The sequence below is a fragment of the Maniola jurtina genome, chromosome 21 (genome assembly GCF_905333055.1).
Source record: "Maniola jurtina chromosome 21, ilManJurt1.1, whole genome shotgun sequence".
In the NCBI taxonomy this organism is placed as follows: domain Eukaryota; kingdom Metazoa; phylum Arthropoda; class Insecta; order Lepidoptera; family Nymphalidae; genus Maniola; species Maniola jurtina.
Genome location: NC_060049.1, coordinates 6,553,582 through 6,661,608, shown reverse-complemented (window position 1 = coordinate 6,661,608; position 108,027 = coordinate 6,553,582). Strand labels below are relative to the sequence as shown.

The window sequence follows — 108,027 nt, the reverse complement described above, 5'->3', positions numbered from 1 at the left end:
GGTGCGTGGTTTGAGAATCGTAAATTGTGCTAGTGAGAGAGAGTGAGAGAGAGATACTCGTGCTTCATATCGGTTGCGCGGCCAGCCCGATTTTATATACTGTAGTCTGTAACTGATGCAATAAGGTTTACGTTTATTTGGCTCCGCCAAGGTACTTAACTTAGCTCTTCAAAAATTCGTACGATATGATTGTTTAACAATGAATTCTTTGTTTATATTTATTAGTAATTATTAGTATTTGACAAAGCGTGGGCGGTCAAGGACATTTTTCACTTATTACGATAGGGTTCAATGAATATTTTTAAAATGCCAAATTAAGTATAGTGTAAATAAAATTAGTGTTACTAAAATCTAAATGACTTACTTTATCGTGTAAATAATATTATATTGTGTTAGTATATTTTAATTTTTATGATAAGACAACTAAGCCAATGGACAAGACTGATATTTATACGTGTAGGTAAATAAATAAATTAATAGGTACCTATTTGCAAGTGCGTGTGTATAATTAATAGGTATGGCGACTAAAAGAAAAACTAGCCCCATTTGGAATCACTTTGAAGAAGTTGTTCCAAGCAAAAAGGCAAAATGTGGATACTGTTCCCGTATATTGGCAATCTCTTCCAGCTCTATCGGAAGTCTGAGTCGACATATGAAGTCGATGCATCCTACTATACAATTAAACAGTAGTAGACAGCTTGCTACTGTTCCCGAAGCCGAACTTCGTGATAGACCGGTCGACAGTGAAGTTGAAGTAGAGCCGATTCCATCATGCAGTAAAAATTTGGACTTACCATTAAGATTTCCCAATAGACAAACAGTTCCTTCGATGGCAGACCATGTGTTCTCAAAAAAAACTTTACCAAGGAATCGAATACAACAGCTTGACGAGCAACTTGTTAAAATGATTGCCAAAGGCTACCATGCCCTCCGAATGGTCGACGAAGTCGAGTTCCGAAAATTCGTCGAAATGTTAAATCCAGGTTATACCCTGCCAACGCGGAAAACTCTCTCGGAAAGTTTACTTCCTAAATTTTATAATAAAGTTCTGGAAAATGTTCAAAAACAAATAGCAAAAGCAGCAGCTATTTGTATTACAACGGATGCCTGGACGTCTATTGTGCAGGATGGGTACATAGCTCTCACCGCGCATTTCATCGATATAGAAACGCACAAGCTGTGCACTGTCATGTTAGGGTGTATCGAATATGAACAGAGACACACAACTGTCAACCTTAAAAACTTTCTAGAAGCTAAGTTTCTTCAATGGAACATACATCACTACGTGAATGTGATAGTTAGCGACAATGCCCCAAATGTGTTAAGTGCTGTTCGCCTAGGAGGATGGCGCTCACTTCCTTGTTATGCTCACACCATTAATTTGGTTGTGCAGTCAAGCATTTATGAAATAGCTGACACCGTAAACAGGGTAAAGGCTGTCGTGGAATATTTTCATAGAAGTAATCCAGCTAAAAAGAAATTAATGGAGATAGAAGAACAAATGACTATATCGCCATTAAAACTCAAACAAGACGTGGCGACAAGATGGAACTCCACATATGACATGCTCATGAGATTTTTAAAAGTTAAAGAAGCTCTTATCGCCACGTTAGCAATAATGCGACCAGACTTAAGTTTACCGCAAGACGATTGGATAATAATAGAAAAAGCGACAGAGCTTTTAAAGATATTTTACGAGGTTACTGTAGAAATCAGTGGTGAACAATATGTGTCTGCATCAAAATATATCGTCTTTTGTAAAATTATAAACAAGACACTGAGCAGATATTCATCAGCATGTCCAGAAAATATTGAACGACTACATAACGCACTGAAATCACAGATGCGTCTAAGGTTTGGAGAAGTTGAAAACAATGTGATTCTTTGTGAGGCCACAATATTAGATCCGCGATTTAAAAAAAGTGGGTTTAGTGACATTGCCAATTTTAATAGAGCTGCATCAGCATTGAAATTGAAAATTGGAACACATCGAACCCCGGAAACAGTCCAAGAGCCAGTTGTACAGCAAAAATCTGCACCTTCCACTGAATCTGGCTCGATTTGGGATGAATTTGACGCCGAAGTTGCTGTCCTCGTTCCTCAAAATCCGACTGCAGCCGGTATTGTCGAGTTTGATAAATATATAGAAGAACCACTCGTCAAAAGATCAGAAAATCCACTGCTTTGGTGGAACGAACGCAAAAGCGTGTATCCTCGTTTGTACAAATACATGCTAAAACGCCTAAACATCTCGGCTACATCCGTACCATGTGAGCGTGTGTTTTCGAAGGCAGGACTGACGTTAAATGAAAAACGTACACGTCTTAAGACAAAAAAATTGTCGCAACTATTATTTATTAGCTGTAATTAAATCGCACGCTTAATCCAATACTGTCACTATCCAAAAAACTTAACTTTTCAGTAGAGCCAAAAAACGTTTTTTGTGGGGTGAATATGAATGATACGTTAGAATTCATGCACAATTTAGTTATTCTTTGATACAGAAAATATGGGTAAATATTGTATCTCAAATATAAAAACAAAAAAGAATTGATTTAGTTATAAATAATTTATATTTTTTCGTTATTTATATTAAAGTGTCACTTTGACTTTCATTATTTTACTTTATTTCGTCTTAGTGACATTGTGGACTTATTAATCAATAAAAATAAATAAATAAAAAAAGCTTTAAAACAATTTTTTTATTACCAAAAATGGTTTTATTTACTTTTACAGTGATAAAATATATATATTGATTATCACAAGAAAATAAAAAGAAACATTTTGTTCAGATACAAATTTATTTAAATAAATCTAGAATATCCGTTTACCAAACATAAAATTCTGTTAGTTAAACAAAAAATATTCAAAAAAAAAAACAACAACCATCTTCTCCATTATCATTGTACATACTATAAAATAATCAGACTTATCTCCAGTATTTTTTTAGAAATGTACGAAATTATATTTAAAAAAAAACAAAATTCAACAAATAACATTATTGGGATAGAAAATTTTAGTGAAAAAAATTATAAAATACCATTGTAAAACAATTCTGCATAATACCGTGGGATTAAATTGCTGTCTATTAAGGATTTTAGGTCATTCTTTTTTCTGGTAGTTAATTCTAATTTTGTATTATTAAGTTGTTTTAACGGAAAACCCAGACGGTTTGCATTGCGTCTAGAGCGAGATTGTCGATTTAGGGCTATTTCATTAAACTGGTTTTCAGTAAAGGAGTTTTTGTAAAGTATTCTTATTTCTCCATGGTTTTCCTTGACAAATTTTATGACTTTAATGTCGGAAAGTCTAACTGTGTCCCCATGTGTATTTTTATTAAAATGGGTGCCACATTCATATGCTAAATTTTTTAAATCATAAAAATCGGAATACAGCATTCCTTTAACATTATAAGTATTGCCTCGTTTTTTGGCTGATTTTATTAAAGTGATATATTGCTCAGGAACATAAATTGGTGATGACTTCAAAAACTTCCTAACTTCTTTTTCTATAACAGAGTGTACGTTATCGTTCTCATTTTGTGTATGGCCTGATATCAAAAATTTATGTGTGATACTCTTAATCCTAAAATTAGCCAGAGCATACATGTACATAGAAAACATAAATTGGTTTTTCTGTTGACCACAACAATTGTCTGAATAGAAAACTATTTCTAAATTAGGGTCATTGACAGCTTGCGCTTTTTCTTTTATAAATTCTAAGACACAGGAACCAATTTCATTCGCTCCTCTTAAGCTATCCACTTCACTCCAAACGTAACAATTACATTTGTCTTTGTTTAACTCACAGATGGTGAAATTACAAACGTTAAGTTTTGATTTGTAATAAAAAGCAGAAGTCTTACACATCGGAAGAGGTAGCACTGCTTGTAAATCATAGCATGCAACTATGTAATTTTCTTGAACCTTTAGCTTATCCTCATTTTTTTCAACTCGACTGAATTCTTTTTCCGTGTGATGTTCCAGATATTTTAGCTCATTTTCTTCCTTTTTAAGTACATCCATATTTTCAAAAGCAGCACAAAACTCGCACATGTCCTTTTTTGGTATGAAAAAGCTTATATTATAATCTTGTTTAAATATTTTCCGATAAGTATGTTGCTCACCGGCTGGCTTTCCTTCGTCTTCACACATTTTTTTGTAATCCCTGTATAAATCCATTAAATTTTTGCCACCGTCAATAAACTCCCGACTCGTCTGTTGCCTCAAGTAGTGACTCTCGATACGCGGTATGGAATCAATATGATTTTTTATACCCTGTACCACTTCATCGAGAACCTTGTGTTGGTTCCCATGTTTCCCCCTCTTCTCTGGCTCTACAATACCACTATCACACATCTTCTCTAATACAGTTCTAATCGGTCTATCATTTATCCCAAGAGTATTTTTAAAAAATATTTTACAAACACGTACTCTGTTTTCTCCCAGTGTCAAATGGAAAGCATGCTTTGGTTTACGATTGTTATTCTCCCTTTTGTAACTGTACTTTGGTGTAACAATAGTCAAATGTTTACATATAAAATCCCTCTGTCGAGTTATACAGCCCATTTCCCAATATAGCTTGAAGATAGCATTTCTATGATCTTCATCAATTTTTTCTGAACATCTTAAACGACATCGTTCTGTACAAGGAGGGCCCATGCGTCTTTCCGAAATAACTCTCTTAGTTTTGGATAGTGAAACGTATTGTTTTCCTGAATTACGTAACTTCTTAGCGGTTTTTTTCTTATCATTTATCACACCCTTACGTTTTTTTTTTTGTGGGGGAAACCATACGGACTGGAACGTTAACATCAGCTGGCTCACTGCTAGAGCTTTCTCCATGTGAGGCTTGGTTAAGTGGTGGGACATAATCAGCGTCATCATCATCTGGGGAAAAATCACCTGCTCTTGACGATGCTATAGAGGATTTTGATTTAGATGAACAAGAACTTAATGATCTTGCTCTAGGTAATTGAATAGGAATAGATTCTGGAATCATACTATTTTGCAAATATTTGGATGTGCTCGGTAGATTCTCGGCCGCTTGAGTCAAATACTCAGTACTAATATTGAACTCCTTAGACTGGATTGAATCTGAAATATTATGTGTCCCAATGCTAGATGAAGATGAATTACTGCTTGAAGAGGAAGAGCTGCATGAAGAAGATGAACTACTGCTGCTTAAACTACGTAACTGTTGATTGTTTTGAACCGAGATCTGTAGCGGCTCTACTGGTGTAAGAGTATGAAACACTGGTTGATGTGAGTTTGTTTTTTCATCACTACGGTCATTTTCTTTATTTTCAAGCGCGAGCTTCAGTAAAATATCGCGCCGCTGCATTGTTTTGCACACCTTAAAACATGAAAGCCATAAATCAGTTTTTGTAGTGTACACTTTAAAATATAGAAAATAATACCTAAAGTTTAAATAATGGAATCGTCCGAAACAATATTTTGAAAGCTAACTCTAGTATGTACAATCACGAGCGCTAGAATCTGCTCATTTTTAAAACAAAATCGCCACATAATGATGACAAACATGATGACCACATCTGTGAACCGCCCCTTTTTGTGAGGACCAATATCTATTAAAACGAGAAAGATGAAACCAATAGTACTTAAAATAAAAATAAAAAATCGGAAGAAACGTAAACCTTTTTACAAAAAATACTCGGACGTCTGTGATTGCTAATAATGATTAACAGACTGTCTGACTATACTTTTTACGAAAAGAACAAAAGAAGGACAATGAAAGAGAAATTTCTGTAGCTGCATATATACTAGTCTTATATAATAGTACAATAGTAATAATATATAATAGTATATAATAGTCTTTAAGGTGAGTAGATTCTAGCGCTTGTGATAGTACCGACAGTAATCCCTAACATAATTGATCAATGTTAAATGTTAACCGTCGGTAAAAATCATCGTATGACCTTATAAGAAAGGATAAAAAGACACTTTGTGTTAATTATTACCATAATCCTGACTACAAAATGACACTTTATGAAATAAAGTATTTTATTAATGAGTTTAATATAGTTTTTTAAGAAAATTATGACAGCAAAAATGACATAATAAGCAATGTGACGATTATGCTGTAGCGAACAAATGATAAATAACTAATTATTTTAAAGACAAACTGACACTAAACTGAAAGTGTCATTATGGCGTCAAACCAATGATCTAAATGAGAGAAAAACTTAGTGCAAATGTGAACTTAAACACAAAATGTCACTATTTCAATTACAATAATGCACTACTTACCAAAAATATTACTGGTAAACCGGTGTAATCACTAAAATGACACTTTTGCACTCAAAAATCGTAAATTTTGTTCTTGGCGACACGTACTTTTTCGTTGAAGGTCAGTGTTCCACTGAGGAGAGGGGAATATTTTGTTTAGTGACGAACCGGACCACTGCCATCTAACGGTTATTTCTGTTACTTTTAGACTAGCGTAAGTGCAATTACGCGTAGTTCCACATTTCCCAACAGATGGCATTAAAAAGTCGATTTGGCAAAATTTTGGATAGTGACAGTATTGGATTAAGTGTGCGAAATATAATGTAAATACTAAAATTTTAAAAGTACCTACCTACAAAAAAAAAATCAAAATAATTAGAATAAAAATAAGAAAAAAAATAACAATCATTGTACATATAAAGTTGATTTATAAATACGCCAATATCCATGGTCGTATCACGTATAATCGTAATTCGTAGGTAATCCATGTATATTGCCAGTCCTAAGCCTGGTCTAAAGTATGAAGGGAAACCAACTTTATTTATTAACTAAAGTGACCGAACGGAATATTGGCTAGCGGTATAATGTAACTAGGTGCGGTAGTGCGTACATCGAACGTAGTACGTATGGCGGCGGGGCATCCCATCACTCGATATCTCATGTAATGTAATAATACATCCGAACATATTTTCATTTCATTACATAGCGCACTATTTGATAGGTGCCAGGTGGCCGTCACTAGCGCGCCAGCTCGGGTGATGTTCGGAGTGATGGTAAAATGTAATATTACTTAGTACGAAATGTAATGCCATATGACATCACTTTTTAAAGTACTGTTTTGCGCATGTCTAACCAGATGGATCGTTGAGTTAAAGAGCCTTAACTTGACTCATTGAATTTATAAGTCCAAATTTAATTTTTTTCATTTATCAAGTTTCTTAGAGAGATTTCATCCTTACGATTGATCCTAACGATCTATGCAATAAAAGTACAGGTTGGAATTTTTACACATTTTAGTCGGTTCGATTCCCAGGTGTGGCAAGCGAATTTTCGAAAATCTTTGAATGTAGTTTTCTTTCTGTTCAAAAATAAGGAAATGTTTTCTTTGAGTAAAATTTTCTATCTACAGTATTAAGAGTACTTTCCCTTCAGGTGGCATTACAAAATTCCACCCTGTTTAATGATGGGGATGTGCTCGACATGGCTGTGCAATGCTCCAGCACACGTTAATTCTATCGAATTAATTTTCCCAGTCTCAGGACATTCATTTCTTCCCGCTGCACCGTGATTCGCCTAGAACAAGCTAGGTCACAAAAGTCAATTCAAAAAATCATTTCATTGATGGTCACATGTCACTAATGACAACCCAGGAATCATAAATCCAGATAAGAATTATATTCCATTAAGATTCCATTACAATTTGTTACATTCCATTACAATTTGTTATACGCAGTTGAAATCAGGTGTAAAGGAAATGGCATTTACGTAAACATTTTAGTTGCAATTGTGCAATGCTTTCAACAACACTTATTAAAATTTGTGCTGAATATTATAGTTTCTGCTTGATGGATTTTACTTTAGAGGGTAAGCATTTCCTAATTTTATTTCAGAAAGATTCTAATAACAGATAATGTGTAATCTGAGAGAGTTTGAAAAAACAGTCCAAAAATTTCGTCTTTTTTAAAAATCCTTACTTCAAAAAATATATCTCTTTGTATCCAGATGTATCCAGTCTAATTTTTTTTATATAATATAGCCACTACTCTAAGGGTGAGATCTATAGAGCGTGCTTGGACTTTGCTCAGACTTTACTTACGAAAAACTTAGCTGAGTATATGCTAAGCTTATACTTTGATTCGGAATTTATAGTCGTATTGCGCTAAGATTATGCTGAGCGTAAGCTTAGGGTAAACTTAAAGGATGATTCATTCCACGCCTTATCTTCTTGATTTTTCTTGTATTAAATATTACAATATTAATATTTAAAAATGTATTATGGTCCAGATTATACTTCATAGATAAGTTAATATTACATAAAATAGAAATTGACGTCTTTAAAGAGATAAAAGTATATTTTTATTCACAAAGAGAAAGAAACGGAACGTTGCTCGCACGCTGTCAAATTCAAGAATCAATCAAAATATCATTGTTCATAGCCATAATGATTAGATTTCTGTTAGAGATATAGTAAGACAGAGTTTTTGGAAATATAGAGCGAGAATTGAAAAAAGAGAGGTCATTATAAGCCCGTTGGAGTATGTGGAGATATTTGACCGCTATGGAAGGGCGATAAGTTTTGATAACATGAACCTGGTTTGGAAATCTGCATTAAATTCAGTTGTAAAGCCCCCTGGAAACTGGCATTTCCCATTCGCGGCAAGCAAGCGATTCATTATAAAAAGGAGTCCGAATAATAAAGTAACGATTAAAGGTGAATTACACTATCATTCTGAAACACAGATCTATAAATCAGTTTTGAAAAGAGGGCAGTCATTCATAAAAGTCGTACCTGAACCTATCAGGAAAAAAAAATACAAAGTGCTAAACTTGCGGACGTTGAAAAAAAAATATTTCAGCTCAGAATGGCAAACAAGACATGAATTGCAATATTATAAGAAAGTACTAGAGCTGTCTCAGGGTCTCAGGGTGATGCAGAAGATAATGAAGAAATTTGCGAGCCAAATCCACTCGAATTAGGATTATGTGTGTAAATCTTACATATATTTTGCACTAGGGATGTAACGGAAGCAGTTTTATCGGAACCGAAGCCGGAATCGGAGTTTTTAAATTTGCTTTCTCGGAATCGGAACCGCAGTCGGAATCGGAATCGGAAGCAGGGTGACATGAGAGAGAATTATTATTTAAGGACAAATAAAACATTATGTAGTATTTTTTTTTATTTTAAGTTTCAGTTGTAACATAAAAGTTTTATGTTTTATGATAAAACATAAAAAATGAACAAAATTGGCATATAAACAACAAGTTTAAATAGAATGAATTTAAACCCGAAGTAGCATGTACTAATCAATTAGTAATTAAATTATACTAACGAACAAAAGCTTTAAAAAAATTAAATCGTATTAATTGACTCTAAAAGTAGCGTATTATATTTGACGAATAAAAGCTTTGAAGCTTTGTCTCCCTCTAATCTGTTTCTTAAGGGGTCGTAGATTAGGCCAGCGCCACTAAAAAGTTGTTCGCTCGCTACCGAGCTTGGTGGACAAGACAAAAATTGACGAGCAATTGATTGCAGGGGCTGGAATTTGGTATTACCATTAACTTTCCACCATAATAGCGGATCATCACTAATACTAATACGTTTTTCTTTATTGAACTCATTTAGTATATTTTTTACGAAGACAAATTTATCAAAAACTGGACTTTTATCAAGTGTGGTATTATTATCGTCTTCTTCATCACTACTTAATAATATGTTTGACAAAACTGATTGCACATTACTACTATGGCTAGTTTCTGCTGGTAATTCCATTCTTGCCCGTTTTTCTACACTCGATTTGATGCCCTTTTTTATTATTTTGACATAGCTTTCTGCCTGGCCGTTACTAGCCGGGTGATACGCCGGCGATGTCAAGTGCGTGATTCCGTTCACATCGCAAAATTTAATAAATTCCTGCGAACAAAAGGAGGCGAAATTGTCTGTTATAAGAAATTCCATTAACCCGAACCGTGACATGAACTCATACAACTTTTCGATGACCGCGGCCGATGTAGTAGTGGTGACCATATCGTATACTTCCACCCATTTGGTATACGCGTCTACTATAACTAAATAGGTACGACCGTTAATCGGACCGAGGAAATCCATGTGGACGCGTTGGAAAGGACGCGATGGAAACTCCCAAGGCGAAATTGGTACACGGGGTGCTGCAGGTCGTAGCTGTTGACAGATGTTACAAGTACCTATTATATCTTCTACAGCGGCATCAATTCCAGGGAACCAGAACCGTGACCTACATTCTGCTTTAGTTTTTACCATGCCTAAGTGTGAAGAATGTAGTTCCGAAAGTACCTTCGCCGTCCCGTTTGCAGATCCCCGTTGCATCTGTTGTCGCGTCTATATCGTTCGCGATATACCACTGTAGTAGTCGACCTTTATATGACTTCCAAGAGTCACCACGACCGTGGTCAAAAGTCGATAAAATTCCGATCGACAACGACACCCGATCGGCCGACATTTTTTATTTCCCGGCACGTGGGTAATTATTAGATGCGCGCTCGTCGCCACTGTTACATCGGGGAAAACGAGTGATACACACGGTAGTTGTAGTCACACTGCTTTAATCAAACCAAAGACATTGGGATGACGTATACATGCAATCATGAATAGACACATATACAACAGGGTGCATCATACTTACGGGATACTTACACTCGTCGTTCCTGCACACTCGCCTGCCCGTCGACTACCTCAAGCAACACCTTACCGGTACGTATCGGGAAAGGCAGAAATGAAATCACAATAATTCAAGAAACACTTTATTAACGAAGCATATATCGGAGGAAGAAATCAAACAAAGACTCAGATGTAACAGACATTGAAGAGAGCCAGATCGAATTAACAAACAAAGACTCAGATGTAACGGAGCCTACAAATGTTTATGAAACACCAATAGGGCGTATGATATACATGCCCACGCCTGAGGCTAACATAATATTTTGCAGGCTAGAAGTAAAAATTATTTTATATTAATTATTAATTAAATTAAAAAATTAAACTCACCCATTAATATAGCAGCGAAGAATTTTGTCATTATTATCAGTGGCTTCTATCGTTATAATATGTATTGCACCTGTAATGTTTGACTTAACCTTAAACATCATTATTTCGTGAGTTAGACACCAATTTTAGAAAGAAACGATTTTAGTTTTAGGTTCCATTGGCAATAATACTTAAGTAGATCTACGTTTAGTCGCATCTTCCCCTACCTACTCGTTCTTACCAAGTCCGTGTTTAAACCTGAAGATCATTTAGGCTCATGACACTAGTTTCATCAAAAAGAAAACGGCCAAGTGCGAGTCGGACTCAACCATGAAGGGTTCCGTAGCAGCAAGTAACATCATATTATAAAAGTTCTTCTAGTTCGTTGTAACTTTGATCGATGTTTTAATAATAATGTATAATAATGTATTTTGTTTTTTTTTTATTAAGATTTATTAAAAAAAACTACTTACTAGATCTCGTTCAAAGCAATTTTCGGTGGAAGTTTGCATGGTTATATGCATCATACCTTTTTTTTGAGTTTTATCATTCTCTTATTTTAGAAGTTACAGGGGGGGGGGGGGGGACATTTTACGACTTTAGAAGTGGAAACCTCAATATCATTTTTGAAGACCGAGTTTCAACAGTATAGTTTTTATAGTTTCGGAAAGAAGTGGCTGTGACATACGGACGGACAGACAGACAGACATGACGAATCCATAAGGGTTCCGTTTTTTGCCATTTGGCTACGGAATCCTAAAATCGTGTCGAGTATGATACTTTTAGTTTCATGAAATTAATGCATGCACTATGAAAGTAGATGTAAGCACACGTGAAATAATTGATGAAATTAATGTCATGTAAGTAATTTTATGTCACTCGCAATGTAAATTAGGTACATGGTACATTAGGCTAGAGTCGACTTATACCTACATTTTAAAAGATCTACTGTTTACTAAACTACGAACAGGAGTAACCTAGGTAGGTATAGCAATTAGGATTTAGTACTGATCGCGAGTGATTTATCGGTATTTAGAAGTTGCGTTCTCATTGTCATTTCTGAAGATATAACTTTAAAACGGGCATTTAAAATGAAAAAAATATATTTAAAGAAAAATATTTAGTAGATAATAATATCTACATATTATTATACCCAATTAAAACCGTGTCTTATAACCAATTTATTTGGAAGTAAATAAAAAACCTTACCCAACGAAATTATTAAAATTGACAACAAAGTATTGATCCAGATTTTTCAGACATGCGTAGGTAGGTAGAAGCTATTTTAACATTTAAACTATCGTGAGTGTTTTCGATCATAAATATAAGTATACAAGCTGTTCTGTGCTCCTCTTGTGTAAACAAAAAAAACCAGCCAAGTGCGAGTCGGACTCGCACACCGAGGGTTCCGTACTCGGGTATTTTTACAACATTTTGCACGATAAATTAAAAACTATTATGCATAAACATAAATGAAAATCTGTTTTAGAATGTACCTACAGGTAAAGCCCTTTCATATAATACCCCAGTTGGTATAGTTATCTTACTTTGAAAATTTAAACACATTTTAATGTTTTTTTAATGATGTTACCACAAATTCACGGTTTTCGGATTTATTCCTTTACTTGTCAAACCTACCTACCTGTCAAATTTCTTTCTGCATTTATAAAAGTCCAACATTTTTGGATGACAGTGAAATGCAACCATTACCATCTCCCACTCCACAGCAGCTTCGCCTTCAAACCAGGAAAGCAGACATACCAAAGAATCCGCTACAGTGGTGACCCCACCAGTGGTGAACCTAAGGTCATGTATTACTGGATACCAATGGCTAGCCACAAAGACGCACGGAAGACGGCCATAATCACTCCTTTTGGCCTGATTCTCGGAAGATGAAGTCCAGCATAAAAAGCTGCTTCATCAAATCCTGGAACGTCTCGACAAGCATGGTGTGACGCTCAACGTCGACAAGTGCCAGTTTGGTGTGGAAACCATCAACTTCTTAGGCTATGAAGTCTCCTGCAGCGGAATCAAACCCACGAAGGAACGTACCGACACAATATCCACGTACCCAAAGCCGAAGACCATCGTCGAGTTACGTCGTTTCCTGGGCATACTTAATTTCTATCGAGACTGCCTGCCCCATCAAGCGGATCATCGACATGAGCTGAACAAGTATCTGCACAATAAGAAGAATAATGACAAGACGCCAATAGAATGGACACCCGCAGCTGATGAAGCTTTTGAGAAATGCCGCCAAAGCATCACAGAAGCAACAACACTGAGCTACCCAGTTCCCGGCTGCGAACTTGCCATCATGACAGACGCCTCAGATCATAGCATAGGCGCAGTGCTTCAACAGAGGCTCAAAAAGGCTTAGAAACCGTTGGCGTTCTTTTCGAAAACTATGAGTCCCACGCAGCGTCGCTACTCAGTCTACGACCGCGAGCTGCTAGCGATGTACGCAGCCGTGAAACACTTCCGAAGGCTGATAGAAGGCTGCGAAGTCACTCTCTACACCGACCACAAGCCTCTCTCCTTCGCATTGAATCGAACAGCAAGCAGCAGCTACACACCGCGACGAGAACGTCAACTACATTTCATCAGCCAATTCTGCACGAGCATAAAATACATCAAGGGCGAAGAGAATCCAGTCGCCGATGCCTTATCTCGAATCGAAGACATCCAGTGCCCCAACGTTTTGGACTACGGACAGTTGGCGTTGTACCAAGCGAGCGATGAAGAACTGGCAAACCTCAAGAAACAACCTCAACTGAAGTTCGGCGCAATAACACTGCCAGGACTCGATCGACCAATCACCTGCGAGCTTTCCACCGCATCTCCTCGTCCATATCTACCCAAGACATACCGTTACGCCGCATTCAAAGCGCAACACGGCCTATGTCACCCTGGCGTTAGAACAACACGGAAGCAGATGGCATCAAAGTTCTTCTGGCCAACGATGAATCCGGAAGTAGCAACATGGGCCAAAGCATGCATCGACTGTCAACGCAGCAAAATCCATCGACATGTCGTCACCCCTTTGGCACAGTTTCCACCTTCGCAGCGCTTCGAACACATCCACATCGATATCGTCGGTCCACTACAACTATCGAACGACTTCAGATATTGTGTAACAATCATCGACCGATGTACCAAGTGGCCAGAAGCAATACCAGTGCAAGACATCAATTGGATCACAAGGTTTGGGACACCCCTACGAATTACAACGGATCAGGCGAAAAATTTTGAATCATCACTTTTCACTGCCTTAATGAAGAGAATGGGAGTCTCAAGAATCCGAACTACAGCATACCACCCTCAGGCGAACGGTCAAATAGAAAGATGGCATCGAACAATGAAGGCAGCTCTCATGGCCAGCGGTGCGACTACAACATGGACAGACGAATTACCAACTGTACTACTAGGCCTACGAACAGCAATACGAGACGACAACAATCTCAGTCCGGCTATGATGACGTATGGAGCAACGCTACGTATACCGTCCGACTTTCTCGTACCTACACAGTCGAAAATCGAAGACGCAGACTACGTGCGACGTCTCACTGAAACAATGGCAGCAATAACTCCGACGGAACGCTCTCCAGCGACGCGATCGACGTTCGTCTACAAAGACCTAGCAACGTGCACACATGTCTTCGTACGCAACGACACCGTACGATCGCCATTGACACCACCATACGACGGACCCTATCAAGTTCTGAAGCGCCACGACAAGTACTATCAAATACAACTACCACTACGAACAACCGTGGTATCATTGGATAGACTCAAGCCCGCTTACATGCTCAACGAGGAAGACACAGGCGCAAGCACAGAAAAAACGTCAGTACCGACGAGTTCAAGACCGAAATCTACAATGGAAACGAACTCGCCGACACCGGCGCCTGCACCTTCCTACGTCACAAGAAGCGGCCGCGTCGTGAAAAAAGTGGTACGCTTCGCTTGAAGGGGGGTACTATGGGTGCATCATACTTACGGGATACTTACACTCGTCGTTCCTGCACACTCGCCTGCCCGTCGACTACCTCAAGCAACACCTTACCGGTACCTATAAATTGGACAGGGACGTATCGGGAAAGGCAGAAATGAAATCACAATAATTCAAGAAACACTTTATTAACGAAGCATATATCGGAGGAAAAAATCAAACAAAGGCTCAGATGTAACAGACATTGAAGAGAGCCAGATCGAATTAACAAACAAAGACTCAGATGTAACGGAGCCTACAAATGTTTATGAAACACCAATAGGGCGTATGATATACATGCCCACGCCTGAGGCTAACATAATATTTTGCAGGCTAGAAGTAAAAATTATTTTATATTAATTATTAATTAAATTAAAAAATTAAACTCACCCATTAATATAGCAGCGAAGAATTTTGTCATTATTATCAGTGGCTTCTATCGTTATAATATGTATTGCACCTGTAATGTTTGACTTAACCTTAAACATCATTATTTCGTGAGTTAGACACCAATTTTAGAAAGAAACGATTTTAGTTTTAGGTTCCATTGGCAATAATACTTAAGTAGATCTACGTTTAGTCGCATCTTCCCCTACCTACTCGTTCTTACCAAGTCCGTGTTTAAACCTGAAGATCATTTAGGCTCATGACACTAGTTTCATCAAAAAGAAAACGGCCAAGTGCGAGTCGGACTCAACCATGAAGGGTTCCGTAGCAGCAAGTAACATCATATTATAAAAGTTCTTCTAGTTCGTTGTAACTTTGATCGATGTTTTAATAATAATGTATAATAATGTATTTTGTTTTTTTTTTATTAAGATTTATTAAAAAAAAACTACTTACTAGATCTCGTTCAAAGCAATTTTCGGTGGAAGTTTGCATGGTTATATGCATCATACCTTTTTTTTGAGTTTTATCATTCTCTTATTTTAGAAGTTACAGGGGGGGGGGGGGACATTTTACGACTTTAGAAGTGGAAACCTCAATATCATTTTTGAAGACCGAGTTTCAACAGTATAGTTTTTATAGTTTCGGAAAGAAGTGGCTGTGACATACGGACGGACAGACAGACAGACATGACGAATCCATAAGGGTTCCGTTTTTTGCCATTTGGCTACGGAATCCTAAAATCGTGTCGAGTATGATACTTTTAGTTTCATGAAATTAATGCATGCACTATGAAAGTAGATGTAAGCACACGTGAAATAATTGATGAAATTAATGTCATGTAAGTAATTTTATGTCACTCGCAATGTAAATTAGGTACATGGTACATTAGGCTAGAGTCGACTTATACCTACATTTTAAAAGATCTACTGTTTACTAAACTACGAACAGGAGTAACCTAGGTAGGTATAGCAATTAGGATTTAGTACTGATCGCGAGTGATTTATCGGTATTTAGAAGTTGCGTTCTCATTGTCATTTCTGAAGATATAACTTTAAAACGGGCATTTAAAATGAAAAAAATATATTTAAAGAAAAATATTTAGTAGATAATAATATCTACATATTATTATACCCAATTAAAACCGTGTCTTATAACCAATTTATTTGGAAGTAAATAAAAAACCTTACCCAACGAAATTATTAAAATTGACAACAAAGTATTGATCCAGATTTTTCAGACATGCGTAGGTAGGTAGAAGCTATTTTAACATTTAAACTATCGTGAGTGTTTTCGATCATAAATATAAGTATACAAGCTGTTCTGTGCTCCTCTTGTGTAAACAAAAAAAACCAGCCAAGTGCGAGTCGGACTCGCACACCGAGGGTTCCGTACTCGGGTATTTTTACAACATTTTGCACGATAAATTAAAAACTATTATGCATAAACATAAATGAAAATCTGTTTTAGAATGTACCTACAGGTAAAGCCCTTTCATATAATACCCCAGTTGGTATAGTTATCTTACTTTGAAAATTTAAACACATTTTAATGTTTTTTTAATGATGTTACCACAAATTCACGGTTTTCGGATTTATTCCTTTACTTGTCAAACCTACCTACCTGTCAAATTTCTTTCTGCATTTATAAAAGTCCAACATTTTTGGATGACAGTGAAATGCAACCATTACCATCTCCCACTCCACAGCAGCTTCGCCTTCAAACCAGGAAAGCAGACATACCAAAGAATCCGCTACAGTGGTGACCCCACCAGTGGTGAACCTAAGGTCATGTATTACTGGATACCAATGGCTAGCCACAAAGACGCACGGAAGACGGCCATAATCACTCCTTTTGGCCTGATTCTCGGAAGATGAAGTCCAGCATAAAAAGCTGCTTCATCAAATCCTGGAACGTCTCGACAAGCATGGTGTGACGCTCAACGTCGACAAGTGCCAGTTTGGTGTGGAAACCATCAACTTCTTAGGCTATGAAGTCTCCTGCAGCGGAATCAAACCCACGAAGGAACGTACCGACACAATATCCACGTACCCAAAGCCGAAGACCATCGTCGAGTTACGTCGTTTCCTGGGCATACTTAATTTCTATCGAGACTGCCTGCCCCATCAAGCGGATCATCGACATGAGCTGAACAAGTATCTGCACAATAAGAAGAATAATGACAAGACGCCAATAGAATGGACACCCGCAGCTGATGAAGCTTTTGAGAAATGCCGCCAAAGCATCACAGAAGCAACAACACTGAGCTACCCAGTTCCCGGCTGCGAACTTGCCATCATGACAGACGCCTCAGATCATAGCATAGGCGCAGTGCTTCAACAGAGGCTCAAAAAGGCTTAGAAACCGTTGGCGTTCTTTTCGAAAACTATGAGTCCCACGCAGCGTCGCTACTCAGTCTACGACCGCGAGCTGCTAGCGATGTACGCAGCCGTGAAACACTTCCGAAGGCTGATAGAAGGCTGCGAAGTCACTCTCTACACCGACCACAAGCCTCTCTCCTTCGCATTGAATCGAACAGCAAGCAGCAGCTACACACCGCGACGAGAACGTCAACTACATTTCATCAGCCAATTCTGCACGAGCATAAAATACATCAAGGGCGAAGAGAATCCAGTCGCCGATGCCTTATCTCGAATCGAAGACATCCAGTGCCCCAACGTTTTGGACTACGGACAGTTGGCGTTGTACCAAGCGAGCGATGAAGAACTGGCAAACCTCAAGAAACAACCTCAACTGAAGTTCGGCGCAATAACACTGCCAGGACTCGATCGACCAATCACCTGCGAGCTTTCCACCGCATCTCCTCGTCCATATCTACCCAAGACATACCGTTACGCCGCATTCAAAGCGCAACACGGCCTATGTCACCCTGGCGTTAGAACAACACGGAAGCAGATGGCATCAAAGTTCTTCTGGCCAACGATGAATCCGGAAGTAGCAACATGGGCCAAAGCATGCATCGACTGTCAACGCAGCAAAATCCATCGACATGTCGTCACCCCTTTGGCACAGTTTCCACCTTCGCAGCGCTTCGAACACATCCACATCGATATCGTCGGTCCACTACAACTATCGAACGACTTCAGATATTGTGTAACAATCATCGACCGATGTACCAAGTGGCCAGAAGCAATACCAGTGCAAGACATCAATTGGATCACAAGGTTTGGGACACCCCTACGAATTACAACGGATCAGGCGAAAAATTTTGAATCATCACTTTTCACTGCCTTAATGAAGAGAATGGGAGTCTCAAGAATCCGAACTACAGCATACCACCCTCAGGCGAACGGTCAAATAGAAAGATGGCATCGAACAATGAAGGCAGCTCTCATGGCCAGCGGTGCGACTACAACATGGACAGACGAATTACCAACTGTACTACTAGGCCTACGAACAGCAATACGAGACGACAACAATCTCAGTCCGGCTATGATGACGTATGGAGCAACGCTACGTATACCGTCCGACTTTCTCGTACCTACACAGTCGAAAATCGAAGACGCAGACTACGTGCGACGTCTCACTGAAACAATGGCAGCAATAACTCCGACGGAACGCTCTCCAGCGACGCGATCGACGTTCGTCTACAAAGACCTAGCAACGTGCACACATGTCTTCGTACGCAACGACACCGTACGATCGCCATTGACACCACCATACGACGGACCCTATCAAGTTCTGAAGCGCCACGACAAGTACTATCAAATACAACTACCACTACGAACAACCGTGGTATCATTGGATAGACTCAAGCCCGCTTACATGCTCAACGAGGAAGACACAGGCGCAAGCACAGAAAAAACGTCAGTACCGACGAGTTCAAGACCGAAATCTACAATGGAAACGAACTCGCCGACACCGGCGCCTGCACCTTCCTACGTCACAAGAAGCGGCCGCGTCGTGAAAAAAGTGGTACGCTTCGCTTGAAGGGGGGTACTATGGGTGCATCATACTTACGGGATACTTACACTCGTCGTTCCTGCACACTCGCCTGCCCGTCGACTACCTCAAGCAACACCTTACCGGTACCTATAAATTGGACAGGGACGTATCGGGAAAGGCAGAAATGAAATCACAATAATTCAAGAAACACTTTATTAACGAAGCATATATCGGAGGAAAAAATCAAACAAAGGCTCAGATGTAACAGACATTGAAGAGAGCCAGATCGAATTAACAAACAAAGACTCAGATGTAACAGACATTGAAGAGAGCCAGATCGAATTAACAAACAAAGACTCAGATGTAACGGAGCCTACAAATGTTTATGAAACACCAATAGGGCGTATGATATACATGCCCACGCCTGAGGCTAACATAATATTTTGCAGGCTAGAAGACATTTATAAAAGTCCAACATTTTTGGATGACAGTGAAATGCAACCATTACCATCTCCCACTCCACAGCAGCTTCGCCTTCAAGCCAGGAAAGCAGACATACCAAAGAATCCGCTACACCCCCATCGCTCTTTAGAGTCTTCAACTAGAAAAAAAGAAATACATCATATTATTACTATTCAGTTTTTAATGTTCAATATGTTTTTTGTTGCAGTTTTTTGGCCACAGGTAATTCATATAGATCATTGGCATTCAACTATCGAATGGGATTTAGCACCGTGCGAGAAATCGTGCGCGATGTTTGCGAAGCAATTTGAAACAAGTTGGGTCCTATATGTATATATGTCAGAACCAACCACGTTAATGTGGCAAAAATCAGAAGAAGGATTTAGAAGTAGGCATTGGACGGAAAACATGTGAATATCATTTGTCCAAGAAATGGAGGATCAAACTTTTGGAATTACAAAGGAGAGAATTCAGTAGTACTGCTAGCATTAGTAGACCCTAATTATAAGTTCTTGGCTATAGACGTAGGCTCATATGGGAAAAATAGTGACGTTGGAATATTCAGTAAATCTGTACTTGGAGAGTCTTTAGAACAACGTAAATTAAAAATACCTAATGATAAACCTTTGGCTTCTGGCCTGGAACCATTACCACATGTAATAGTGGCAGATGAAGCTTTCCCTTTAAAGCCATATTTAATGCGGCCTTACAGTAAAAATGATGTTCGCAATAATGAACCCAACCAAGTATACAATTATCGTCTAAGCCGTGCTAGACGTATTGTTGAAAATTCTTTCGCCATTTTAAGAGCAAGATGGCGCGTTTTCGCTAAGCCTATGGAAGTACAACCTGATATGGTAGACAAAATAATATTAGCAACATGTTGTTTGCACAATTATTTAGGAAATGATAAATTGCCATCTGATTGTACACAAGAAGATAATAAGACGATGGGGCCTACAGCTTTTGAAAACTTGGACCCTCTGCGCAGAAATTCAACACAATATGCCTTTTCTGTTCGAAACAAAGTTAAGGAATACTTTAATTCCTACGATGGGGCAATTCCGTGGCAAGTAGATATTGTAAGAAGAGGAAGACAAAATTATGTGTGAGATTCTACGAAACTTTTGCTCCGCAATATGTGTATTTAACAAATATGTACTAATAAATATACGCACTTTACTTGAGTTATAAAATGAAGTGATTTGTCGAAAGCGACAAAACACTTTGTAAGTTTTATACTTTTTGAGAAAATCGAATCAGACTTCCAAGGTAGCGGGTGGCCCGGTTTATTTGCTGTCCAGTGTATTTTGATTAAATAAATATGTTAAATTAAAAAAAAAAAACTAATTTTTATTTTTCAATACAAATCGGCAATTTCATACTTTAACCCCTAATACTTGGAAAAAGTTGCGAGACAACTATTATGGTTGTCTCGCAACCACGTTGGGAAGCCTTAAAAAGACAGAAGGATGGAAAAAGTGGTCAAGCTGCCAACAACACGAGTCTTTGGAAATTCCAGGAAGTTATGGAATTCCTTGTTCCATACATGCAAAATAGGAACACAACTGGAAATTATTCCCAAGATGATTCACAGGTGTCTCAAGAAAGTAATCATACTCAAGTTTCGGAATTGGACGAGGACAACTTTGAAGTAGAAAACGAAAGCACTCATGGTTTTGTAAACGAAAACAGCCAATCTTCTAATACGACTGCTGCAAGTTCCGAAACCACATCACAAAATACAAGCACACCTTTAACACGAACACGTGTACATAGTGTTCAACATGAAATTTTAAGGGAGTTGTCCAAAAATGTTTTTTTAAATTTTGGATGTAATGAACCAGAATGTTTTTAATATGGTTGGATAGAGCTCCAAAAAGGTTTCCATCTAAATAATTTACAGAATTTTTAACGCCTCGGATAGTGAGAAAAACATTTTTTTTTTCACTCATTTGTCGACCAGTGTGTCCTACGCCTCACAAAACCCATTCAAGGAAACAACCGTAACGTGACGGCTGGCAATTGATTCTCATCCATAGAGCTCGTAGACGAACTATCATCACTGAAGCTGACGTATGTAAGGACGCTAAAGAAGAACAAGAGGGAAATCCGATTGAATTTCAGCCAAAGAAGGATCGAGAAGTAAACTCTATTTACTAGCACAAAAACGTTATGCTCATACGTGCCAAATAAGAATAGAGCTGTGACGCTTTTATCTTCCATGCATCTTAGTGCCCAGATAGATGAAAATACTAAAAAACCTGAAATTATTATGTATTATAACTCAACTAAAGGAGGCGTCGATGAAGCTGACAAAAAATGCTCGATTTACTGTTGGAACTGGCTGTAAACTAAATTGTTTATATTTAAACTTATTCTTATTCTTTTTCTAAAATCCTTTTGTTTTACGTTCGATGACTTTTTATCTCACTTCAAATATATATCTCAAACAGGACGTTTTTCTTTTACTGATATTTTTCCTATAAATTCAAAATATCCCAACACGTTATCAGCACGAAGCTCTTGGGAAAAGTCATAAGTGGAAAAGTGGTGTTAATTGTCCAGTGTTGCTATATTTGTTGCGAACAAGGAAAATCATATTTAGATATTTTACTTTCCAAATGTCGCAAGCAAGCGGAGATATAAGTGGCCAAAGGAATGAAATCCAAACCAAATGAAGCCACGGATTCGATCACAACACTTACTGCTAATTTTTCAAATAAGGATGTTTGGTGATTCTGTCCTTCATGCTTCGCCCTGTGGTGGACTGTACATAGTTAGTTGATGGTACTGTTAATATTCCACCTAAGATGAATAGTGAAAATATTGCGTACGAGGTGCACCCTGACTGTCTGAGCAAGTATCAGCTCTGGCATTAACGGTTAGGACACTTATGTCGCATAGGCATGAATCAATTGAAGAATCATCAGGTAGGAGTAGATTTTAGTTAGTTTTTTATTTTTTTGTTGCTGTGTGTTGATATGTTATGTTAAGTTTTTTTTTGTAAGACAATTTAGTTTAAGGGGGATGTTGGAACTGGCTGTAAACTAAATTGTTTATATTTAAACTTATTCTTATTCTTTTTCTAAAATCCTTTTGTTTTACGTTCGATGACTTTTTATCTCACTTCAAATATATATCTCAAACAGGACGTCCAAGTTTTTCTTTTTACTGATATTTTTCCTATAAATTCAAAATATCCCAACATTTACTCCAGTAGCCATCGCACAAGGAGATGGCCTATGGTGTTGCTATGCTATATCGTATCCTAGACTTAAGTGCCATGAATGCGTACATTTTATATAACATGCACTGTTATAGTAATTAGTTTAGCTGTTTTTAATACTTAAAAATATAAATTAAGTAGATTTAAACTGAAAAGTGCCAAATATTTTTTATTTTTTAAATTTCTATAATTCTTGAAATAAAAGTTGATTATATAAGCACGTTATTTTATTGCTAAATCACATAACTTCAATATTCAATCAGTTTTAAAGCGATATATCAAATTCCCAAAAAAAAATGTGTGTGCATATAGGAGCCTGTGAGACTCCACGTCCACAGTAGTGTTAAGAAAAATGACGTCCATACTTTTTAAGAAGGTTAAGAAACACAGCACAGCACAGCGCAGTACAGCGCAGTATAGCTCGATGTTGATTTGTCGCCCTAACCTGGTGGTATCCAAGCTGAGTAAAGATGTTATACAACAGGTGACTGACATCCTGGTTAATCCTCTGGAAGAACGTAAGTACGAGATACTTAAGGAAAGATTGTTGGTCATCTATGAGGAGTCGGAGAACCGCCAGATTCATAAGTTCATCGGGGAGATGGGAGTTGGGTGATCAGAAACCCAGCCATCTGCTCGGAAAGATGCAAGATCTGGCCAGGGGTAAGATTAATAACGATACCTTAAGCGTACTATGGCAGAATCTGCTACCAGCAGCAGCACGAAGCGTTCTGGCTGCGACAGAGGCTAAAGACCTGGACAGACTAGCCGTAATTGCGGACAAAGTTATGGAAAGTATTAAATCCCAACCGGTAGCAGAAGTGGCAGCAAAGGAAGCCATATCCAAAACTACGTCGATCGCGGCTGAAATAGTCAAGATCAATGCGAGGTTGGACCAGCTGGACAGGTCCAGACACAGTTGGCGAGGCAGGCGGGGTCGCAGAGGGTTCCGTGGCCGTTCGCGTTCCCGAGAAAGAGAGGACAACAGGTCGAGACGTTCCCCGGATAGCCCGGACTGCCTCTGCGTACATCACTTTAGATATAGGCAGAGAGCTAATCGCTGCGAACAGTCGTGCACCTGGAAGAACAAACAGGAAAACTAGTGGAGATACAGGTAGAACCGGTGGGTACCTGCATCGACTTAGGGAACCACCGTTTATGTATTACAGTTGAGGACAATAGAATACGTTATTTAATCGACACAGGTGCGAACATTTCAGTGTTACCTAAAAATTATAAATCCGTGTGTGATAGTGTAGTGAATAATAAATATAAACTTTATACCGCGAATGGTAGCGAAATACAGACTTATGGAACAAAGACCCTAGTGTTAAAGGAGGTCGGCGAAGTCGAACCAGCTATTCCTATTATAAAAACCATTCAGATTCACAAATCATTTAATTTTTAATAATATTTTTCAAAGTATTATTACAAGTTGCTCTTATAATGAAATACGTTGGTGCTTTGACTTATCCTTTATTCCATTAGGTATTACATGTTCTAGTTAGTAGTTACACGTTATAAGACTCTAGGACTTAAGTATCGATCGTATTGTTCTAGACATTTCTTTTGGTATATGTGTGTGACATTGACAGATGACGTACATAGACTAGAGACTACTTATAACAGCTCTGATGATTAATAATGATTTAGGACTTAGGATTCCTTCTTTTAAACAATAGCACAGCGTAAAGGTATCTTAGTGGTTTAGACAAAGGCGTGGCTTGTATTCAGCCACGTTGGTAAACATGTTTTAAAAAATATTATAATGTGCATTTTTAATGTCCATTATGTTGTTGTTGTATTAATTTAAGATTTTTGGCATAGATTAAGTAGGTAAGTAGTTTACGAAAGTTTCCAACCTTGTTATTTTCTAATAATGTTTAACCCGGTAAACACGTTTTTGCTATATAAGTATATATTTTATCATGAAAATGAATGTTCCCCATTTATTTATTTTGTCTGAAAAAATTTTGTTACTATAACCTACAATAGGTTATAATAATATTATAGGATATTTTTAGATATAGCCACACTGTTTGGTCGGTCACTACGACGCGACGCGCGCGAACGCTCGGCGGCCGGCCTAACGTGGCTTAACGCCCACAGTCTCCAAAACATGGACAGACGATACAGCGAAATCCTGTATCAAGCTCCTGAAGGCAAGGGCCAGCGTTTGATTATCTGCCACGCTGGTACAGCCAAAGGTTTTGTAGTGAAGTGACTCCGGATAATTGGAGGAAAGTCGTAGAAAAGACCAAAAAACTTTACTACGATGATTGGGATCGAGATGTGCGATACGACACTCTTGAAGATCAACCATTATTGATAAATGTAGGTGACAGCAGTTGCAGTTCAGATTCCGAGTCTGAGACGCAAACACTCATGTCATTATCAGATTCAGAATAAAATACAGAGTGTAACAAAAGTAAGTGATAATATTTTAGAGTGTGTAGTGTCCCTTATATAGAGTTCACTGGCAAAGTAGCAGCGCTAAAAGCAAAAATTTTTTTTTGTGATTTGCATGGGGAAGCTCATATGGCGCACTTGCCCATACAAATCACAAAAAAAATTTTTCGCTTTCAGCGCTGAGTACTTTCACTGTAAACTATATAAGGAACACATGCAAACCCTAAAGTATTATCACTTACTTTTGTTACACCCTTGACCCTGTGTATGTAAATAAATAATTGTTATAAACAGATTTTGTTTCATTTCATTTTGTCCTATAGCTGTTATTTTTTAATTTTCTTGGGTATAATATAATCATGTGTGTATGTATGAATGGTATGTAATATTCTGTTCCATTCCATAATATATGAACTAAAATGTGAGTATGGAAAAAAATTGTGCACTCGTTTCCATTACCGACATTTTTACTTGCCGCCCTAGTCGATAAAGGTCACACGACGTAAGTTTTGCAGGACGTAAACATAAATTCAGATTGAGATAACTTCTTGTAAATGTTAAGAATTGTTAAAAATATCAACGGAATATCATTTCTAAGCTACGTAAAAATTATAAATGGCAATATGATCCCAATTTAATGGTGACGCCACTACAATGTTATATGGTGACATTATAATGTTATATGGTAGTCATAGGGATCAAGGTTCGCCGCGCCGATTATAGTAGATTTAAGGAACAAACGATTGATAGATCAAGAGACTAATAATGTATGTAATTTCTACGATAGTAAACTCGGAGCATACATCAATTTTTATTATAGCCGAGTCTCATCAGTGTTATTCTCTCCCAAGTAGGTACCCTGAATTGACTAAGCCGGCGACGACGTTCAAAGAACCAACACGGCGCTACCTAGCCGCTAGTACGGGTGGTAGCTGGACGACCATAGGACAGCAACACCTTCGTACTCCGAGATAGCCTCTAAAGACAAAAGAGCGGCAAAACAGGTCAGGCTGGTGCTTGTGTGAATACTTGGAAATATGCATAAATTATGGAATTTTTGATTCCTTATATGAAAAGTCGAGAAAGATCTATTCAGATATATTCAGAGCGATCTAAGAATTGCAACCCGACGTGAAATCGACGAAACGATCGCAGGTGAAGGGATCCGACCTGGTAAAATATATTTGCCAGCAAGTCTCACGAATAGCCCGCGTTATGTGCAAATACGACGCTTTGGCCATTATTGCATGGTTGGGAAAACCAAGCTTTTGCCTCACTGTCACATGTGATCCGAAATGGCCTGAAAGTTTATATCCATGCCAATAGCCAACAAATCGAACCGATTTGTGTGTGAGAGTATTTCAACTAGAGTTGGCAAGAGGTACTGTTAAAAAAAATTTGATCAAAAGAATTCTTTCGTACCCTTGTGTCAATTCTACATGTTATAGAATTTCAGAAAAGGGGTTTACCTCACGGACACATTACGTTCCGCGTAGAAGGAGGCGGACCCATCGATAGTATGGATTTCAAGCAACGGAGGTGTGACAGCACTTTTAATGTTTAAGCTTCCGTTAGACTTTGAAGGTGGTAATGCAGACTGGGGAGTTGCGAATAACTCTCAAAGAGTAGCGCTGATCAAAGCAGCACGTCTTATCATTGTCGATGAAGCAACAATGGCTCATAGGCACCTGATTGAAACGATTGACCACGGCCTTAAAGATCTAATGGAATGCAATACCCTTTGGAGGCAAAGTATTTTTATTAGCAGGTGATTTTAGACAAATGCCACCGGTGATAACATGAGCAGGAGAGCTTGACATATGCAAGGCATCAAATAAAAAAAATCTGACATTTGGCACTACATTCAACAATTCAAATTAACTGAAAATCAGCGTGCAAATGATCCACTCGAATTTTGCTAACTTTGTACTGCGTATTGGAGAAGGTGAAGTCGAAACGACCGAAGAAAGTTTATTAATTAAAAAAATATCAATTACGTAAATAGCTTACTGATGACATTATATGTCCACAGCACGACGTCTGTGATCCATAAAACATTTATAAAAGAGCTATTCTTCCTGGACTTAATAAAAATATAAGAGATATTAAAAAAAAAATACTTGAACTGGTACCTGGACCTATGATTAACTGTTACAGTGCCGAGTGATAACCGAAATGATAGCAAACTGAACGATTAGAAGGCAACGTTTTAAATTCTATTACAGCACCTGGTGTACCAGATCATAATTTGAGACTGAAAGTAGGCGCGGTCGCAATACTTATTCGAAATATCAGTTTCACACACCGTTTAGTTAATGGCAAACCCATCATCATACTGCTACATGCTAAAAACAGAACGACTCCAATACATGTATATTTGGATTTCCGAGACCTGTGTCAGATGACACAAAAATACTTGATGACCATCAAACTACAAGGATCGGTGGTAGGTTTTACGAATTGAAGCGAGATGAAGCTGAAACAATGATTAATAATTAATTATAATATGAGATTACTACTTCTGTGGCGTGCGAATATTGATGTCCAACCTGTTGTATCAGCGGTAGGTGTGGCAATGTACATTTCTAAGTATACAGCAAAATCTGAACCATCGCAAGTCCAGAGAGCAATAACAGAAGCACTGACTAGACTTCGTGAACGAGGAGGAAACATTCAGCAACAAGTATTCGCTGTACAAAGTGCTCTTCTCAATCACCGTCAAGTCTCGGCATCCGAATGCGCGTACAGGTTATGCCACCTAAAGCTGAGGGATAGCTCAAGAAAATGCGTCTTTGTCAATACTTGCAAACCCCAAGAAAGGTACAGAATGCTGCGGTTTGACACTGACTGTCCAGAACCTTTTAAAAATATTTTCGAACGATACGAAAATCGTCCAAGAAATTTGGAATACTTAAGTCTAGGAGAGTTCGCCGTAACTTATGAACCCTTATCATCTGTTGCCTTTTATGAAGATAACAATGGTGATAACGATGCATATCAAACACAGCAGAAGAATCAGCTCCAATAATAACGTTGTTGAACAGAATGGGACGCATGAAAAAGCGAAGTAAACCTGCCGTATTACGAACTCGGTACTACACCGCCGTTTCTGACCCTGAAGCATATTATTACAGTTTGCTTGTAGCTCACTGTCCATTTCGAGCTGAAGAAGAACTACTGACGGGATATGACAACGCTAAAGAAGCATTTTTAGCTAAGCGCAATACTTTACGCCCGCTACAGCGGAATTGTAGTATTGAGCTCATGAACCGCTGGGAAGAAGAGATTCAAGATGCTATCCGTCGTGTCACTGTGGAAAACGCTGCAGAATTATGTGTAAATAATGTAAATACTGATCTTGAGCAACCAAACATACTAGACCCCGAAACACACATATATATGGACATTCCTGATGTAGATAACAATGTTACGGACCCTATTGATACAGTAATGGCAGATGAAGACTTTTTGAGGGAAGTTCAGCGTTTAAATATTGATCAAAGACGACTTTTTTCACTAATCAGCCAAAAACTGGGGAACGATTGTACCAACACCTCTGCACTTCGTTTGTTCATCACAGGTGGCGCAGGCAGCGGTAAAAGTTTTACTTTGAAACTTCTTGTCGAACAAATCCGAAGACTATCTGCAGATCGGCATAGTGTGGTGATAGCAGCTCCGACTGGCGTCGCGGCTCGCCTTGTGGGTGGCTGTACTTTGCATTCAACATTTTCACTACCCATTGAAAAGGTCGCATACCAACTCTGCGCCCATTTTCCGGAGACAGACTGCAAAGAGAGAGAGTTAAATGGCGGAAAATCAACTGGCTAATTATTGGTGAAATATCGATGGTGCCCTATAACTCACTGAGGAATATTCATATACGTCTTCAAGAAATTAAACAAAACTCAGATTTCTTCGGTGGAGTAAATATATTGTTGTTCGGTGATATTATGCAGTTACCTTCCGTAGCGAAGACAGCAGGTGGATCGTACTGCTTCAGACAACGGCCCCAAGTCTGCTATTTTACATGATTTGTCATTGAAGTACAATGCAATTTTAATTCAATTACCATTGGTTCAATTTCGTAGTCTACTAAATTCACAATGGCCGATCGATGGTCTTATAATTGGATTGTATTAGTTGTGTTGTAGTTGGTGTTGCCATTCGCTCAAAAAGCGTTTGCCGAAATGAGTCCAAAAAAAAAAAAAATACATATTTATCAACAAAACTGCAAACGTTCACGTGACAGGCCATAACTGCAGCTGACAAGAACGTAAGCATTTGGAGGCTGTTTTGCGTCACCAGGAACGTAAGCCACGATCTAACAGGAAAACTGTGCATCTGTATACCGAGTTAATGGTGTTACATCTGTACATCAACAAAATTTAGTTTTAAATTCAAAAATCAGAAACTTTCCCCTCCAACCCCTCGTATAGTATAGTAGTCTGTACATAAAGAAAAATGGGCAATGGCTAAGTTTGAATAGTGCTTTCAATGATATTGGGTCGTCAACATTCTCTTGTGGGAAAGCTTATGTAGCACTTTCAAGGGTAACTACATAGTTTGAAACGGGTTCATCTCATTAACATTGATTTAAGTAGTATGAAAGCACACCAGGCAGCTATTATTGAATAAAATAGGTTACAAACTAATTGCCGCCCTGATTTACTGCTTCCTACATGTAGCAAACCAACAAGACAAAAAGGTAACGATAGGGAGCGGGCCATGAAAAAAGGAATAGCTGAAGTTCAAGAAATAGAGCCCAAAAAATAGTAAAAAATTCCTGCAAAATAATGAAATCTCCCCAAAAACATTTTATATAAATGTGGAGTGATCTTTCATATTTGTTATACCTACCTATACCTACATTACAGGTCGGCATGAATATCAAGTTATATTCTTAAAAAATATCCTTGATAATTGTTTCTGTTGTCTGCGGTCTTCGGCGGTGTTCTGGACGTTTTTGTGCGCGTCTCTTTAATAATTAGTTACCAACCAACTTACATATTTCCTTATTGTATCACTAACCGGAGAACAGGCTATACACAGCACATACGTGTATGCACAGCTAAACTTTGTGAAATTGTTGGAGTTATTGTCGTTAGTATCATATTAATGTTCACCCTTTGGGCTGCAATGTTTTAGAAGACCAAACAGCAACACATGTCAGAAGGCACGAAAATCCTGTCTGTATTCTTTGACCCACGCCATGCCATAAAATAAATAAAAAAAAGCCTTTGGAGAAATGCGGGTGTTTATTGACATATTAAATGAAATAAATTTCAAATATTTGGAGCTGCATAGTTTTTGCATAAACTCAACGACGAATTGAACCCACTTGTTTTCGAATAAATAGATTTGAAGATTAAATTAATCATATTAGCCTATGCCAGCCTTTTGCAGGTTTGCGGGAACGTGGAGAACGCTCGTGTAAGGTGCGTTGGGGTAAGATCATAAATGGGGGAAGACCGTATTTGTTAAATATATTCCGAATTAGTACTTATTTTTCTAATCTGGCAACAAAGCGTGGGACGTCATTTTGTATTGCGCCACTTCCCAGTCCGTGTTGGTCGTTCCGACGCATCAGACGTCACTTATGCGCGTCACACTGGAAGTGTCGTCTTAAATGATAATTTGTGAGATCCGGATTTACCCCAAAAACATTTTGCTGGTTTTTTTGGTGAGTATTATCAATTTTTTCAAATAATAAATCTTTGAGTTATTAGAATATGTGGTGTCTTGTGATATATCTGTTTGAAATAGGCTAAATAGAGCTGTAGGATGAGATCCGAACTTGTCCCAAGCAAATATTAACAGGTGAAGTTCGGACTAAAAATAATCCGATCTTAAACTGCAGGGAAAATGCAAGTGGTTGTCAAACTTTATTTTAATCCGAACTTTAACCTCCGATGTTTCGTGGTGTTGCAATCTATCATTATGTTATATGTAGCTGAGCTGGTTGATAAACAAAATTTTTGTATCTGTTGTGTTTTGTATTTTGTTTATTTTATTATATGAAATTATTTTTATATTTTATCACCTCTAATTATGTTTTACTAAAATAACCAATATTAATAGACTTTTAAGATGCCTTTTATGGGCGGAACATAAAATATACTGTATCTCCGTAATATATAAACTAACTTTATAGGTATACTAGCTGATGCCCGCGATTTCGTTCGCGTGGATGTAGGTTTTTTAAGATTCTCGTGGGAACTCTTTGATTTTCCGGAATAAAAAGTACCCTATGTGCTAATTCAGGGTATAATCTAACTCCATTCTAAATTTCAGCCCAATCCGTCCAGTAGTTTTTGCGTGAAGTAGTAACAAACACACACACACACACACACACACACACACACACACACACACACACACACACACACACACACACACACACACAAACTTTTTCCTTTATAATATTAGTGTGATATATATACCTATAGTTAGTTTTATAAATCCATACTAATAATATTATAAATGCGAAAGTGTGTCTGTGTGTCTGTCTGTCTGTCTGCTACCTTTTCACGGCCCAACAGTGTAACCGATTCTGACGAAATTTGGTACAGGCTTAGCTTATGTCCCAGGGACGGACATAGGCTACTTTTAATCCTGGAAAATCAAATAGTTCCCACGGGATTCCTAAAAACCCATACGCTTAACGGATTTGTATGAAATTTGGTACCAATGTAGCTGGCGTCCCTGTAATTGACATAGGTATTTATCCCGGAAAATCAGACAGTTCCCACGGGATCTTTAAAAACCTAAATCCACGCGAACGAAGTCGCGGGCATCCTCTAGTATACTCATAAAAGCATTTTCTTTGTAGGGTCATAATGCCGCGTCAGTACAAGAGAAAGTCACTGCGGGCAACATCGTATTCGCAGGAGGATTTAAGATTGGCAGTAGCACAAGTAAAAAGCGGAGAACTCTCTAATTATGCAGCATCAAAACTTTACGGTATCCCTACTTCTACACTTAATGACCATGTTAAGGGTAAAACAGGCTTACTAAGTCAATCACTTGGCCGGCCCCCTGCAATCCCTATAGAGATGGAGAATAAGCTGGCACATTGTCTTAGAACCTTAGAAAAATGGGGCTGGGGTTTATCTAGAACAGAAATTTTGGACATTGTTTCAGAATTCATTAGGGCAAACAAAATTATTACACCTTTTAAAAACAACCGACCTGGGCCAGATTGGTTCATCTTATTTCGGTTAAGACACAACCTGTCAATAAAAAAACCGCAATCTGTAGAGTATCTTAGAAAAAGAATGACGGATCCATTCGTGATTGCCGAATATTTTACTTTACTGAAAAAGACGCTACTGGAATTGGGTATACACAATCCTGAGCAAATCTGGAACCTAGACGAGACATCGGTATGTCTAGATCCCACGAAAACAAAAGTTGTTGGAGGCAAAGGCCTTCCATGCACAAGGACTACACAAGGTTCTGGGAAAGAAAATGTTACAGTGTTAACAACCGTAAATGCGGCCGGCTCGAAATTGTCTCCTTTGATAGTTTTCAAAGGTAAATACATGTACAATGAGTGGATGAGTGCGAATCAAAAAGACAAATATGATTTTGAGATTTCTTATGCCGCCAGTAAACGTGGCTGGATGGAGACTGATATATTTTACAATTACATGAAGAGGATTGTCATTCCTGGTTTAGGTGAAAACCGGCCAGTTTTAATGATTTACGATGGTCACAGCACCCATGTTGATACCAGGGTCGTAGCATTAGCGAGTGAAAACAATATCACGATTCTTAAATTACCCGCCCATACCTCTCATTTACTCCAACCCCTGGATTTGGCGGTATTCAAGTCATTTAAAACAAGCTGGGATAAAAAGCTAGTGCAATGGCAACGACAAAACGTCGGCGTAAAATTACGTAAACAAACATTTTCGGAATTGTTTGCTGAAACGTGGCATCAAGTAAGTCCATTTGTGATCCAAAGTGGCTTTAGAAAGGGAGGTATTTACCCATTAAATGCAGATGTTATACCAGAAGAAAAGTATGATCCGGCGGCCTTAAGAAGATGGAAATATAAGGTGTCTCAGAACAAATCAAACGAGTTGAAAACACTGAAACAAATGTGCCTAGAAGTAGTAAATAAAAACATGTCTTGCAACATTACTTCGACTACTCAGTTTGGTATCAGCAATCCGCAGTTTCCGCCGCAATACGAGACTTCATTTGAAGAACTACTTCTGCAAAAAGTTTCGCAACATTCTAAGAGTGGCACTGGCTCTAATAAGACAGTCAAGTTATCACGTGCTGCAAAAGGAAGCGAAGTCATCACACGCACATACTTGGAGAAAATGAAAGAAAAAGAGGTACAGAATACACAAAATACTAATATGAACTCAATAGAAACATTTGCTTCTCTACCCAACGATAATGAAAAACCCGGCCCATCTGGCATATCAAACAAAAAACTTAAGAAAAAGAAAGAAACTCATAAAACTAGAACTCAAGACAAGAAAGTAACGATTGATAAGACGAACGATCAAAAGAACACAATTATTACTAAAAAGGGAAAAGGCGTGGGCAAAAAGTCTAAGACTGTAATTGAAAGTCACACTCGGACGGATACCCTCGAAAGTCGTGAGAAAGATACAAATGAAAACACAATATGTCAGAATATATCGAATAGCACTAATCTGAATATACAAAATGCGGAAAATTGTTTCCAGAAAACTGGTAGGAATAAAACCAAACATGTACCTAAAAAACAAAGACTGAAAACAACATGTTTCAAAAAAACAATGAAAAAAATTAAACGACCTCCCAGTGTCACAACGACTTCTGAAAGTGGCGAAATAAGTATCCATAGCGACTCAGATATAATAGATGTGCTTAGTGATATTTTTTCAGAATCAGACTTTGTTCCTTATAAAGAGGAACAAGAATTATCCAGAACACTAGAAATGAACCAGATAATTTTGCAGAGAGATCAAGACATGGAGGAACTGCAGATAAATGAAATAGTAGAAGTGTTGCAAAAGGGTGAGAGAATGGAAGAGTTGCAGATTGAGGAGAAAGTGGATATCTTGCAGATGGATGGGAAAGTGAAACAGTTGCTGATGGATGGGAAAGTGCATGATAAGAGAGTGGATGAAAAAATAGCTGATAAAAGAGAGAAAGTCACTATGTTATCTTCTGTTCGTTACAGACCTGAAAATAAACCTTTTATCGGGAAGTTACAGCTAAAAAAAATTGATTTAAATTTTGACGTAACCAATAAACGTCGCAAAGATACAAATGATGAAAGAAACAAAGAAAATAGACCAGCAAAAATACCTAGACGGTTGAATTTTAACGATGAAAGAAATGAAGAAAAGAAAAATACACATAAAAATGAAGAACTATCAGAAACAAAGATCAGAAAGGATAACATCTATCAAAAAGGAAATGAAAAAAATTCACTGGGTAATACTAAGATATATAACACTGGGGATACAGTTTTGGTTCGTTACTACACAAAATTTTGGAAATATTACGTCGGTGTTATTGAGCACATACATAATGAAACAGAAAAAAAGAAATATTCAATATGCTATTACAAAACCATTGGTAAAAAATACCATGTAAAATTTGTTGTATCTAAACGTAAGGACCAAGACTGTGTGCCTGAAGATTCAATTGTGAAGCAAATACAATTACTTCAAATAAAAGAGAATCCGGGTGAATTTACTCTATTGAATGTCGAAGACGCGATTTACTTTTAATTTTTCAAAACAAAGTTAGTTATAATTAGGCTACAAAACAAAGGCTAGTTATAGTGTTTTTTTTTTTGATACTCAATTATTAATAAACAAGCATTTTTTGTCTAATGTTGATACTCAGAACTTTAATATTGTTCCAATTTTGAACTTTGTGTCATTTTTATCTCATTTTTGAGCATTACCATAATAAAAACAATTTCATATTTTGTTGCTATTTTAAGTGCGTTGGTCTTGTAGTAGTATGAATAATATTGTTAAAAATCTTTACTTCTCCCCAGGCACCAACATACAAAGTTATGTTACTTACTAAGCAAGGACAACTTTCTATATTTACTTTTTAATCTACTTAGATATATTTTCTAAAGAGTACAATTTTAAAGTAAAAATTATATTAATTAAAGGGTGATTGAATGTATCATGATAACAAACAACTTTCCCAAAGGAACATGGGGGAAAAAAGGAAAATATAATCACCGACCCATACAAAATACACGATCAGTTGATTGACTTATTATGGGAAGGCGAAGGTTTTTTTTTTCGACCCATGTTCATTGTTCATACACTTTTCTATAGGCGACTAAGTAAAAGTCACCCTATGTAAAATAGGTTCTTAGATAAAATTATTGTTGTACTTTCAGATAACATTTTGAAAAGTTTATTTTATTTTAATGTATAAAGACAAATAATTGGTCTCAATACCTAAGACTGATTAGAATTATAAATAAGCAGTTTAATAAAATTTTGATCAGCAATAAATTGTAAGGTTTTATTTATATATCCAACACATAAAAGTATAACCTATCCAACCTTTTTTTTTTTTAAATTTGACTGCAAAAAGTTTATCAGGATCAGGAACACGAAAGTTTGAGAGTCACTGTAATTTGAGATTTGGTCTAATGGGGTAAGATCGGACGTCCGAAACAAAAAAAAAACAAAAGTACTGTTCCAGGTGACTTTATTAGAATATAAAAAAATCCAAAGATAATCTTGTTGGACGTATAAGAACGGATATTCTCTTTCTATGAACCCTGTGTTCTAAGCCACAATGGCGATTTTAGAAGGTAGTCCGATCTTTACCCATGAATGTCCGATTTTTCCCAAGGCTTTAAAATTTTATTCATATTTTAAACACCCAGTAAACAGTAGTTGTTTCATTTATAACTAGATGAAAAACATTCTATCTGTAGCTTATTTATTAACAATCAATTTTCACTATAATTCATTGTGATAACTATTGTAACTTTCGTGTAAAATAATTTTGGCCAACATCTTCCGAATACAACGAAAAACCGTCCGAACTTACCCCAACGCACCTTAAGTACCACCAAAAACCACCAAAATTACGACCAAATTACGCGTCTTTAATTTCAAACACGATGATTTACCAGCATCGTCTCATACGCTAAAGAATTTGTCACTAGGGGAACCTCCTCAATCAAAGACGCTTGGATTGAGCTGGATAAGTCAATCAGATCAACTCAATTATCAGTCTAAAAGTTCCTTTTTTTTTTAAAAAAAAACGTCTACGCGCAAACACAATTTCAGAAGTATAGAAATTGCATTGCAAAGATGGATACGAGACAGTCTCCTACGAGTGAGTCACAGAAAGATAATCAGTCATCACCAAATGTATTCCAAGATATTGAATTAACTGGTAAAATAAATACAAAATCTTTAAACATTAAAATCCATAAATCCAATACCTAAAAATATAACGAAGAGAAAAAATACTGTACAAAAAGCTGTAATTATAACATCAAGTAATAGATATACACTACAGGGTGGAATTTTGTAATGCCACCTGAAGGGAAAGTACTCTTAATACTGTAGATAGAAAATTTTACTCAAAGGAAACATTCTTTTATTTTTGGATAGGAAGAAAACTGTAAACTGCATTCAAAGATTTTCGAAAATTCGCTTGCCACACCCGGGAATCGAACCGACTAAAATTAGTAAAAATTACAACTTATATTTTTATTGCATAGATCGTTAGATCAATTATAAGGATCAAATCTCTCTAAGAAACTTGATAAATTAAATGAAAGGAAACAATGCAATTACTACTAAATCTTCCACAGAGAAGTGTCTAAACATTTTCAGCAAAAATAAACGTGCTTTTCCTACAAGCTATTCGGTGCCAGTGTGAGCGGCCGCGTCCGATGCCGACGACGGTGTCTGTCGATGTGTGACACGACACACTTCTGGCACGCTATATGTAAATAAACGGTGTCTGTGGGTGTCTGCCACGCTACTTGTCAGTGACGCACTGTGTCTGTAGATATAAACGGACCTTAAGCCGTGTACTACTTCGTGTCGTGAACTAAACAACATGGGAACAAAGTGCAGCAAATGCAATTGCGAACAAAACGAGGTGGTCGTGAATCAACATGGGGTGGATCAAAGCGCGGACATAACTACGCATTTCTACACTAACAACATACTAATTTCAACAATCGTAGGCATGTGCGCGCTAGCCATGTTGGTCATCGCCTTTAGAAATTACAAAAAATGTCACGCTGGAATGGTATAAAAGGAGATGAATATTATTCATCTCCTTTTATACCATTCCAGCGTGATTTTAGACAAATGCCACCGGTGATAACATGAGCAGGAGAGCTTGACATATGCAAGGCATCAAATAAAAAAAAATCTGACATTTGGCACTACATTCAACAATTCAAATTAACTGAAAATCAGCGTGCAAAAGATCCACTCGAATTTTGCTAACTTTGTACTGCGTATTGGAGAAGGTGAAGTCGAAACGACCGAAGAAAGTTTATTAATTAAAAAAATATCAATTACGTAAATAGCTTACTGATGACATTATATGTCCACAGCACGACGTCTGTGATCCATAAAACATTTATAAAAGAGCTATTCTTCCTGGACTTAATAAAAATATAAGAGATATTAATCAAAAAATACTTGAACTGGTACCTGGACCTATGATTAACTGTTACAGTGCCGAGTGATAACCGAAATGATAGCAAACTGAACGATTAGAAGGCAACGTTTTAAATTCTATTACAGCACCTGGTGTACCAGATCATAACTTGAGACTGAAAGTAGGCGCGGTCGCAATACTTATTCGAAATATCAGTTTCACACACCGTTTAGTTAATGGCAAACCCATCATCATACTGATGATGATTCAATACATGTAGATTTGGATTTCCGAGACCTGTGTCAGATAACACAAAAATACTTGATGACCATCAATCTACAAGGAACGGTGGTAGGTTTTACGAATTGAAGCGAGATGAAGCTGAAACAATGATTAATAATTATAATATGAGATTACTACTTCTGTGGCGTGCGAATATTGATGTCCAACTTGTTGTATCAGCGGTAGGTGTGGCAATGTACATTTCTAAGTATATAGCAAAATCTGAACCATCGCAAGTCCAGAGAGCAATAACAGAAGCACTGACTAGACTTCGTGAACGAGGAGGAAACATTCAGCAACAAGTATTCGCTGTACAAAGTGCTCTTTTCAGTCACCGTCAAGTCTCGGCATCCGAATGCGCGTACAGGTTATGTCACCTAAAGCTGAGGGATAGCTCAAGAAAATGCGTCTTTGTCAATACTTGCAAACCCCAATAAAGGTACAGAATGCTGCGGTTTGACACTGACTGTCCAGAACCTTTTAAAAATATTTTCGAACGATACGAAAATCGTCCAAGAAATTTGGAATACTTAAGTCTAGGAGAGTTCGCCGTAACTTATGAACCCTTATCATCTGTTGCCTTTTATGAATGGTGATGACAATGCATATCAAACACAAGCAGAAGAATCAGCTCCAACAATAACGTTGTTGAACAGAATTTAATAATTAGTTACCAACCAACTTACATATTTACTTATTGTATCACTAACCGGAGAACAGGCTATACACAGCACATACGTGTATGCACAGCTAAACTTTGTGAAGATGTTAGAGTTATTGTCGTTAGTATCATATTAATGTTCACCCTTTGGGCTGCAATGTTTTAGAAGACCAAACAGCAACACATGTCAGAAGGCACGAAAATCCTGTCATGTATTCTTTGACCCACGCCATGCCATAAAATTAATAAAAAAAGCCTTTGAATGAAATAAATTTCAAATATTTGGAGCTGCATAGTTTTTGCATAAACTCAACGACGAATTGAACCCACTTGTTTTCGAATAAATAGATTTGAAGATTAAATTAATCATATTAGCCTATGCCAGCCTTTTGCAGGTTTGCGGGAACGTGGAGAACGCTCGTGTAAGTACCACCAAAAACCACCAAAATTACGACCAAATTACGCGTCTTTAATTTCAAACACGATGATTTACCAGCATCGTCTCATACGCTAAAGAATTTGTCACTAGGGGAACCTCCTCAATCAAAGACGCTTGGATTGAGCTGGATAAGTCAATCAGATCAACTCAATTATCAGTCTAAAAGTTCCTTTTTTTTTTTAAACGTCTACGCGCAAACATAATTTCAGAAGTATAGAAATTGCATTGCAAAGATGGATACGAGACAGTCTCCTACGAGTGAGTCACAGAAAGATAATCAGTCATCACCAAATGTATTCCAAGATATTGAATTAACTGGTAAAATAAATACAAAATCTTTAAACATTAAAATCCATAAATCCAATACCTAAAAATATAACGAAGAGAAAAAATACTGTACAAAAAGCTGTAATTATAACATCAAGTAATAGATATACACTACAGGGTGGAATTTTGTAATGCCACCTGAAGGGAAAATACTCTTAATACTGTAGATAGAAAATTTTACTCAAAGGAAACATTCTTTTATTTTTGGATAGGAAGAAAACTGTAAACTGCATTCAAAGATTTTCGAAAATTCGCTTGCCACACCCGGGAATCGAACCGACTAAAATTAGTAAAAATTACAACTTATATTTTTATTGCATAGATCGTTAGATCAATTATAAGGATCAAATCTCTCTAAGAAACTTGATAAATTAAATGAAAGGAAACAATGCAATTACTTCTAAATCTTCCACAGAGAAGTGTCTAAACATTTTCAGCAAAAATAAACGTGCTTTTCCTACAAGCTATTCGCGTCCGATGCCGACGACGGTGTCTGTCGATGTGTGACACGACACACTTCTGGCACGCTATATGTAAATAAACGGTGTCTGTGGGTGTCTGCCACGCTACTTGTCAGTGACGCACTGTGTCTGTAGATATAAACGGACCTTAAGCCGTGTACTACTTCGTGTCGTGAACTAAATAACATGGGAACAAAGTGCAGCAAATGCAATTGCGAACAAAACGAGGTGGTCGTGAATCAACATGGGGTGGATCAAAGCGCGGACATAACTACGCATTTCTACACTAACAACATACTAATTTCAACAATCGTAGGCATGTGCGCGCTAGCCATGTTGGTCATCGCCTTTAGAAATTACAAAAAATGTCACGCTGGAATGGTATAAAAGGAGATGAATAATAGCGCGTTGAGAAGAATGAAGCTGAGATGGTCGGGCCGCCGGGAGACTAGCCAGGAACGAGACGGAACCGCGGCTTAGTTGGATAGCTGACGAAAATATGTTCCAGTACAGTGCGTACCTTTATAGTGTGCGAAAAATAAATTAGCGGACAACAAGGTCATCGCGAAAAAGTGTTTGAAAGTATTTCAAAAAAAAAAAAAAAAAAAGAGATCTGTAGCGTCATATTATAAGGACATAATATCTAAGTCTTTGACAGCGTAATATTGAAATGGGTTCTATCCTTATAATAGATATAAAATGTGCTTTTAATATAATTTAGTGTGAGGTTTAAATATGAAATAAGTTTTAATTTTAATGGAAAAGGATTTAGAAAGAATTTTAAGTGAGTTATTAAATATTCAAACTAATTTAAGGAAATTAGGTCCAGGCAGAAGTTAACAGTATAAAAGTAAAGTACATCAAAGTATTTTAAAAGCTAAAGAATTATACTATGAGTATAAAAATATTATTAGTACTTGTACAGAAAAGCTCATTAGAATTAGCTAAATATCTAACGAAGCTTTAAATGAAAAAATAGAATCGACTTACGATAAAATTTTGACATATAGCTCTGCTAGTGAAGCGATCAAAGATCAAATTTTAAACATGGAGATATTTAATTTAAAAACTGCAGCTAGCTTGGTACCGGTTATGGACGAAAAAGAGGAGACTATAGAAAAAATTATTGACAGTTTAGAGCTCTACGAGAGTTGTTTGAAAGACTCGAAGTGTAAGAAGCAATTAGCTACTTTTACTCTAAAAACTAGGTTAAGCAAATCAGCCAAACTTAAACTTAAACAAGAGTAAGACTCTTGCACTGAATTGGTGAAGGACATAAAAGCGTTTTGTAACATTCGAGGGCGAAGGGAAATAAATTAGGCACAAACTATATTTCCGTAATCCATTTTACTTCGTGGCGATTACATGATTGACGCGGGTATTCCAGTTTTCTATGTACCCACATTACACCCCCACACTTAATAAATACTTAAAATCTTACATACTAAACTATAAAAATACTAAAGTCTATTCTAAATACAAAATAAAAGCAAATCAAAGTTTATTAAAAGGTTTCCTTATTCTACATTGTCTCAGTGGACGCGGCTCCGGCGTTATTGCGCGAGCCGGTGAGGTACTGCGGCGGCGGGTCTGAGCCGGAGACTCGTTACTCTCCACGGCATCTTGGAACTCCGGTGAAGCCGGAGTATTCGTATGGGCCTTATCTGACCCTGTCGAGCTACCCGGTGTAACTGGCGCTTCAATGTCACCTCGTGTGGACCGCTCCGGCTGGACCTGCTCCGATAAAGCCGCCGGCGATTGAGGATCTGTGCTAGACTCCTGATTTAAGCTTGTAGTAGGACAAGCGAGAGAAAACCTGGTGGACCGTTTCTTAAGCTGATCGATGTGCCTATGAACTAAGTCTCCATCCTGACTTCTGACTTTATAATTGCTTGGACCGGTACATTCCACGACCTGACCCGGGACCCACTTTTCTCTCTTAAGATACTGCCTATACCACACTTCATCCTCTGGTTTTACCTCCCTTTCTACTCCTTTCGCCATTTCTCTTTGATGTTGCTGTACCTTAGCTACTTTCCTCTCCCTATCCGGTTTTAAAGCGTCTAGTTTGGTCCGAAGCCGCCTACCTAACAGCAACATGGCGGGGCACTCCCCGGTGGTCGAATGTTCCGTATTCCTATAATGCATCAAAAAGGTCCAGAGAGCCCTGTCTACGTTCTGTCTCTCCGACACCGCTTTCTTAATCACGCGTTTTAGTGTTCTCACTGCGTTTTCCGCTAAACCGTTCGAGGCGGGGTGGTACGGAGCCGTAAAAATATGCTCGATCCCGTTACTTTGTGTAAAGTTCCTAAACTCCGTGCTGGCGAAATAGCTCGCATTGTCCGTTATTATCTGTTTAGCTAACCCGAATCTACTGAATAACTCCGTAAGTCTGTCAATAACTACCGTAGACGCCGTATTCGGCACCTGGAATACTTCTATCCATTTAGACGTTGCATCTACGATCACTAAATACGTTTTTCCAAAAATAGGGCCCATGAAATCCAGGTGGATCCGTGACCAAGGTCTGTTAGGCCACGGCCACATACGTACGGCTTGCTTCGGCGGCGCATCCGCCTGCGCCGCGCATACCTCGCATCCTTGGCATACACGTTGTATAGACTCGTCTAACGAAGGCCACCAAACGTAACTGCGTGCTAAAGACTTAGATTTCACTATTCCCATGTGAGGCTCATGAATCATTTTCAACACTCTATCCCTACATGTCTCCGGAACCACTAACCTATGACCCCACATCACGCATCCCAGCTCTTCATATAACTCATTTTTGCGATTAAAATAAGGTTGCAAATTAGTAATACTATTCTCCGTGGGCCAACCGTCCCGTAAGTAACTAAGTATTTTCGATAAATCTGGGTCCCTAGTCGTATGTTTTTTTATCTCATTGTAATCTAACAGCAAAGCTTCCTGGATAAAGTGTAAGTAGGTCTGCTCCGGTACCTGCCGAGCCGCGAGTTGTTTACCTGTCATCGGTAACCTCGACAAACCGTCTGCCCCGTTCTTATCGGTACGCACGTACTCGATATCGAATGTGTACGCGGACAAAATAATAGCCCAGCGCTGCATACGGCTAGCCACCATCGTCGGTATCCCCGTGTGCGGGCCAAAGATCGACACTAAAGGCTTGTGGTCGGTACGCAAGGTAAAATGCCGACCATATAAATATTGATGAAACTTATGAACGGAAAATATAATTGCAAGCGCTTCGCGATGTATTTGGGAATAATTTTTTTCTGCATCATTTAGTGTCCGCGATGCGTAGGCCACCGGTCGCTCACAGTCCCCATTCCGACTCGGTTGAGAGAGAACTGCACCTATGCCCTTCGCGCTCGCGTCGCATGTTACGATAAGTGGCCGCGCGGGATCATAATGCGATAACACCTCTGCACTAGTTAATAAGGTCTTAACTTCTTTGAACGCCCGCTCGCATTCCTTTGACCAAACCCATTTCGTATCTCTTTTCAACAACTCATATAAAGGTACTAGTCTCGCACTCATATTCCTAACGAATTTCGCGTAAAAATTTACCAAACCTAAAAATGAACGTAGTTCAGTTACATTGCTGGGCCTAGGTATCTTTGTTATGGCTTCAATTTTATCTGGGTCCGTTTTTATGCCCTCCTTATTTAATACATAGCCTAAATATTTTATCTCATCTACCAGGAAAACGCACTTATTACTTTTTAATTTTAACCCGTAACGGTGTAACCTACTAAAGACCGACTCGACCGCCCGCAAATGTTCCTGCCTGTTCTTTCCTCCAATTACTACGTCATCCAAGAACACTTCAACATTAGGTATATCCTGTAATAAGTTAGACATTATACGTTGAAAAATTCCCGCACTCGACGCTAGTCCATAAACTAATCTATTATACCGGTATAAACCCCTATGAGTATTTATTACGGTAATATTTTTGGAATCATCCAGTTCAATCTGATTATACGCTTGCGACAGGTCTATCTTCGAAAAGTAATTCGAGCCGCTTAAGCGAACGATTAAATCATCGATCCTAGGCAAAGGATAACGATCAACTAACAAAACGGGATTCACTGTAGCCTTGTAGTCCGCACAAATCCTCAAAGAACCGTCAGCTTTATTTACCGGTACAAGAGGCGAAGCCCAGTCCGAACAGTCTACAGGCTCGATGACTCCATCCCGCAGCATCGCGTCGAGCTCGGCATCGACGCGATCGCGCAGGGCGTACGGCAGGGCCCGAGCACGGTGGAAGACGGGAGTCGCCCCCTCGCGCACTCTTAGGGTTGCCTTGCCTCCGGAGTACCGACCCAGACCGCCGCTAAACAGTTCTTTATACCTGTCAACCAAATTCCTTAATTCATTATCCAAGCAACCTAATCCCCTGGTTTCGCTAATTTTATGACAATTACTAAATAAGGGGATCTTAATTTTTAACTCTGTTAACCATTGCCTACCTAAGAGAGATGTAGTCCCGCCTTCGATAACAAATAATTCTAAGTTCTTCTTTATTTTACCGTAACTCACGACCGGCTTGATAACCCCTACCGGTTTAAGCACTGAGCCATCATAAAAATTAAGTCTTACACTCGTGGGTTCTAACCTTATTTTACTAAAATGTTTCTCATATGTATGATTATTAATACACGAAACCGCAGTTCCCGTATCTACCTCCATCTTGACCTCAACATTATCTATAAGCACTGGCAAACTCACCGCCTTGTAATCGTTCAAACAGAGATGGTGGAAATCACTTTCCACTTCCTCCTCACTGGCTATTCCTTCCGCGTCCCCGTAGTGCACCGCATTGAACCTTCCCGAGCCAGCGCCGGCCTCCTGAACGCAGGCGCGCCGAATATGGCCCCGGGATTGACACCGGGAGCACACGTAATCCCGGAATCTACAGGCTTCATAGCTGTGGAGCGTGGACGTGCAACCCTTACAACGGTACCCTGTCCCCTTCACACTGCTCCTGGTTCGCGCTCCCGCGACGTTCCGCGCCGCACTCTGGTCCTGCACACTTCGGGCGCGCGCGGCTGACCGCCGCCACCGCCCGTTCTCCGTCCCGGCCATCGTATGGAGGGCCGCGGCCGCGGCGCCGTCCGCGCCGCGCGCTGCCCCGGCGGCCTCCGCCGCTCCCGCCGTGTCCACTGCCGCTGCGTCCCGTTCCGCGGCCTCTAACGAGTTGGCGAGTTTCACCGCGTTGGCGAAACTAATCGTTTCCTCCTCCGCGAACAACCTTTGTCGGATGAGATCGCTTCTCAATCCGCACACGAACTGGTCTCGCAGGTTCTCGTTCAAATTATCCCCCAGCTTACAATGGCGCGTCAACTTCTTCAACTCGGCGACATAGCTGGCTATATTCTCGTCCGCCGCCTGTCTTCTCTGTCTAAATCTGAATCTCTCTGCCAAAACTGAAGGAGCCGGTTGTAAATGCCGACGTAATAACTCGATTGCGTCCTCATATTTCAACTCTGCCGGTTTCTTTGGGCTGGACAGGTTGACTAGAAGCTCGTAAGCCTCATCTCCCATCATCGCTATCAACGTAGGTAGCTTGAGGTCACTCTTAACATTATTAACTGTAAAATACATCTCAAGCCGCTCGACGTATGACGACCACACCCCGCTTTTTATATCGAATTCCTTCACTTTTCCGATCGACATGATGGAGGATAACCCGACACAGACGCACTCCTCGTTTTAAACTTATCCTCGTCGCCACTGTAACATTCGAGGGCGAAGGGAAATAAATTAGGCACAAACTATATTTCCGTAATCCATTTTACTTCGTGGCGATTACATGATTGACGCGGGTATTCCAGTTTTCTATGTACCCACATTACACGTTTTTACTAACAAAAAAGTTACCTAATTCATTATTAACGCAGCTCAATAGGGTTTCACAAAATGAAATGTCAATTTCTGAATACCTGAAATAAATAAACAAATTAAACAAATGTTACAGGATGATATCATTGAAGAAACCCAAAAGGAGTGGTCTAGCCCAATCTTCTGCTTCCTATAATGAAGCCGTCCTGCTATACCAACTACATTATACTACAGAGTTAAAATGCTGTGCGTAAGCTGATTGAGGAAGATCGACATGTGACATACCGCGAAATTTAGGGTATAAACTGCGTTAAGCGTGCCTCTCGCGTGTCCATACAAAAACGACCCGCGCGTGCCCATGCGCGTGCACACGCTCGTGAGCCCGTCGCGTGATACTTCCGTGCAATGGGGCACGCATGCACGCGACGTGATCACGCATCACGTTGGACGGGTCCACGCGCGAAGCCCGCTAGCGGGTGCACGCGCGTGCTTGTTCAGTTGACAGCGCTATCTCGAACCGACCGCACGCGCGTGCCCGGCCCATAACAAAAAATGACAAATTTTGATACAGAAAGGGTAATTGTTGAAGTTCAGTGTCGTCCTGCCATATGGGACCAATCAAGCGAAATATTTAAAGACCGGGACGCTAAATCAAAAGCATGGCTAGACATTTGTAAAGTACTGTTTGAAAATTTTGATGACTGGAGTGAAGCAGAAAAAAACATACAAGGTAAGTACCTACACTCTTTTTTTATTTTATAATAACGTAGGTTAGGTAAACTATTCTTTGCGCCTAATTTTTATTTTTAATAATCTATGCAATTAGTTATATATAATTAGTTATTTCAATTGTATTTGTGTCAATTAAATGTTTTCAACAATTAATCCAACTATAAAATTAAAACTCGGAATATTTACAATAATTTACCTATGTAAATATAAAATCATGCTTATATTCAAAACTAGTGCAGAGATACTGCGTATTTCTGAACATTGTGAAATTCGTGTGAACAATGTCCCATAATATTGGTATGGTTTTATATAATTATTGCTCGATAAATTCCAAAGTTCTTTCTTTCGGCCACGCGGTCGCCGCCATTTTGCGCGTCACGAGACAACCAGTATGTTCACGACTGCGAGCTTCACACTACTTCACACTATCGGTGTATTTAGGGTTCAAAATCATTTTAGGGCAGAAACAGTGGATCGGTAGGTAAATAAATAAAACAATTATCAACTAAAATATTTATTATATTGGTTTTAGAATTGGGCTAGTAACTTTGTAAAATAAGCGTGCGTTTTGTAGTTTTGTAGGTTTTTCTTTGACATCTCTCAACTTTAGTTTACAACAATCTAAGTTATTTGGTTACATCCTATGATTTTATATAACTAGATTAGTTATACGCCCGCTTTCAAAGGCAAGAGCAATGGAAGGTAATTGCCTACCATGCAGTTAGTCACGCTCCAATCGGTGTCGCGTCTACATGTGTTTGAGTACCAATAATATTTTAGTAAAAAAGATGCCTACTTGTGTTTTTAGACACTGTACAAACTACACATCACTGGATGTGTAATGAAAGAAAAAAAGTTTCATTTTATGCGTAATTACATAACATTTTACCTATTTAATGTAAGAATACTGAATTTCTTATAATTTTCGACTGTCATGGCGGCGCAACTGGTTACATCCGATGAATTTAACAAATAAAATCATTAGGTATAAAATGTCTGCTATGCTGCTGTCAAAATATGCCTGCTATGTTAATAAAAAATGTGTGGTAAAAAACCGTGAAAATTCAATTATTGAATGTACATAAATTATAAAAAAGCCTTCAATAAATACTGCGATCTTGCCATGACAGCTGTCCGTCTGCAACGAAATAATCTGCGAAGCTATCGCGTAATGTATACGAATCTCTGTGGGTATTTCCAATTAACCCCCGAACTGAACGTATATGGTCTGGTATAATGACAATATCATGAAAGTCATTAATTTGACTTCTTGATCTTATAAAATTATGCAAAATACAAATTGTTTTAAGAAAACAAATTGCTTTGTCTTTTCCAACGTTCAATGGACGATGGAGTATGCGAAATTTATTAGCCATGATACCAAATGTACACTCAATATAACGTCGCGCTCTCGTTAACCTATAATTGAATATTTTTTTTTTGTAGTTTAAATCGAGAGCTCGAGCATATGGCCGCATGACATGGCTAGATAACCCAAATGCTTCATCTCCTACAATAATATAGGGCAAAGCTGCGGTTGCAGCAATGTTGGTTGGTTTATCATTGTGTATTACGGGCAATGCTTTGGCAGGAGGAATATCTATTAAGTCATTGTTGATTTGTTCGTACAATCGGCTTTGTGTGAAAATTGCGGAGTCAGATTCTTTACCCTGCACTCCCACGTTTATATAGGTAAACTCATAGTTGGCGTTACACATTGCAAGCAGTACAATAGAATAGTAATGCTTATAGTTGTAATAGAGGGAACCACTATGTGGAGGTCTTATAATGCGTATATGTTTTCCGTCTATTGCACCTATGCAGTTAGGAAACTGGGCTTGCGTTAAAAAACCTTTTTCAGTCTCTACCCATAGCGCACGGGAAAATTTTGGTATACATTCTTCCTTTAACCTTTCAATTATAATTTGACAAACTTCTGTTACTATTTTTCTGACCGTGGTTAGTCCTGTCTGATACGCCAGATGAATATCGACGAAGGTATGTCCACTAACTAAATATCTGTAATAAAATAAAATACCTGTGTTATTGTTTCAGTGAAAAAGCTGCAGCAAAGATGGAAAACTGCAAGAGACACTTATATAAGAGTGAGGTCTACTAAAAAAAAACTTAAATCAGGCTCCGGTTCCAGGGCAAATAAAACATACGTTTACTATAACATGCTGTCATTTTTAGATTCAAACTCGAATACTCAAGGAGAAGAATCGGCAGACAATTTTAATCAGTCAGTAGAGCAAAACGCGTCACCGAGAACTTCACAAAATAATACGATTATTGAAGAAGATTTGATTAATGTACCTAGCACCAGCTCCAGCGTTACCAAAGAAACACGATCTTCCAAGAAACGTAAGTGCGAATCGCCAACTGATTTCGAATTAGAGTTGTTAAATTACGTGAAGAATAACACTGCAGATAATATGGACGAAGACTTGAATTTTTTTAAGTCATTATTACCAACTGTAAAAAAATTGAGTTGCTTTAAAAAATTATTATTTCGTACGAAAGTATTACAAGCTTTAATTGATATTGAAAAAGAAATGATTATTACCATTGATGACCTTTCATTAACGCAAAATACGGTAACGAATGATTTAGAATCCTTAAATGTAAGATCAGATACGAACAATGAATAAATAGGTAACAAGAAAGACTTTGAAGATTTGATTAAGACTGTTTAATTATTAAGAACAAAAGAAAGAGAAGAACATGAAGAACTATTTAAGTTAGTAAAAAGCGCAATTTTATATTTATATTTTTCTGGTCTCATGTGCAATTATTATGATATACAAGGGCATTCGCCAAAAGTTTACAAGCCTTGAGGTGTCATGTTCATAAGGAAAGAAACGGGGTCGATTCGGACACTTTTATCTTAAACCCTATTTTGGGGTCAAATAAAAAAGTGTATCAATAGACCCCTTTTTTACTTAATGGACCTTTTTTTTGAACCTACTCATAACATTGCTCCTTCATATGTCCTCTTCTTAAATTTAATCTTTTATGTAGTAAACTGTGATTATGATTGTGATGATAAATAAGAATTTAAAATAATATTAGTACCCGATCTAGTAATAGAAGGGAATAATTAATAAGGGAAATATTCATATGTAAAAACTTGCAATCAATATGCGTCATTATAATTAATACTTTGTAAGGTAGGTATATTATTATAATTAAGACATTTAGACTTATTGTACTGTTTTAACTGTTATTGTGTTTTTTTATTTTAAACTTGAACCTGTGATTTTATTAGTGTATTTCAAATGAATAATCAATGACTAATTGTAACGTAGCGTTTATGCAAGACACTGTGATGACTGTTGTGATTAAGTATATAAAAAAATAAGTGAATAAGTAGGTATAGATAAAAAAAAACGAAAAAGATAAAACTGTGTAATTTAGAAATAACAAAATATAATTAATAAATATAAGAAACTGTGATTAATATGATGATTAATAAGTGTGCGGTTATGTGTTTCGGTCCGTGAACCACATCAAGAAAAACATTTTAAGCCATATTCAGGTGTCACTGCCGAAACAATAAGAACTTCTTCTTCTTTCTTGCTTGATGTGGCTAAACAGTAATGTGACTTACATAAATTGGCAAAAAATATGAGTGTTCTAAACTTTTGTTAAATAATGACTGTTTTTTTACATGAATAAAGATGATTATTAATATCGAAATGTCTTTACTTACCGCAATGTCATTGCAAATCGTTCCATTGGTGATACGATTGACGTAGATTTCAATCGTAGATTGTTAGTCTTCAAATAGGGCTCCAGTTTTGAATATAATTCATCATAGACTTGTAATGAAACTTTAAAATATTTGAAAAAAAACCTTTCATTTTTTCTTAATATACCAAACTTCACCACGAATTCCCCGCACAGTAACCTAGATTCAACGAACGGGCTTACTGGCTGGCGTCTTTTTTTGGCAATTCGTCGTCGCCGTCGTCTTGATAAATAATACAACATTAATTTATCCATTATTACTTATTCGACTGTACACCTCCAACGTCAAAATTGTACTGAGAAAACTGCGTACGCGGATGCACGCGCCGATGCCCGCGCATAAGCACGCGAACGTGCTCACGTGCGTGCACCAGAAGCGTGGCCCGCGACGTGCTCACGTGCGTGCACACGCTTAACGCAGTTTATGCCCTTAGGCAACTTAGACATTGGCATGAGTCAAATACAAATAATCTTGCATGAACAATTAGGTGTAAAAAAGTTATTTTCCCGATGGATACCTCATTTGCTCTGTGAAGAGCAAAAAGCGGCTCGCGTTACTTGGTGCGTCAGAACTCTCGAAAGATTCCACGCAGCATCCTCAAATGCTGTATACAACATCGTATCAGGTGACGAATCCTGGATATACGCGTACGAACTCGAAACAAAAAACCAGTCACGAGTTTGGGTGTTCGAAAATGAGTTAAAGCCAAAAAAAATTGTTCGTTCACGAAGTGTTGCAAAAAAAATGGTGGCCACGTTTGTCTCCAAAACCGGCCATGTTGCGACTATTCCTCTTGAGGGACAAAGAACGGTTAATGCTGAATGGTATACTAGCATTTGTTTGCCACAGGTCGTTTCTGAACTCCGTAAAGACTGCAACCGCCGCATCATCCTCCGTCACGACAATGCGAGTTCTCACACCGCGCACAGAACAAAAGAGTTTTTAGAGCAAGAAAACATAGAATTATTAGACCATCCGCCGTACAGCCCCGACCTAAGCCCTAATGATTTCTGTACTTTCCCTAAAATAAAGAATACATTGCGTGGTCAGAGATTTTCATCACCTGAAGAAGCTGTGGACGCCTACAAAACGGCCATTTTGGAGACCCCAACTTCCGAATGGAATGGTTGCTTCAATGATTGGTTCCATCGTATGGAAAAATGTGTCAAATTTCGCGGAGAATACTTCGAAAAGCAATAAATACATTTTTAAATAGTAATGTTGTGTCACTTCCTTGATTCTCGAAATTTTCAGTGCCGCCCTCGTACCTATATTATTGGATTGTTACCAGAGCCACTGATATCTCTAAAAGGAGAAAGAATTTTTTATAAGTTTCCTAAACCAATAGATGTATTTGAAAAAGCATGATCTCTTAAAATAAATGTTTAACAAATATTGTACAAAATTGTTTTAATTTACCTCCTTTTATTAGTCAGAATATTGTACTAACATTATCATTTAGTTTACTTTTACCCCAAAATAAGTAATTTATTTCTATTTACCTCAGCTGTCAGTTCAAAGGTTATATGGAATTTTTTTGTTTGTTTCTATTTACCTCCTTCTACAGATAAAGACTTTTTCATCTAATATATGTATTTATTACAGAGTCCAAGTATGCACTACATACATAGCTCTCTGTATTGTTAAAGCACACAACATGGAATAAAATGTTTACAAATACCCCAAAAAAGTAGTTTTTTAAATATTTTGGGGCATATGTAAACTCCTAACGAAACTCAAATTATATATGCTAGAATTATATATGCTAACAAAAACCAAAAACACTAAAAAGTAAAAAATAATTTTTGTTTAGCTACACATGTAATGTACCTAGGTATGAAGTCGAGCGAGCATATTAAAACAAAATTAGAAATCCAAGAGTGAAGCTCGCCCGACTTCATACCTAGGTACATTATATGTGTAGCTAAACAAAAATTATTTTTTACTTTTTAGTGTTTTTGGTTTTTGAAGTCGGTTTTATTTTTCTTTTGAAAATTTTTTATTTCACAATTTTTAGTGGCCCCACTGTACTATAATATGCTATGCCCAGTTAAAACCCTACTGTTTACTAAGCTATTACAGTGATCGCGAGCAATTTGCTCTTATCCATTGAGGAGTTCTGTTCTCCATCTCCGAAGATATTCATCAGATCTTCACCAAATTTATATGGGACCACCTGCACAGTATACCCTTTCAAACAAAAAAAAAATTTTCCAAATCGGTCCAGGGGTCTTTGAGTAATCGGGGAACATACATAAAAAATAAAAAAAAATAAAAATAAAAAAAAAAAAAGATCCCGACAAATTGAGAACCTCCTCCTTTTTTGGAAGTCGGTTAAAAAAGTAGTACACCACATCATCACATGTATTTTGTATGATGATAAAAGTTGTAAGTTTTTTTTAAACTGTTTACATTTTCCCACATTGACCCTACACATATTTGATTTAAAAGGATTGTACCCAAAACTTTAGTGGTGGTCAGATGAACATGCTCGTAAGCGAAGTACAGAAACATCATCTGGTTTGTTACTTTTCTTGCAGAATACTGACTGCTAATCATGCAGAATTTTTAAGACCATTCTCTTATGGATTTATCTCACAAAACAAGAATAATATTTTAATATGCACTATTACACTATACTTTATGCAAACTCAAACATCATCTATTCATGAAATTCTTCCAACACCAAGGATATCATTCCTCGGACAGTCCTTGGCTGAGCTAAAATAAGTATTGTGAACTAAGCTGCCTATTATTGAAAAAAAAATGGAATTTACAAAGAACTGGGGCACTCTAGCAAAGGACTGGAGACCAAAGATCTAAAGATGTTCCAAAGAAAAATAAGCAATATGAAGAAAATTTGTTTTAAAGTCAGCGAGGTTAATGGTTATTGTTCAGTCAGAGATAAAGCAATGGAGAACTTTATCTATGAGGCAGGTGAATCATAATACCATTAGACTTTGGTAACACAACAAGTCATTCACAAATATTATGTAAAGCAGAATGCAACCACAAATATTACCTTTGAGAAGATGAAAACCACAAACATTACCTTTGTCTGGCTGAAGAAAGCTGTGTTAGAATCTAACTTACTACTTTATAATATCTCTAGTAAGGACATAATTACAACCGCTGGACTTGCATAACTAATTGCCAAATTAAATATTATCCGAAATCATTATTGGTTTTTGTTCGTGTATGAACAAAAACCAATAATGATTTCGATTTCCAACTTAATTGTGTTTTTGATTAAACCATACCAAGAAAATCATATTACGTTTTGTCCACTATTACATTTAAAAATCAAGTTCAACATGCTACATTTATCTGTGAAAGCCTAACAATTGCAATCATTTGAGTAACTTTAACCTTTCTACTTTTAAAAGCATTCACAAAATTCAGCGAAAACGGTGAAAATGAATTATCTTTATCGGTTCCTCCAATGGACAAATCACGCTTTCAATAATAAGTTATTACCAGGTTATTACAATATCTATCAAATACTTATCTATGTATTTGAATTACACCAATTTTCGCAGTAATATAATAAGACCACCAATATATTTCCTATATATTTTACACACACATTGCAGACACCTTGCTTTTCTATCTTATTTTTTGTTTTAGTTCCAAATCAAATCAAGAAACCAATCAACATTTCAATCATTTTTAAGAGGAAGATCACTCACAATTCACATTTGCAAATTATAAAACCTACGTATTGATTACATACTTTTTGAAAATTACTAGGCACAGGAACAACCAAAGGTCAGACCCAAATATTTTTTTAATTTACTGCTCGACGCTCGTTTCAACATTCAACAAAATTCAAGAATGAAGAATCAAGATGGCAGCCATCAAGCCATGGCGCCATGGCGCCGACCGCTCGCCTGCCGGTGTCAATGCAGAGCACAGATTAGATATTAGTTACTACGTATGCAGAGCAATGCAGAGCTGTGATGCAGAGCACATAAAAAAAAATTATAGCAGAATACAATTGGTACCATAGAGTAGGTACTTACCTTTTTTTTTTCTCGTCTGGCTTTACAAAGATTAGCCAATGTCAAGTTTGTAGTTATTTGTAACAAGTTAGGGAAGCTATACAAGTATGGACCCCGTCTGTGCCGGCGCTCCCCGACACACGCACAGCACCCCCAGCGCTTTCCAGTCAGTTTAACAAAAAAAAACACTCCAAAAAGGCAGAGCACGCCCGCCAGCTAACACCAATACAGGAAGTCTTAATGTCAAGTTTGTAGTTATTTAAAAGTTAGGAGAAACTATATTATAAGTATGGACTTCATCTATGTCGGTGCTCATCGACACACGCGCTGTGCCCCTTTAGAGCGCTTACCAGTCAGTTGCATCACCAAAACACAGCAGCAAAACACAAAAACCAGCCACTTTCAACAGAAAAAATACTCTAAAAAGGCACCGCACGCGCGCCAGCAAATTCCAACACAGACCAAGTCCAAGTACCTACCTATATTAAAATTTTACAAATGGGTTCAGGGAGAATTTGGTATTGGTAATTTAATGCCGGATCCACATGCTTGTGACAAACACCAAACAGCAAGCGTGTGGACGAGGTGAGCTTTGGTTTGCGTATGCCAAAGTTGGCAAGCTTACAGTCGAATTTTTAACATGTCTGACATTAGCTAATGTTAAAACGTGTGTGAAGTAATGATACCTTAAATAAGATAATAGCATGGATGTAGGGAATAATAATTCTTACTATACCCGAATCTCCTAGTCTTAAAAAAAATGACAAGCAAAATTGAACTCTATGTCATAAGATTTTTTCTTACTTTTAGGGTTTGTCTGTCGGTCTGTTTGTTAGACTGTCCGTCTATCCGTTCATCGTGTCTGTCAAGAAAACCTGTAGGGTACTTCCCGTTGACCTACAATCATAAAATTTGGCAGGTAGATGATTCTCATAGCACAGTAAAGGAAAAATCCGAAAACTGTAAATTTGTGGTTAGGTACATAACAAAAAAAATTTGTTCATGAACACCTACACGAAATTAGCTGTAGTATCGACTAATCCTGACACATTAGTCGATACTAGAGCTAATTTCTTAAACTGGACCCTTTCAAGTAAAGATTTTTATATAAACCTGTGAGGATGATACTGCCATTGTCGCAATTGAAAATGACATAAGCCTACGTTGTCGTATTAGTTAAAAAATGCGGAAACCCAAATTAAATTTGAATTTCGCGGGCAGGCCCGTCGCTTCCACCTTAAATGGTTACGGTAATCGGTGGATAATAGTGGTGTGGCATGGGAAAGGAGCGAGGAACGGAGGCAGAGACGTAGTGTGGCCGCATTACTCGCGTGTTCCTCGTTCACGCCCATCGCTCCCTATTTTGTCGGTAAGTATGCAATAGCGCACACGCTACAAAGGCAAGTGACCTAGTGTGGCGGCGTCGCGATTTATTGCGCGAGTAAAGCAGTGTGTGGACGGGGGGTTAGATTGAGCTCACACAAGCAGAGTAAAAAGAAAGCAATAAAAAACAATTACATTATTATTTAAATAAAATAAGTATCTAGAAGTGGGTAAGATTGGTATAATAGTGCTTTAAAAAAGAGCTTTAGGATATTATGATTTACGTAATTTATTAATACGTAATATTTTATATGTTTAAACAATTTACGCAAGCATCTGGCGGCGCCATTGTATCGTAGTAATCGACAAACGGTTTTAAACAGTTGGTAGCACTGAAATTTTCTATGATTCTTGAACTCTTTTGGGCTTCAATGGGTCGATATGGAAAAACCAGGAAAAACGTTGGTAGCCATAGATTTACGAGCGAAAATTCGTAAGTCTATGTTGGTAGCCATTATTTATATTATTATTTTAAATTCTCTTTGGTCAATGGCGTCAACTTTGGTGTCGTACAAGTCTTGTCTGGTGATTTCTAGTTATTTTACTTTTCAGTTTATGTTTCCTTTCTCTAAAATTTGCGGTGCAAACTGTTAAAGTGTCTTTTTATATAGTTACATATTAATGAAAATACCCATTCCAAGGTAATGGTAATGTATGAAAGACTTGTTTCTTCTCGATACGCGCGACGCGCAGCGCGGAGGGGACGGGTTCCACACACAGACCTTGTGCCAAGGGCTGGTAATATTTTCGAAATTCTGCTCTTCAGTTGATATACAAGTTGTTGATTGATTTGACTATTCAAAAGCGCTTTGTTTAAGATTCGTAATGTATCCATCCACGATTTCAAATGTGCGTGGTTGACTGGATTTTCGCATCCGTGTTTTTTTTTACTATTGTGTTGTGTAGGTGTAATACAAAGATGACGGTCGAAATGTTTTTAACTTAGAAAATATGTCTTCACAGTTCACACGTTCTCCTGTCTTGTGGCTATTTACTCTTTCAAAATGATCTTCCTAAATTGACAGAATCTTGACTTGTTCTCATGATGATGATTTCCCTGAAAACATCGAGTTTTGATTTTTATTCCCTCCAAGCTGTGTAAATTCTTTGTCCTTCATCAATAATAATAATTATTATGTCCATTCCAATGAATTTTTGCTAGCTCTAAGTGATATCCTGTAAACAGGTCGGTGATAGTATCAATTCATACATTATTGATTTAGTGTTGTAGAGCTGTTGTGACTGTTATGCTCGAATGTAGGAAGAGTAGTCCTCGGTGAACTGAGGGATAAAAAGTTGAAATGATGTCAAAAGGAAAGTTTTTCTGTGATGAACTTACCCTAAAAGCAAATAAAATGGTCAAACTATGGTGTACTTTCTCCCATCAGTATATAAAGCTTAGCTCATATGTAGCTATCCTTTTGCTTATACTTACATGTAATGAACTAATAACACTCCTTCACATTGCACAGTTGTGTAAAACAAGCTTGATTTTTGCAATATTTGACATACATCAGGAATGAACGGGCTAATAAAATTCAGTGGATGTTGTAAAATAACATCCACTCAATTTTAAGCCATTCAATCTATCGGCATATCAGGAATGAACGGGCTGATAAAATTCAGTGGATGCTTTAAAATAGCATCCACTGAGCCATTCAATCCATCATCCATTTGTTGTTAGTTTTCAAGGCTTTTGTGGATACAAAGTTGTCTTGTTTCTAAAAAAAGCTTGTATTCTAAAATTGTGGTGTGCATAGTTGTCTTGTTTCTAAAAAAAGCTTGTATTTTAAAATTGTGGTGTGCATAGGATGGGCACTAATAGACAACACCGGGCTGGATGTGGCCTTGATAAGTCTTCCTTGTAAGTAGTCAATGTGCTTACCTCATAACAACATACCCATAATCGGGTGGTATGAATATTGGCTCTCTGAGCCGGGAGTATGGCGGATCAGCCATCTCTTTCAAAGCCGTCTCAACAGCCGCCAGCTGCTCCGACATCTAGTAAAAAAAAATATTTATAAGCACCATGATATTTAGAATTTTTATATAAACTTTATTACATACATTTCAATTGCTATAATTTAAGAAAAATTAAATGGACTTCAGTATACTTACTGAAATAAAAACAACAGGGAAACTGTCCATACCAGGAAAACTCAACCGATTTTGATGAAACTAGTACTGTTCCCTAACATAAAGTAGGCAAATAATAGGCCGATAAAAAAGAATGTTCACAATAAATTATTTTTGAAAAATTGTGTGAACACTCATACAAATAATAAGCACAATAAGCATAATTTTTCAGGAATTAATACAAGTACCTACCGTCTTCATGGTCCTCACTAACTCCGAGACGACCGCCTGGAGATGGGGCTCTTTAATTTTTTCATACTTACTACTCCCGTACATAAAAAAAAGGAGCCGGATTTTTTTTTCTTATCCTAGCGTGTGGGGTATCATTGTTTTAGAGCTCATTGAGTAGAGTACAAATACATTTTTTATTTTAACTTAACTGTCAATTTTGATGGTCTTTCAAGGCTTTTGTGGATACAAAGTTGTCTTGTTTCATTTCCACAGTTGTAAAAAGTTATTTCACTTTGCTGCGATATCTCCAGCTCAGGAATAAAGGTCAAGGTTCAAACTTGGTTGGCATGATGAATAGGAATAGTGTTCTTAAACTACAATTTTTATTTCCATTTTGACTACCACACTTGTCTGAGTATCAAGACAAATGGCATGTGTGCCAGCCAAGTTCTTTTAGTTTCTGCTTATATACTTGGTTCAAACAAAATTACACAGGTTCCCTGTCCACAGACCATATGTGGTCTGTAAACGGAAAGCACTACAAGTTCACAGACCATATGTGGTCTGTGCGTCGATACAATTTTGAAGGTTTTTAGAGCCGTGGACGTGGAGAGAACTGCGTTTATTTGATGTGGACGTGACAGGACATATCATATAGAAACCAAAAAGGGTTGGGACATAGAGGACGGACGTCAAATTTTCGGGATATCGGGATCTGAAAAAAATAACCTAAATATAAGAAAACGGAATCTAACTTTACTAAATGTTATTGTTTTTCATTTACTTTTAGCTAAATTAACAATGGATAGGTAGAAAAAATAAACAAAATATTGAATATGAAAATATTTATTGAAAAAGAAAACAATTATTGAAAAAAATAAAGTTACATATTCACATGTATTTTTTGGAAACACTGTAGACAATACGGTTTGGTACAAATGTTGCATATTTGCGAAACTCTTTTAGCTTTATTAGTGGCAGCTGATGCTGTTTCACCTCTTTGACGAAAATCACTATAGTATCCGGCACACCTACGTCTAGTTATTTTTCCATCTTTTCTATCCAGCTCTTTGAGGAAATGCTGCGTCTGTGATGTGGATGGCGTAGGTATAGCCGGTGGCTGGACAACGTTTATACTCAGTAAATTTTTCACGATACTCATTTGTGCCTGTAAAAGTGTACATTTATTCTGCTGGTTCAATTTATTGAACAAATAAACCGTATTTATGACACCTACTCCAAATAAGACATCAACAGCAACCTTTTTATACCAAGTCAGGGTCTTGCGAATTGGCGAATAGTAGCTTGCCAACTCGTCAGAAAGATCGATACCTTTCTTTCGATCATTGTATTCCAGTATCATATTGGGCTTCAGACGCTGGTTTCGGCCTGTACACATCGTTTGTTCGTCTGCGTGACAAGTAGATATCATAAGGACATCCCTCTTGTCCTTCCATTTTAGAATCGTTACATTATTTTTTTGTGCAGCAATTAGCTCTCCCCTCTTCAGTTTCTTGTTTTTCACCAATAAAGGTAGGTTTTTGCGATTTTTTCTCAAAGTCCCACAAAGGTCAGTTTTGCGTTGTAGCAAGTATTGAGCTAATGGTAAACTGGTGTACCAATTATCTGCTATAATCATTCTCCCCTGGTCTAAAAGCTCTTCGCAAAGCTCAACAACAACGCTTCCAGGTTTATCGAGATTCGCAATTTGAGGATCCTGGCCGGTATAAACTTTATATTTCCAAACATATCCATCATCAGTTGTAGCCTTGTAAATCTTGAGTCCGTACTTGTGAGTTTTATTTGGATTATACTGACGAATAAGGAGTCGGCCTTGGAAGGGAACCATTGACTCATCCACAACAATGCAGTCTTTTGGCGAAAGAAGTTTTCTACAGTTTCTCATCACAATGTCTATAACTGGTTTGACTTTATACAAACGATCATTGACATCTCTTTCAGCTGTATTGTCAACAAAGTGCCAGCAACGCAATATTGCAGTAAAACGATTGTAGGACATTTTTATATTGTGCATTAGCGGATGATAAAAAATAGGGTCCTTTTTCCAGTAGCATTCTAATGTAGGGAATTTGATTATACCAGTCAGCAAGTAAATACCCAAAAACTTTTTCATTTCTTCCCTGTTTACTGGTTTCCAACGACGCAAACGACCACCAGAATTAGTAGTGATAAGTTGTTCAGCGTATATATTGGTCTGTTCTATCATCAAGTCAAAAACATTGTCATCAACTAGAATAGAAAATATTGTAAACACATCTGCAGTTTCTGGAATGTTTTCAATATGTATCAAGTCTCCTGCGCTACTAAAAATTTGCCGATCTAATGGGTGAATCTCATAACTCCATCCTTCTTGCTCATCATGTTCTTTCATGCCACGCTCTGTAGTTGGTCTTATGCCAGTTCTTGGGCCTGTATTTCTTTCAGTGTCACTGTCGTCGTCAGAATCGGAACTAGGTGGTACGGTGGTTTGAAATTGATGAGAAGGGTCATTAGAGTTGTCGTCAAAAAAATTGCGAGACGTGGATGGATGCGATGTCGCCGTACCTTCAAAAATATCGCTATCAAAAAGTTGTTCAGTCGGCATTGATTGGGATGGAGAATGTGTTTGATTGGGATGGAGAATGTGTGAATTAGCAAGCTGACTTATATCTAGACACTCTGATGATAAATCACTAGGGAAAAAATCGGGATCTGCCACACTATCGTCATTGTCAAAATCAGGTACATCACTATTCTCTTCGGCTTCATTTTCTTGTTCATCCGATGAATTTGACTGATCATTTTGTTCGTAGTCACTTTCTTCTAATATTCTTCTCAATTCTTCGTCCGTATACCCTTGTTTTTTACTCATTTTCCCGCAAAAACTCGAAATTCAAAAGCAGTAAACACAAAATAACAAAAACTTTCGTTTTTTTTTTGTTTTCTTCAACAACCGGCAGGAAACAGTATAAACAATACTCGCATTGGTCACTTAGGTAGCTAACTTCACATAATATAATCAAATAATTATATCAAATGATGATTTGTCACTGTCACTTCTAATTTGACACTGACAATATGCACAGACCGCATATGGTCTGTGGACTCATCAGAAAATTTTTAGTCAATTTCGTTCTAGAGAGTCCACAGACCATATGTGGTATGCTTGAAAAAAATACTTTTCTGATATGTCTATAATATTTTGAAACAAATAGGTATATACCTAAACCCCTAAAACACTGTTTTTTTACAAAAACACAACTGGACGTGTGAGGGACTTCCACTCTAAAACTTGGACAGGGAACCTGTTAACAGCAGTATATTATGGAAATAAATGCTAAATTATTGTTAGGCGTCAGTGCAAATCTTTGTCGAAGGGTTGTTCAAAGCCCTTAAAGGATTTATTTAAACAGATTGTTGATTATATTGGTTGTGCAGATGTTCATCATGTGCTTGTTTGTCAGTTTTCAAATGTAAAACTATATATTCTGATTTGGAGTACCATTGGTATAAAATTGTACTTATTTAAAAAAAATTACAAAATTAACTTCATGTTAACTTTGTATGCACAATTGTTTAGTGTTTATTTTGCATACATCAAACTTTAAACATTGTTGGTATAAATAGAACTTAATCTTGACTTAACCCTCCAATTCCCATGTCCATGTTATTGCAAATTTTGCATTTCTATTTTACTTAAATGGTTGAAATACATTTGGTGAAGACAAGAAAAAATAAAAAAATGAAAAAAATACTACCCCCATTTCTTTTTTTTTTGTCACCTACAGGTGACACTGGGCATTGTAACACGTTATGGGCATGGGTTGGTCCATTGAAATAAAACGCCCATTTGTATAAAGAGTTATATTAGAGTGAGTACGGATAATAATAGTTCACGTAGCTGGTTATGTAACACACCATAGGCAATTACTACATCTTAGTTCTAATAACAAACAAATAGGTAAGTAAATTGTGGCGAGGGAAAAACTCGACTTGTGAAATCTAAGTTAGTATTGTATTGACATCTGTCACTTAGCGAATGCCGCCAAAACGTGACAGACGTCATTACGTTAAACGTTCCGTTTCGCCACATCACCCCCCTACGGAGACAAAAAAATCAATAAAAATAAGTATATACGACAAAAACAATATAAAATTTCAGTCAGACATCAACTGGTGTCTTGAACTTGACAGTTCTGCCGGACCGGGTATGCATCCTCTCTTCTTATCTCATCTGGGCATGTTTCCTTTCTCCCGTTGATGTACATCTCATCTGGCAGACACTGGCGGGGGTGAGGTCACGATAATGGATGTGCATTTTGATATAACTCCTCTGTCTAGTTGCCCGTCTTACATCGCCACACGCCAACAGGCCATTTATTAAACCGAGTGCAGCAAGCCTGTCGCCTATTCGCTTCCTAAGGTGGTCATCTCTGTCTATCAATGGCTCCATGTATCCATACTCCTCGGTTGCATCTAGAAGGCTGGGAAGCATAGCTATACAACCCTGTACAGCGCGTCGCACAAGCATTAGCAGTCCTAACTTAGTGGATGGACTCCCTTGAATAAGATGATGGACTGGGGTTAGTACACTGAAGCAGGGGGCTCTTAGTACTCGAGCTTGTACCGCACATTCTAACGGCCGTGAAAGGGCAGTCTCAGGGGGGCTATTACCGAGTCCTATAGTGATCACGTCGGGGTCACCATTATGCGCATGGGTTGGTCCATTGAAATAAAACGCCCATTTGTATAAAGAGTTATATTAGAGTGAGTACGGATAATAATAGTTCACGTAGCTGGTTATGTAACACACCATAGGCAATTACTACATCTTAGTTCTAATAACAAACAAATAGGTAAGTAAATTGTGGCGAGGGAAAAACTCGACTTGTGAAATCTAAGTTAGTATTGTATTGACATCTGTCACTTAGCGAATGCCGCCAAAACGTGACAGACGTCATTACGTTAAACGTTCCGTTTCGCCACATCACCCCCCTACGGAGACAAAAAAATCAATAAAAATAAGTATATACGACAAAAACAATATAAAATTTCAGTCAGACATCAACTGGTGTCTTGAACTTGACAGTTCTGCCGGACCGGGTATGCATCCTCTCTTCTTATCTCATCTGGGCATGTTTCCTTTCTCCCGTTGATGTACATCTCATCTGGCAGACACTGGCGGGGGTGAGGTCACGATAATGGATGTGCATTTTGATATAACTCCTCTGTCTAGTTGCCCGTCTTACATCGCCACACGCCAACAGGCCATTTATTAAACCGAGTGCAGCAAGCCTGTCGCCTATTCGCTTCCTAAGGTGGTCATCTCTGTCTATCAATGGCTCCATGTATCCATACTCCTCGGTTGCATCTAGAAGGCTGGGAAGCATAGCTATACAACCCTGTACAGCGCGTCGCACAAGCATTAGCAGTCCTAACTTAGTGGATGGACTCCCTTGAATAAGATGATGGACTGGGGTTAGTACACTGAAGCAGGGGGCTCTTAGTACTCGAGCTTGTACCGCACATTCTAACGGCCGTGAAAGGGCAGTCTCAGGGGGGCTATTACCGAGTCCTATAGTGATCACGTCGGGGTCACCATTATGGGCATGGGTTGGTCCATTGAAATAAAACGCCCATTTGTATAAAGAGTTATATTAGAGTGAGTACGGATAATAATAGTTCACGTAGCTGGTTATGTAACACACCATAGGCAATTACTACATCTTAGTTCTAATAACAAACAAATAGGTAAGTAAATTGTGGCGAGGGAAAAACTCGACTTGTGAAATCTAAGTTAGTATTGTATTGACATCTGTCACTTAGCGAATGCCGCCAAAACGTGACAGACGTCATTACGTTAAACGTTCCGTTTCGCCACAACGTAAAGACTCTAAAAGACTAACGACTAAGGTTGTTTTTGGTAGAAATAAAACGTATTTTTTTAGTAATAAAACTTTTTTTTGTTCATCATCATTGTAGAAATCACAGACCAAGCAATGTTTTATTTGCTCATGAACCAGGTAACGCAGAGAATGTGGTTACGATACGGTCATTTAGTTTTACAGGAGCCATTGTTGTTAATACACTCCTCTTTTTCCTGTGACCATCTGCCAGCGTGATATCCATACATTGGCTTTTCATAATGGTATCCTTAATTTTTTAGGCAACCATTAATTCAAAGGAAGCTATGCTGCTCTAAGCGCATGTGTCCACATATGCAGTCCCAGAATACCTTCGATCTCCACATAAACCACGGGTCGAGAACGCGCATCCGTTTGAATCCAGATGTTTGATGCAGCAGTTTTCACAGTTGTCACGAACCACATTAGGTGCACCACAACCATAAATAATAGGTTTTTGTGTCTTGGGTGTTGGGGCTCGGACGCATGTGCTTGCCACAGACTTTGTAGATGTATCCGATGATGAAAGATACTGGGGCATCTTGGCTTTTAGAAATTGCTTATCTGGACCGTAATTAGCAACCGGCTCGTTGAGACACGAGTACATCCCTGTAGACAACGTTCCGGGACTTGTTGTCTTCTGCGTAAACAAAAAGATTTCTGGCTTTCGATACACGCGAGCACGCCACGTAAAGCTGCCCGTGGGAAAAGCAGGGGGTGCCCAGGTGCCCGCTACCTTCAGAGTTTGCCCCTGGCTTTTATTAATAGTGATTGAAAAGGCCACCTTCAGGGGAAATTGCAAGCGTTTGAACTGGAAAGGCAAATAGTGGGTATGATAGGGATTCTGGGTATCAATACCGTCTCTCCTTTGGCCTCGCCGGTGAGGATGGTGGCCTTCACAATGTATCTTTTCAGCTCTGTGACGCGCAGCCTGGTGCCATTGCACAATCTGGGTGCATCCAGATTACGCATTAGTATGACAGGCACACCAATCTTCAGCTTCAACTTGTGGGATGCATAAGTGACAGGACGCCTGGTATAGATTTTATTTTACTTGTTTCAACCAGGAATAGTCATTTTCCCAGCTTGGATTATACTTAGTTAGCCTTTTAGCTTTTTTGGGAGGTATTACACTACTACTGGCCTTTCATTACTGTCAGTTTGTAAAATCTTATTAAAATAACGAACGTAAAGAGTCGCTTTTAATATTATGAAATAATTGACGACGTATTTACGCAACGTCTGTCTCAAAACAGTTACCAATCAATAAATCTTTTCCTCTCATTAGAAAGAAACAGAAAGAAAGACATATTATGCATGAAACAAAAAGAGATCAAATAGTTTCATTGTATTTACGCGTCGAACGGGAAGGAAAGCAATGATGGCTAGGCCACGACTCTGCGCGGGCTAGCTGTCATAGGTCGATGCGGGCGGCAAGTGCGAGTTACTTCGTACTAGTGAAGCTATGCGGGATGGTTGCCACTTGTAACGTGAAGGAGGGGTGACAGCTGCCACAAGTCGACTCGCGCCACGTCTCCACACTCTCCCGCTCACTCAGTTATGCCTGTCAGTGCCAATAATAATTTCTACTTAATACCTAATAATGAAGGTTAATGTGAGAAATACTTATTAATATTAAAGAATACAAATAGTACGTTTTATCCGCTTGTGTACACTATCAAGGTTACTATTCATTTAACAGAATACTACAGTATCATATCCGTGATGAGTATGAGTATTTAAGCGTTCAAAAGTGCTCATTTACAAATTATAACAGTTTTCTTTACGGCACGTTTTTGGCTTATTTCAGTAGTTTATGAAACAGATGCATAGTAGCGATTATCAAAATACGAGTGAGTTTAACAACCGAACTGCAGGCGAGCTTATTAATAGTATCACATGAGTGTTTTAGGCCCTTCTCCCACGAGACTATCGACAAGCGAATCGAGCATTGTACACGCCCGACTAGTCGTTCGTCAGTTACCGCCGTACAAATAGGCAATGTTTCACACACGAAGCGTCGCGTCGACAATACCTTCGACGTTTGAGACGAGGTAGCGTTGCGTCAAAATGGACTCCGATCAGCAAGTAAACATTGAGTTTGTTTTCGAAGTAAAAAAAATCCGTTGCTTATACGATCATAGGTAACACTCCAGAATACATGAGAAAGGATATAGTGGAAGAAGCTTGGTCAGAAATAGGACAAAAATTCAATTTGACAGGTAACAAATTCAAAGTACAAAAATTCAGTTTTTACCTACTGTGACGGGGTAGGCCGTCACAGGAATGGGTAGAATAAAAGTCCCGGGTGTGGGTCGATCCAGCCTTTACTTGTCTTATCTTTTCCACCGCACGCACCCTGCAGTTTGAGTTAATACGGAACGAGACTGGCATCCAACAAGGAAACAAACCCCCTTCTTTTTTTTTTTTTTTCCTATTTTACACTTATACCATATTACACAACGCCGTATATTATACTACAATTACACTATATATTATATTACGCTTACATTATTTTACTTAACTTTACTTTAACTCTATAATTACATTTTAAATTTACCAGTAGTGTACGCAAAGCCCTAAGTTGCCGTTGATCCATTGGCTCTCGCAGTACATTTCACCACTTTAATGGCAAATGAGAGAAAAATGTCTCGGTGGTTCTTGTCACTCAGTATCTCGTTCAGGTTACTCAATGCAAGCACCTGGTCCTCCAGGAGGGAATCCGTGGCCTTGTGGGGTTCCGCCAGGCAGGTTATCGTCGTGCGTCCAGAGGCAGCTCCTCGGCGTATGTGCGTTCCGCCAGGCAGGAAGACGGCCGTTGCGTTTAGCGCCTATACAGCGGACCTGGAACCCCAGAGTGGGTAGTGTAAGGAGAGGCCAAGTTGCTCGTCCGCCATGGTTGTCCACGGTCCAGCGACCGCAAGCAACACTACAGCGCACACAAAACAGTTTAGTTACAGTTTAGGTTAGTAAGAGTTGGAACTCACCCCAGCGGGTCCTTAAGGAGCACAAGCACAGTTAGTCTAGACAAAGGTTAGGCCGTGTAGTGCGTTTATTTTAGTTTCTATATCGCGAAAAACGACCGTCCGTGCGGAGTCCGTGTAGCAAGTGAAGCGCGCGCGCCGCGCCGGCAGCGGCGCGTCGCGGCCCGTGTGCAAAAACCAGTTTCTAGTAGGGTTCGGTAGCCGCCCGCGCACTGCACTTTGAACATGAAAAAACCCGACCGGCGCGAAAGAAGCTTGCGGGTTCCGTGGTAATATTATTGATGTTCTTCCCCCGAAGGGATAAAAACATTTATTTTGGGTCTTGCCGAAGCTTGACCCTAACGAGATATCCTTTCCCTACCATATAACATCGAACGTGCTATCTGCTCCCTTTCGGCGCGTAGTAGGGACATATAGCTGTCTCACTCCTGCCCACTACTGCGCACCGAACGACCGCGCGCCGGCTAGATCGCTCGCGACTTCAGTAACTTTAAGCCGGCTAGGTCTTAAAAATAGGGTCAAGCTTCGGCAAGACCCAAAATAAATGTTTTTATCCCTTCGGGGGAAAAACATCAATATTTTGTGTCTGTGCCTTCGCTTGACCCTAACGAGAAGTGTTTGTATTCTGCCGGCGCGTTGGGCGTACTGTGACCTAGGTAATAGGTACGTCAAAAGAGTAAACGGATCAATAAAAACATTCTGTAAAATAACATAAAACCAGTTTTATTCTCACTAAATAATTAATATCAACACTAGAAACATAAATCAGTCATATAGAAAGTATATTACTATTAGGAACTGTAGACATCACATCTAGTTACCTTATTCAAACAAAATTATAAAATTATATATCAGTAACAAGATAACAATCATATCACATCAAAATTAGAAGAGGGTAATATATCTTTGGGAGAGTCAACAGTCATTCGCTCTATAGGCTTACAATAAAACTTAAGAAAATGATGACTATTCTTCCAATTTCCTTTCTTTAACATATCATCTAAAGGCATATCCAAACTAAAACGAGAAGAACCAACGGCTGAGCGAATGCTTCCAGGACTAGTCTGTATCCCTATTTGCTTAAGAGCAGTTCTAACCCATCCTGCAATGACTGCTCTAGAAGCTGCACGCACTGGGCCTCTCGTAGAAATAAAAAGGGAGTCAAGACCCTGGACTGCCTTTCTTCTGCTATGAGAGACAGCCACAAATATCTTAAACCAATGCATTATATCTAAGCATTGGTCATCATTTCTGGATATCTTCCACCCTGACTGCCGATGAGAGCCTGAGTCCGTTTTAGAACCGAACTTAGGCCAAAAATATAAATAAGAGTCAGTCTCTTGTACATGAAAATCGTTTAAAGATAATAAAGTGAGATCATGGATACGTCTACCAGACGCCAGTAGCAGCAGTATTGCTAAATGTCTAGACACTTGGAAGATACTATTAGTATCTGGTGAGTTTGATTTTAACCACTTAATCAGTTTAGAAACATCCCATATAGACGAACTCTTCTCCTTGACATTAGAAATACTTATTGCTTTTAGCATATGTCTGACTACGGGGTTATTATTAATCACATCAGCTCGACTAGGGTCTGCAAAAGAAGTTACGACCGACTTATTTACTAGAATCGTACTATACGATAATTTCTTATGATTGAATAAATAACTAATAAACAAAGCCACTTGTTCTGGACTAGGAGTATTTACTGGCACTGAATATTTATTGGCCCATTCAATCCATCTCTTCCATCCCGCGGAATAAGTCTTTAGGGTGCCTGGCCTCCAAGATTTTTGAAGCAAATCCAAATCCCCTGATTCCCAGCCTTGTGTTAGTTGTGACCACCCTGTATTTTCCAAGCCTGCAAACAAAGACGGCTGGCTTGCGGTGGTGGACACCCGGTTGCAATGTCTATAAGATGACGATTCAGGTCCTGCATGGGATGAGGGGGTTCCAGAGCTCTCCGTCGTAGATCGGGGTACCAAAATGCTTGAGGCCACTTCGGCGCGACGAGTATGAAAAGTCCTGTCGCCGAGTTGAGGTGATGTAGAACTCTTGGAATCAATGCTGGTGGGGGAAACACCCATGCTTTCTCGAAATTCCACACCTGGCTGAACGCGTCTATAAATAGGGCTTCCTGATCCTCTGCGAATTGGCTGACATATGACGTTACTACTCTGGATTGCTTCGTCGCAAACAGGTCCACTGATGGAATGCCCCATATCAAGAAAATCTTCTGTGTGATCGCTTCTGTTAGATGCCAATCGGGAATTGCTCTCTGTCGCGATAAATGATCGGCTATGTTGTTGTACATTCCTGGAATGTATCTTATCAGGATTCGAATCTGATGCTGTTCCGCTAATAGAAGTATCTTTTCCATCATCGATAGTAGAATTCGAGATTTCGTTCCACCTTGATTTCTGACGTATGCAATAACAGTCCGATTGTCCGACTGAATTAAAATCGTTTTGTTTTTCAGAGATTGTTTGCATATTTTTATTGTTTCGCACACAGCATGCAATTCCTTTCGGTTTATGTGCCACGGTATCTGCTCCGCTGACCATGTTCTGGAAATTGTTTGGTTGAAAATATGCGCTCCCCAACCCGTGTTTGAAGCGTCTGTTGACAGGAAAACTTCGGCTGGCGGGATGAATATTTCTGACTGTTGGTGTAAATTGTCCATCCACCATTTCAGATCCTGAACAGCTTTTGCAGGAATTTGAAATTTGGTTTTCGAAGAGTTTTCTGGGAGACATTTGCTGGCAATTTGGATCCGACGACTTCGCAATCGGCCGAGCGGAACTACAAATCCGACGAAATTTAAGCTTCCAAGAATTGATTTCGCTTGGTGCCAATCCCATACTTTTGACTCTATAAGTACCAAGAGCTCTCTTTTTAGCGAAATTATCTTTTTTTGAGGAATATATTTTCGATTCAAGCTTGTATTCCAACCTATTCCAAGAAACTCTATGTTTTGAGTGGGCTGTAGAATGGACTTTTCGAAGTTTACCTTCCAGCCTAGATTTATTAGAAACTTCACCGCGAAATACGCCTCTTCCTTTAGCCTCTGAGCGTTTTGATTTACTAAGAGAAAATCGTCTAAATAAACGATTACTCTTATGTTTTCCTTTCGCAATTGACTCGCTATCCAATTCGATATTCTGGCGAAAGCTATCGGGGCGGTGGACAGGCCGAACGGCAGGCAAGTCATACAGTAGAGCTTGTCTTGATAGTATAAAGTTAGATAACGCTGATGAGTTTCTTTCACTGGAACATGAAAGTATGCCTGGGACAAGTCTAGTTTCTAATGAAGTCCTCTTTTTGCAGGAACTCCGGCACAGTGAAATGACTGGGAAGGTGAAATTTCTTTGGATTTAAGAAATTGTTTAAATTTTTGAGACCGAAAATCGGGCGATTGGAGCCATCGCTTTTCGGTACTAAAAACATTTTTGAGATGAGGCCAGACACCAACGTCTGTGGGGCTTCCTTTAAGATTCCTGAATTGTACATTTTTGATATTTCTGTGGACATCTAGTGGGTGGCTGGAGTTTGCATTCGGACACAAATATCTCTTGTAAATGGAATGTTTGGAGGTTTTCTTACAAACGGAATGGTGTAGCCTGTTATCATATATATATTTCGGGGCATAGGCTGTTTGCCATTCTCTGACAAAATGTTTGAGTGTGAGTTGGCCTGCTCTCCAATCTTGGTAGTCAAAAATGCCGCCCTGTACGCGGTCGACGATCCTTATGAAATTTCTTTTTAAATACTCTTTTGAAGATGAAGCTTTGCCTTCGGTTGAACGGTCCTGATTCGTTTTCTGTTCTCTTTTCTTCTTCAAAGGTTTCGATCTTTTGGGAGGTGGGGCCGACTTGTCATGAAAATTAGAATTGTATTTTCTTTTATATTGTTTCTTTTTAAAAGTGAGTGTGGAGAGCTGAACCTCTTATCTGCATCGCTACAGACGGAGGGCCTAAGATCAGCCCACGACAGAAGGCCCAGGACAGCATTTTCACCTTCATGTCTCTGTAAGGCCTCTCTTGCAAGCTTTTGGCATTAGGGTCAAAAGCTGTTGCAATATCTATCGCCGATAAACAAAATCTCAATTTATTAAGTAAGGTTCGTTCTGGGTCCACTGTGATGCCCTCTCGAACTTTCCATTCTTCCCAGCCTTCAGGAAGAAAACTTGCAGCTGCTATTTTCAATCTGGCAAGGACTTCATCTTCTGAAGGTTCCTCATACAGCTCACGGAGCGTCTTGAATGCTGAAGACGTCGCCATCTGCACGAACAGGAACATCATTAGTTCAAAGTTAAACTAGACCGTGCATGATGTTCAAAAGTATAGAAGGATAGTATACCGCCTCTATATAAGGAATAGGCTCTCAAAACCACTAAGGGTCAATTCATTGACACAAGGATCGATCATCGATCATTAAGGCTCAATTGAAGAACCGTAAGGCTCATTTCTCGAACCGTAAGTCTCATTTATCGAACCTTAAAGGGTCGGAAAGTGAGCCGTCTAGGGTCAAAAATTGAGCCGTAAGGGTCAAAAGTTGAGCCGTCTAGGGTCAAAAATTGAGCCGTCAGGGTCAAAAATTGAGCCGCCAGGGTCAAAATTCGAGCCGTCTAGGGTCGTATCTACTGCAGTTCAAAGCAGAACCCTCGACTTATAACATAAGCGCTAATTCTCAAAGATCAAGCAGACGTGCTGTAATCTTTGAAAAGATCCAAGTCGTAACTGTAAGATTTCACAGTAACATTGTGACTGAGGTTAGGAACGCTCGAATCACAGGATCTGTCTATATATACCTATTTCTAAGAAAAATAACAGAAAACACAAAACTGGCTTTATAATTATGCTTATTACAGAAATAAAATGAATTACATACCTGATAATCATTATCCATAGCACTGTAATCCAAAATTCACTTTTTGATATACGTTTACGTAAAAATACGCGGGAGCAAAGCGCACGCTCGTTGCGAATGGCAACAAAAAGCGTACTGAAGTCGCGACTCGCGAGCGATCTAGCCGGCGCGCGGTCGTTCGGTGCGCAGTAGTGGGCAGGAGTGAGACAGCTATATGTCCCTACTACGCGCCGAAAGGGAGCAGATAGCACGTTCGATGTTATATGGTAGGGAAAGGATATCTCGTTAGGGTCAAGCGAAGGCACAGACACAAAATATATAGTTTTTAAAGAACGAGTTACAACGTTATACTACTTGTCTTGACCGATCAAGAAAAATGAAAGATTATTATAGTCGAATTAAACTAGCGTCGTGTGCGGAAACCAGGTCGATAGAGTAGCATACCAGTAGGCGACCGAAGGATGGCATCTCAGTCGCGTAGCTTAAGGATAGCTCCACGGGAGAAGGGCCTTAATACCTAGTTACGTACAGTTTCATACACTACTTTATCATATCTTAAAATCCAACCCTGTGTGAGATGTGTATGAGATTTTAATCTCATCAACGTTGGTAGAATGCGAACAATTTCGTCAGAGTAAAATGGACCTAAACATTTTTGATTTAAACTTAAAGCAAAATTCATTACCACCGAGTTTAATTTAGAATCGTTTGTTTGGAGTGCTGGATGTAGATGTATGGACGAATTTGAGCTATAAAACAAAACCTTTAAAGTTTATATTACTTTAACGTTTCGATACTAGAATTCTATCAACGTAGTTGAAATATAAAATCTTATACTAAGCGCACAGGTAACTATGGTTGGACCTAATCTAAAAAGCCTTTATTCGTCATAGTTTTGTGTAGTAATAAGACGCCATATAGTTTGATTTGTTACTAGAACTCTAAAGCTACACACAATTTTAATAGTATAGTGTAATTACCTTGCATAATTCTCACTCTAAATTATTAAAATGTTCCGAGACAAAAATGCCGACTACCTTAACGATCAACTTTGACAGAAACAAAATGGCGATTTTTTCTATAGGTTAGCCAACATCGAATTGGTGCTGCCATTACTTAAATATATTAAGCTTATGTCTTACTTTGGACTTCTTCCTCTATAAAGCAAAGAGGCGGAGAAGACACAACCCTCGTCTGTGATGGTGGCACTGGTGAGGCAATAGTTGTTATTAACACCTCTGGTGTAAGTGGAACTGCAATAAAAAAAACAGTATGGTCATTACTGTTTATTATGATCATATGCTGACATCACACAACCACAACTTATATTCTATGAATTGCTCCGTAAGTAATAATGGAGTGTGTAGTGTAATATAAAAAGTTTAAATCTGGTTGATTCAGTCTGACTTCACATGAAGATTGACAATATGTCAATACTGACAGTTATTCAACTGTGTTGTTATTCCCTAAAATTTTGCCCGAGAGCATCCATCCGAATTCCGATTCGAGTAGGTTCTTCTGCAATACGAACCTTGTTCGTTGACATAATCGTGTAATAGTAATCATTTCCTACATCCGAATTCCGATTCGAGTAGGTTCTTCTGCAATACGAACCTTGTTTGTTGACATAATCGTGTAATAGTAATCATTTCCTAGTAAAATGTCTACTCTGTCTGACAATGTACCATCGTCTGCTAAGATGTAATTTTCCTTGATCCTGCAGTCAAGTAGGTCCTTTTCTGGATGTGGAACTCCATGAGATATTGAAGGTACTACGTTGGCACATACTAGTGTAATATAAGAAGTTTAAACCTGTGACAAACCAGCCTCTCTCACTGCCAAGCCCATCGCTACTTGCACCCCGATCAGATTTAAAACTCTTTGTTCTAAATCTGTCAGTTTACAATAAGTAGCAGCTCCACCACCAGTCCCACTAACTGCTCTATGCAGGCGAGCAGCTTTTTTTTGGTGTTGTTTTTAAAATCACTCCATACCTTAAATCATGCAAAGAAGCAAACGTTTTATATTATATTAGTGAACCACAACCTAGTTTTAAACAAAATAAACAACGATAAAAAGGAAAAAAAAAGAGACAACGGCGTTGGTGGCAAAATCCTATTTTTTTAAAGAAAACAGAATATAGTAGCGGAGTTGAAAAGCCATCAATTAAGCGGACACTATGCAATTTTTTTTAAATTGTCACCAGAATTATATCAAAATCTACTACATATGGTTAGTTTCAAGATTGCTAAAAAGGAAACGCATTTTAGGTTAAGTACCAATTTCAGTTGAAAATAAATTAAGTTTGACATTACGATTCTTGTTCACTGGAGATTCCTACACAAGCTTGCAGTACCTTTTTAGAATTTCTAAGCAAAGTATAAGTATTATTATTCCTGAAGTGTGTTTGGCGATTATCAAGTGTTTAAAGGAAAACGTATGTGTGAGTATTTTTCCAATTATTTTTATTTAATAATCAAATAGCCTTTTTTATAAGCAACATATAAGTTTACAAAAAGAAAGTATTTATTATTGAAACAAATCATCGAAACTGTCATTCGTATCTTCTGCCGAATAATTACTTTCCTGACTGTGCGGTCTGGACGTAGAAGCACTTTGAGAATAAGTTGTATAAACTTGCGTCGACACTTGCATATTTGGTTGATAATTATAGTACCCAGAATCGGCTTTCATTATGACATCAAATATTGCCTGTTGAACCATATTTTTTGTTGAACGTGAATAAGATTCCATTTTGGGTCCAATAAAATTTATAAATGAATGTACTTCTTGTGACAACTTAAAATTATCGCTCAATTTTTCTGTAGCAGTCTTTAAAACTTGTAGGGCTTCAGTTACGATTTTATCATCCGTCGATTTATTCTTTTTGGACGGCGGAGGTTCAATAAAAGACAGGTTGCTTTCAGTGTCAGTATTTATTCCATCATCTTGTACCTGTCCCTCATCCACTTTATCTTGTTCTATATCTGCTTGTTCCTGTATAATGTTTTTATATTTATATTATTATTTTTCAGGTGCCAAGGAGACCAGATATATGGCTAGAAGTGAGTAAAGGATTCGAAGATAAATGGTATTTGCCCCATTGCATTGGCGCAATAGACGGTAAACATATAGTCATACAGGCACCTCCGAAAAGTGGAACTGAATATCATAATTACAAATCTACTTTTAGTATTGTTCTGTTTGCACTGGTAGACTCAGATTATAAATTTATGTTTGCTGATGTTGGTTGCCAGGGGCGTATATCTGATGGAGGGATATTCAAAGAATATGCAGAGTTCTACAAGATGATGCAAAATGGCACCTTAAATTTACCACAAGAAAAAGCATTACCTTATAGGACTTAAGCGATACCCTACATCTTTGTTGCTGACAGCGCTTTTGCTCTAGATAAACATGTGATGAAACCATACTCCGGTAACCACAGTAAAGGCACTCCGGAACGTACTTTTAACTATAGATTAAGCAGAGCTCGCAGAATTGTTGATAGTGCATTTGGCATTGCATCATCCATTTTTAGGGTACTTAGAAAACCCATGATATTAAAACCAGAAGTTGCTGAAGTGGTCGTTATGAGTATTATTCACTTGCATAATTATTTGAAACTGAACGCCACCGATACTTATACTACTAATTCTAATATGTACATAAATCAATCCGTACCTAATTTCACATCTCTTTCAAATATTCAAACACCACAAATAAGATATTCCAGAGAAATAAACGAAATAAGAGATGAGATTGCTTCTTATTGTGTAAATGAAGGCCGTATTGCATTTCAAGATGAATATTGTTGATTTAATTACTCACAGTATTTGAACGTTTCCTTGGTTTATCCCGATCAGCTAAAAAGGAAAAAGCGTCGTAGGCAAACCATCTACTTTTGTAAGTCTCGGATGCACCTCAAAATATATGTAGAATAATATTAGTTACATAGTCAATTTAATTAATAAAATAAAATACAAAAAGTAACAAGTAGTTTTTACTCACCTTTCCCTGTCCCTTTACTTCTTTGACTTTTTCCTTTCTCTCTTCTAAAAGAAGATAAAAGACTTAACAGTTTGCTACGGCATTGTTCATAATCGCTTCCCATGATATCCCACGCATCATTTTTTAGATTTTTTCTGTAGTAATATTGATCTTTGGGATCCCACAAAATTGGAAATCTTTTATATGTTTCAATTAAGCGTAAACAATTTTCCTCCGTCCACTCCATGACAACACGTACTTAGCCTCCTGTAATCAGAAACGAACTGAGCGGTTACCATGACAACACGTACCTACTTAGCCTCCAGTAATCAGAAACGAACTGAGCGGGTACCATGACAACACGTACTTAGCCTCCAGTAATCAGAAACGAACTGAGCTGAACGAACTGAATTGAGTTCGAATCCTGGCAGGGTCGCCATCTAAGGTTGGGTACAGGTGGTGTAGAAATGAGTGAACGAGTCGATGGTTGTAATAGGACTGACTTTTATTTCATGCCACATTGGTATACATGAATGTGCTTATAAACTATTGTTACACTGTACAGGGTATGTTAGGGGTGCGGGGCTAGGCGCGGGCGGAAGGAAGACGCGAGCCGCTAGCGCGCCGCCCGCTCGCTGATCGCGTACGACGGTTATGGCTAGTTCGGACTACTTTAGTATTTAGTCGAGTGGCGAGTGTTTTAGTAAGCTAAAATATTCGCTACTGGCCAAAAATCGTTCGCACTTCGCTCGAGTACAGTTTACAAGTGTGTGGTGTTTTGCAAGATGAACAGCCTACAACGCAATAAAGTAAATACTTAAACTAATTAAGCTAATCGTAACGGCTATTTTAGAAGAGGTGGATGAGGTAAGTGTAATTAATAAAAAGAAGCTATGGGTACGAAAATGGATCGATAGAAGAGAAAAACTAGGAGCTACCTACTAAATGTCTTCTGAAGGAATTAGCATTGGACGATCCTAAAGAATACTTCGATAGTTTGAGAATGTCCGAAAATTGTGTTTTTCTGTTAAATAAAATACATTCTCAAATTCAGCGTAAAGATACCCTTTTAAGAAGTGCGATTCCTGCAATTACAAAATTACAAGCGGTTCTAAACTTGCTACTGTTCTATCTACTATTTCCGAATTCATCATCGAAGTTTGTGCAGCAATCTATGAATCATTAACGGAATTTATCAAGGTAAGATTAAATAACAGTAACAGATTTATTATGAAACGTTTATTTATTAACATTAATGTTCTGCATTGCTGTTAAAATTAAGTCATTTGATATAATTGTAACGCTCTGCGTTTCATTCTGGTTAACATGGCCAGATGGAAACATATTTGAGGAAAGCTGATAATCCGAAACATGTTCAGAATTATCTGTAGGTAAAATGGACGAGGAAAAACATTCAGTTGCTTGCTCTTCCAAATTATAATTACTGGTGTCATTATAGTCTGTGCTGTCCAGTGCTGTCAACCGCCATTTTGAAACAAACCTCAGTGTCAACATAATCTGTGACTAAAGCGGGCGCGTTACGGTGGTGCAGAATTAGAGTTCCAGCTAGTAACAGGATTTTATGAGGTATGTAGCAAATTTTCAAGTCATTTGCCATAACACAATGATATTTCTATTTATAACTTATTGTAAAACAAGTCGGAAGTAGTCATAAAGTGAATACAACAGCTTGAATTATTGTCAGAAGTTTTGTAGGTATGAATTCGTCACATCGGGATCGTCACGTATTGTATAGCCGGAAACATTTTGTGATGCACCGGAACTATTAGGCTGGGGTTGCATTGGATATAAGAAAAAGTAAATAATCATTCTAACATTTAAAAAAATGTTAAATTGCAAATATTTGGATGGTTGTTACCGCTAATCTTCGGAACGGTTGAACCAATTTGAATGAAAAAAATATACAAATACGAATACCAAAATACGAATTTCGGAAAATCCTCTCTTAGTGTTCCCCTACATTCCCTTAGGAACCTACATGCCAAAGACCTTACAGTAGTTTTGGCCGTGCGTTGTTTGTCAGTTCCTCAGTCACTCAGTAATTCGGTAAATAATTATATTTTAAATTCTTAGTGGTGACCATCGTTACTTTCTAACAATAAGCACTTAATGAAGAGGTGGAAATTTTTCGAAAAATCTTTTAAGTTCGATATCTCCATAACCAGTCAGTTTGGACCCCATGTTGTTGGGTTAGAATTGTTGCAAATAAGGTCTAGTATCACCCATTCCAAGGACCGCATCGAATTACAAATCACCCTGTATATTGATTAAGTATATAATGTGATATAATAGGTTTGTCTGCTACATTTCAGTAAACATGGCTCTCACGGCAGCAGAAAGAGCTAAACGCTACCGGGAGAAACTTAAACAAAACCCTGAAAAATTTGAAGAGCAGCGGAAGAAGCAGTTAGAACGACTTAAGAAGAGTCGGAAAAAAATAAGTGAGTTGACAGAAGAAGATAAAAAATGTAGAAGAAAACAATGGAGGGAAGAAAAGAGAAAACAGAAAGTAAAAAAGAATAAAAAAGAAAACGAAAATCAAAGAGCTACCCCAAGTTCATCTAAGTCCCAAAACAGCGCAGCTCCTGTCTTAAAAATGCGTTATAATAAAATATGTAGGAGTTATCGAGGGACTTTAGAAAATGGTCGCAAATTAAAATTAAAAAATGAAGCAATTCGCAAGAAACTTTATCGTGAAAAGTTACTTTATGAGGCAAAAGTTGGTGAACTCCAAAAAATAATAGATAAACTTACTGCGCGGCAAGAAATTTTAGAAATGTCACTGCGCGAAACTTACGGCACTGCTAAATCTTTACCAGAAAAAAGGCTGCTTAAATCTGTCGCGGTAAACCAAGTGGTCAAAACTAATAGATCAGTCACAACGATTGCTACGTGCTTGGGGCTGAAAGGCCGCATAAGAAAAAAGTAAGAAAAAGTTTGTGATAAACAAGAAGATTCAAGAAGAAGTAAAGCATTTTTATTTAAGAGATGACATAAGCCGATACACAGCTGGAAAAAGAGAAACCAAAACTAGAGGAAAGAATAAGATGCAAATCAGATATTTAACTGACATATTACAGAATTATACGTTTATAAAAAAGAAGGGGGAACGCACAGCTTTACGACTTTATTTCGCTATAAGCCGTATTACGTTTTGTCACCCACGGCCAAAAATAGAGATACTTGTATGTGCGTAAAGCATAGCAACATGGAGTATCTTTTCATTGCTCTGTAAAACAAAAATGTTATAGACTATAAAAACCTCGAAGATACTATTAATAAGTCGGTTTGTGACAAAAACTTGTATGCTTGCATGTATGAACAATGTGTAAATTGCAACAACCGAAGCCTACAATACAAAGAGGAAAAAAATGAAGACGAAATTACATGGTTTAGATGGGATAGAGTTATGCATACATACTGTAGAGGCACTAGCGAGTAATCATTTTAGAGGCTACGCGTGCCACGACGTAGCGTAATTCGTTAGTTGCCTCTAGCCCGTTGTATCATGTTGACGTTTACAAATTGTAACTTAAAATTGTGAATTATAATATATATATTTTTTAGTGTTCATTTCTTTTGTTTTTCTTTCTACCCTGGTAGAGAACACGGCGCTATATATACATCAAATATCTGTACAAATATACCTGTACATTGGTGACTCGGACTTTGAACTACCAGGGTAGCGCGTGTTAATTTTATTAAAATAAAGTAACGTAACGTAAGCTAGGGCAACTCAAGTTAACACGTGCAAGGAAGTGAAAAACTAAAAAACTGTAAAAATGGCGCAACCTACGACAGTAGTGAAGGATGAAGACACGTATCTAGCGTCGATATCTATCACGTCGAAGATCCCGGAGTTTTGGACCGACCAACCTAGGGTCTGGTTTATCCAGCTGGAGGCAATACTGGCACCACAAAAACAAGGAGACGCATCCAAGTATAATATAGTGGTATCCAAGCTGGGTAAGGATGTCATTCAACAGGTGACGGACATCCTGATCAATCCTCCGGAGGTGCGTAAGTACGAGGTACTTAAAGAAAGGTTGCTCAACATATATGAAGAATCGGAGAACCGCCAAATACAGAAGCTCATCGGGGAGATGGAACTGAGTGATCAGAAACCCAGCCACCTCCTCCGAAAGATGCAGGATCTGGCAAGGGGTAAAATTAGTAATGAGACCCTAAGCGTATTATGGCAGAATCTGCTACCAGCAGCAGCACGAGGCGTTCTGGCTGCGACAGAAGCCAAAGATCTAGACAGACTAGCCGTGATTGCTGACAAAGTAATGGAAACTCTGAAGTCCCAACCAGTAGCAGAAGTGGCAGCAAAGGAGACGGTACCCGGAAATTCGTCGATGGCAGCTGAAATAGCCAGGATCCATGCGAGGTTGGACCAGCTGGACAGGTCCAGAGACAGTTGGCGAGGCAGGCGAGGTCGCGGAAGGTTCCGTGGTCGTTCGCGTTCCCGAGGACGAGAGAACAGCAGGTCCAGACGTACCCCGGATAGCCCGGACTGGCTCTGCGTGCATCATTTTAAATACAGGCAGAGAGCTAATCGCTGCGAACAGCCGTGCACCTGGAATAAGCAGGAAAACTAGTGAAGATGCAGGTGGAACCGGTGGGTACCTGCGTCGAATTAGGGAACCACCGTTTATGTATTACGGATAAAGACAATGGCATACGTTATTTAATAGACACAGGTGCGAACATTTCAGTGTTGCCTAAAAGTTATAAATCAGTGTGTGACAGTGCAATGAATAATAAATACAAACTTTATGCCGCGAATGGTAGTGAAATACAAACTTTCGGAACAAAGACTCTAGTGTTAAATTTAAGATTGCGTCGTGCGTTTAAGTGGACTTTTGTAATAGCCGACGTTAAACAACCCATTTTAGGAGCGGATTTTTTAGCTAAGTATAATTTGTTAGTAGACTTAAGAAATAGACGATTGTTAGATCAAGAGACTAACATGTATGTAATTTCCACTATAGTAAACTCGGAGCATTCATCTATTTTTACTATAGCCGAATCGCATCCATGTTATTCTCTTCTAAGTAGGTTCCCAGAATTGACAATGCCAGCGACGTTCAAAGAACCACCACGTCACAGCGTAAGACACCACATCGAGACTTCAGGACCTCCGGTGCATGCGCGCCCAAGGCCGCTGCCGCCGGACCGATTTAAAAAGGTAAGAGAAGAATTTCGCCTTATGCAGGAAATGGGTATTTGCCGCCCGTCAAAGAGTGCGTGGGCGAGTCCTCTACACGTAGTACCTAAAAAAGATGGTAATATAAGGCCGTGTGGAGACTATAGAGCGCTGAATGCAATTACGAAGCCTGATAGATACCCAATTCCTCACATAAAGGATTTTACGTTCATTTTAGCCGATAAGAAAGTATTTAGCAGGATTGATATTAACCGAGCGTATCATTTTATTCCGATAGCAGAGGATGACGTGGAGAAAACAGCTATCATTACACCTTTTGGTTTGTTTGAATGGCCATGTATGTCTTTCGGTTTAAGAAACGCAGCACAGACGTTTCAACGTTTCATGAATAATTATGTCTTACAGAATTTAGAGGCAAATTTTCAACAAAATAACCCGGATTGTGCGAATTATAAAGCAGAATTTGTTTTTTCATACTTAGATGATTTAATAATAGCTAGCGAAAATAGTTCGCTTCACGAAAAACATTTAGAGGCCGTTTTTGAAAGATTACAACAAGTTGGACTAACTATTAATTTAGCGAAGTGTGCGTTTTCACAAGATAAAGTCGAGTTTTTGGGTCATGAGGTGTCAGCCAGTGGCTTAAGGCCGTTGCCAAGCAAGGTCCAAGCCATTGTAGACTTTCCCAGACCGAAAACGGTAGAGGAACTTCGTAGATTTCTAGGCATGGTAAATTTCTATAGAAGTCATTTGCGTCAGGCAGCCGAATATCAAGCTGAATTAAATAAGTATCTTCACGGAGCAAAGAAACGTGACAAAAGTAGTATAGTGTGGACAGAAAGTGCTGTTCAAGCTTTCGAACAATGCAAGTTGAATTTACAGAACGCTGCTTTGTTAGCGTATCCGATAACAGGTCAAGTGCTTGCTATAATGGCAGACGCGTCAAATACTTGCGTTGGAGGCACATTGCAACAAAGAGTAAATAACGAATGGGTTCCGTTAGGTTATTTTTCGAAAAAATTGACTGACACACAACAAAAGTACAGTACCTACGACAGGGAGTTACTTTCGCTTTATTTGTCAGTGCAATATTTTAGGAACATGTTCGAAGGTAGAGATCTCGTTTTGTATACAGATCATAAGCCGTTAACGTTTGCGTTTAAAAAGCTAAGTAGTAGTAAAGAAACGCCGCGAAGGACCCGTCAGTTATTATTTATTAGTGAGTTCACGACGGATATACGCTATACAAAAGGCGAAGAGAACGCGCCCGCGGACGCGTTATCGCGAGTTGAAACAATTTCGTGCCCGTCTGTACTTGACTTCACAGAAGTGGCTATTGCGCAAGCGAACGACAAAGAGCTCACAGAATTGTTAGGAACAAGAAACGGTAATACGAGACTAATAAAAATAGACTTCCTGAGTGTAAATAAGCCCATTGTTTGTAACTTGCGAGGCGATAAGGCTAGGCCTTACTTACCAAAACAGTTTAGGCGTATCGCATACGAAACAATACATAACCTAAGCCATCCTGGCATTAGAACAACAAGGAAAATGGTAACTAATAATTATTTTTGGCCTGGGATGAATAAAGATATAGGTATTTGGGCTAGGTCGTGCATAGAGTGTCAAAAAGCAAAGGTTCACAGACACACTATGTCACCTTTAGGGCAATTTGCAAAAGTAGATAGAATGTGTCATTTACACATTGACATTACAGGTCCATTCACTATTTCAGAAGAAGGGTACAGGTATTGTCTTACAATGATCGATAGGGAAACAGGTTGGCCGGAAGCATTTCCAATTAAAGATATTTGTGCGAAGACAGTAGCCAAACTCGTGTATGAAGGATGGATTACTAGACATGGGTGTTTTATTAATTTGAGCTCAGATCAAGGAAAGCAATTTGAAAGCAGTCTCTTTAGACAGTTAATGAAATATTTAGGGGTTCATAAGTTTAGGACGACACCGTACCATCCACAAAGTAATGGCATGATCGAACGATGGCATCGTAGTTTTAAGGCCGCCTTAATGGCGAGATTAAAGGACAATAGATCGTGGGTTGAAGAAATGCACACCATTATGATGGGACTACGTGCAGCACCACGCAGTGACACAGGGGTAAGTGCCGCGGAATTAACCTTTGGGCGAACTCTGAGGCTCCCTGGAGAATTTTTCGAACCATCGGATAGTAAGATAACGGACGGTGAGGAGTACCTAAAGCAGTTGAAACAGGTAATTAGTAATTTAAGACCGAAACCCGAGACACAGAGAGACTCTCGGACTATTTTTGTGCACCCTGCTTTAAAAGACTGTAAAAAAGTTTTTGTTAGAAACGATTTAATGCGTAAGTGTCTACAACCACCGTATGACGGTCCCTATGACGTCATAAAGCGGTTGGAAAAAGCATACTTAGTACAGTTACCCAATAGACAAGCACTTATTTCTATTGACAGGTTGAAACCGGCTTTTGTCCTGGATATCGAAAATCCACGACAAACGCCGGGTGAAACGTCATGTAAGAAAAAATGTAGATTTAGTGACGATGACGTTTTGCCGACTCATACAATCCGTACTACTCGGAGTGGGAGAGTCAGCAAAACGCCCGTTAGGTATCAGTAGAATAATTTGAGTATCAACTAGCAATTAAGCAATAAGTATTACGAAATAAGTATTGTAAAATGGCCCCGATCCGCATATATTATTTTTTATTAGAAGTCATAACTAAACCTTATTATTGAGAGTGTTAGAGTGGTTGACGATTGTTATAGTTTATTGGATAGTGTGTAAATGTAAAATGTAATGTAACCAACATTCGAAGCGTTGAGTGCAACGTAGGCTGGATGGCGCGGGCATAGCAACAATTGTAAGTGGACTTGCCACAGCGACCCCGTCGCCACCCGCTCAAGTTGTAGTGACTCATCTCAAGTATGATGTGTTAAGAGATGTACCATGCATCGAATCAAAGGAACACTTTAACTGGGTGACGTGTTTAAATTATGATTTGTTGGGTAAGCGGATCGGAAACATTGCTAGGGTTGTCGAAAAATAAAGAACGAATATTGTGAAATAAAGTTAAGGTTGCGGAAATTTGTATTTGTTTAATTTTTATTAAGATAAAAATTTGGGGTGGTGTGATGTAGAGGCACTAGCGAGTAATCATTTTAGAGGCTACGCGTGCCACGACGTAGCGTAATTCGTTAGTTGCCTCTAGCCCGTTGTATCATGTTGACGTTTACAAATTGTAACTTAAAATTGTGAATTATAATATATATATTTTTTAGTGTTCATTTCTTTTGTTTTTCTTTCTACCCTGGTAGAGAACACGGCGCTATATATACATCAAATATCTGTACAAATATACCTGTACACATACCAAAAAGCGGAAAAAAGTGTTACTACTAAGAAAACCGTGAAACAAGTGCAGAGAGGAAAGGTTCGAGATCTAGTGACAGAATTTAAAGCTGAGTTTTCAAAATTTAAGAGACACTACTACAATTGGAAAAAGCAGCAGCGGCAATACCAAATTTGCATTAAAAATCTGGGCATTAAAGAAATTGCCATTTTAATTGACTTTTCCGAGAATTACGATTGTAAACTGGGGGCCGAGATCCAATCAATGCATTTTGGAGCATCGAAAAATAGTATAACACTTCATTGTGGTATGATTTATTGGATCGGTAAGTCGCAATCGTTTGTAACGATATCTGATAACAAATGTCACGAACCCAATGCCATCTGGGCACATCTCTTGCCCATATTACAGTTTGTAAAGAAATCAGACCCAACAATTGAAATTATCCATTTTTTTTCTGACGGCCCCTCATCTCAATATCGACAAAAAAAGAACTTTTTCCTCATTAACTTATTTACAACAAAATTGAAATTGAACATTTTCGGAAAGTGGACATGGTAAGGGAGTCGCAGATGGCATTGGGGGTGCAGTCAAAAGACAGTTAGATAGACGTGTAGCTTATGGCCATGATGTGACAGATGCCGAAGATGCGTATCAACATTTATCAACCAGCATGAAATCTGTTAAATGTTTCAAAGTCTCTGATAGTGATATCGAGAATATGAACAAAATCATTCCAAGAGATCTTAAAGCTGTCCCGCAGACCATGAAACTACACCAGATCATATCTGTCGATGCCGGTCAAATTAGGCATCGGCAATTAAGCTGCTTTTGTGGCGATGAACGCGGGCTTTGCACTTGTCTTAATCCCGAAACTCATTCATTTGATTATGACCGGAGTCATCGTGGCAGTAGATCTGTCTCTGTTGTTGGAATCGATGTAGCACTTTGCAATAAAAACCGTGTTGTTCCAACCACCTTCGTAGATAAAACTGACCACGGTGGTCATGATGCTACAATATTTTTGGACAGCAATCAAAACGCTGCTTTTATTGCTGAAAACGATCAGAGTAACCCTGACGTTCAAACAATCTCGATCATTGATCTCGAAAATGTGCCTCGAGATAAAAGTGACGGAGGAATCACTACCGTTACTGATATTGCACCCTGTAGTAAAACTGACCACAGTGACCTTAATATTGTTGACCTCACTGTTTCGCCTAGCCAAAATGCTAATCAGACTGATTCCGTTATGGAAATTACCTTGAATGTTATGATGTTCTGAATTTAGAGGTTTTTGACAATGTTGTAGAATATCCTCAAACGGGGTTTGATATAGTTTTAGATACCGTAGACACCTTGACAAAATACGACACCGTAGGCTGTTTGACAGAAGAAAAAGAGAATGAAAATAAGATTAAAAGAAAGAATAATACATTGGCGTCAGATAATGGTCCGTCAAAGAAAAAGCTAAAAGTAATTTTACCAATAAAAGAAGAAGCGGGGGTTTCACGCGTCTTGTCCTGGTTGTCAAATTTTAGAGATGGCAACCCTAGATGTGGTGAACTGCTACCCCATATATTTAGTATAGTATGGTGCTACGGTGTCAGATGTGTTTAGAAATAAAATATTTTATATCTTATTTTTAAAATGAGTACCTGTGAGATGAGCACTGATGAGATCATTCGCCTGTTGGAAGGCGTTGGTTTCGCCTGTTGGAAAATTCCAGATAAGATTGATAAATTTTGGAAGTAATAAATAAACACACTAAGTAGTTCTAATTCCCTCTTTTGTTTTGAAAAAAAAAAAACAATTTTATAGAAAAAGTAGTTAGGTAATAAAAATAAATTATTAGGGTCTACAGTCTGTAGAGCTCTGGCCACCCTATTTGTTTATGGTTGGTTAGTTTCCGGAATACCATGAATTTGTCTTAGCCGTAGAGAGAATCAATCACTATTCGTAATCGTAATCGTAATTTGCTAATTATCGATAAACGGCGTGCCAAACTACCACATCCCTAATTTAGATGCGAGCAAATCGCTGAACACCGTGCCCTCCACGCCACGGTCGTGTATAGCCGACAGAAAATGACGTAACCATAGTGAATAGTGCTGTCCAAACGTGTTTGGTGTTAGTTTATTATCTCATTGATTTCTTGGTTCCTTATTGTTAAAAACTATATAGCTGCATTGAAATTGTTTCTTCAATAAGAAATAGTGGGAATTTAATAAAACTCATAAATATAAAAATAACTTTTTTAATAAAAATAATGATTTATCGATATAATTTTGGAATCTCTACTTTTTCGTAGGTATTTGAAGTTGAATTAGGGCTTGGCGTGGCAGGCACGGTTTTCTTTCGACAGCGTGGCGATGAAAAGGTTAAATGATTCGTAGAATTGTTGCGTGTTTGTCGGTGGTGCCATGGATGGATGTGAGGATGCCTGCACAGGTGAAGGTATGATTGACATTGACATAGTAGACGAAGAGTTTGAAGGGGGTGGTGGCATAGCTACAGAAATTTCGTCTGCTATTGTATTCTGTAATTTAATTTTTAATCTTAATTTTTGTACTGGATTCATATATTTAAAATATGGAGCTAGCGATTTCAAAAATAGTAAATCTTCATCCTCAACTTCTTTTTCTTTCTCCTTAAACACTTTAATTTTATCTTCTTCTAGATCTCTTCCACCTCTCGCCACGCTTGATTTTAAGTAACTAGTGTAGCACGCCATGTGGGTTATCGGCGGGACACGTCGTTGACTTTATCAACAGGCCGTGGGGTCCGCTGTGATCCCACTAATTCATATTATTTTATAGAGCTTGGCTTGCTAGATAAAGATTCAAAGATGACTTCATTGATTAGTTCAGTTAAAGCGCTACCCGTGAAAAAAATTTGATTGAAAATTGGACTATATTTAAAGTAGTATAAGGATAAAAATTGAATGAGTAAAACTAGTATTAGAAAAATATTATTTTTTATTTATTCATCCAAAGCAGTGAAACTCACAATTATAAAAATCAAAATATGTAATAGAAAAACTAAGGATTAATTTGGATGTGGATTTCTGCGTAACATTGTCCACGAACACTAGGTTTAGTTGGGCATTCCAGGCACACGGTATTTAGGGGGAGGGGGGGCACATTGATTCACGGGGCACATTGGTACAGTATCTATATCTCAAAACCGATAAACGCTACACAGTCCGGCACATCACTAGAATGCTCAAGGGCATTCACAAGAATGACAGTTGTGAGTTGTGACACCGTTCGCCGCCAGTTTGCCATTGGATCTCAACGGTCACTAACGTGTTGATAGTGGCGTGCGCCGCTGCCTACAAAAAAAAAACGTGAAATGTAATTGTGTCTCAGGAGGATTCTTTTAGTTGTTTTTGTTATTATTTGTTACTACAGGTAAGTAAATATAGTTATTATTGTATTTTAACCCTTAATCAAATAGAAAACTTTTTAAGAGGTAAATAAAAACCGAGACCGGTTCTTAGGTGAGATTTGCGAGTAGATTTCAAATTTTATGGAAAAAACGTAGAAAAATGGGGGGAAAGGGGGGTTTTGCAGTGGGAAATAATTTCCCATTATTCGTAACGATATTACAAATTATCAACAAGTGGGAAATAATTTCCTATTGTTCATTATAGGTTACGATTTTTTCAAGAACTTTACTACTTTTCATATACTAGTTCCTCACCCTGCTTTACTTTTCATTTTAGGAATGTAAAATAAAAAAAAAACATGAAACGTGCAATTCAAAATTTTATTTATTATTTAATTAACAAGTAAAGGAATAGATCCGAAAACCGTGAATTTGTGGTTACATCACAGAAAAAAAATTAAAATGTTCCATACAGTCAATCAATAACAAAATTATTGATTGACTGTATGGAACATTTTAAAACACTTCTTTGCACACAAACTCACTTTGCACGTACTGCATTGAATTTTTGACCTCTGCTCCTTTTTACTAGTACTACAAAATCGACACAGTTTATACTTCGGGGTTTCCTCTGGCATATGTATACCTACTTCTAACAACCTTATTTCGTCAGGTACACCAAACTGACCACCTTTTTTGTTTCTGAAATGTGTGTTTACAGTGCATAGCTTTCGAGTAGAGTACTTATTTATCAATGCCCGTGCAAGGCGTAGCCTAAAATCTCGATGTGAGTGCAATGTCGCCACGTGGGTACAGTTATAAGTTATATATGCATTAATAATTGATAAAACTTCTAATAATGACTCTGTGGTTGGTATATAATTATCTTTTTCCACAATTTCGTCATTGACATTATCTTCGATACCCATCATCTGTTCTAGTCTCATCTCTATTAAGTTACTTTCTGGTCCATTAATAAAACTTTCTGCTGGAGAAACGATACAAGTGTCATAGCACGGATCATCATCTGAATCACAGCCCGACAAATCAGATAAGTCAGCTAGATTCTCGATATATTCGCTGATTTCTTTATCGGTTAGAGGTCGTTTTCGATTTCGATTCATGATGCTGATGCTGTAAATTAAAACAGAATGATCAGTAAGTTTGATCACAAATCCATATATTATTGTAAACTGAGCAGACAACAGATTTTATATATACATAAAATAAGATTCAGAACTTACAGGAACAAACAATGGGAAAATGGGAATTGGGGCACTTTGATACGGTAATGTGCGGGGTACAATGATACGTATCAATCTGCCCCTCTAGTGTATTAAAGTGCCCCGTCAAAAATAATAGTTTATTTTATTGTTTATTTTCTTTTTTTTCAGAAAATGGTGCGCACGTACAAACCCAAAACTGATAGAAAAAATATCAATGAAGAAAACATTGAAGACGCAATACGTGAAGTATTGTCAAAGACTTTATCTATACGCAAAGCAGCCGACAAATATAGCATCAAAACTGCGACCCTACAACATCGCATAGAAAAAGCCAGAAAATCATTTGAAGCTACTAGAATATTATCTACAAATGAAGCATCCTCTTCATTACAAGCAGAATCTTCTTTATCACAAGCAGGTCCATCTTCACCACAAATAGCACCATCTATGGAGATGGCACAAATAGCGTCATCTTCAGCACACACTACTACTGCAGCTTTATCATCACACACTGCTACAGCTACTTCATCAAACATCTATGGTTCCAAGTATACCGTTGCACAAGTTTTTTCAATCGAACAAGAAAAGGCATTGACTCAATATTTATTGAATTGCAGTAAAATGCACTATGGCCTTACATTGAGACAGCTTTTGACTTTGGCATACGAGTTCGCAGAATCCTCAGGGTGTAATTATCTAAAACCCTGGAAAAAAACAAATGCGCTGGAAAAGATTGGGCAGCTGGCTTCAGGAAGAGAAACCCAGAATTGAGTCTACGAAAACCAGAAAACACAAGCGCAGCAAGAAGCTTTGCTTTTAATAAAGCTGCTGTAGCTCAATTTCATGATAATTACGAACGCATAATGAGACAGTACAATTTTACACCCGATCGAATAATAAACTTAGACGAAACAGGCATAAGCACAGTTCTTTCTACTCCTAAAGTTATTGCTGGAAGAAAACAAAGACAGGTGGGACAAATAGTTTCTGCAGAACGCGGAGAGTTAGTTATTTTCTGTGGTATTATTACTGCTACTGGTTCTTCTCTTCCTCCAGTTTATGTCTTTCCAAGAGTTCACTACAAAGATCACTTCCTAAATGGAGCTCCTGATGGAAGTCTAGGGTTGGCAAACAGAAGCGGCTGGATGACATCAGAATTGTTTATAAGAGTTTTGAAACACATTCAACGCCTTACTTCGAGCAATAAAGATAACCCAATTCTAATCATTCTTGACAACCACGAATCGCACATTTCAATAGAAGCTGTTAACTACTGTCGTGACAACGGTATTGTTTATTTGAGTCTGCCCCCACACACGTCACACAAATTGCAACCGCTTGATGTAAGTGTGTTCGGACCCTTCAAAGGCAAATTGAAGATAGCTTTCAACGACTGGCACATTCAAAATGTTGGAAAGACTTTGACCATATACAACATTGCTGAACTGTCAAAATTAGCATATTTGGAATCATTTACACCAAAGAATATCATAGGTGGTTTTTCCAAACCTGGAATTTGGCCAATTAATAAACTGGTATTTGGCGACGACGACTTTGCACCGATAGACATTTTCAGCACAGGTTATCACGATTTGACAGATGAGAACACTCACAAAACACAAAATTTACATTTTGTAGACTCGGAAACAAGTCAAAATAATGAAGTTGTTGATAGAGAACAAAATAAAACTCCTACTTTGGATACCGACCCAATTTCAGTGTCTGATGCTGACGATTCTCTACATGTTTCTTCATCACCGGCTATGCTTACTCCTGACGTAGTTAGACCTTATCCAAAAAAGGCGATTACTGACAGTGTCTTAAAAAGAATAGGAAGAGAAAAGGGACGATCAAGAATATACACTGACACACCAGAAAAACATAGATTAGAAAGCTTACGTAATGAAAAGGACAGGAAAAGAGAATTACAAAAAGCAAAACAGCATGCAAAAGAATTGAAAACAGCGAAAAATCTGTTGGGGTTAACTGAGCCAAAAAAGAAAAAGAGTAACTTCTTTGCCTGCAGAAATAGATTCCGATTCTAGTCTAGATGAAGTCGTGATGACGTGAATGCCATCGGAATCAGAAGAAGAGGTAATTAATGAAGAACCAGTTAATCCTGAACACATATATATTGGAGATTTCCTACTAATTAAGTTTGAGAAGAAGAAAACTGTGATTCACTACGTTGCCAAAGTCGTATTTAAGTATAATGTGACAGAATATGAAGTATCATATCTCAGAAAAAAAACAGGGTCTTATAAGTTGATATTTCCAATTGTGGAAGACAAAGCAAGTGTCTATGTTAGAGATGTAGTTTTGCAATTACCAAAACCAACTTTCTCCAAAGGCACATCTCGAACATCGTCGCTTTATTCATTTTCGGTAGGTTTAACTCGATATAATATCCAGTAGATTGTTTTGTAATTTATATGAGAGTTTTTATGATTATTTTTGTTAAATTTTTGATGTTTGTTTATTTTTTTAAGAAAACTATTGTTCATTTTGATAGGAGGTTCTAATATTATATTTTCATTAACAATATTCAATGTTAAAGTCTCATTACTTAGTAAGTATATAACTGATTATATAATTAAGAAAATAACAGAGAATTAGTTCTATGATGACAATATTGTTTTTTTTTTTTGTGATTATATTTCTTAAGTAACTTAAGAGACTGATTATGGCTAATGTGCACTCTTAATAAAAAGTGTTTTGCGATCTCAATCAATAAAATTGTTTTATTTCTTAATTTTAAGTAATAATACAGTTTATATTGGGTTTTTAGTCAGTTTAAATTTACATTTCATATGGATCTAAAATACGTATCAAACTGCCCCACCGCATGTATCAAAGTGCCCCACTGGTGGGGCAGAATGATACAAACATTTTATTTTCTTAAAATCACATTATCTCTATACGTCGCCAATTTTTGCGGTTTTTGCGTAGCCAACTGGCTTCTATAAGTGATAGTCCAGAATCTCTATTTTTTTAATAACAATGGATGCATCGTCGCCGAATAAGTCTTCCTCTATGATCAGTAAGTGTTGATTTACTGAATTTGTGTTGTATTTGCCGCCTTGGCAAACTACCCAATGAGTTCGAACTGGAAGTGATTCCCAACATCTGCAAGCAGAGATTCTCTCTGAAATCTGTTATGGTGTACTTCTTGCTACTAAGCCGCTTATGAGTTTTGTAAATTATAAAAGCGTTTGTGACAGCAGTCGAAAATAACAGTTCTATGGCTAGCTTCTGGAACCAACGGATACTTCTTCTGGCAGGATTGGCATAGCTTGCCATTTGATCTGATAAATCTATGGAGCATTTGTGTTTGTTGTAATCAGCAATCAGGGTAGGTTTCATAACTTTCTTGTTACGGTTCCTTTTGCTCGTAACAGTAACAAAACCAACAGAGTGTTTTGAACAACTTTTTTTTGCAATCCTTTCCTGTTTCTGCGTAATGTACCAATTAGATGCGTATCGTTTTGCAATAATTGTTGCGCTAAGTCGACGCTGGTATAATAATTATCTGTCACCGCACTCCTGCCTACCCCTAGGTAAGGTTGACATAGCTTCATTACTAAATTCGTAGGTGTATTGGTTTGCCCGCTCGAGTTTTTACCTTCGTAAATGATAAGGTCGTACGTATAACCGTCATCATCACAGACTTTAAAAAGTTTGATCCCATACTTGTGTCTTTTGCGAGGAATGTACTGCATAAATTTTATACGCCCTCTGAAAGCTACCATGGTCTCGTCCACAGTGATATACTCTCCAGGTGTTTTGGCATTTCGAAATGTGCCTGTGAGCAATTGCACCAAACGTCGTATGGTATAAGACGGAAGACGGTCTGTACTTGATGCATTGAAAAAACTATCTTCAAAATGCCAACATCTCAATAACAGCTCGAAGCGGTTTCTACTCATAGTTTGGCGAGCTATTTCATTTTTATACAGTTTTTAATTGCTCCAGTAGTCGCTAATTTTAGGTAATTTATTGAATCCCATAAAAATCAGCAGGCCCAAGAATTTTAAAATTTCTTCTTCAGTACAGTCTGTCCATTTGGCAAGTCTCATGTTGCGTGTAACAACTTTAAGTATTTTTACCTTATTAGCATAACAATTGGTCATTTGCACCATAAGATCCATAATATCTTGGTTTAAAAATAGTCGAAAAATATCAAGTTCCGTGTTACAATTGTTAGAAATATTAATACCTGCTTGTATATCCAAAGGAAACCTCTTTTGTCGCGATCCGTTAGGTTGATGCCAGTCAGACCGCGGCGGCTCCGGAGGCACTGGTGTGCTTTCATTCAGAGGTGAAACATCGTCTTGAGATAAAAACGAGTCGCTGCTAGTCGAATTAGATCCATCCCATAATGGCGGCGGTTGATAGTCCGAATCCGAGTCACTAAACTCCGACAATGCAAAAAAGCGCGCCAAAAGTCTTTCTCCGCAGGCTAGGTGGGCGGCGCGTGGTCAACTGGCTTATTTACACGGGTGGCGTGCCATATAAATTTTTGACAAGTTATGACAAGAAAATGCAATTTTGGTATGCCGGCCGCCCACGTGGCTTGCCAGTTAAAATTCAAAAACCAATATTGGCTCGCTACACTCAAATTTACGTGGGCGGCCAGCAATCCACGTGGCGGTGAGAGTGTTAAAGTTGTATCTTCGCTCCAGCGAAACGACATTTTTTTGGCAACTAAAGAGCTCGACTAAATCGACAGGTTCGGACTTGTTTAGCCGGCGAACCAGTGAGCACGGACGCGTGGTGGGAGGTGCTACTCGCCCGATAAAAATAGAATAAAATGGATCGACTCAACTAAATCATTTACTAACCTACTTGACTAAATTTTTGGTGTTCAGACACGTTTAGCTACTAAATGACTCGCTACTAGACTAAAATACTAGCATAGTGCGAACTAGGCGTTAGGTTGCGCGAACTACGCGCGGGCGGCGCAGGAGCGGCTCACGAACAAAAATGCACGCGCGCAGCTCGCTAACGGCTCGCGAGCTACACATTCGCGGCATATTCGCCAGATGTGGACGCACCCTTAGCTTTTCAGGATCTGGAAGCGTGTCTTGTGATTCGATTGCAGTTCTAAAATTTTCATAATCTGCAGACAGACTGTAGGGAATCATAATCGGAAGAAGTTCACTATTTATAGTAATATCCATTTCCTGTAACTTATCTACTACATATATCCATCATATTTTTAATATGCTCACGAACATCAATCTCTTCACAATGTTTAGCCATGATCAGCTTTTTTAGGAGAGTCGCCTTTCTGGCGGGTCCTTTCCTGGCAAATATTGATTCTAGAGTCACCCATACATCTCTAGCATATTTACAGTTTTTTACCTGTTTTAGCTCTGAAGGTGCTATCAGTAGCAACAGCTCCGATTTCGCCATTTCATCATTGTCAAGATCATCTTGTGTTGCACTCTTCTTTGGGCTATCATTCACGAATTTGCACAGTTTATTTTTGATAAGATATGCATTTGCATGAATACACCATGTATCGTAATTGAGGAGGGTCTTTTCAAAACGGGATATGTGCATGTTAACTTATTTTTCAGAAAATAGAAAAAACTTATTGTAGGAAAACCTTTTATGTTACTATATAAGAACTGCATAATAAAATACTAAGAATTACACCTTTTTTATTTTAATACCTTCTGGTTTACTGATGACATAAAAAAATAAAATATCCCCTTTTGTTAGGACAAAATCGAAATATCCCCTTTTGTTCCACCTTTTAAGGAAATATCCCCTTTTGAATTGTACCTACATTAAAATTAAGAGTATAGTAAAAAAGTAAGCTACCGTAAAACGGGGTGAATAGATAGGTCCTCGATCTTTTGTTACGGATATCGTAATGTTGCAGAATTGATACCCAACTTTCTGAGCATGTACTAGCATGTAATAGCACTGACTCCAAGGTGACCTTTAATACACCGTCGAAGGACGAGACACTACCCGGATGCAGCCAAGTTGGGCAAGTTCTCAGTAAGTATGTAATTTTGGGGACAGCAAAGCAGGTCCGCAAAAGGACCAAGGCAACATGGGCTGAGAGGTCGCTAAGACGCTTTTGTGCTGTGGAGAGAAGATGTTTTCTTGCCTCGATAGCCTCAGGGATAGCAGAAGAAAAGATAGGAGAGCCTAGGAGGAAGAAATTGTTGGCGTCCAACTCCTTCAGTCCAGGTATAAGAAATTCAAAGTGAGGAAACAGAAGGCGGGCCTCTGGACTGCAAGGGAAGCACTCACACTTGGACGTGCTTGGACCTCCAGCCCCAGCTCCTTTAGGCGTGGTATTAAAAGAAGAAGGTCCCGTTCCACGACCTCGGGTTTGCCCCCTATGGTGCCGTCATCGAGATACCAGACGTTGAGGGGAGATTCGAGGTCATTGAGCACTTTCTGGATGCTGAGGCTGAAGAGAAAGACCTTTTATGTTTTAGGTCTCTATATTTCTGAGTTTTGATTGTAAGATGCGTTACATTCACAAATAAGACACTATAATAGTTAAATTATTTAGGGTAATTTTATATTCGATACATGAAAAAACAAAATAAGAAATAAAATGTTTTATTAAAAATTAAACTTACAAAGAGTTTTAGCTTAAAAATTTACTTTTATTATTATTATCAATCATCACAACCATGGTAAATAATTTTACCAATAAACTTTGCATAACAAAACTTAAATCTTTGATATAAATTGCCTAATAATTAGGTATAGCTTATCACAATCATTAAGGAACTTGTTTGGAACTTAATACTTAAAACTTTCATAATAACAAAAAAATACAGTATAGAGTTATAAAAATCTGCGTAATAACTAGGAATTAGGTTTTTATTAATGAGATCGCGCAAGTCTTTTTTCTTACGTTCACTTAACTCTCGTCTTTGTGAAAATGCTTTGGTCACAGTTATTTCTTCTGGACTCATCATTTTCTTACGTTTGTTCCTTATATTAACTTTTTTGAAATCGCTTTGACTGTACGAAGTTTTATAAGAGAAGATAAATGGTTCGGCTTTATTAAACTGCAAAACTTTTACGTCGTTCAAAATAACATTGTTTTTATCATCATCTTCATTGAAATTATATCCCCATAGTTCTTGAAGTGCCTTTAAATTAGTAAAAAACTCGTTACCGTTAACTCTTTAACGGTAAAAGGTTTCCCATTCTTACGTGCATTTTTAATCAGAGTTATACAGGGTGGAATTTTGTAATGCCACCTGAAGGGAAAGTACTCTAAATACTGTAGATAGAAAAATTTACTCAAAGAAAACATTCCTTTATTTTTGAATAGAAAGAAAACGGCATTCAATGATTTTCGAAAATTCGCTTGCCACACCCGGGAATCGAACCGACTAAAATCTGTAAAATTTACAACCTGTACTTTGCACCGATCGTTAGGATCAATTATAAGGATGAAATCTCTCTAACAAACTTGATAAATTAAATGAAAGGAAAACCATGAAATCTGGACTTATAAATTCAATGAGCCAAGTTAAAGCTCTTTAACTCAAAGATCCATCTGTTTACTTATGTTAGTGAATAATAATAAATTATTATTTTGTCATTTATTCATTCAAATGACGATTTACTATTTAGATAAGACGATTGCAATTTGCACGAATTTGTAATGCAGACTCCTTTCTTAGATGCAAGATGCAACATAACACCATTTGAAGCAACTAATTAGTTAGTTTACCATTTTTTAAGTAAATTATTTCAGATTTCATTGTGTTCCTTTCATTTAATTTATCAAGTTTCTTAGAGAGATTTGATCCTTATAATTGATCCTAACGATCTATGCAATAAAAGTACACGTTGTGATTTTTACAGATTTTAGTCAGTTCGATTCCCGGGTGTGGCAAGCTAATTTTCAAAAATCTTTGAATGCATTTTTCTTTCCATTCAAAAATAAAGGAATGTTTTTATTAAGTAAAATTTCCTTCTACAGTATTAAGAGTACTTTCCCTCCAGGCGGCATTACAAAATTCCACCCTGTATATGTAAAGCGTACGTTTCATACGTACGAGTTTTGTGAATTGATATGGTCGATGAGGCAGCCGATACGTTTGGCATTCCTTGCTTTTTTTTCTTATACTTAAATGATTGGAGTCTTTGTAGTGTACAAATTTGAGAAAGTGCATGGTATAAACGTTTTGAGTGTCAAAATTAAAATTAATAAAGAAAAATTCAAGCATGATGGAATTAAATAGTAAAGCAACAAAAAAAATATCATATAGTCATTGCTGATTCTCAAGGGATTCAAGCGTGTATAGATTGTTTATGAGAAAAGCTTAGACTTTTCCATCTTTTGTCCAACAAAATTTATGTTGGTTAGATTTAGCAAATGCCAGCGAATTTTTGGGTAAGGTCTGACGAAATCACAAACACAATCTTTATGATAAATTATTACACTTTTATTTCATATTTAAATTTATTAATTTTTACATTTGTGTCAAATAAATGTTGTTCCTCTTACGTTAGTATATTTTCGAATGTCGTAGTTTTAAAAACCACTCTTACAGGTAACCTCTCCACGTTTATTAGCCACTCCCCTTTTTATCTTATCGTTATCGGCCAATCCAAATTGTACAATGAATAAACTTAGTGACTAATATACAAATCATCAAGCTCGTTTAACAAATCGTCTAAGTAATAAAGATGTTTTCATCTTATATATTGATTACAAATATTATCCTTTATTATGCTACAATTCATCAACTAAAAACTATAAGAATTTTATATACAGTACGTTTATCGATCAGATGTTGAACAACTTCAGCCAATCAATGACGCCTTCTAATATGATGTTATGATTTGTTATGATTTGAGTGGCGCCAAATATTTAATCAGTAACTTGTACACGTTTATAGATAATTAATATGGGCCAAGCTTACAGCTCGGCCATCCTGTTTTAAGCGAGTCTCATCGCTTTTAAAAAAAATTAAAACTTAAGTAACATGTAAACTTCACAACCAAAATGACAAATACTTAGTTCAACAAAACAAAAAAAAATTAAGATAGTAATTAATTAAATTAATATTCTTGCTAACCTTAACTAGAAAGAATATACAGTTTTATTGTTACATTGGTATTGATTATGATTGCAACTTAATTTTAGAGCACTCGCAGCAACCCTTTCCATCCGATATAATTAGAAAATAGCAGACAAACTCAATTCAATTCCAAACTATTTACCCTCGCAACTTTACCTGCCAGTCTACAGTAGCACTCAAATTTAGCCTTTAATCTAAAATTCATTTTTCTGTTCTCTTCCGCTAATATTAAAATAAAAAGATGCAGACACTCTAAATTTATAAATAATTTTTCAAAAATCATAAAGATATCAAAAATTGCGAGACCAGTAGCAACTAAAGGAGGCCTCAATTTAATCAAAGAAGGTAGGTATATGCATAAAGTCCGAAGTATCAATTATAACTCACAAGCCAATATTTTACAGGAACACTCAATAGAGATTTGGGGATGAGCATGTAAAACTAATTACTAAAAACTACTTTAAGGGGTTTCAAGTATCTCAAAATAAATTGTTAAAAGTTCTGTTCCAACTAGACTCTCCTCCCCACTAAAGAATTATATAAGAAAACTGATGAACTATATTATATAAGTCAATTATACAAATTCAAAATATGTCTATTTGTTAGGAAAATACTATTAAAGTCCGTACATACACGCATCACTTTAAAGCTAAATCTCATAAATATGGTACACAAAACGAACATACCTATTATGCTACAATTACATAAAGCTAGGACTAATTATGGTATGAAAACTACCTAGCTCTACTACATAATGTACTTGCCGAAACTCATACTGGAGGAAAAATCTTTTACAAAGTTTAAAGTTTAATCAAACAGTGTCAAACACCATAGATATCTTAGCTAGATGTAGGTATAGTTTGTTAACGAATATAATGTGTTTTGACTTTTTATATTATTGTATAGTCACCATACCTTTAAAGATTATGTTTTCTTCTATATTTATATGTATTTAGAATCGGGAGCGATTCTTAATATGAATACGTATAAGTGAACTTCTTGTCCTTTTGATAAAATAAACTCTTTAAACTTAAAGTTAATCGCCGCCAGTTCTCGATTTAAATCACAAAACATTTTCATACACTTTCAACGCAATAGTTTTACGCACATATTTTCTTCTTCCCTTCTTATTGGAAAATCGCGGATTCCGAGCCTTGGCGCGTCTCTCTTCTACCGGGATACATATATGATTGTCCTTATTTCCCTCCAGATCCAAATTTTTAATGACCCTTATCCTAGGGTCCACCTCCTTCCTCCTATAGGACTTTTTGTCCATAGCCCGTAACCTCGGGGCTTACTTTTTCGTCCTTTCCTTCCTTGGGACTTTGTGTCCCTGACCCATACCTAGTTTTGGGTCATCCTTTCCCTCATTTGTTCATTTCCAACATCCTTGGATCCTGCAAACATAAAACACTTTGAGTAGACCGTTCATTTAATTTTGTTTCATAAGCATCCATCTTAATACAATCCGACCTAAGAGAAGTAATTTTACTTGGTAACCTAAAAAACCTATTATCATTATTATAATTTAGTTTTCTCCAGTTCCGTACCCCTCGAAGGGTGCCTACGAGACCCTATTTTCTAAACCTCTGCTCTCCGTCCGTCTGTCCGTCTGCACGTGCGTCACGGCCTGAACCGTGAACGGCGTATCGTGAACCGTGATAGATAGAGAGTTGAAAGGAACGTGATTACGGATGTATGAAAATCCTATGCCTGGTTGCTTCCCATATTTCTTACAATTACCTATTGTTTTTTTTTTTTTTTTTTTCTAGCAAAATCCACATTCTGAAGTACTAATGGACAATGTTAAACAAACGCCAGGGTACAGTAGTTGCGTCACTTGTGCCTCTTAACCATATAATATCTACATGCAAAAAGAATCTTTGATTTATAATTTCACATGATACTTATATATTTTATTTTAGCCATAATATGCACCATATGGCGTACTTTGTCGTTTCGAGTAACATAAGCAGAACTACCAAATTCGACCCTGGGAACGACACAGTCGCGACTCGCCGCCGAATGATACCTATTAGTTTATCATTAATTCCTTTTCATAGAGAAAAGCGATATCAACATAATAGCAGGAAAAAAAATGAAATAACTATTCCGTTCGATACATCTCTATTCTCTACGACATCAAGATCTCTATCACAAGCTGATCGATCATAAAGATTAGAAGAAAGTAGGTACCTTATACATTATTTTATATGTTAACCGTAATGACCTGCATCTGTTCGATTTTCCTTTATTCGTTTCGTAAAAGATTCATCCTCGTACGTCCATCATCATCATCATCGTCATCTACATCGTCATCATCATAAGGTCACTGTTGAACATAAACCTTCCCTAGTAAGCACCACACGTACTGTCCTCAGCCTTCCTCATTCAACCCCTGGTTCCTATTGATACAAACCACTAAACCCCCCCCCCCCCCCCCCCCCATCAAATGTGTACCTATCTACATCCATCCATCATACCCAAATGCCGTGCTGGTTGATGTGGTGAGCGACAAAGTGTTAACCTCTTCAATACGTCATGGAACTGTAGGAATAGCCATGGAAGACTTCCAAACCGAACGTTGATATTTTGTGTAAGTGGTCCCACGAGTCAAAAAAAATATTCTTGTCCATAAAGGAACAAGCCACGATATAGATTCTTCTATCGGAACTTAAATATTCCAATCACTGCATGTATTCCAACTAATCAGTTTGCTACTGTATATTTGAAGTTGATAATAAATAAAAATGTTAGCTTAATTAAATTCCTATGATAATTCGATTTTTGGTGCATCAACCAGCTTCACCTATTATGTAAAATTAAATATATATATTTTTTTTTTAAATTACCGGCTGTACATTTTAAACTAACCTAAGCAAAATATACTTCCTTACTAATAACTTAATCTTAAAAATTTTCAAGAGGATCCTTCCGCCTCAAATTAACTCAATGATAAAAATGAACAGGAAACTTTAAATGTTGTAAAATCCAGCCAATGCTTCGTACCTTGCCTTATTAATCCAATAGGTACTTCTTTGGATTTTGTCAAAACAAAATACTTTTACTTGTTGAGTGTATAATAAATAAATAATGTAATAAATCAATTAACTGTTAAAGCTAATAACTTTTACAGAAAGCGAACCTCATGATATCTCTTATGAGTTTTAAGCGTAAAATTACCACGCCGAAAACAAAACATGAGCTGACAGTATTCTTATTTGATATACGTAATCCAGTAATACTATATCTATCTACATAATTCGTAAATATGTATGTATAGTTTGTAAGTTACTATTTCACTTTATGCTGTTTAAATGCTTTAAGTTATTATTTTTATCTTTGTCTCATTTTTTTAGTTTAGCCTCATTCTATTTTTAAACTTACTATTTCGCTATAATATTTACAAGTAACCTCATCGAAGACTACACGGTCTTCTGATAACCCAACAAGCATTTATCCAACAGCTATCGCTTTCACCCGAACGGAGGTTCCCTGAAATATACTGATAACAATACCTAGTTGACACATGGATGTACAAGAGCGGCAACAAGCTATGACCCCCTCTAGTCATAACTATATCTTTATGATTGTAACATTTCAAACAGTGAAAGTATGTATAAACGATTTCGTCCATAGGACATGCGCTCTAAAGAATGTTGATATAATTATCAGCAAGTAAAAGCTTGAAGAAACTAATAGGTACAACTTGTCTTTGAAGTATGAAAATATGCACATTTATCAAGTATACCAGTTCATCAAACATTAAAGTACGCATTTATAAAATGATAACTCACTTATTAATCAAGATAACTACCTGTTTATCAAACCTACCCTACCAAATATAAATAACTACTCACCAAATGTAATACTTTATAACTTAAGTAAAAATATGAAACAAATGTGCATCAACCACATACATACACTCTTCAACATCATCCATTTATCAAAATGTTATATAATATAACCATTCACCAAATCCATTATATACTTAGTTCATTAAATAGTTTAGTCAAACTTTACTCCACTTGCCACGATTGCAAATTTTCCAAAATAATCAGCCGCAAACATTGCAGCTCATCTCACTTGATAATGCATCCCTCCCTCAGAAAAACAGGCATTAGGAATGTCTTTCCAAGACGCGCGAGAGACAGCCACCGTGGCTTTTCGCGAGATTTAATCCAAATTGAACTAATGCCTAAATAAATGATTTAATTAGAGGGCGATTGCTTTTGCAACCTCTAACCGTCCAATCAAACACCGAAAGTATTCAATAATCCGAGACGTAAATAAAAACCCGTCAGAACACCGTATTTAAAAAAAAAGGAGACAAGAAAAAGATTCCTCCTCGCAATAGATCGCGTGACATCCAACAAGTGAATTATCGACTTTATTACACAACTTATCCTCAACATGTTTTACATCATTTCCTACAATTGAAATCTTTCTATTTTAAATACCCTAACTACAACTTCATAATCCAACCAAAAATCACACTAGATTTATCCCTCGGTCCCACATCTTTAATGCTTTTTTTTTCTGTTTGGGTAACTAAAACAAAAAAAAATATATATACTCATGTTATAAAACGTTGTCAAAGCTTTCCTGAACGCGCTAAATAAGCAAAAACATAAAATCAGGCGAAATGCCAGACCAGCCGAAAAATCTTCAATGCTTAATCAGCCTAAAAAAAAATTATGATCAATATTCATATTATTATCATGAGATACTACCGGCGCTCCTAAGCGAAATTTATAAGGCACCGCATTTCGATTTTATCAAACAGACTGATCAATTTCGAGAGCACAACAAACGTGGTTTCCTGAGAGTTTTGTTAACTAAATGCATATCGAAGCTGAACTATCGCGAAGCGAGTCAAGCGAGCGTGAATTTTTTTTTAAATATATCTCTGGGATAATGTCATGCCACAAACGCGAGCGTAGTGCAAAGATATTTGCCTAAAATTTCTTTCGTACAACAAAGAAAATAGTATTTTGGTAGTAGGTACTTATTATCGCGCCCTGCCCTAAGGGCAGTACTGTAGGTATATTACCATAAAAAAAAAAACTTACTCTAATTTTAATAGAACATTTGCCAGGAATTTAACCCGCCAAGCGATGTTAATCCAATAAAAACAAAATCATATTGCATTTAAATGCGGCAGTACACAGTTAATTGCGTGAATACAGGTAAAAAAAAAAAAAAACCCCGCTGCCCATATACTATACCTACCTACTACTCGTAGTACTCAAATTATTGTGCCAGTATTAAAAGTAAATTAGCTGTTATCTAGCGTGGTAGACTACGGCCTAAACCCTTCTCATTCTGTGAGGAGACACTTGTTGCTCAGTAGTGGGCCGGCCATGGGTTGTTCATGGTGAGCTGTTATCAGCAAAGTTATGTTTGAAACTCAAACATTACGCGTTTCAAGTGGTAAAAATAGATAAATAAAAACATTTCTCCTCACTTTTGTAAAAAAAACACTTATTTATGCACCCCGTATTTAAAACTATCTGACTACCTACTTACCATAATTTTAAATTTAGTTAAAGAATAACCAGATAAGATAAACCTACTTTTACACCCATTTTAGGATTTATATTTCTCAAAATGCTCAATTTATTAACCCTGGTCACTATCACTTTATTACAACGGATCACCTTCATTTTTATCAATTAACATTTTATATCCCCAATCACTTAGTAACCATTACAAGTAGAGACGGATTATTTCACTGGCAGGCGTAAAACGAAAAGCTATTTCATGTAACTTTTTCTACCTTATCCCAAAGCGGTTTACAAAAAATAATAATTTCACAAAACAACATTCAAGATGCCCAATGAGTGCTGTGTGATAATATCGCGTCACTGTGTGCTAGAAAAAGGAAAACATCTGTCTATACAATGAATGCAGCAAACGATTGAACCTAAATCCAGAAATTCACCTTCCGTAAAACAAAACCACTATGTGAAAATAAATCCCTATCGTAACTCTTAACCAAACTAATTCGGCACACGATTACAAGTGTGAAGATTGAAATACCACGTTCCATGAGATATTCACCTGTGAAATCATTTAATGAGAAATAAAACCCCGGCAGGACATAGTAGATACATCCTGAAAACTATTTAAAAGTAACAATAACGCCCATCATTAAGTAAACCACACTTTTTATATTGTTTAACACTATGTTCACTATCTATTCCATTGTACCCACGATACAGGATAACCTAGTGCGGGTACCACCAGACACAGGAAAATTGTACAAGACTGTATTTTGTAAATAAACATTTTTCATTTTTCATTGTAAAATAAGCCTTCTAAATACCTCAATGTTATTTAAACCACAATTTGAAGGTCGATCGCATTTGTATAACCAATATACAAGATGAATTATAAACATGTGGGTAATTCTAGGTATCATAACGTTATATAATTTCCATTCCAACTCGGAGCAAAGCTTTTTAACAAAATGATAACTAAATGTAGAACAAACAAAACGAAAACCCACACAAATTAAAAAAAAAAAAAAAAAATACCATTAATAGGTATCAATAAAAATAAAATCATGGAAAGATCCTACCCGTTTATCCAGAAATCCTTTGATGCCATGACTAGGTACTTTGATATATTGAGGCCCAAATATTGGCCTTGTGCTCCAAAATGTCTGTGGTCTACTAGACCTCCACTTCTTTCTCGTTCCTCTGTATATTTCCACTTGTTTCTCTGAGTCGTGAGCGTGACAAGAAAATATTATATTTTCTTGATGTCCCTCTTCTGACCTTTTGGGTAAGGTCTGACGAAATCACAAACACAATCTTTATGATAAATTATTACACTTTTATTTCATATTTAAATTTATTAATTTTTACATTTGTGTCAAATAAATGTTGTTCCTCTTACGTTAGTATATTTTCGAATGTCGTAGTTTTAAAAACCACTCTTACAGGTAACCTCTCCACGTTTATTAGCCACTCCCCTTTTTATCTTATCGTTATCGGCCAATCCAAATTGTACAATGAATAAACTTAGTGACTAATATACAAATCATCAAGCTCGTTTAACAAATCGTCTAAGTAATAAAGATGTTTTCATCTTATATATTGATTACAAATATTATCCTTTATTATGCTACAATTCATCAACTAAAAACTATAAGAATTTTATATACAGTACGTTTATCGATCAGATGTTGAACAACTTCAGCCAATCAATGACGCCTTCTAATATGATGTTATGATTTGTTATGATTTGAGTGGCGCCAAATATTTAATCAGTAACTTGTACACGTTTATAGATAATTAATATGGGCCAAGCTTACAGAATGGAAATAGACACTCCTAGCATGAGGAGTCAAATAATCATTTACATAAATGAAGTCCTGATTACCTTCAAAACCCAGGTTGTGTGCGTTAATTTTGCACCCCGCATTGGCCAAGTTGTAACGTTTTACACATTTAAGAAGTTTCTTTTTATCATCAACACGAGTGAATTTTACAACAACGGTGCTGCTGTTTTTTTCCTGTTGTTAATCCGGTGAGCTGAGTTTATCTCGATGCCATCCACTCTTACGATTTCGCACAGCTTTTTGACAGGTTCTTCAATTACTTCGCTCTCCTTGAATGGAATGTTCTTAATTTTTTTTTTTTTTGTATGGGATGATATGCTCAAGGGGTTTTTTATGCCTCCGTAATGTTGGGTCAGAATCGCATCGGGCACACTGTTGCTGGCAAAATATAGGTATGGTATCACTTATAAAAGGGCGACTTTGAAAGCAATGAGGGATAATATTTTGCCTAGTCTGAAGGGCTGAATATTACAGTTTTGCGGATGCAGGGCTGCCCGTTTAGACTGAGCAACCGTGTATATATGTCTGTTATCGTAAAGTGTTGGTATTCTAGGGAGGACAAAATTAGGTCATAAGGACAAGGAGTATGCCCGGGACTGATCCCGGCTACGGCTAACTCGAGTACGTAGTAAAGCTGTTTTGTCTGATCATGGACTATGTAACTGTCAGTCGTTGCAAAATTTGGTAGGGGAGGGCTATTCACTGATGTTTGTACTATTTCTTGCTGGAAGGTGTCAGAGTTGGCCACAATCGGACTGTGTGTTTCCTTAACCGGACCGAGAAGCACGAGAAAGAACAGGACGGTGCTGAGGTGGTTCTTTCTAATTTCTAATTTACACTGCTTTTATTCTTTTTAAGCGCAAAAGTTCTTCAATTTTCTCTGCTAGAAGTTTTTGTCTGTCCATTTTCAAGTTTAGTGATACGCTCTTCTAGTTTATTTATTGTATTCGCGTATATTTTATGCTTCGGTTACTGCAAGACGGTCCATTATTTCACAAAGAATTTTACTGTTGCTCTCCTTAATAATCCTTTTATTTAAAGCTACTATGGCTCAATTTGTTAGTATACAGACACTTAAAAACCTGATGTTAGTACCTTAAACTATATTTGTGGCAACAATGTCTTGGCTTATTTTGTCGAACTTTTCTTCCATATCTTCTTTGAGACTTTTAATCATTTGCTTGATCTCCTCCTCTCCTCTTTAAAATCCGGCTGTTGTATATCCCAATCACGACGTCTTTTAATTACATTTTCATTTTTTGGTGTATCCATTTCATCTGGTGTAACTGTGTCCATATGGTCTTCAGACATGTTCAATTGGTATAAGTGTCGCTTCTAGGGAGACAATTTGCTATGTGTTTAACAACTAGTTATGAAATCTATTTAATATATTGACTCTTATAAGCTAGCAACGTCCGCTCGGTGCGACGAATGCGATGCAATCTCCATATTTACCTACTGTAATGCCTCTTTATACCTTATATTCGGAGTATTGCTCCCATTCGTTAGAATATATACATTTGTGGCATCACTTACACGTGAACATGCCACATAAAGTTGCCCATGAGTAAAGCAACCTTTTGTTAAGTCAATGCCTACAGTTTTCAGTGTTTGTCCTTGTGCCTTGTTTATTGTCATGGCGAAGCTGACATTTACAGGGAATTGTAATCTTTTGAATTTAAAGGGATAATTCGACGGTATAATGGGTATTCTCGGTATGAACACGGTTTCCCCTCTGCCACAGCCAGTCATGACAGTGGCTTCGATTACATTTTTTTTTGCAATGAAGTCACTCGCAGTCTAGTGCCATTGCATAAGTTTGATTTAAATTACGCAACAACATTATGGGTACGCCAACTTTGAGATCTAGTTTGTGCGGTGGAAGACTAGGAGCAATGATGCTATTCAAAAATTCCACCGGGTAGTGTACTGCCTCATCGGATTGGCATACAGTATTTATGGAAATATAAGACGTTGAATCACCTGGAGTAGGGTGTCCTTTATATGGTCGATTTTTTTTGCAGTTATCAAAACGCATACCCTCCAATTTTGTTTATTATACTAAGCTTTGATTAAATATAAAACTTTAACTTCCTACGTTTGTGTTAACCCGTGCCGACAGGGTCCTAAAGTTTATGTAAGATGCTGACTTTAAGCACTTATTAATATATAGCTAGGTCATTGTAAATTATGAATATCTTACGTAAATATTAATTAAAATACAAATTTGAGTAACAACTTTATTTATAAAAAAGTTAAATTACATAATTATTTAGGATAGGATCTTTTTAAGGTATCTTTTTTGCAGTCTGGAAATATGTTTTGTGTTCTTGAACACATCGTAGTAAGAACTGTTTTTGCTCTTCGTCTGCGGTAATTAAACCGTGAAACTCTTGCATAAGCTTAACAGCCCTTTCAGCTGTGTCGTTAACAGCTTTTAAGCTCATAAGCTTTCCTTTAGCTTTCACAAAGGCTGCATTTTTTCCCCAAGAAGATATATTTTCTTGGAGGAAACTGCTGTCGATTTTCAATCTTGTGAAAGTGGTGTGAC

The 108,027-nt window shown here is 37.7% G+C and overlaps 11 protein-coding genes and 1 long non-coding RNA gene across 14 annotated transcripts; 6 read left to right on the top strand and 6 right to left on the bottom strand.

Annotated features, from left to right (window-relative positions):
• Window positions 1-3,025: 3,025 nt before the first annotated feature.
• Window positions 3,026-6,574, bottom strand: LOC123876489. Its single transcript, XM_045922784.1, has 2 exons — window positions 6,270-6,574; window positions 3,026-5,355 (listed from the first exon to the last, which is right to left on the bottom strand). Exon 2 carries the CDS (start codon window positions 4,887-4,889, stop codon window positions 3,030-3,032), a length of 1,860 nt encoding a protein of 619 aa, XP_045778740.1. The 5' UTR covers window positions 4,890-5,355; window positions 6,270-6,574; the 3' UTR covers window positions 3,026-3,029.
• Window positions 6,575-18,610: 12,036 nt separating this feature from the next.
• On the top strand, window positions 18,611-19,297 carry LOC123876550. The gene has a single exon (XM_045922855.1). It carries the CDS (start codon window positions 18,611-18,613, stop codon window positions 19,295-19,297), a length of 687 nt encoding a protein of 228 aa, XP_045778811.1.
• A 153-nt stretch (window positions 19,298-19,450) lies between these two features.
• On the bottom strand, window positions 19,451-54,359 carry LOC123876487 (uncharacterized protein K02A2.6-like). 3 transcript variants are annotated; one of them, XM_045922781.1, is made up of 3 exons: window positions 54,186-54,359; window positions 46,009-46,070; window positions 41,438-45,861 (listed from the first exon to the last, which is right to left on the bottom strand). In XM_045922781.1, the coding sequence occupies exon 3, from the start codon at window positions 45,802-45,804 to the stop codon at window positions 41,638-41,640; it is 4,167 nt and encodes a 1,388-aa protein (XP_045778737.1). In that variant the 5' UTR covers window positions 45,805-45,861; window positions 46,009-46,070; window positions 54,186-54,359; the 3' UTR covers window positions 41,438-41,637. The 3 variants fall into 3 exon arrangements, 2 of the variants coding, with proteins under 2 accessions (XP_045778737.1, XP_045778738.1); XM_045922782.1 differs by having other exon boundaries at window positions 44,349-44,479; window positions 44,857-46,070; XR_006798371.1 differs by lacking the exons at window positions 41,438-45,861; window positions 46,009-46,070 and adding an exon at window positions 19,451-19,853.
• LOC123876492 lies at window positions 23,164-24,640 on the top strand. Its single transcript, XM_045922788.1, has one exon. The coding sequence runs from the start codon at window positions 23,501-23,503 to the stop codon at window positions 24,044-24,046; it is 546 nt and encodes a 181-aa protein (XP_045778744.1). The 5' UTR covers window positions 23,164-23,500; the 3' UTR covers window positions 24,047-24,640.
• LOC123876493 lies at window positions 27,627-29,403 on the top strand. The gene is made up of 2 exons (XM_045922789.1): window positions 27,627-28,333; window positions 28,366-29,403. Exons 1-2 carry the CDS (start codon window positions 27,859-27,861, stop codon window positions 29,178-29,180), a joined length of 1,290 nt encoding a protein of 429 aa, XP_045778745.1. The 5' UTR covers window positions 27,627-27,858; the 3' UTR covers window positions 29,181-29,403.
• On the top strand, window positions 30,754-35,361 carry LOC123876488. The gene is made up of 2 exons (XM_045922783.1): window positions 30,754-31,032; window positions 32,182-35,361. Exon 2 carries the CDS (start codon window positions 32,189-32,191, stop codon window positions 35,090-35,092), a length of 2,904 nt encoding a protein of 967 aa, XP_045778739.1. The 5' UTR covers window positions 30,754-31,032; window positions 32,182-32,188; the 3' UTR covers window positions 35,093-35,361.
• On the top strand, window positions 46,259-49,569 carry LOC123876491. The gene is made up of 2 exons (XM_045922786.1): window positions 46,259-46,699; window positions 48,757-49,569. The coding sequence occupies exons 1-2, from the start codon at window positions 46,522-46,524 to the stop codon at window positions 49,350-49,352; spliced, it is 774 nt and encodes a 257-aa protein (XP_045778742.1). The 5' UTR covers window positions 46,259-46,521; the 3' UTR covers window positions 49,353-49,569.
• On the bottom strand, window positions 46,744-50,706 carry LOC123876490. Its single transcript, XM_045922785.1, has 2 exons — window positions 50,414-50,706; window positions 46,744-48,720 (listed from the first exon to the last, which is right to left on the bottom strand). Exons 1-2 carry the CDS (start codon window positions 50,704-50,706, stop codon window positions 47,802-47,804), a joined length of 1,212 nt encoding a protein of 403 aa, XP_045778741.1. The 3' UTR covers window positions 46,744-47,801.
• Window positions 54,360-57,717: 3,358 nt separating the features above from the next.
• LOC123876548 (piggyBac transposable element-derived protein 4-like) lies at window positions 57,718-61,015 on the bottom strand. Its single transcript, XM_045922854.1, has 2 exons — window positions 59,381-61,015; window positions 57,718-57,837 (listed from the first exon to the last, which is right to left on the bottom strand). The coding sequence occupies exons 1-2, from the start codon at window positions 61,013-61,015 to the stop codon at window positions 57,718-57,720; spliced, it is 1,755 nt and encodes a 584-aa protein (XP_045778810.1).
• Window positions 61,016-73,515: 12,500 nt separating this feature from the next.
• On the bottom strand, window positions 73,516-76,181 carry LOC123876081. Its single transcript, XM_045922218.1, has 3 exons — window positions 75,914-76,181; window positions 75,734-75,825; window positions 73,516-74,899 (listed from the first exon to the last, which is right to left on the bottom strand). Exons 1-3 carry the CDS (start codon window positions 76,137-76,139, stop codon window positions 74,432-74,434), a joined length of 786 nt encoding a protein of 261 aa, XP_045778174.1. The 5' UTR covers window positions 76,140-76,181; the 3' UTR covers window positions 73,516-74,431.
• A 9,755-nt stretch (window positions 76,182-85,936) lies between these two features.
• LOC123876082 lies at window positions 85,937-106,798 on the bottom strand. Its single transcript, XR_006798252.1, has 3 exons — window positions 106,786-106,798; window positions 103,361-103,366; window positions 85,937-85,987 (listed from the first exon to the last, which is right to left on the bottom strand). It is a non-coding gene; the product is annotated as an uncharacterized LOC123876082 (long non-coding RNA).
• Window positions 86,713-91,577, top strand: LOC123876080 (MFS-type transporter clz9-like). Its single transcript, XM_045922217.1, has 2 exons — window positions 86,713-87,848; window positions 89,220-91,577. The coding sequence occupies exon 2, from the start codon at window positions 89,915-89,917 to the stop codon at window positions 91,094-91,096; it is 1,182 nt and encodes a 393-aa protein (XP_045778173.1). The 5' UTR covers window positions 86,713-87,848; window positions 89,220-89,914; the 3' UTR covers window positions 91,097-91,577.
• Window positions 106,799-108,027: the final 1,229 nt, after the last annotated feature.

What these genes read in the sequence shown, in the direction of transcription:
- LOC123876489 (XM_045922784.1), bottom strand. Translation starts at nt 4,889, where the DNA reads ATGATGATGACGCTGATTATGTCCCACCACTTAACCAAGCCTCACATG.
- LOC123876550 (XM_045922855.1), top strand. Translation starts at nt 18,611, where the DNA reads ATGGGAGTCTCAAGAATCCGAACTACAGCATACCACCCTCAGGCGAAC.
- LOC123876492 (XM_045922788.1), top strand. Translation starts at nt 23,501, where the DNA reads ATGAGGAGTCGGAGAACCGCCAGATTCATAAGTTCATCGGGGAGATGG.
- LOC123876493 (XM_045922789.1), top strand. Translation starts at nt 27,859, where the DNA reads ATGAGATTACTACTTCTGTGGCGTGCGAATATTGATGTCCAACCTGTT. An exon ending in CTTTTATGAAGATAACAATG is followed by an intron (nt 28,334 to 28,365) that starts GTGATAACGATG and finishes ACACAGCAGAAG; the next exon opens with AATCAGCTCCAATAATAACG.
- LOC123876488 (XM_045922783.1), top strand. Translation starts at nt 32,189, where the DNA reads ATGCCGCGTCAGTACAAGAGAAAGTCACTGCGGGCAACATCGTATTCG.
- LOC123876487 (XM_045922781.1), bottom strand. Translation starts at nt 45,804, where the DNA reads ATGTCGATCGGAAAAGTGAAGGAATTCGATATAAAAAGCGGGGTGTGG.
- LOC123876491 (XM_045922786.1), top strand. Translation starts at nt 46,522, where the DNA reads ATGACAAATTTTGATACAGAAAGGGTAATTGTTGAAGTTCAGTGTCGT. An exon ending in AGCAGAAAAAAACATACAAG is followed by an intron (nt 46,700 to 48,756) that starts GTAAGTACCTAC and finishes TTATTGTTTCAG; the next exon opens with TGAAAAAGCTGCAGCAAAGA.
- LOC123876490 (XM_045922785.1), bottom strand. Translation starts at nt 50,706, where the DNA reads ATGGATAAATTAATGTTGTATTATTTATCAAGACGACGGCGACGACGA. An exon ending in CGATTTGCAATGACATTGCG is followed by an intron (nt 48,721 to 50,413) that starts GTAAGTAAAGAC and finishes ATTTTATTACAG; the next exon opens with ATATTTAGTTAGTGGACATA.
- LOC123876548 (XM_045922854.1), bottom strand. Translation starts at nt 61,015, where the DNA reads ATGAGTAAAAAACAAGGGTATACGGACGAAGAATTGAGAAGAATATTA. An exon ending in CTGTTGATGTCTTATTTGGA is followed by an intron (nt 57,838 to 59,380) that starts GTAGGTGTCATA and finishes TTTTTTTACTAG; the next exon opens with ATGTCGGAGCAGCTGGCGGC.
- LOC123876081 (XM_045922218.1), bottom strand. Translation starts at nt 76,139, where the DNA reads ATGGAGTGGACGGAGGAAAATTGTTTACGCTTAATTGAAACATATAAA. An exon ending in AAGTAAAGGGACAGGGAAAG is followed by an intron (nt 75,826 to 75,913) that starts GTGAGTAAAAAC and finishes ATATATTTTGAG; the next exon opens with GTGCATCCGAGACTTACAAA. An exon ending in CAAGGAAACGTTCAAATACT is followed by an intron (nt 74,900 to 75,733) that starts GTGAGTAATTAA and finishes AACATTATACAG; the next exon opens with GAACAAGCAGATATAGAACA.
- LOC123876080 (XM_045922217.1), top strand. Translation starts at nt 89,915, where the DNA reads ATGAGACAGTACAATTTTACACCCGATCGAATAATAAACTTAGACGAA.